Here is a 144,179-nt window from a genome sequence, read left to right as displayed (position 1 = left end):
GATCCCAGAGAATTTATTGATTGGGAATAGTATTAATATTGTGAACCAGGAGAAAAGACACATATTACGACTTCCCCTTAGGAACTAGCCTTGCTTAAGTCCGGACACTTTTAGGGGAGAGGGGTGGCATTATTGGCCCAAAGGAAGACATCCCCTCATCTGTCCTGTCAGTGGCATCACTGTATCAAAACTGAATCTTACCCCCTCCATTAGTAGTCGGGGACTTTTACAAGCACATGCATGCACGATTTATTACGAGTGATGAGCGAACATGCTTGGATAAGGTGTTATCCGAGCACGCTCAAGTCCTAATCGAGTATCTTCAGCGTGCTCATAAAATATGTTCGCGTCGCTGCTCCCAGATAGGGTAGCAAAAAGCTGATGACAGATTCCCTTTAACCCATTTAAAAAGGATGGCTTACATGAATAAGTTTTCATCTATTAGGGCTCATCTGGTGAGGTGAATTCACTATGTTGCAGGTCAGGGTGAACAACACACAGACCGAGGTCAAAGGCACAGCAGACTGGACTTGATGGATGGCACCTGGAACAATGAGGAGCAGGACAACAGCTATTAACTCAAAGAAAATCTAAACAGCTCAACTAACATCAAATGATCATCTAGGTGTGAACCAGGATGTATATGCAGGTTACAGAAATCACAGCAGTTTCCAGAGATGATTGTAGCATATTGGGAATAAGTCTAGGTAACACTTACTTCTGCTTACAGTGGAAGAAGAATTATACAGCGGGTTAGAGCCAGGAAGAAAATGCGGGTTGTAGAAACCACAGAAGTCTGAAGAGATGTGAAAAAAGATAATTAGCTCATATCACCTGATACTCACAGGAATCCCAGGCTCACGGATTAGTGTCCAGCATACACTTGCAAGGATATATAAAGAAGGTAAAATCCAGTGCCACATGCGATAAATCCTTTTATTCCAAAAATAAAAATCACAACATGTCCACAACATGTCCCTAGGAGGGGACCTCCTAGGAACATGTTGTGATTTTTATTTTTGGAATAAAAGGATTTATCGCATGTGGCACCGGATTTTACCTTCTTTATATAGTCTGAAAAGATGATTTCATCTGAGACAACTGGACAGTGGCAGACTCCTGAGCAAATAATAACTGAACTCATAACTTGCTGAATACTCAGACACAAATTTGCATCTCAGTCAACCTCAGTGAGGTTCACCAGACAACGTGTAAACCAGACAAGGAGCACAGCAAAAGGTGGCAGCTGGGAAAGCAGCAGAGCCTGGCCTTGGGTTCAAGACAGGAGCATACCATAATGTCATAATTCCACCTATCAGTGTCTCTGGATGCAGTGAATGACTGATCTGCAGTCCAATCTAGGTCAGTGGTATGCTGAGCTGTCAGTATGGTGATGGACAGCTCAGCCGTCCAATCGGGAGCTGGGGTGTGCTGAGCTGTCAGTGTCTTGAGTTACAGTGTCCAATCAGTGCCAGTGCGCCAGAGTTTCTTGCATGTGTATTCCTTTCAGAGTAATTACCTAGCTATTTAGCCGGCTCTCTGCCTTAGATTTCTGCCAATTGTAGCCTTTCTCAAGTGGTGTGTGTTTGCTCTGTGCTCCTAATCTTGTAGTCTGATCTTTGTTGCTCGACCTTGGATTTGCCTTTGATCATCTGTTTCCCTTGCCTTTTTGTTGTGATTCGTTACCTTCTTGGAATTCTGATCTCGGACTGTGACCTGACTATACCTTAGTCTCACCCCTCCGTCTATGATGTACCCTCCTGGCTTTTCACCTCGGACCCCTTGACTACCCAGGCTCACGGCTTGTCCGTGAGTGGTAACTAGCGACACACATAATTTATCTACTTTCCTTACATAACCTTCCCTATCCCATGGTTGGATTTGATCCCTTTTTTTAACCAAACTATATAAAGAGAAAATGTAATTATTATCAAATCAGTTGAGTGTGGTGGAGGGATGCAACTTCTGGGACCCTCATTAATTAGCAGAACAAAGCTCTGGAAACACCAGTTTGAATAGAGGGATATAAATGCCCATCACTGCTCTATTGATTGTCTATGACACTGATAGGGAAAACCATTAACTATCTCCTTCAATGCCATAGACAATGAATTGGTGTTGGTTAGATTTAGGAATTTCCAATACTAGTTAGTCAGGCTCTATACATTCATTTTGACATTCTTATCAGGACCATGTAAAAAAATGTTTTTCAGAAGTGTGTTTGGAATGATTACCTTCTTAGAGTTCTAAATGCAGTTGTATGCACTTTGATACTTCAGTGGTAAATGTAATATACTGGTACTTTTAGTTTATAATTTGGACGGATATAAGCAGGTCTATTTCCAGAACAGCTTACATATATTTTCAAAACCCAATTTTGGACGTCCCCAAAGGCCGTGGTCTCTAACCTGTGGCTCTTCAGCCATGAAATGCAGTAGTAAAGTAGTTGTTTCACAACAGTTGGAGAGAAACAGATTGGAGACCATTGCTTGAGTGTTCAACATCTGGATCTGTAGACTAACAGTTTCTCAGAATTGTGCAAAACACACATTATTGGCAACATTAATACGTTACAGATTTATAGCTCCAATCTACCTGTTCCACACTTGTATCCTCTCAGTGGAATAAGTAACTTGAAATTCTGATTTGGCTTTTATCCTAAGTCATATTGCACGACTCGTTGAAGGGTCAATTGTGACTTGTAGGATTGCTGCTTCCAATAGGTGGCGCTGTAGAGTACAAGTCCTCTTTTTCTCTGAAGAGGCAATTTGCATATTAAATTTCCCAGAGGAGCATTGCATGGCGAATAAGCCTCCTTACCTTGACGTGCCAGAGCTGGTATGTCACTCTCCATAAGGAGAAATGTTACCCCTTAGACTGGAATAAGTAACAAAACCCACAATAAAGAATACTGCTTAGTTATGCTCCACAAGAATTTATATGCAAGGAGAACAGTATTTGCCTAACGAAAACTGCGAACATATCTTGTCTTTTGAGTCATCACACAATAATATTACAAGAGGACAATATCATAAAAGTTCCAGAGATTTGTCTTGATTTGGACTTAGGTCTCTTTTATTATGAAACAATAATAATAAAAACGAGACACCCTGTCTATGTCTATTCAGTGTTTGCTTGTGGTCTGTGTCCTCATACAAACTCTTAACTGTTAACTTTTTGTTTCTGGCATCATGATGAAGAAACATTTACTCTATTGAAGTTTTATAGTGTGTTTTAAAAGATTATACAACTTTTCCTATATTATTTGTTGCTTGTCCTATTTATGGAAACAATCTGGTAGGGAAGAATGAGTAGCAATCACTAGTTCTAATTTACAAGGAGTTGTAGTAAGTTCTTTGTTTAGCGGAATGGAAAAACCCCTGCATCTTGCAACCGTGCATATAGACTTTGCCAATGTGTGCTCCAATTAATTGATAACATATCTATTAGAATTCTAGTAAAACAGCAATAAAATAGGCTCATCCGGGGAGAGTCGTCTGCATGTACATTGGCACTAGCATAACGAGAGGAGAGGGGATAGACAAGACTTTTAAAGTCTTTCAGAAAAACTCAAGCACCATTTTGATTAAGACTTCCTTCATAGCCTTCATTTTAAACAATGTAAGAATAAAATTTAATGTAAATGCTGAGAGCCTCAGAAGCTCTTACTCATAGCAAGTATTATACTAATTTGGATAAGTTAACAAAGACCAACTAATTAAATCATATATTAACATCACATCCGAATGGTATTATTTCTCAACCCAACAGGCACACATTTAGTCCTGATAATCATTGAGCATCCAAGTTACTGTACAAAATATCAAATAATTCACTTTTATTGATAGGTCCCGCTAGTGTTAATTAAAGGGGTGGTTCAAAACGAACATTGATTTAATCCTAAATGTCTGTCTATTTATTGTAATAATCTAATCTCTTTTCTAATATAATTTAATTAAAAATTCCCTATATTTCCCTCTGTACGCTATCTAACTGCTTTTTTTTACCAACTTCCTGTTTGATGATGCTTTTATTGAGAATCCTAGTGCATGCTGGGATACTCAAATGACAGGTTATTAGGGAGCAGAGGCTGCAATTAGGGGGCAGAGGCTGCAGTTATTGCCCAAGCCTCTTCCCCACCCTTTAACGAAGTGTCATCACTGACGTCCGTTTCAGGGGCTGGGCTAGTCCCTGCTCTACTGAGCATGTGTCGGTTGTGAATTCTGATGTAAGCTTTGTAGGATTTTGTCACTGTGCAATATTCTTTTTATATTCAATCTGTTTTATTAAACATTTTACAAACAAGTAATATATCATATGAAAAATGATAACAATATATAGAATCATAGAAAATATCTATTATTCAAAATGAGAATACCACTTTTAACAGTAAGTCAAACACACCATGGTAAACAATAGCAATATTCTTTTTAATGCTCAGTGACAGTGCGCTCCCACGCTGGCTCTGATGAGAAGTGACCAGCTGGCAAGAGAGTGCACTGTCAGTGAACCCAACAAGCAATGAGAACAGAGACCAGCTCCAACCTTGAAAGCTACATTGGATTTGGGGATGGGACTGGTGTCTGTTTTTCCCGCTCGCCAGGTTACCTCCTTACAATGAGTACTGACCGCCGGCTCTTTTTCCGTCTAGTCACTTCTCAACAGAGCCGGTGAGGGAGCACACTGTCTAGTTAGCATTCAAGTGTATTGAGCGAGGCAGCAAACATCTAGTCAGAATGTGTCTGGAAGTATGTATGCCGCCGGCATCAGAGAGTCCTCACAGTGCGCTGTGCACAAAATGTGAGGATTTACAAGTCTGCAGTCAGGTAGAGTGACTGCAGACTTTTGTGATAAGCTCAGACAAGCCCCTTAAGTCTATTCTTTTAGAAGAATTGTTTAAAAATGTGGAGCACTTTCCAATGCGGAAGTTTTAGATTATCTGTAGAAACCTGACGCATTTACCTTACTTATTGTGTTCTGTCTTAAGCTGCTTTATGATTAACACGTGTTTTGTCTATGACCATTTGAAGTTTGTGAAATGACAGTTATAACTATTGCTGAATAAGACATCTGTAAGCTACTAAGCATATAAATAATCAAAGGCATTTTATTCCTACTGATCATTAGTGATAGATTTTCCTACATCACAGGTTTTGATAACCCCCATATCAAATTGGCCATTTTCATGATCTGCGAATAGACGATATGATAATATTACAAGCCCTTATTTTTATTTTTCTACCAACTTAACCAATAATGGCATAGCCACAGACTATGCCATAAGTGTCGGACAGATGCTGGTCCCAACTCTGGGACCTGCACCTATCTTCTGAATAATGGTCTCCTGAACTCCCTTCCACCTGGAGAGAATAATCTGAGGGGTAGCTTATGCTGTTATGGAGATGGATGCATGACTCACATATCCTAGGGATAAAACATCTGGCCACAAATGTCTGAGGTGGGGATATCCTTTTAAAGCAAGCAATGAATTCTCAGCCCTTCTTCATATTGTGCTGGAGTTTCTGAAAGACTTGAGTATATTTAAGTTATCCACAGTCACTTAAGGAAGCAAATACAATTATCCTACTAATTGGAATAATGCAAATGCCTGTTAGAGTGTGAACAGATGTGTAGTTGGTCAAGTGGTCAAAACTGTACCTATCCGTAGTGGCCAATGGCAGCATAATTTTATTATATTACCATATGTCCATTGGCTGCCATGGGTGGTCAGTGTTGGGCATGCAGCCAGACACACCCCTTGTATACTTTTGTAGGGAGAACACCAGTTGCATGTAAATATTGCCCAATGGGAGAGGTGAGACATCAAACGGGGCGCAAAGTACCTGGGGTAAGAACAATCAAATCATTTGGATATTGGAAAGCAGATGATGCTTTATTGAAGGATAATGTGATCTATGTGGCATAATGCTTTTCAAAGCTCAAGAGCCTTCTAAGGGCGCAGTCCGATGGCTGTATAACATGGACAACGATCGCATCGCAGTGCACGGACTGGCCGGCGGCTCTCCTGACAGCTGCATAGAAATACATGCAGTGAAGCTCTGGGCAGGAGAGCTGCCGGCCAGTCCGAGCACTGCGATGCAATCATCGTCCGCGTTATTCGGCTGTGTGACTTCGCCCTAAGGGTTTTTTTCTGTTCTTTAGTCCTAGTTTCTCACCATCCAAGAATCAAGTTTGGAACATAAGTGGATGCATGAACACCAAAGACGGTATGAGCTTTTTTCCCAAGCAAAGTCCAAGTGAAAGAAGGCGGCTTTGGCATCCAATAACGATTGACTTGTTTTATTATAACATTACAAATATAAAAAAAAAACAATATTTTCACCCCTAGAATAGATCTGGGGCTTTGGACTCTGTGGTCTCCCACTTAAACTCATTTAAGATGTTTAACCAACAAAGTTCAAATGTAGAAATCAGCATGGAGACACAGGTATAGCTAGAAGCCCCTGACCCCTTACCAGCTACATATTTTCATGCTATACATATTACTGTATAGTTCAGAAATGTTTTTCAGATCACACTTAACCTTCTGTCCCTTTTCAGCTGAATTTACACTCAGTTCTCCCTGCAGTTGACGTAAGCAGTTGGCAATCAGTGATAAAGATTGTAGTCTGGCTCAGTCTAGAACTCCGTCAAATCTGTTTTCAATCAACATTATTGTGAATGATATTCCATTATGCTGCATTGAATTAAGAGATAAATAAAAAAACACAGAAGAAAGACAACTAGAGAATATTAACATGTTATTATTAGTGTTGAGCGAGCACTAAAATGCTCGGGTGCTCGAAGCTCGGGCAGAGCTCACTGTGATACTCGGGTGCTCGACCCGAGCAACAAGCCCAATGTTAGTCTATGGGAGACTCGAGCATTTTTGCGGTGGCACCCCCGGCAGTCTTTTAAAAGCCTAACAAGTGCCCAAAACGATAGTGACAGTGCTCAAATGACATGGGGACAGCATGGGTATCGCCCCAGGAAGCATTTCTGACCCCCAGGTCACTGCTGTCAACAACGTGGTCAGAAGTATTAAGCCACTTTTACAGGCTCACAATAAAACGAAAGTGAAACTTTTTTCCTGTGAAATATGTTAAGGAACATCCTTTCCAGGGAAAAGACTTGTGTATAAGTTAAAATAAATGACCAAAAACAAAAATACTCCTCCACACCTTCGGCTATGTTCACAAGTAGCATTTTTTATGCGTTTTTGCACTTTTGTATTGCTTTCAACTATGACAAATGTGTAGCACCCTGAGGATTCGGCTGCTACAGGGGTATTGCACCTCAAGCCAGAGGTGTGATATTCCACTCCCGGGTAAGGATGGAGTGTGGAACTGAGCTCAGTTAGCTGCATACACTACACACATCCCATTTCCGGGGGACAGACCGATGGTACTCCCACTAGGTATATGTGCAGGTACGACAGTGTCTGTCCCTGGCTGGAGTGGGAGGGGGGTGGAACATCCCAGTAGTGTAGGGGCAGATAGGGGGAGCAGTCTGGGTAAGGCTAGGAGCTCATTGGGTGCTGGTCAACTGAGCTCACACATAGAGGGAGTATATAAGGTGGGCACCATCTTAGAACAGGGTCTTTTGTAGAGGGTCAGTCAGTCCTGAGAGAGGTCCAGGAGAGCCTGCAGAGAGAAGAGAGAGAGGAGAAGAGAAGGACCCAGAGGGGAAGAAGAAGGAACCCCAAGAACCCAGAATCAGACCAGAAGGGTGAAGGGTTGGCACAAGGGTACCGGATCCCAAGCTGGCAGAGGCAAAGCACACCTTAGCCAGAGACCGGAGGTCGTGGGCAGGATCTGCCACGACCCTCACCAAGTCCACAAGGAAGGCACACCAGGTATAGGGTCAGGGAACCCCGAAGAGGTGCACCCACCAAGAGGCCCGAGGGAGCCGGACATAAGTGGACCCCTGGTGAGAACGGCCAGTAGAAAGGAAAGTCAGAAAGGGAGCTCAGGACCACGCTCCAGAATTGTTTGGGGGTTGGCCGAGTCCAGGACCTGGTGGACGCAGCACGGCTCGGGCGGTCACTCAAGGCCAGAGTGACCAACAGAACAGCAGTAAGTAAAAACCCTGAACTGCACAGCCCGACTCTGAGTCTTCTTACCATCCACACTGCACCTCCACTACCACCATCCTCTACACCTGACCCCCTGAGGCTATACCCCTCCCGTTGGGGGTTATACTACCACAGCTGCACACATACCACCAGCCTCAGCGGACCCTGCTGCAGCGGCGGCCTTTTGACCGCAAATCAACGGGTGGCGTAGTCGACACTAAGAACACTAACAACATCTGTAAAGACTGCCACACACTGAGTTTGACACCCTGGGCACGGACCGGGTCGCCGCCACTCGGAGACTACAACCCCCATCTGATCCGGCTCCGGGTATCCCCCAAACAGCACTGGCCCAGGGGGCGCGTCAACTTTGGCGTAGTCGGCAGGATCACGTGCCCGCAACCACCGGGTACTGCGTGCCTGAAGAAAACTTTAAAGTTACCTCCAAAAGAAGTCTCCTGCCGGTTCCAGAGGGTCCCCGCCATCGGACGCCATCACGGATCGTTTCCCGCCGGTTGCCCGCCATCTGCAGTCTTTTCCCGCCATCTGCAGTGTTTCCCGCCACTGGGAGACGATTCCCGCCATTTCCAGAAGATTTCCCGCCTTGGAAGAGCAGACGCCATTATGGGCGTGCCAGAGGGTGGCAAGAGGCCACCTCCCATCGTGGGCCAGGTCCAGGAATGGCGCCAAAAGCAGAAACCGCCCCCACTAACAGAGACTGTGATGATAGAAGTGTCCATCAGCGTGAGAGAACTGCCCCTGGAACTGACAATCACTAAGTTGCCCCGGGACCATCCTCAATGTGGGCGGAGACAGAACAAAAGAACGAAGATGGGTGCAGCCTGGAGGAGTCTGGAGAGAGCGCACCCGGAGACAAGAAGTCTGGAGAGGAGTCCAGAGAAGTCGTACCCGGAGATGGAGGGAGAGTCAGGCAGCACCGACCCTGTGGTCAGGAGCCTGCTGCAAGCAACAACCCCACTAGGCCTAGTGGAGATCCTAGCACAGCTCCCCCAAGACCGGGAGTGTGCGCAGACCGCGCTGGAGCGCCTCGCACGGAGGATGGCCCAGGTGCAGCGAGAGACGCTGACGGAGTGGAGCCGAGAGATGGCCCTGCAGGCAAGAACCTGCCAGCGAAGCACGCCACCCGAGACGAGGAGACAGACCGCCTCTGAGGATGGTGCAGGAGGAGTGAAGGCCGGAGACGGCGCCGAGGAGGGAGCTGAACGGACGGAGGCAGGTAAAGGGGACGTCACTACCCCGAGACGAGAAACTGTGAGCCTGCCCCAGCTCCCCGTCGCAGAGCCCGAAATTCCCCCTGCCGTGCCCGTCGCTGCACCGTCACCGCTCCAGACTAGGCCTCAAGCAGAAGCCGCGGCCGCGACCCCTGTGACGTCACGCGCCTCAACCCTGAGCGCGGCAAAGCAGGAAACACCACCGGCCTGGTCGCAAGGCCGAGTGCCCCCGGGCGCCGCAGTTCCAACAGCGCCCTCCACCTCCACTGAACCACCGGCCTGGTCGCTGGGCCAAGTAACCCCGGGCGCCGCCGTCTTCACGGTGCCCTTTACCTTCAGGGTACCCCAAGCCTGGTCGCAAGGCCTAGTGAACCCGGGCGCCGCTACCACCACAGCGCCCTCAACGTCCACAGCGCCACACCTGGGTGAAGACTTGTTTGCCCAGCACAAGTGCCCGTATGGGCAGCCCTCTGTGTGGCCACCGGAGTACCACCATCCCCGACTCCGGAAAGAAAGACCCCTAGATGAGCCCCTGATTCCGGTTCCGAAGCCCGTTAAGATCACCCCACTCTCGTTGGAGGAAGCGCAGTTTGCGTGGGACCCCACCGGAGGAGACCTCATGGGGTTCACCCAAGAAACGCGGGCGGCCGCAGCTGAACGTGCGGAGTGCTGCCGGCAGCAGTTAGAGGTCTTCGACCGGGAGAGGAGAGAGAGGCGGGTCCGAGAGCAGCGGCTGCAGGAACAGAGCGCAGAGCAGAAGAGCCGGACCAGGAGGAACCCCCGTGCAGCCCACGGTCCCCGTGCCACCGGGACTGTAATTAAATTCCAACTGCAGCACGGTTGGGGTTTCATCAGGGATCATCACACCCCCGGCGACGTCTTTGTCACCCGCAGAGACGTAGAAAGCCATCTGCCGGAGGGACACAGAGGTCGTGACCTGTATGTAGGGGATGAGGTCACATTCACCCGGCACAAGTGTGCCAAAGGACCCTACGCCCTCCATGTGCATCGCCTGACGGAGGAGGAGCTGCGGTGTGAGGAGGAGCAAGAGGACCCGGACGGGTCTGAAGAAGGAGCAGGAGTACGCCGTCATTAAAGTACGGTAAAGAGACTGTACATAGTTACCCGTCGGGGTACAGGAACTGTTACCATTTTAGTCCCCGTTGGGACCAGCAAATTGAACTTTAACCCGTGTGTCCCTAATACCTGGCCGAGGACTGAGAGCGGCCATACCTCCCATTGTATATAGTTGCGCTTTCTAAGGCGCCCCTTATTGGTTTTATAGGAAAGCTGTGTTTTTCTACAAGAGACTGTCGCACTTTACCCGGTCACAAGTTGCACCATGGCCGGAGGAACAAGAAAGTTTACAAGAATGTTATTTATGAAAAGTTTTATATGAAAAGTTTATTGCTGACGATATATATATAATGTTTTATATGTTTATGTTGTTATGAAAATTTGTATGTTTGTGGATGTTTTGTTCTCTTACAGCCCGAGGACGTGCTGTGATTTACCAGGGGGGAATGTAGCACCCTGAGGATTCGGCTGCTACAGGGGTATTGCACCTCAAGCCAGAGGTGTGATATTCCACTCCCGGGTAAGGATGGAGTGTGGAACTGAGCTCAGTTAGCTGCATACACTACACACATCCCATTTCCGGGGGACAGACCGATGGTACTCCCACTAGGTATATGTGCAGGTACGACAGTGTCTGTCCCTGGCTGGAGTGGGAGGGGGGTGGAACATCCCAGTAGTGTAGGGGCAGATAGGGGGAGCAGTCTGGGTAAGGCTAGGAGCTCATTGGGTGCTGGTCACCTGAGCTCACACATAGAGGGAGTATATAAGGTGGGCACCATCTTAGAACAGGGTCTTTTGTAGAGGGTTAGTCAGTCCTGAGAGAGGTCCAGGAGAGCCTGCAGAGAGAAGAGAGAGAGGAGAAGAGAAGGACCCAGAGGGGAAGAAGAAGGAACCCCAAGAACCCAGAATCAGACCAGAAGGGTGAAGGGTTGGCACAAGGGTACCGGATCCCAAGCTGGCAGAGGCAAAGCACACCTTAGCCAGAGACCGGAGGTCGTGGGCAGGATCTGCCACGACCCTCACCAAGTCCACAAGGAAGGCACACCAGGTATAGGGTCAGGGAACCCCGAAGAGGTGCACCCACCAAGAGGCCCGAGGGAGCCGGACATAAGTGGACCCCTGGTGAGAACGGCCAGTAGAAAGGAAAGTCAGAAAGGGAGCTCAGGACCACGCTCCAGAATTGTTTGGGGGTTGGCCGAGTCCAGGACCTGGTGGACGCAGCACGGCTCGGGCGGTCACTCAAGGCCAGAGTGACCAACAGAACAGCAGTAAGTAAAAACCCTGAACTGCACAGCCCGACTCTGAGTCTTCTTACCATCCACACTGCACCTCCACTACCACCATCCTCTACACCTGACCCCCTGAGGCTATACCCCTCCCGTTGGGGGTTATACTACCACAGTTGCACACATACCACCAGCCTCAGCGGACCCTGCTGCAGCGGCGGCCTTTTGACCGCAAATCAACGGGTGGCGTAGTCGACACTAAGAACACTAACAACATCTGTAAAGACTGCCACACACTGAGTTTGACACCCTGGGCACGGACCGGGTCGCCGCCACTCGGAGACTACAACCCCCATCTGATCCGGCTCCGGGTATCCCCCAAACAGCACTGGCCCAGGGGGCGCGTCAAATGCATTCACCGGGAAATGTCATTTTAACATTTTACAACCTTATCTGGCCATGTGCTGTGTGACACATGCATAAAGTGCTGAAAAGACATGGGAACAGCATGGGGAAGACCCCTGGAAGCATCTCTGACTCCCAGGTCACTGTCTAAAAGTGTGCCCATCATAAGTGATCCTTGCCGCATCAGAAGATGCAGACTTGCAACTATCCCCATGCAAGTTCTAGTCCCAGGGCAGTGTTCAATTGTACCTCCCCCATTCCTTGCAATGCAAGCGCAAGTATGCAGCCTGCCACCCACCCACCCCCAGGCTGCAATACCATACTGCTTGCTTGCTTGAACTTGAAATTGGGCCTTTTAGGCATGTGGAGGCGGAATCTGGCCACCACGTCATGGCTGTGTTGGCGGCCTGGAATCCATACTCAGTCCCCAGCCGCCCGGCGGCCGGGTGTCCATACTCAGTCCCCAGCCGCCCCGCGGCCGAGTGGCCACACGGTCCCCAGCCGCCTGGGGGCAGTCGGGTGTCCATAAACGGTCCCCAGCCGCCCCCATTTCTCCTTGGAACATCCCCCCACACACTTTTCTTAGCCCGGCCTGCTTTAGGCAGCATTGGATGAGCCCACCAGAGAACCAGACTCCTCCGGTGGGCCCTGACTTCTCCATCGGTGGAGTTGAGAGTGCCAAGGTGAGGAGCATGATGATGATGACAGAAGTTAGCATCTGCTATGTTTTCTTTTAATGCAAGTGTAAGTGTGCAGCCTGCCGCCCACCCACCCCCAGACTGCAATTCATACTGCTAGCTTGCACTTGAAATGGGGCCTTTTAGTTTAGAGGAGGCCGAAGCTGGCCACTACCTCATGGCTGCTTCGGCAGCGAGGTATCCATACTCAGTCCCCAGCCGCCCCTATTTTTCCTGGTGTGCCTTATACATAAGATTAAGCGCGTATACCAAAACATTACCTGTGCCCTCCCCAGTGCATTTAGTGGGAAGGAGAGCCTATTCCGCTGTAGTGTGTGCATGCCAAACCCCTGTTCATGGTACATGCGAAGATGCCTCCCACCTTGCACCTGTCGTTGCAGACTTGCAACTATCCCCATTCAAGTCCTTGTCCCAGGGCAGTGTTCAATTGTACCTCTCCCATTCCTTGCAATGCAAGCGCAAGTATGCAGCCTGCCACCCACCCACCCCCAGGCTGCAATACCATACTGCTTGCTTGCTTGCACTTTAAATTGGGCCTTTTAGGCATGTGGAGGCGGAATCTGGCCACCACGCCATGGCTGTGTCGGCGGCCTGGTATCCATACTCAGTCCCCAGCCGCCTGGTGGCCGGGTGTCCCCGCTTGCTCCCCAGCCTCCAGGGGGTGGCCGGGTGTCCATACTCGGACCCCAGACACCCCTATTTGTACCGGTAACCTTTCCCACACTTTTCTTAGCCTGGCCTGCTTTAGGGCAGCATTGGCCGAGCCCACCGGACTATCAGACTCCTCCGGTGGGCCCTGGCTTTTCCATCAGGGGAGTTGAGAGTGCCAAGGTGAGGAGCATGATGAGGATGATAGAAGTTAGCATCTGCTTTGTTTTGTTGTAATGCAAGCGCATGTATGTAGTAGCGGCTAGGCCTGAGGAGGTCAGCGTTTTGGCGCATATCCTACCTCCTCCGAGGATTGCTGGATGTTTTCCTGCTACTATCCAAGTTCTATGACTCCCGTTAAAACAAAGCTTCAGGTGATAAATGATGGATGAGGTAGTGGCAAAGGAGAAAGAGCAGGAGGAACAGGGACCATTCACATCAATATCAGGCCAGTCAACCAGATATGTCTTGTAGGATATGTTTCTGTAACAAAAGGAGCGGTTCGGCTACACAGTTATAGGGCATACAGTGAGTGCAATGCCTACCAAAAATTTCGAGGCACTCCAATGCCCCTTGGAAATGACATGGAGGTCAGAGGGCGTTAACTAATCCTTTTTTTCCATTTATAGCAACTGGGTCTCCTGTGCACTGTTGGCCCAAGCAGTGAATGGAATGCTTTCCAAAAATTATGAGGTACTGCAATGCCCCTTACAAGAGCCATGTGTGGCACCCCAGGGGTCTGGTCACCACAGTAATAGAGATTACGTCGGAGAGCAAGTGGGAGGTTTCCTGGTCAGGATCCCTTAAACATGCAACATCCTCCTGCCCCAGTCCTGGGAGGGGAGAATTCTGCCCTTATAAACTGGATCTGGGGTGGGGTTGAGTGAGTCAGAGAACAGAGAACAGTCAGAGTCAGAGTGAGAGCAAGGGAAAGTAACAGCAAGGAGCTCTGTAGGAGCTAGGCGCTAAAGACGAGGGGCTGGAAGCTGAGCAGAGCTCGCCCTGGCAGAAGACAATAGGAACCGGACACAGGAGTCCGAAGCTGTGAGGACTTATATATCCAGCAGCAGAAACCAGCCGGCAGGGGATTTCAGGTCCTCTGGCCATAGAAGCCCGGAGGCTCAGTCACAAGCAAGGGACCAGCACCGCCATCGTGGAGCGGAGGCTAACAGAAGGCCCCAAGTCACCAGCCATACGGGTGAGCACTACACGGTACACTCAGGGACGTGGGCTACTTCTACCCGCTTACAGCAAGGTAGCCAGGAAGAGTGCAGACAGACGGGGAGGCCTACAACTCCACCTGGCCAGGGGAACTCCTGCTTGCTCACAGACTGACCAGGCCTCTTATGCTAGCCAGTACTCCCGGGAGGGTCTACCTTATAATCATCAGTAAAGACCCTGAACTGCACTGCAAAGACTCTGAGTCATTCCTGCTGCGCTCGTGCACCATCACCCCCATCATCCACAATCACTGCCCTGAGGCTATACTCCTCCCGAGGGGAGTTATTCCATTTTATGCTGCGCACACAACACCAGCCTCAGCGGTCTGCCTCGCAGCGGTGGTACTCCCTGATCGCAATCCACGGGTGGCGCAGTCGGACAATTAACCTCAAAACCTAAGAAAGATTGCCACTGGTTTGACCAGCCTGAGCCACGGGACCAGGTCACCGCCACGGAGACTACAGACCCCAGAGACCCGGCACCGGGTATCCCACACACGTGTACACACGGCCCAGGGGGCGCGTCACATGCAGTACAGCATATTACAAACATAAGTCCCATTATTGGGGAGTGGGTGTCCCATAGTATTTGCTTATGCCTTGCAAGCAAAAGCTGCCAAAAATTAGGACGGAGCAACTTGCAATGCCCCTTACAAGAGCCATGCAGTACAGCATATTACAAACATAAGTCCCATTATTGGGGAGTGGGTCTCCCATAGTATTTGCTTATGCTTTCCCAGCAAAAGCTGCCAAAAATTAGGACGGAGCAACTTGCAATGCCCCTTACAAGAGCCATGCAGTACAGCATATTACAAACATAAGTCCCATTATTGGGGAGTGGGTCTCCCATAGTATTTGCTTATGCTTTCCCAGCAAAAGCTGCCAAAAATTAGGACGGAGGAACTTGCAATGCCCCTTACAAGAGCCATGCAGTACAGCATATTACAAACATAAGTCCCATTATTGGGGAATGGGTCTCCCATAGTATTTGCTTATGCTTTCCCAGCAAAAGCTGCCAAAAATTAGGATGGAGCAACTTGCAATGCCCCTTACAAGAGCCATGCAGTACAGCATATTACAAACATAAGTCCCATTATTGGGGAGTGGGTCTCCCATAGTATTTGCTTATGCTTTCCCAGCAAAAGCTGCCAAAAATTAGGACGGAGCAACTTGCAATGCCCCTTACAAGAGCCATGCAGTACAGCATATTACAAACATAAGTCCCATTATTGGGGAGTGGGTGTCCCATGGTATTTGCTTATGCTTTCCCAGCAAAAGCTGCCAAAAATTAGGACGGAGGAACTTGCAATGCTGGCACCCTGGTGGTATAGTGGTGGTGGAGGCTGAGGATAAGGAGAAGAAGATTAAACAGCCGAAACGAGGAAGCGTATACCCATGTGTGGGTGTGAAGCGGTGCATGTGAATACACCTCCCGAAATAACACAGTGGATTTGACTTTATGTTACTCTGCTGTCATTTGGTGGTGATGAGAAGTCTGGCCCAATCCAGCCCTTGTTCATTTTGATAAGGGTCAGCTTGTCAGCATTGTCAGTTGACAGGCGAGTGCGCTTATCAGTTATAATTCCCCCAGCGGCACTAAAAACACGCTCTGATAACACGCTAGCGGCAGGGCAGGCCAGGACCTCCAAGGCGTACAGAGCGAGTTCATTCCAAGTGTCCAGCTTGGATACCCAATAATTAAAAGGCACAGAGGAATTACGGAGGACGCTGGTACGATCGGCAAGGTACTCCCTCACCATCTTTTGAAACTTTCCACTCCTTGTGAGAGTACCCCGCGCCTCAGGGCCTGTAAGCTGGGTGGGTGTCAGAAAACTGTCCCAGAACGTTGACAGTGTTCCCCTGCCTCTGCTGGATTGGAGTTGCATCTCTCTCGCCTGTACGCCTTGGTTGGGCAACGAACTGTGACCTCTGCCGCTAGCGTGTTCAGATGGGAATTTTTTTAAGAGTTCTGCAGCAAGGGCCTTCTGGTATTGCCCCATTTTTGTAGACCTCTCCACCTCAGGAATAAGAGAGTGAAAGTTCTCCTTGTAGCGGGGGTCTACAAGTGTCACCAACCAGTAATGACTGTCACCCAACATTTTGACAACGCAAGGGTCACGGTTAAGGCAGCGTAACATAAAGTCAGCCATGCGTGCCAGACTGGTAACGGGCAAGATTTCCGTGTCCTCACCAAGATGACGACTGACCATGCTCTCCTCCTCCTCCTCCTCTTCCTCCTCCCCCCTGTCCTCAGGCCACCCACGCTGAACCGACGGTATGACACTTGTACAGGTACTACCATCTACAACGCATGATAGCAGCTCCTGTTCTTCCTCCTCCTCCTCCTCCTCTCCCTCATTGTCCCCCAATGCACGTTGGGATGAGATGAGACTGGGCTGTGTGTAATCGCCCGCTACGGCTTCTTGATCCATCTCATCATACTCTGGCTGCAATGCCTCCTCTTTAATTCTCTGCAGAGAGCGTTGCAAAAGACAGACAAGTGGGATGCTGACACTAATGATGACGTCATCGCCACTCACCATCTTGGTGGCCTCCTCAAAGTTTGTCAGGATGGTACATATGTCAGACATCCAGGTCCACTCCTGAGGTCTTATGTGTGGAGTCTGACCTGAATATCGACGGCCTTGTTGCAGCTGGTACTCCACAACTGCTCTCTTCTGCTCACAAATCCTTTGCAACATGTGGAGGGTAGAGTTCCAACGTGTGGGGACATCACACACCAGTCGGTGTGCCGGAAGCTGCAAACGCTGATGCAACACAGCAAGGGCGGCGGAAGCAGTAGCCGACTTGCGAAAATGAGCTGACAGGCGGCGTACTTTCACGAGCAGATCTGGCAACTCGGGGTACGATTTAAGAAACCGCTGAACCACGAGGTTAAGCACATGAGCCAGGCATGGTACGTGTGTGATCTCACCTCGCCTCAGAGCCACCATCAGGTTACGGCCATTGTCACACACGACCATGCCGGGATGTAGGTTCAGCGGTCTCAGCCACAGATCTACCTGCTCTTTCACAGCTGTCCACAACTCACAAGCAGTGTGAGGTTTATCACCTAAGCTTATGAGTTTCAGCACAGCCTGTTGCCGCTTGGCGGAGGCAGTACTGCAATGCTTCCAGCTTGTAACTGATGTGGTGATATCTGAGATGGAGGCTGAACATGAGGAGGAGGAGGAGGATGCGCAGGAGCTGTACACTGTGGGGGCAACTCTGACTGACATAGGGCCCACAATCCTCGGTGTGGGGAGGATGTGTTCCGTCCCAAGGTCCGACTGGGTCCCGGCTTCCACTATGTTTACCCAGTGTGCCGTCAGAGAGATGTACCGTCCCTGGACACAAGCACTTGTCCACGTGTCCGTTGTCAGGTGGACTCTCCCAGTAACTGCGTTGTTGAGGGCACGGCAGATGCTTTGGGACACGTGCTTGTGTAGTGCGGGGATGGCACACCGGGCAATATAGTGTCGGCTGGGGACCGAGTACCGAGGGACGGCCACCGCCATAAGATTGCGGAAGGATTCCGTCTCCACCAGCCTAAAAGGCAGCATTTCCAATGCAAGCAGTCGTGAAATGTGCGAATTTAGGACTGTGGCCTGTGGGGCGTTAGCTGCGAATTTCCGCTTTCGTTCAAAGGTCTGGGATATGGACAATTGAACGCTGCGGTGGGACGTGGACGTGGACGTTGATGCTGTTTCTTGAGAAACTGCCATAACAAATGAAGACTGAGAGGAGGGGGCATCTTTACATGCAGTATGGACAGGGGATTGCCTTGCACACACAACAGGGGGTTCTATTGCACGCACAACAGTGGAAGAAGCAGTGGTGACACCCGCTGACACTGGTCGTGGACCCTGGGTTTCGCCCCACAAAGTCGGGTGCTTTGCTGCCATGTGCCTGATCATGCTGGTGGTGGTCAGGCTGGTAGTTTTGTCACCCCTGCTGATGCTGGCATGCCAGGTGGAACATATGGCCTTTTTGGGGTTATCAGCAGAGTCTTTAAAAAAATTCCAGACTCTGGAAGACCTACCGCTTGTACTGGCAACGTCCCTCGTGTTGGTGTTACGGGGAACGGTTGCCTGCCTTCTGACTGCGGCCACCACACTGCTTCTTCCTGCCTGTTGGGGTACTCTGCCTCCCTCCCCCTGTGTGCTGCTGGCCTCACTCTGCATGTCCTCCTTCCACATTGGGTCAGTTACTAGATCATCCACCATCTCCTCCTCTTCCACTTGCGCACCACGATCCTCCTCCTCACTTCCTGGCAATTGTGTCTCGTCATCGTCCACCTCTTGTGACAGATTGCGAACGTCGACTTCCTGTGCCTGTGGCTGTTCAAATATTTGGGCATCGCAACATGGGATCTCCTCTTCCACCACTTCAAGCGTATCAGGCGAGGGGCCCAAATATGGAAATGGACCAGTGAACAGCTCTTCAGAGTGTCCAAGTGTGGGATCACTTGCTGTCTGACGACACTCGGCATGGTGGGAGGAAGGAGCATCAGGGTGAGGAGGAGTATGCGGTCGAGACTCACGGCTACTAAGAGTTAACCGTGTGGAAGACAGACCGGAGGTGGTAGTGCCCAGGTAACTGTGAGTATTGTCTGCTATCCAATTAATAACCTGTTCACACTGATCAGTTCTCAATACTGGTGTTGTTCTGTGCTTCCCTAGTAATTCGGTCAAGAAGTGGGAGCGAGAAGATGTGGCTGTTGGTTGTGGCACATATTCACCTTGGCCATGGCCCCGTCCTCTGCACGAACCATCACCAGAACGTCCACTTCCACGTCCCTTGCCACGCGCCTTGCCAATTGTAAATGAAGTAAAATAGCTTACACTTGCACTATCAATGGAAAAAGGGTAATAAAGAGTAGATTAGAACCGTGGAAGAGGAAAACCACAGTTATTGTTTACTAGGGTATACCACACTTTTTTAAATAGAGATATTTGCGGCTGAACAGTGAGCGACACACTCAAACTGCTTTTTTTTTAGATACCAAAGGCCCAAAACTGGATAGTACAGCGATTTGACCCGTGGAACTGCGAAACCACACTGGGATGTCGGGCCTACACAAGACTATTTTCAGCAGATATATTTTTGTGTCACAACAGTCAGGAGACACTACTGTTTTTCTTTACGGAAAAAACTACCAAAACCTGAATAATAGAGATTTTTTACCGTGGAACAGCAAAACCACAGTTATAATTTACTGGTGTATACCAGGCTTTTTAAAATATATATATATTTGCGGCTGAACAGTGAGCGACACACTCAAACTGTTTTTTTTAAATACAAATGGCCCAAAAGTGGATAATACAGAGGTTTGTACCGTGGAACTGCAAAACCACACTTGTATTTCTCGGGCCTACACCAGACTATTTTCAACAGATATATTTGTGTCTGAAAAATCAGGGAGACACTATTTTTTTTTTTTTTTACAGCAAAAAATGCAAAAAGCAGGATAATAGAGATTTTTTACCGTGGAACAGCAAAAGCACACTTCTGTCTCTCTGGCCTACACCAGACTATTTTCAACAGATATATTTGTGTCTGAAAAATCAGGGAGACACTATTATTATTTTTATACAGCAAAAAATGCCAAAAACAGGATAATAGAGATGTTTTACCGTGGAACATCAAAACCACAGTAATAATTTACTGGTGTATACCAGGCTTTTTAAAATATATATATATTTGCGGCTGAACAGTGAGCGACACACTCAAACTGTTTTTTTTAGATACAAATGGCCCAAAAGTGGATAATACAGAGGTTTGTACCGTGGAACTGCAAAACCACACTTGTATTTCTCGGGCCTACACCAGACTATTTTCAACAGATATATTTGTGTCTGAAAAATCAGGGAGACACTATTATTATTTTTATACAGCAAAAAATGGCAAAAACAGGATAATAGAGATGTTTTACCGTGGAACATCAAAACCACAGTAATAATTTACTGGTGTATACCAGGCTTTTTAAAATATATATATATTTGCGGCTGAACAGTGAGCGACACACTCAAACTGTTTTTTTTAGATACAAATGGCCCAAAAGTGGATAATACAGAGGTTTGTACTGTGGAACTGCAATACCACACTTGTATTTCTCGGGCCTACACCAGACTATTTTCAACAGATATATTTGTGTCTGAAAAATCAGGGAGACACTATTTTTTTTTTTTTTACAGCAAAAAATGCAAAAAGCAGGATAATAGAGATTTTTACCGTGGAACAGCAAAAGCACACTTCTGTCTCTCTGGCCTACACCAGACTATTTTCAACAGATATATTTGTGTCTGAAAAATCAGGGAGACACTATTATTATTTTTATACAGCAAAAAATGCCAAAAACAGGATAATAGAGATGTTTTACCGTGGAACATCAAAACCACAGTAATAATTTACTGGTGTATACCAGGCTTTTTAAAATATATATATATTTGCGGCTGAACAGTGAGCGACACACTCAAACTGTGTTTTTTAGATACAAATGGCCCAAAAGTGGATAATACAGAGGTTTGTACCGTGGAACTGCAATACCACACTTGTATTTCTCGGGCCTACACCAGACAATTTTCAACAGATATATTTGTGTCTGAAAAATCAGGGAGACACTATTTTTTTTTTTTTACAGCAAAAAATGCAAAAAGCAGGATAATAGAGATTTTTTACCGTGGAACAGCAAAAGCACACTTCTGTCTCTCTGGCCTACACCAGACTATTTTCAACAGATATATTTGTGTCTGAAAAATCAGGGAGACACTATTATTATTTTTATACAGCAAAAAATGCCAAAAACAGGATAATAGAGATGTTTTACCGTGGAACATCAAAACCACAGTAATAATTTACTGGTGTATACCAGGCTTTTTAAAATATATATATATTTGCGGCTGAACAGTGAGCGACACACTCAAACTGTTTTTTTTAGATACAAATGGCCCAAAAGTGGATAATACAGAGGTTTGTACCGTGGAACTGCAAAACCACACTTGTATTTCTTGGGCCTACACCAGACTATTTTCAACAGATATATTTGTGTCTGAAAAATCAGGGAGACACTATTTTTTTTTTTTTTTTACAGCAAAAAATGCAAAAAGCAGGATAATAGAGATTTTTACCGTGGAACAGCAAAAGCACACTTCTGTCTCTCTGGCCTACACCAGACTATTTTCAACAGATATATTTGTGTCTGAAAAATCAGGGAGACACTATTATTATTTTTATACAGCAAAAAATGCCAAAAACAGGATAATAGAGATGTTTTACCGTGGAACATCAAAACCACAGTAATAATTTACTGGTGTATACCAGGCTTTTTAAAATATATATATATTTGCGGCTGAACAGTGAGCGACACACTCAAACTGTTTTTTTTAGATACAAATGGCCCAAAAGTGGATAATACAGAGGTTTGTACCGTGGAACTGCAAAACCACACTTGTATTTCTCGGGCCTACACCAGACAATTTTCAACAGATATATTTGTGTCTGAAAAATCAGGGAGACACTATTTTTTTTTTTTTACAGCAAAAAATGCAAAAAGCAGGATAATAGAGATTTTTTACAGTGGAACAGCAAAAGCACACTTCTGTCTCTCTGGCCTACACCAGACTATTTTCAACAGATATATTTGTGTCTGAAAAATCAGGGAGACACTATTATTATTTTTATACAGCAAAAAATGCCAAAAACAGGATAATAGAGATGTTTTACCGTGGAACATCAAAACCACAGTAATAATTTACTGGTGTATACCAGGCTTTTTAAAATATATATATATTTGCGGCTGAACAGTGAGCGACACACTCAAACTGTGTTTTTTAGATACAAATGGCCCAAAAGTGGATAATACAGAGGTTTGTACCGTGGAACTGCAATACCACACTTGTATTTCTCGGGCCTACACCAGACAATTTTCAACAGATATATTTGTGTCTGAAAAATCAGGGAGACACTATTTTTTTTTTTTTTACAGCAAAAAATGCAAAAAGCAGGATAATAGAGATTTTTTACCGTGGAACAGCAAAAGCACACTTCTGTCTCTCTGGCCTACACCAGACTATTTTCAACAGATATATTTGTGTCTGAAAAATCAGGGAGACACTTATTATTTTTATACAGCAAAAAATGCCAAAAACAGGATAATAGAGATGTTTTACTGTGGAACATCAAAACCACAGTAATAATTTACTGGTGTATACCAGGCTTTTTAAAATATATATATATTTGCGGCTGAACAGTGAGCGACACACTCAAACTGTTTTTTTTAGATACAAATGGCCCATAGAACTGCAAAACCACACTTGTATTTCTCGGGCCTACACCAGACTATTTTCAACAGATATATTTGTGTCTGAAAAATCAGAGGCACACTTTTTTTTTTGGGGGGGGGGGGGGCACCAAAAGGTTAATAAGATGGGTATTTGTACATTGTGAAGGAGGAAAAAAAAAAGAGGATTTAGATAAAAAAAAAAGGATTTTTCCTGGCCCCCGGGACCTGGAGCTAAGTCCAGCAATTTCAGCAACAGGAGCAGCACACAGGACTGTAATGCAGCATTTGCTGGTATAACCACTGCGTCTCCTATACAGCCTGCCTGCCTGCCTGATATACCTGGGATGGATATTAGTCCTGAGAAGGACTGTTTGTTTGATCTGGCAGCCTTTACAGACCCTACACTAACTATTTTGCAGGATATATCTCTCCCTAAATCAGCAGCGCTGTCCCTACACTGTCTGATCCGGAGCGACTGTGTCCAAGATGGCGGCGCCCGGTTTTAAATACTCGAGGTGACGCTGTGCGGCCAGCCAATCACTGTAATGCCCACAAACAACATGGCTGCGGCATTACAGTGACTGGCTGGCAATCCCTGCATGTGACGCGCCCCTGGGCCTGCTGTGTCGCGCAGCGTCTCGCGCACGGGGGCTTACCCGGAACCGGATCAGATGAGGGTTGTAGTCTCCGAGTGGCGGGGACCCGGTCCGTGCCCAGGGAGTCAAACTCAGTGTGTGGCAGTCTTGATAGATGTTATTTGAGTGTCGACTACGCCACCCGTTGATTTGCAGCTATGGAGCTGCCGCTGCAGGGCAGACCGCTGAGGCCGGTGTAGAATTGTGCAGCGTGATAGTATAACCCCCAACGGGAGGGGTATGGCCTCAGGGCAGCCAACGTGGAAGATGGGGGTAGCAGGAACCACTCAGAGACGGTGCGGTGTAATTCAGGGTCTTTACTGGTAACAACGATAGACCCTCCCGGAGTACTTGCTAGCGAACGGGGCCTGGTCAGTCCTTGAGCAGATGGGATCTCCCCTGGCCAGGCGGAGTTGTAGGCCTCCCAAACTGACTGTACTCTTCTGGCTACCTTGCTAGAAGCGGATATAAGTAGCCCACGTCCCTGAGTGTACCGTGTGGTGCTCACCCATATGGCCGGTGACTCGGGGCCTTCTAATGGCTTCCGCTCCACGATGGCGGTGCTGGTCCCACGCGTGTGACCGTGCCTTCGGGTTTCTGGGCCTGAGGACCTGAAATCCCCTGCCGGTCGGCTTCTGCTGCTGGGTAAGAGTTAGTCCCCACAGCCTCGGACGCCGGGTCCGGTAAGAAAGCTTCTCAGTCAGGGCGAGCTCTGCAGCTGCCAGCCCCTGACTCGTAGTAGTATTGCTCCCACTGAGCTTCTGCTGTTTCTTCCTATGACTGTTTCTCGTCTCTACTTCTTCTCTACTTCCTAACCCTGCCTCAGCCCTAGGTTTATCTAGGGGAAGTTCTTCCCCTCCCAAGACTGGGCAGGAGGTGTGGCATGCACAGGATCCCTGACCAAAGGACCTCCCACCTGCTCTCAGACATAACATTACATTACTGTGGAAAACCAGACCCCTGGGGTGCCACATTCCCCCCTAGTGAAATTTAGTACTCCGGGACTAAACATTTTTTTTTTTTTTTTGAAAAACATAACAAGATATAACAATAACAATAAAGAAACACATAAAGGTGGTCACGGCATGTCCGTAACCGGGTGCAGTCTTTGAAGAAAGCAAGGTGTCCATTTCACCAAAACAGGGAGACGTAACCAGGTAGGGGTTTGTCCTGCCCCGAGTCCTTAACAGTCTTTAGTCCGTCCTGGGTTACGCTCCAACTATGTACAAGGATTCCCGGTAAATCCACCAAGGACTCCTACAAATAACTAGAAACACAAAATTATACACAAGCAACAATACACAGGCAAACATAAATAAAACAATTTATACACTTCAAATCCTCCAACGTGCGGGTAACTGGCCCCTAGTGGCCCTAGTGGACCTACGGAGCTGACTGCCTAGCCCTGAACTACAGGGTGTAGGAGCTGTCAAGGGTAAACTGGGCAGCTGTCTACCGGCTCTTTGGCTCACTAGGGATATTGCAGGCTCACTGCAAGCAGAGGGTTGATCCCCCTGGTCTGCGGGTGTGGGGTCTTCTGCCTCCTGGACCGGCTGTTCTTCCAGCTCTACCTGTTGCTCCGTAGGTGCTTGGGATGCTGGTTGGAGGAAGGTGAGTACGGGTACCACAACTGCACCATTGACTTGAGTCCAAGACCGAGGGAAGTCCCCGAGCACAGTACTAACCATATCTTCCCTTTCCTCTACGGGTCGATGGTCTTCTTGTTCCTCTTCAGGGTTCCTCAGTTGTTCGGGACACTTCTTCAGGTGGTCCCGGGATACAATGGCTGTGGTTTCCCCTCCGTCTTTACTGATGGTACAAACCTTCGGGTTCTCGTGGCTTGAGGGCAGTACGGTGTACGGGTCCTTCTCCCACTGGTCGTCCAACTTGTGGAGCCGTCTCTTCCTCTTCAAGACCTGCTCTCCGGGTACCAGGGGAACAGCGGGAGCATACTGGTTGTAAGTTTTCTCTTGTCTTTCCCTAGCCTGACAGAGACTTCGCTCCACGCTCTCCTGTACTCTCCGGTACTGCTGCTGCCTCTCTGTGTCCCAGTCTGCTTCTGGTGAAGTGTCCTCGGGTGTCAGGACTCCCATTTCCAGGTCAACAGGTAACTTACCAGGTCTTGCCCTCATTAGGTAAGCCGGGGTACAGTTGGTGGAACCTACCGGGATGTGGTTGTATAGGTCCACCAGATCGGGCAACTTCTCAGGCCACAGACTGCGTTCTTCCAGGGGCAACGTTTTTAGAAGATCCATTACCACCTGGTTCATTTTCTCACAAAGTCCATTAGTTTGCGGATGGTAGGGTGTCGTCCTTATCTTCCGGCAGCCATACAGATTGCAGAATTCCTGGAAGACCTCCGCTTCAAAGGCAGGTCCCTGGTCCGTCAGCACTTGGTCCGGGTACCCGTGTGGACGGCAGAAGTGCTGCTGGAAGGCTCTAGCTGCTGTTTGAGCCGTTAAGTCCTTGACGGGGACGACAACCAAGAACCGGGAGTAATGATCCACGATGGTTAACGCGTAGACGTAGCCACTTCTACTTGGGGTCAGTTTTACATGATCCAAGGCTACCAGTTCCAACGGTTGCCGGGTGACGATGGACTGCAGGGGAGTCTTCTGGCTGGCACGGTCCTTCCTTCTCAGGTTGCACGGGCCACAGTCTCTGCACCACTTCTCAATGGTTCCCCTCATGCCTACCCAGTGGAATCGCTCACGCAGCAGGAACTCCAGCTTCTTCCACCCGAAGTGTCCAGCTCCGTCGTGGTATGCCTCCATCACCATGGCTGCGTCTCTTCGTGGCACCACTACTTGCCAGAGTAGTTCATGCGTCCGGGAGTTAACCATTCTGCGGCACAACTTCCCCTTGTAAAGGAACAGTCGACTCTTCTCTGCCCATAGTTGTTTGGCTTCCTCCGGAGCGTCTGGTTCAAGGCAAGCCTCCGGGCGAGTCAGCATCTCCTTCACCAGTCGGACGGCAGGGTCGCTGTCTTGCGTTTCCGCCCAGTTGTAGTGAGGTAAGGGGTTCAACGTAGCAGCCTGCTTACTCCTTACCTGGTGGGAACACTGGATAGTCCCATGACGGTGGAACGCAGGGAGTTCAACTTCTTCCAGTCCCTCCGGATCTTCTCCTTCGTCCGGCAGGTTGGGCATCCTGGACAGGGCGTCCGCGTTGGTATTGGAGCGTCCGGCCCGGTATTTGATTGTGAACTCGTAGTTGGACAGACGGGCCATCCACCTCTGTTCCAGGGCACCGAGTCTTGCCGTGTCCAGGTGTGTCAACGGGTTGTTATCCGTGTACACGGTGAACCGGGAAGAAGCGAGGTAATGCTTAAAGCGCTCGGTGACTGCCCATACTACGGCCAGGAACTCTAGCTTAAATGAGCTGTAATTCTCGGGGTTCCTTTCGGTGGGTCGCAGCTTTCGGCTGGCGTAGGCGATTACTCGTTCCTTCCCCTGCTGGATCTGGGACAGTACGGCTCCTAGCCCGATGTTACTGGCGTCGGTGTAGAGGATAAAGGGCTGGCTATAATCCGGGTACGCCAGGATTTCGTCCCCCGTGAGGGCCATCTTCAGCTGGCGGAAGGACTCTTCTTCCAGCTCCTCCCATTTGAAGGGCGGCTTCTGGTTCTTGGCCTTCCGGGACTGGCCTATCAGGAGGTCCTGCATAGGTGCTGCCTTTTTGGTGAAACCGGGAATAAACCTTCGGTAGTAGCCTACCAACCCGAGGAACTGCCGCACTTCTTTTACGCTGGAGGGGCTTGGCCATTCCTTAATTGCGGTGATCTTATCAGGGTCGGGAGCCACTCCGTCAGCGCTCACCACGTGTCCCAGGTACTGCACCTTTGGTTTCAGGAGGTGACACTTGGAGGGTTTCACCTTTAGGCCGTAACTCGCCAGAGCTTCGAACACTTCCGCCAGGTGTTTCAGGTGGTCCTCATACGTCTTGGAATATACGATGACATCGTCCAGGTACAACAGGACCGTCTCGAAGTTTCTGTGGCCCAGACAACACTCCATTAGTCGTTGGAAGGTTCCTGGTGCGTTGCAGAGTCCGAACGGCATGCAGGTGAACTCGCTAAGTCCCATCGGGGTGGTGAATGCGGTCTTCTCCCGGTCCGCCTCTGCTACAGGAACCTGCCAGTACCCGCTAGTGAGATCCAAGGTAGAGAAGAAGTTAGCAGATCTTAAAGCAGCCAATGACTCCTCTATCCTTGGTAAGGGGTACGCATCCTTGTGTGTGATACGGTTGATTTTCCGGTAATCTACACACATCCTCATGGTGTTGTCTTTTTTTCTGACTAAGACTAGTGGAGCTGCCCAGGGGCTACAGCTATCCCTGATCACCCCAGCCTCCTTCATGTCTCTAAGCATCCCCTTGGCGTGTTGGTAGTGGGCAGGGGGTACGGGTCGATACCTCTCTTTTATAGGAGGATGGTCTCCCGTGGGGATGTGGTGTTCTACCCCCTTGACTCGCCCGAAGTCTAACGGGTGTTTACTGAACACTCTCTCGTACTCTTGAACCACCCGATAGACTCCTTGTTTCTGGTGTGCGGGAGTGGAGTCAGTACCCAGATGTAGTTGCTGACACCAGTCCTCCATGTTTTTCTTAGAGCCGTTACCTTCCTCCGGGTGAGATGGAGGCAAGGGTTCCACAGATTGTATAGAATTTTGGTTAATGGTATATAATTTGGCTAGCGTGGCATACCGGGGCAGGTACACTTCCCTCTCCCCGATATTTATTATGCGAACGGGCACCCTCCCATGGCGTACATCAACCACCCCCCGTGCTGTCAAAATGGTGGGCCTACTGTCCGAGTAAACTGGTTCTACCATTGCCTGGTAATCCCTACCTCTCAGACCAATAGCTGCCCGGCACCAAATCATCATTTCACTTTTTGGGGGCATGGCAATAGGAAAAGGGTCACACATTCTTACGCTACCAATCTCACCGCCGGAGAGTTCCACCTGTTGCCGTCGCATCAGTGCCCGGATCTCTTTCTGGAGCACCCGCTGCTCGCCGGAGCTGGCGTTCTTGACAACCTGCTGTAAAAGAAAAATCACCTCTGCAAGACAATTTTCAATTACATTAGTTCCTAGAGTTATTTTTGGGTGACTCTCATGTTTGTCAATATCTACAATGATCAGTCCCTGTGCTGCCAGTTCGACTCTACCGATTTTGATGGTCACCTCTTTAAATCCGATCTGTGGCACGGGCTGGCCATTGCTGGCGATGATACTCAAGTCGTCGTCAGGGTAGCGGGTAATATCCGAGTCATTCCAGTACTGCTTAAAGAGCACGTACGGGATGGTGGTGACCTGTGACCCGGTGTCCAGTAGGGCACTCATGGGAATGCCATCCAGTACCACAGGCAAGACTGGACGTCCTCCAACATATCTGTCGCGCCAGTTCGATGGGCCTGGTGATCTTTTTCCTGGGGGTTGGCCCTCTACCCCAGGTTGTGCCCGTTTAAAGAACAGTACCTTGCCATATGTCCGGGTTGATTGCAGCGGCGGCAGATGGGTCGTCCGTCTTCGCTGTATCGGTCACTGGGTCTTCCTCTGGCCGGTGGGGTCCTCCTTAGTCGACGCCACGGGATGTCCTCCGGTCCGGATGCCAGCTGGATCTTCCCTGGGGTGGAAACCTGTAAAGACTGCACAGTTCGGGTTAGCGCAGCAACGCTCTTAGCTAGCTCTTGGACCTGATGGTGTAGGTCTGGAGCCGGGTCATTGTCCAAAGCCTGCGCATCAGCTCCCACAGGCCCTGCCGACAAGGGCGCCGCCTCCTGGTGGTAAGTGATAGCTGGGCGCCTGTGGGTCACAACGCCACCCGGTGCCGGTTCTCGGAGCACCCGGATGGCTCTGTCCTTGAACTGTGCAAAGCCAAGATGGGGATCCTGTAAGGCCATCGCCCGCAACTGGGTTCGGTGGGCATTACAATATAGTCCCTCTATAAATTGTTCGGTCAACAGCCTGTCCTCGTTTCCCACTCCATCAGGGTCGGTCTGCTTAATGGCCCTCAGGGCCTCTTGTAGGTTTAGTGCATAGTCCCTTATACTCTCATGCGCTCGCTGCTTGCACCCGTAGAATCTAAGCTTAATCTCGGCTGAGGTGCGGGTATCAAAGGTATCCTTCAGCCGGGATAGTATCCCTGCGACAGTCTTCCTCCCAGGTGGCCAGGATTTTACTTCCCTTTTGGCTGCCCCGGTTAGTTGGGCCACCAGGATGCTCACTTTTTGCTCTTCTGTGAGGGGGTACACCTGGAAGAGGCTATCCAGCTTTTCTCTAAAGTCATACAGGGTATGTGACTCCCCTGAGTACTGGGGTAGCCAAGCTGCTCCCGGGATATAGGGCATGGTGAAGGGCATAACTGCAGCAGCGGTGGCGCTGGCGGGGGTTGAGGCAGTGAAGCTCTCCTCCGCATCCGACATCTTCCTCCCCCCTAGTGGACCGTGGCCTACCTTGCGATGATCCTGTTCCGTAGGCCACGGCTCCGCAGTAGATCGTCAGGGTTGAGGACCTTCCGTCGCGCTCCGGTGACGTCGGCGTCTGCTGGGCTCCTTCCAGGACCTTACGCAACGTCCGGACGTGAGGCGGGGCTTCAGTTCTCGCGCGCTTTTGGAGTCCACGCCCCTCTTCTTCCCGCGCGGCGTCCTCAAGATGGCGTCCAATGGCGGGAAAACTCCACGGATGGCGGGAAGAAGGCCGAAGATGGCGCCGGATGGCGGGAAAACTTCGCGGATGGCGGGAAGAAGGCAGAAGATGGCGCCGGATGGCGGGAAACCTCACCACTGGTAAGTTTGAACAGTCTTTGCTTTTCAGGCACGCAGTACCCGGTGGTTGCGGGCACGAGATCCTGCCGACTACGCCAAAGTTGACGCGCCCCTGGGCCTGCTGTGTCGCGCAGCGTCTCGCGCACGGGGGCTTACCCGGAACCGGATCAGATGAGGGTTGTAGTCTCCGAGTGGCGGGGACCCGGTCCGTGCCCAGGGAGTCAAACTCAGTGTGTGGCAGTCTTGATAGATGTTATTTGAGTGTCGACTACGCCACCCGTTGATTTGCAGCTATGGAGCTGCCGCTGCAGGGCAGACCGCTGAGGCCGGTGTAGAATTGTGCAGCGTGATAGTATAACCCCCAACGGGAGGGGTATGGCCTCAGGGCAGCCAACGTGGAAGATGGGGGTAGCCGGAACCACTCAGAGACGGTGCGGTGTAATTCAGGGTCTTTACTGGTAACAACGATAGACCCTCCCGGAGTACTTGCTAGCGAACGGGGCCTGGTCAGTCCTTGAGCAGATGGGATCTCCCCTGGCCAGGCGGAGTTGTAGGCCTCCCAAACTGACTGTACTCTTCTGGCTACCTTGCTAGAAGCGGATATAAGTAGCCCACGTCCCTGAGTGTACCGTGTGGTGCTCACCCGTATGGCCGGTGACTCGGGGCCTTCTAATGGCTTCCGCTCCACGATGGCGGTGCTGGTCCCACGCGTGTGACCGTGCCTTCGGGTTTCTGGGCCTGAGGACCTGAAATCCCCTGCCGGTCGGCTTCTGCTGCTGGGTAAGAGTTAGTCCCCACAGCCTCGGACGCCGGGTCCGGTAAGAAAGCTTCTCAGTCAGGGCGAGCTCTGCAGCTGCCAGCCCCTGACTCGTAGTAGTATTGCTCCCACTGAGCTTCTGCTGTTTCTTCCTATGACTGTTTCTCGTCTCTACTTCTTCTCTACTTCCTAACCCTGCCTCAGCCCTAGGTTTATCTAGGGGAAGTTCTTCCCCTCCCAAGACTGGGCAGGAGGTGTGGCATGCACAGGATCCCTGACCAAAGGACCTCCCACCTGCTCTCAGACATAACATTACATTACTGTGGAAAACCAGACCCCTGGGGTGCCACACATGTTCATTGGCTCTGTAAAGAGCGCCAAACATGCAGGGCGGAGACCCGAGCTCCCGCCCGAGTAACCCGGAAATGCTCGGTGCTCGCCGAACATCCCGAGTAGCGTGATGCTCGGGCGAGTACCGAGCAGTGTCGAGCATGTTCGCTCAACACTAGTTATTATACCGTACAATTTCACAGGAAAATAACGAAAATCATCACATAAGAAGAAGAATAACATCCAATGCCGTCCAGGTTTGCTTTTACTTAATTTTTCAGTAAATGTCTACTGCTAGACCATTTCCTATCATACACATTAGGCATCTGACCAGGCAACAAGCCGCCAGTTAGGAATTACTAATTTATATATTGCTAATATGTTACGTAGAGCTATACAATTATACACATACAAGATTACATGTATCAAAAACAAAACAATAACTACCTTATAAGAAATGAGCATGGCTGGAACAGTTGCTGCAGAGAGTCATTCGCCCCTGCTCCTCAGCGTGTGTGGTCGCCTGTCTGTCAGATGGATTACAGTGTGGGACACTGGATTTTTTCAACTTCGGACAGGTGAGTATAAGGATTTTTTTATTTTATTCTTATTTTTACACTTGCTGGAAACAGCGGGAGCAGAATACAACTGTCAGCATTGTCCCTTGCTGGCGCTGATTGCAGCGCAAGCAGGGGACAATGATGACAGATGCCTTCAGCATCCAGCGCCGGGGAAGAGCGCAAACTGTGACGCATAAATTTTTCTATACAAGTTCTTAATATAAACATTACTGTCTATTATAAGTGAAAATATATAATGATGTACACTTAGATGAGAAACAATTGTCTGAATGAGGCCTTAGACCTCATTCGCACTTTCAGGTACGAGAAAAACGGACCAAGTTTCATCAGTGATTTTCATCCGTGTTTCATTCGTGTTTCATCCGAATTTGGTCTGAGTGTCAACAGTTTTTCTCATACTTCCAAAAATTTTTTTTTCCACCTTGTCCTATCTGCCTGTGAAAATCGGACTGCACTTGGATGGCATTGGAGTGCTGGCCAATTTTTTTCACTGACCCATAAATTTCCATTGTTGATTTTGATCTGACACTCAGACATGTATAGACTATTTTGCACGGACCTCTTGTCCGAAGGAAAAAAATCGAACATTTGACCAGCCTCATAGACTGTCATAGGTACGAGTGCTATCCGTGAAAAACGCACTTGTACAAGAAAAACGGATGTCTGAATGAGGCCTTAGTCTGAATTCTCAGTTTTCAGTGAAACCACAATTTGTGAAATTGAAGCAAAAATATTGTGATTTTGCATGAATTGCAGCAAATAATCAGATATGTAGACAATGTGTGAACTGAACCTTGAGCTTTCAATGAAAAAAAAAAGTCTAAACTTGGTCTTATAGCCAGTACAAGACAGCAAAGCTATAAATTCAAGTAAGTGCAAATTACATTATAAATATAAAGCGTTTCCTTCATATTAAAATAGTAATAATTAATTTAATTTGTTATTTCATGACATTTTTTTCAAGACTGCTGTGAAAAAGCAAAGTGAATAAAGCTGTAAGCAGTTTTGGCTCGTTCAGACTATTCATCAGTCATCTGATTTCGAGAACTTAAAATACCCTCTCCTGACAAACTCCTCCCATCAAATACATTCATTTTTCCAGGGCATATTCTGTTTTATTCTAATATATAGCAGATTGTTTACTAATTTCTCCGGGGATTAGCAGTGCATTGTATTTTTTCCAGCTAACTATATCTAGATTCATATGGTAACATTTTCTATTGCTTTTTATATTTAGCAAGAAGATGTTCCAAACTGGATTCAGTTTAAAACTGTTCGACACATCTGCAGTTTTGCGGGTGAAGGCAAGTTTCTGGGAAAAAAAATACAATGAAAATAAAGGACAATAAAATAGATATTGTCACAATATCTAAAAAGAATAATGGAAAACAGCTTTATGGAAGAGAAGACGACTCAGCCTTGCACTGGGATCTTTCATCAGGCTGTGCAAATCCCTTTTAATGATAATGACCAGCATTATCATAGTATAGGAAACAATGTCATTGGCAAGAGAGATATTTTTTACTACCCGGATAATGTTTAAAGACTTGCCTCTATTGAGAATGCGGATGCCAGTTAAATAAAACTGCATACATTGAATATACATTCAATTTCTTTTCTTCTCCTATATTGTTTCTCGTCGCCACCTCTCTCCTCTGTATTCCCTTGTACTATGTCTAAACTATTTGTATTGTGGGGATTCACGCTCCTTGGTAGTTGAGAGGTCCACACAGGCATGAAGTTTCTTTGTGCAAACAGGTAGATTTATTAAAGTTTATAAATCTCCAGCATAAAGGAAAAACCATCAGGCTTTTCTCCGGCATAAAGGTAAAAAAAATATACAAGCAGTCCATATGGCAGTACAGGATAACAAAGCAAGATCAAAGTTCAAAGTTACATCCAATTTTAGTTAGCCTCTGGCAGACACTAATCAGCATACAATAAGGTCTTTCCATCTTCACAAACAGACCATTAAAGAGCAGTTCAGCTGCCCTTTTACACCAGCTGCACCTACTAGATTGGAGGATGGGAACGACGAGTCCCGCCCAGCTCTTCCAGTCGTTCCTAAAGCCCAGACCCAAAATCCAGGTCTATTAAAACACCTCTCAGCACTGAATGTGCTGGAGCCTGCTTCTGCAGGTTTCATATCACCTAGGTTGGGGACTTTCGTGACACATATACTCCATCCAGGGTCTTACTGCCTGCGTCTTTACAGTATCCATATTTGGGTAATATTTTTTATTGATTATTGTTACTACATAGCAATGCTGATACTTTTCTTAGGCTGTGTCCCCGGGGTGTACATAGACATCATGGGGCCCATAGCAGGAGTTCTAATTGTGCCCCCCCCCAAAAAAAAAAATTAAATAATTGTCGGAGTCACAGAAGAGCAGATCTCACAACATTCCAGCCTTTACATAGTAATTTTCCTCCTGCTGAAGTCCTACATTCCTTTTTCATTGCCCCCATAAAAAATTATGCAAACAAAAGTGCCCCATAACACAGTATGATACTCCCATGGTGAAATCCACCACATGCACAGTATAATGACCCTACTGTACCCCACCTCAACTCCCAAAGCGGAGTATGGTGACCCCAACACAGTATAATCCCCCAACTGTGACCCCCACACAGCCCTCCATGCAGTATAATGAGCCTACATACAGTATATGTATGGCCCTCACGGCTCACCATACAGTATAATGGCCCGCACTATCCCTCTAAACAGTATAATGGCCCCCACACAACCCTCCAAACAGTATAATCGCCCCCACACAGTATGAAGGACCGCACACAAACCTTTACACTGTATAATTGCTTGCATACAGTACAATGGACCCCCACATATTATAATGGCCCCACACAGCATTCCATATAGTATAATTCACCCCCATAATCCTCCATATAGTAAAATGCACCCCCATAATCCTCCATATCCTCCATCCTTAGGATGCAGATACTGTTGAGATTGTGATGCGGGATGGAGGGGTCTAATGTTGTTTCACATCAGGCCCCCCTGTCTCACGGGGCCCCATAGCAGCTGCATGGGCTGCCTCTATGTACGGTAGACCCCTGCTGTGTCCTTTTGCGGTAGCACCCTTCAGCAAGTAATTTTGAAAGTGAGTGGACATATTCTGTTCCTTTTTTTCTTCTACTCCAGATATTTTTGCTGTATTTTTTTTTCTGAGATTTGTTCTCCATACTGCTCTATATGGATATGTATATTTTACTTGCATTCCTATTTTTTTTAACAAAGTACCCTAAAATAAAAACTGGAATATAATATGAACATTTTTTTAGCTTAGGAATCAGATAACTTAAGCGCGGGCTCGTTCACTTTCACACTTTAAGTATGCACAACCACTAATGATTCGGATGCAGTAAGGCTATGTGCCCACGATGCAGAAATGCTCCGGATTTTTCCTGAGCGTTTCTGCATCTCCCTGGCAGAAAAAACACATGCGGATTGTACATGCGTTTTTCTTGCGAGGGACAAGCGGATGTCCCGCGTTCTTCACATGCATTTCCGCATGCCGGTTGTTAAGCGCTTTCCAAGCGATTTTAGCATCACTTGGAAAGTGCTTGACAACTTGGTCACACTATATAAATCCATGCAACCGGCATGGATTTATATAGTGTGACCGTAAAAGAATGGTAAAAAATAAAAAATAAATATTATACTTACCTTCCGATGGCCCCCGGTGTCCTTATCCGATGCGTCCAGTCTCCCCGGTGTCTCGCGGTTGTGTAAAAGGACCTGCCATGACGTCATTTAGTCATGTGACGGGTCACGCGACCGCCGACGTCAGCGGTCGCGTGATCCGTCACATGACTAAATGACGTCATGGCAGGTCCTTTTAGACCATCGCGAGCTGCCGGGCAGACCGGACGCATCGGGTAAAGACACCGGGGGCCATCAGAAGGTAAGTATAATATTTATTTTTTTATTTTATTCTTTTTTTTTACAGGTACTATGGTACACGGCTCTAGAGGAGAGTCTCCTCTTCTCCAAACCCGGATACCATCTGCACATTGAATCGCAGAATATCCGCATGTGCACATGTAGTGATGCGGATATTATGTGATTCAATGCAAGTCAATGGCGGCGAAAACGCCACGATTACGCAAAATAATTGGTAGTGCTGCGTATTTTTCCGCAATGATAATCCGCAGCGGAAATTTCCGCAGCTTGTGCACAGCACATGCGGATTATCATTGGGGAACATGGCAGACCTTCTACCAAGTGGTTTTAAAGCGTTTCTGTAGCGGAATTGCTGCTGCGGAAACGCTTAAAAAACGCATAGTGGGCACACAGCCTAAATGTAGTGATGATCAAATATTTTGAAATTCAAATTCGAAAACTTTCAGAAATGTTTTCAAATATTTTGATTTGCAGCAAATTTATTTGTAAGTACTTCAAGTGCCCAGAAAAGGCTTGTATAACACTCTGGGGTCTCCTAGGACTGTCTTAAACCCTTACATAGTTTTTTAATGCAAACTCAGCCTTATTAAAGGGACTCTATCAACACAGAATGACTGTTTAAACCAAGTACTGGCATTCTGTGCTTCACGTCGGGGCCAATCATTTAAATACACCTTACCACCTGCTTGTTTTACCTTTATCTCCACCCTCCTCTTCTTTGTTGACAGCTCTCACTTCATATGGCCAGAAAAGGGTGGTGAAAGATGGAAACCAAGCAGGTGGGAAGGTGTATTTAGACAAATGGCCCCTCCGTGAAGCACCGAACGCCTGTATTTGGTTTGAACAGTCATTCTGTGCTGACAAAGTACCTTTAATGTTCACGAGACCTAACATATCTGGCTGGGGAAGATGGATGGTAACCAATGGTAATCAATAGCCTATTTAACAAAACACTGGAGTATCAGACTGTTTGGGCTGCTTAAATTGTAAACACAGTAAAAAAAATTATCTTTTTGGGTGCAGATGCCTGTCTTGCTGGTGTTTATACACAGGCGGTGCAAAATGAAGTAGCAGTAGCTTTTTTCAAACGGCTGCTGGAGAAATTATCCCCACTTAGGGAGTATCAAGAGCTTTGTTTTTTTCGCTAAGCCATCCAAAAATTATCCCTTTATTTAAAGAGCAGAAATAAGCTAGCTGTTCTAACAGTGAAGATGTGATAGATTTTCAACTAGGAGTTTAAAAAAAAGTATCCCTTTTTGGGTTTGCTAGCCATCCAAAAATGATTTTCAAGATCATGAACAGGTTAGCTTTTTTCAAAGTGAAGAAGCAATGACTTGTCAATAAGCTGTACAAAAAAATTATCGCTATTTTCTTAGCGGTTTCAGGTTTGTGCATCCTCAAGAGAGTGGGGTACTCGGTGCCGGGCCGGTCATTGCTAGGGGAGATGTCACAGTGGCGGTGACCCAGTGTGTGACCCAGGGCGGTCAGTAAAAAGGGGGATTTTATAGTTTTTATGTACAAAGTTTGTGACGCCACCTGTGGTATGCGGCTAAAGGGAGCCGCCGCTGCGGAGCAGTCTCTGGAGCTGATGTTAGTGCAGCAAAGCTGGTGTGGCTCTCCACAGGTAGAGCTTAGCTCCAGGGCAGTGTAGATGTTATAGGTGATGCTGGGCGTTGTAGTGCAGGGTGTGATGGCGCCGCAATAATCAGTCCACAACTTAATGGCAGTTTCCTCTTATCTTTACTGGCAGTGATTAGGCAAACCGGGACTAGGGTACTGGCTAGAAGTGGAAGTCCGGGCAGCCTGGAAGCAAGTAAGGAATCCACCTCGCCAGGTGAAGTTGGAGGCCTTCCCTTTCCACTACTCTCTTTGGCCCTGCTGTTTGTAGCTGTGCGGTGGCCCTCGTCCCTGAGTGCAACGTCTTTGTGCTCACCCGTATGGCAGGCAGCTCGGGCTGGTGCTGGGCCCTGCTTTGCTGCTGAGCCTCCGGGCATCTGCTGGGGCCAGGAGACCTGCAGTCTCCTGCCCTCCGGTTTCTGCTGCTGGGCCTTCAGTGCCCCACAGCCTCGGACTCCCGTGTCCGGTACCTCTGTGTTGGTTCCTTCTGGGGTGAACTGCCGCGCAGCTCCACTCCCCAGCTCCTCTCTCGTCGATGTCCTCACTTCAACTCCTCACACTAAGTCTAACTAACCCCGCCCCCAGATCCCAGTTGCCAAGGGGAGGTGCTCCCCTTGCTGGTCTGGAGCCAGGAAGTGTTGCATGCTTAGCAAAACCTAATTAGGGGACCCCTGCTTGCTTCCAGGCATGGCATCACCCCTTGTGAGGGAGGCCATGCCACTGTGGCAAACGGACCCCTGGGGTGCCACAAGTACGCTTCCCAGAAGTAACAAAGTATAGCTATACATGTGTGTGGGTGTTTAGCAGCACAGGCAGAAGCTGTATGGTATAAAAATATGACAAGTTTGGCAAGGAGATGTCTGGCAGCGTAGGGCCAGCAACGGCAGGGCTGGGAACAGTAGTACAATATAGCACTATAAAACATAGTAGGTAACCAGATGTGTGGCTGGCGGGGCTGCGCAGTGGCAGTGGTGGTATAAATATATAACAGGGCAGACAGAGAGATGTATGGCAGTGGGACAGCATCTGCATGCCACGGTATCAGCAGTACAGTGTAGCACTATAAAACAGTGTGCAGCTAGATGTGTGGCTAGTGTGGCTGTGAAGTTGCAGAAGCCTAGAAGCTGCAGTGTATAGAAATATGATGGGGCAGACAAAGAGATATATGGCAGTGTAGGGCAGCAGCAGTACAGTATAGATGACACAATGGACAGGGATTAGATGCCCGGCCATTGGCACTGGTGGCAGTGTAGAAGACAGACAACAAGCAGGCAGGTACGGCCTATCTAATCATTGGCATCAGCTGTAGATGAATGAAAGCCGGCACTGATCCACGCCTGATTCATTTTGACAAATGTAAGGATCCAGTTGGGTGTGACAAAGTTATCATCCACATTGAATACCCTCTTTGACAGTTCACTCATAGGAGCCAGTATGCTGAGCCAGAAGTCCATAGAATCTGGGCTCAAGGTATCTGTTGGTGAAAGGATATAGCTAAGTTGCTACTGAACCTTGCTGTTCAGCCGGTGCATCTGTTTGCTGAAGTGTGTCAGATTGGCACAATGGCAGACAAACATCTGGTCCATCATGTCAAATATACTGTAGATTTTGCTGCTGCCTCGGCTACTTGTTATGGTCCTAGCACTGGCACAGGTGGGGACTGCATTGGCTTTGCGAGGAGCAGAGAGAGGACTACTAGTCAGCTGTACGGTCGGCAGGTGTCCAGTTAGTAAACGCTTTGTAAAGCAGAGAACACAGCTTATCTTTATAAAATGTCAATTTGGACTCCACTTAATAAGAATTCCTTCATTTATAGAAAAAGTCTAAAAGCATGGCTATAGAATAGTCAAACTTAACGGTAATGAGATGCCTGTCATCCCACAAGCATTCCAGCATACAGCTTGCAATGCACACCAGCAAGACTGAAGGCCACGTTGGTTTACTTTTCACACCCGGCTGCAATAGTTGGTCATCATGGCAGCAACATATAAAAGAACTCCCACATGGCCACACATATAACTCGTCACCATCACAGCTTTCAAACACTGTTGAGCCTCCTCCACTGACAGCATATGTGACATCACCTTGCTCCAAAGTTGATGACAGAGCAAGCCGGTTTTACCCCAAAGGATATTTCAGTCACGGGTCACTGGGCATCGCCAAGGCCATACCCTCTACCACCACGGCTTGCATAGCCAGTAACACAGCTAAGCCTCATGTTATCTTGGTACAAAGGATTCATCTTTTCCAATAAATAAGCTGGAAGATAATGTTCAGGTGAAGTATTTTCCTTAGCCCCAGGGTGCTTGGGTTTAGGGGGACTAAGTGGCAGAACAGAGCATGTGTCATTGACGGAATTGAAATTCTGCAATGGAGGTGGAGGAGGTGGACTAAGCAGAACACTGATTCAATCTTATGGTGTCGCTGTCAGAGGTAACATTATCCTGCAGTGACTGAGATGAGTGATGTGAAAAATATTCCATTATGTCCTCCACTTTATTCTCACCAATATGCTTGCCAGAGGCAAAAGAGGAAAAGTCTGACCTACATTTGGTTCCAAATTTTTGCTATTTATTGTTTTTTTTCTTCTCTTACTCTATCATGTCCATTGCTATACATTTTGAACACAAGTATAATGTTTCCAAAAATGTTAACACATTTATCCAAGCCTGCAAACATATGAAATCAACAAGAAATGCTAGGTAGGGTACACATGGCAGCCAAAAAGTCTAATGTAACATTAGGCTGGTCCTAATATCAAATATAGAACTTACAAGTAGTGATGAACGAGCATGGTTGCTACAGCTCAGTGCTTGCCTGAGCATCTCACTGCTCGAGATGCTCGGCGCTCGCCGAGTATTTCTGGGTTGCTTGGGCAGGAACTCGGGTCCCCTCTCTGCATGTTTGGCGCTCTTTAGAGAGCCATTGAACATGCAGGGATTGCCTGCCATGCACTGTAATGCCGTAGCCATGTTTTTGTGGGCATTACAGTGATTGACTGGCCGCACAGCGTCATTAGGTCTATGTCAGACCTGGCGCCGCCATGCTCGTCACAGTCACTCCGGATCAGACAGTGTAGGGAGAGGTGCTGCTGCGTTAGGGAGAGATTTGATTGTGTATTAGGTAGTGTAGGGAGAACAACCGTACATTATACATATCCATCTTAACAAACAATCCTTCTGAGGACTAATCCATCTGCAGAGATATCAGGCAGGCAGGGTGTATAGGCAGGCAGTGTATATAGCAGACTGCAGTGCATATAGCACAAAAGACTCCATTCCAACTCTGCCTTCTGCTGCTGTTAGATATTTCTATACAAAGGCCCACGTCTCAGGGGCCAGGAATACTATTCTTTGGATCTTAATCTTCATTATTTGCTTAAAAAGTAATCCAGAGAACACCATTTTTTTCTGCGCCATTTGCTTGTTGGCACTGCAGAATACAGCCAGGTCCTTTCCATATTAGAGCGCTAGAAATCCAGCTATTTAAAATATTGTTTTCAACGTCAAACGGATCACATATACGTTGTCAGAAAATACTGCCATTTCTGGCCTCCATTAAAAAATTCCTTTAGTGTGTAAGTGAAGCAATTCACAGCAGTTTGCTGGTCAAACTACTTACCTACAGGCCAGGTATTTAAAACTCTGTTTTCTCCATCACACAGATCACATATAAGTTCGCTCCAAACTCAGTCATTTGTAGTGAGCGTGGAAGATGTTGTCCTCCATTTAAAATGGGCAAGGCACGTGGCAAGGGACGGGGAACTGGACGTGATGGTAATGGTGCATGCAGAGGCCGAGGACAAGGCCGTGGGCAAGCCAAAAATGTGCCACAACAAACACCCACATCTTCTCGCCTGACCTTCCTGTCCCAATTTCTAGGGGACCGCAGCACACCACTATTGAACCCAGAGCAGTGTCAAAAGGTTGTTGGTTGGATAGCAGATAATGCTTCCAGTCACTTAGCCACCACCACCACCCTGTCTTCCACACGCTCAAGTCTCAGTAGCCGTGAGTCTGGACCGCATATTCCTCACCCTGATCCTGCTTCCTCCCACCATGCCAAGTGCCCAGAGACAAATGATCCGACACTTGGACACTCTGAAAAGCTGTTCACTTTTCCATTTATAGATTCGAGCCTCTCGCCCGGTCCACTTGAGGCGGAGCAAGAGGAGATTGCGTGTAGCGATGCCCAAATATTTGAGCAGCCACGGTCACACGAAGGCGACGGTTGGAAAGTGCCACAAGAGGTGGTCTATGATGAGACACAATAGCCAGTAAGTCAGGAGGAGGACCAGGGTGCGGAAGTGGAAGACGAGGTGGTGGATGATATAGTAACTGACCCAACCTGGCAGGAGGACATGCAGAGCGAGGACAGCAGCACACAGGGGGAGGGAGGCAGAGCACCCCAACAGGCAGGAAGAAGCAGTGTGGTAGCCGCAGACAGAAGGCAGGCAGCCGTTCCCCGTAACACCAACACGAAGGAAGTTGCCAGTACAACTGTTAGGTCTTCCCGAGTCTGGTTGTTTTTTGAAGACTCTGCCAATAACCACAAAAAGGCCATTTGCACCACCTGCCAGGCCAGCATCAGCAGGGGTGGCAAAACGACCAGCCTGACCACCACCAGCATGATCAGGCACATGGCAGCAAAGCACCCGACTTTGTGGGCCGAACCCCAGGGTCCAGGAACAGTGTCTGCGGGTGGCACCATTGCTTCTTCCGCTGTTGTGCATGCAAGCCAATCCCCTGTCCATGGTGCATGCGAAGACGCCCCTTGCCCTGCACCTGTCATTGCACACTCTCAAGTAGCAGCATCAGGAAGCACGTCCATGTCCTTGTCCCAGAGCAGCGTTCAGTTGTCCATACCCCAGTCCTTGGAACACAAGCGCAAATATGCAGCCAACGCCCCACAACCCACACTACTAAATTCTCACATTTCACGACTGCTTGCGCTTGAAATGTTGCCTTTTAGGCTCGTGGAGATGGAAGCATTCCGCAACCTGATGGCAGCGGCCGTCCCTCTGTCCCCAGCCACCACTATTTCTCCTGGTGTGTCGTCCCTGCATTACACAAGCACGTGTCCCAAAACATTATCCGTGCTCTCAACAACACAGTTACCGGTAAAGTCCACCTAACCACGGACACATGGACAAGTGCTTGTGGGCAGGGACGGTACATCTAGCTGACAGCACACTGAGTTAACATAGTGGAAGCCGGGACCCAGTCGGACCTTGGGATGGAACACGTCCTCCCGACCCCAAGGATTGCGGGCCCTAGGTCAATCAGGGTTGCCCCCACGGTCTACAGCTCCTGCACCTCATCCTCCTCAGCCTCCTCCTCCTCTTCAGCCTCCATCTCCGAAATGACCACATCAGTCAAAAGCTGGAAGCACTGCAGCACTGCATCGGCCAAGCGGCAACAGGCTGTGCTGAAGCTAATATGCTTAGGTGAAAAACCGCACAATGCTGAAGAGTTGTGGACAGCTCTGAAAGAGCAGGCAGATCTGTGGCTCACACCGCTGAACCTACAGCCAGGCATGGTCGTGTGTGACAATGGCCGGAACCTGGTGGCCGCTCTGAGGCGAGGCGAGCTCACACACGTACCATGCTTGGCCCATGTGCTTAACCTCATGGTTCAGCGGTTTCTCAAATCCTACCCGGAGCTGCCGGATCTGCTTGTTAAAGTACGCCGCCTGTGTGCCCATTTTAGAAAGTCAGCTACAGCTTCTGCCGCCCTTGCAGTGTTTCAGCAGCGTTTGCAGCTTCCGGCTCACAGACTGGTGTGTGATGTCCCCACGCATTGGAACTCTACACTGCAGATGTTGGGAAGGATTTGTGAGCAGAAGAGGGCAGTTGTTGAGTACCAGCATCAACAAGGCCGTCGGTATTCACTCCACACATAAGACCTCAGGAGTGGACATGGATGTCAGACATATGTACCATCCTCCAAAACTTTGAGGACTCCACCAAGATGGTGAGCGGCGATGACGCCATAATTAGCGTCACCATCCCGCTTCTCTGTCTTTTGAAATGCTCTCTGCTCACAATCAAAGAGGATGCATTGCAGGCGGAGCACGATGAGATGGAGCAAGGAACCATACAGGGTGATTACACACAGCCAAGCCTCATCTCATCCCAATGTGGATTGGGTGACAATGAGGAAGAGGAGGAGGAGGAGGAAGGAGAGGAACTAGTTTCATGCACTATAGACGATATTACCTGCACAGCTGTCATACCGTCTGTTCAGCATGGATGGCCAGAGGACAGAGAGAAGGAGGAGGAGAGCATGGTCAGTCATCCTCTTGGTGAGGAAACGGAAGTCTTGCTTGTTAGTAGTCTGGCACGCATGGCTGAGTTTATGTTACGCTGCCTTTCCCATGACCCTCGCGTTCTCAAAATTTTGGGTGACATTCATTACTGGTTGATGACACTTTTAGACCCACGCTACAAGGAGAACTTTATATCTCTTATTCCTGAGGCGGACAGGTCTACAAAAATGGGGCTGTACCACAAGGCCCTTGTTGCGGAACTATTAAAAAAATTCCTATCTGAAAACGCTGGCGGCAGAGTGCATACTTCATTGGAAAACCAAGGAGTACAGGCGAGAGAGACACAACTTCAATCCAGCAGAGGCAGGGGAACACTGTCAAAGTTCTGGGAGAGTTTTCTCAGACCCTCCCATCGCACAGGCCCTGAGGCGTGGGGTACTCTCACAAGGAGTGCAAAGTTTGGGAAGATGCTGAGGAAGTACCTTGCCGACCGTACCAATGTCCTCCATGATTCCGCTGTGCCCTATAATTATTGGGTATCCAAGCTGGATACGTGGAATGAACTGGCTTTCTATGCCTTGGAGGTTCTGGCTTGCCCAGCGTTTTATCAGAGCGGGTTTTTAGTGCCACTGGTGGAATTATAACTGATAAGCGCATCCGCCTGTCAACTGAAAATGCTGACAGGCTGGCTCTTATAAAAATGAACAAGAGCTGGATTGGGCCAGACTTCTCAACACCACCGAATGATAGCAGCGTAACATAAACTCAAATCCAGTGTCTTTTCTTGGGAGGTGTATTCCCATGCACCTTTTCACACCCACACATGTGTATACGCTTCCTGATTTTGGCTATTTGCTCTTGTCCTTCTCCTTCTCCTCATCCTCCACCACCATATCACCAGGGTGACCGTGGTCCGTGATGCAACACCCACATAATTTTTTTAAAGGGTGTTTATGATGCCCGTAAAAAAAAATGTATACAGTGTGTTCATGTATACCCTCCAGGGGTAAATGTTTGTCAGCCCATACACTTAGTGCATGGGCATTACAAGTATAGGAGGCCTGCTCCTTTCTAATGGGAAAAATTTTTTATGAGGCCTTCCTCCACGTCTCTTCCAAGGGTCATTGAAGTGCCTCCAAATTTTTGGCAGCCCTTGCATTCACTGCATAGGCTAACACTATGGGAGACTCTCTCCTTTCTAATGGGAATTTGTCGTTACTGTGGCCCTGCTCTATGTGTCTTTAAATTCTTAGTGGGGTTTTTCCTAAAATTGGTCAGCCTTTGGACTCACTGCATACCCTATAACTGTATAGCAGACTCTCTCCTTTCTAATGGGAATTTGTCGTTACTGTGGCCCTGCTCTATGTGACTTTAAATTCTTAGTTGGGTTTTTCCTAAAATTGGTCAGCCGTTGGACTCACTGCATACCTTATAACTGTATAGCAGACTCTCTCCTTTCTTATGGGAACATGTCGTACCTTGTTACTGTGGCCCTGCTCTGTGTGTCTCTAAATTCTTAGTGGAGTTTTTCCTAAAATTCATCAGCCGTTGGACTCACTGCATACCCTACAACTGTATAGCAGACCCTCTCCTTTCTAATGGGAACATGTCGTACCTTGTTACTGTGGCCCTGCTCTATGTGTCTTTAAATTCTTAGTGGGGTTTTTCTTAAAATTGGTCAGTCGTTGGACTCACTGCATACCCTATAACTGTATAGCAGACTCTCTCCTTTCTAATGGGAATTTGTCATTACTCTGGCCCTGCTCTATGTGTCTTTAATTTCTTAGTGGGGTTTTTCCTAAAATTGGTCAGCCGTTGGACTCACTGCATACCCTATACCTGTATAGCAGACCCTCTCCTTTCTAATGGGAACATGTCGTACTTGTTACTGTGGCCCTACTCTGTGTGTCTTTAAATTCTTAGTGGGGTTTTTCCTAAAATTGGTGAGCCGTTGGACTCACTGCATACCCTAAAACTGTATAGCAGACTCTCTCCTTTCTAAATGGAATTTGTCGTTACTGTGGCCCTGCTCTATGTGTCTTAAAATTCTTAGTGGGGTTTTTCCCAAATTTTGGCAGCCCTTGCAGTCACAGCATGGGCATTACCACTATAGGAGACTTGCTGCTTTATAATAGGAACATTTTTTTTTACTGAGACCCTCCTCTATGTCTCTTCAAAGGGGTATTGGGTTGCGTCAAAATTTTTGGCAGCCCTTGCAGTCACTGGATACGCAGAAACAGTATAGGAGACCCACTTGTTAATAATAAGAACAACAAAGCATAGCCGGCTGATGGCTCTCTAACAATAGCGAGGGCCGACTGCTGGCCTTTTAAGAATAGTAAGGGCCGTCTGATGGCCCTATAAAAATATGCTTTATGACTTTCAGAGTCCTTCCATCATAAATAAAACAGGATGTGTCTGATGATGTGTCACACACCACATTGCCAGATAAGGTTGTAAAATGTTAAAATGACATTTCCCGGTGAATGCATTTGTCTTAAAAAATAACATAAAAAAACCAAAACAATAGGATCTTTCTTTAGTATAAAAAACAGCGTCACCAATTTAACCTCAATGTAATCACATTATTTAGCTCATGCACCTCCTCCTCTATCTCCAAAATGACTACATCAGTCACAACCTGACAGTACTGCCGCACTGCATTGGCCAAGCGGAAACAGGCTGTGCTGAAGATAACATGCTTAATGCTTAATTGACAAACCGCCCAGCGCTGCAGAGTTGTTGAAAGCTGTAACACAGCAGCCAGATCTGTGGCTCTCACCGCTGAACATACAGCCAGGCATGGTCATGTGTGACAATGGGCGGAACCTGGTGACGGAGAAATGACAGCCGGGGTAGATACAGTTTCCCTCAATGCCAGTCCTTTCACCGAGCTCAAGAATATGGCTGTGGTGAAATACAACTCCCACTGAGAAGCTGTTTCAGATTGAAAAACATTGTGCCCACCAGAGGATTTGATTCTGAGGGATAACCTCTCTCACCCACTCAAGAGCCCCATAGCAGCTGCAAAGTTAGTGCTATCATGACCTCTCCTGAGGTAGAAGCCAAGGCACACCAGAGGATTCTCTGGTGAGATCGTTCAACCCTGCCGAGAAGCAGTCCTTGCTAAGAAAAGTGTGTGGGAAGGTTCCCGGACACTCTATTTTTACTGAGGAGGAATCACACGCAAACACGGGGAGAACATACAAAGTCCTTGCAGATGTTGTCCTTGCTAGGATTTGAACCCAGGATCCCAGCGCTGCAAGGCTTCAGTGCTAACCACTGATCCAATGTTCCACCAATGTTCTGCTGTTCACCCTCTAATATCTAACAGGCTGGAGAAACTTGCACCTACTTCCACTCTATCTTCAGCTCCTTTGTGAGAAAATTTGTTTGGGCAGTCACTCAGTCTACCAAATAAAATTCCTGAGAAGGAAATTGGGGATGGCTTCGCTACTGGTACTGGGCGCAGTGCTAATACCATGGCGTCGTACCATAGTTTGCTGGAAATATTCCAGGCTGGTAGGAGGCAAGCAAATTCCCACAGAAAAGTACCAGCAGTAATGTTCAGGCCAAATTTCAAGTGCAAGCAGCTTTAGAGGACTTCCTGGGAGAAATGACACACAGGGTAGATACGGTTTCCCTCTATGCCAGTCCTTTCACCGAGCTAAATACAACTCTTAGCAAAAAAAGTTGTGGACTGGCTCCGTACCGTCCCTGGCCACATTCACCTGTCCACGTGTTTGTGATTAGGCGGTCCTTCCCAGTAAGTGCGCTGGGGAGGGCACGGGTAATGTTGTGGAACCCATGCTTGTGGAAGGCGGAGGCGACACCGGGAGAAACAGTGGCGATTGGTAACAGAGTATGGACGCCAGGCCGCCGCCGGCATGAGGTTGTGAAAAGCTTCCGCCTCCAAGAGCTTAAAAGGCCATATTTCAAGTGCAAAGAGCTGCCCAGAAATCTGGCAGTTTAGTGTTGCGGCCTCTGGGTGGGTGGGTGGCTGGCTGCATACTTGCACTTGCATTCCAAGTAATAGAAAACTAAGCAGATGGTGGCCTCTATCATCATCATGGCCTCACCTCCGCACTATGAACTCTCCTGAAGGAGAAGCCAAGGCCCGCCGGAGGAGTCTCCGGTTCTCTGGTGGGCCCGTCCAACCCTGCTGAAAAGTAGCCCTGGATAAGAAAAGTGTGGGGAAGGTTCCCGGACACTCTGTGGCTGCTTTTTTAATGTGGATCGGCCATGCTTATGCATGTTATTTCTCAAAACGCATTACAGATCAGGCCATTGTCTAACTCTGTATTCAAGAAATTAAATGCGCAAAGAAAAATGTGTGTGTGTCAAGTGCGAGTTGATGTTGGACGGGCTGCCATTGCTTCTGCAACAAGCTCAATTACAGGACTTCCTTGGAGAAATGACACGCAGGGTAAATACGATTTCCCTCTATGCCAGTCCTTTCACCAAGCTAAATACAACTCTCATCAAAAAAAGTTGTGGACTGGGTCCGTACCGTCCCTGGCCACATTCAGCTGTCCATGTGTTTGTGGTTAGGCGGTCCTTCCCAGTAAGTGCGCTGGGGAGGGCACGGTAATGTTGTGGGACCCATGCTTGTGGAAGGCGGAGGCGATACCGGGAAATATAGTGGCGGCTGGGGACCGAGTATGGACACCCGGCCGCCGCCGGCATGAGGTTATGAAAAGCTTCTGCCTCCACGAGCTTAAAAGGCCACATTTCAAGTGCAAGCAGCTGTCAAAAATTTGGCAGTATAGTATTGCAGCCTGTGGGTGGGTGGGTGGCTGCCTCCATACTTGCGCTTGCATTCCAAGGAATGAGGTAGGGACAACTGCACGCTGCAGTGGGACAAGGACGTGGACGGTGATTGTTACAAGTCTGCAACGACAGGTGCATGGCGGGAGGCATCTTCGCATGCGCCAAGGATCAATTTTGATGGGCACACTTTTAGGCAGTGACCTGGGAGTCAGAGATGCTTCCAGAGGTCTTCCCCATGCTGTTCCCATGTCTTTTCAGCACTGTATGCATGTGTCTGATGATGTGTCACACACCACATGGCCAGATAAGTTTGGAAAATGTTAAAATGACATTTCTTGGTGAATGCATTTGTCTTGGCTGAAAGCAATGCAAAAGTGAAAAAAACGCATCAAAAACGCTACGTGTGAACATAGCCTAAGTTGTGGAGGAGTATTTTTGTTTTTGGTTATTTATTTTGCCTTATATACAAGTCATTACCCTGGAAAGGATGTTCCTTAACATATTTCCCAGGAAAATGCATTTTGGTTTCGTTTTTGTATGTTTTATTGTGAGTCCGTAAAAGTGGCGTAATACTCTGACCACGTTGTTGACAGCAGTGATCTGGGAGTCAGAGGTGCTTCCAGGGGTCTTCCCCATGCTGTTCCCATGTAATTTGAGCACTGTTCCCATCGATTTGGGCAATTTTTAGGCCCTCTGCAGACCGCCAGGGGGAGCCGCCTGAAAAATGGTTGAGTTTCCCATAGACTTACATTGGGCTCGTTGCTCGCTCATCACTACTTACAAGAATAAGGAGCCATACATCCACCAACTATATAAAATTACAAATTTTATTGGAATAACTCTAGATACAATAATAGACAAAATATTAATAAAATTCAAATCAAAGGTGAAAACTCAAGCTAACAACATCATGGTAAATTTTACAATGTATGGAGGCGCAAAAGCAGCAGATGAGCTTATTGTGAGTTCATATCTAAGACTAGACCCATACGTGTAAACATAATAGATGAAAAGACAAATGCTCAGTAGGTGATATAGTAAAGAGTTGGTTTACAAATTTACAGAAGCAATGTATCGTCAGAGAACTGTTACTTACTCACTGTGCAAATGCCATGTGTGTACAACCCCGACGCGCGTTCCACATGGGCTTCCCCGGGGGCTAGGTATAGGGTTCTAGAAATACTAGGTAGGGTACACATGATGGGCAAAAGTTTAATGCCACACTAGCCTGGCCCTAATATCGGTGTGGCATGCACGTGTCTCCAATTTGAAAATTGAAACAGGTGTGTCAAAAAAGGCATTACGGAGAAGCCCATGTGGCTGCGCTTGACGTCACACTTCACTGGCTGCAGTGTGAAATGGTGCTAGGCATTTTTTTGTTGCAATCCACGAAAATCAAATTGCAAATTGTTTGAATTCACTGGGACTTGAGAATTTCAGCAGATTCGATACTGTTTCACTGTGAATTTATTCAATCATCTCTAATGATCACAGTTTTCTTACTAAACTAGAAGTCTGGGTTTTCTCTACCTACATTAGACTGGAAGGAAGCATGTGTTATTTATTGAGGTATGGAAAAGTTACGCAATAGAGTGAGCCGTACAGTACAGCTTGCTCTAAGGTATAAGATAAGTTATGTCTTAACTAATAATGGGGTGATAATAGACATTCTGCAAATCTGGATGTCTAAATGAGTAATGTATTGTGTGAGAAAAGCAGAATAACGCATTTGGGTCTGCAACATATTTGTAGTTTATTTTTCCAAGCTTTAAATGCCAGTTTCTATTAAAAAAGACAAGAATGCAAAACTTTCCACTGTCAACAGGCAAAAGCACATCAGCTAAGTGAACCGCACCTCTGACTTATATCTCTAAAGTTTAAAACAACAAGCAAAATGTCAACAAGAGGATAAGTATTAAATGTATGGAAAATATATGTACTCACTACTGATCCATTTTAAGTAAAATCATTTTCTTGTATCAGATATGAAATATATAGTAAATCACATGCAACTACTACTGGTCTATAATTCCTCTGTTATACCAGTTATGTGTGAGCTTCATCATTCAGCAGCACTGTACACAACATGCATCCACTCAGTTCAGTTTCTGCCAATATATAAGCCAAAAAAATGTAAATATTCTCTACGTAAAACACAGCCAATCAGTAGATTTGTTAATTACAATAGGTGGAAACGAATGTCACATTTGGAAACCCCCCCCAAAAAAACTTTGGTTAATTTTGAAACCATGACCCAAGAGAGCAATCATCTTAAAGTGACCACCCTCCAAATATTATATTTGCATATATCTGAACAATGAGATTGTTTGCACGTCATTAATGGCTACTGCATACTTTTCCTCCAAGGGCAAGGTTTAGAAATTAAATTAGATGGTGACAGTACAGCTCCCTGCCCATAAACTACCCACACTGCTGATAACCCTAATGCTGAATCTGTAGTTGCCCCTTTTTTACTGTACAGGCTGAACACTGCCCCCCAAATACTGTACTTCAGAAATACAAGACCAAATTCTAAAATCCAGCAACAGAAATAGTAGTGTCATAGCACTTACACCAAAATAATAGTGCCCTGTTATAGTACACCTAAGAGGCTTAGCCATGTAAAAGTGCTACTATTGTCGTACAGAAAGAAATAATGCTCCTTTTGTGTCCCAAAAAATATAATACTAAGTGACGTCCATGAGTAGAGCAGTTGTTGCATCTCCATCCCTTTGGTGCTGCCTGCAGCCTGTCACAGGAAGACGTCCTAAACTGTAGGATCAATGCCGTGAGGTTTTGCTATTGTCTGTGTCCTGTGTGAGATGTGTGTCGGCTCACCAGTGTGGTATAAATGTGTATACCTGTGCCCGCATCAGTATAATACTGTACCTGTTGAAAGTAGATTTGATCATCTGCAGTAATGTCGTTATTCAGTCACAAGATGTCACTGTTGCCTAACTATTACTGAAAGACTGCAAGATACATACAGAATGTCAGAGGTGGAGCTACAATCTGAGGTGATGTGAATAACCGGAAGAGGAAGTTCGTCCACTTAAGGGCAGTCTGCAGTTATTGAGAACAGGGAGATGACGTGCTGGAGAGGAATACGACGACATCCCCTCATGGAAGCATCCCACCCAGACCAGAGCAGCGGCAGAGTGGAGCTGATAGTGTCCGTGACCAGATCCTGTCCAGATAAGAGAAGATTTCTGCCAGGAACTCTGCTGAGAGACGGAAAAGGCTGGGACCAAGTATGAGAGGTGTTGGACAATGCTGAAGAGTTAAGACAGTCATCAGCGGGACCGTTCACCTGCTGGAGGGACCCAGCATTCGTCCATATACACTAATTGTTTGTCCGAAGCAGACCCGGGTCGGTAAGAAAACTAAGGACCACTCCACCACCGCAGGGGGTAACCGTGCACGTACCTCATTATATTCTGGCGCCAAGATACTCAAGACTGAGATAGGGCCTGTAGTTAGATAGACATACTGACTGTTTCAGGCCACGTTTATTGCCAAGATCAGCTTACAGAACTTCCTGATTTGCTGCCACATTTCTTGTTTGTTCCGTAATTAAGAATCCTAATTCATGCCTATGTGCTGACACGACACGCAACGGACATGATACCAAACTTGAACTTCTTTTTGTTTCAGGAGAGAGTTTCTGAGGAACATTATAGTACGGGATAATTGCTCAACTTCAATAGACTTAGTTCACGGCTGAATAACTGGGTAACTAGTAGGGTATTCTCGATATAGTTGAGGACGGACTATTCCTCTGAGTTCATTGAAGTCACAGCGGGACGGGAGAGGGATATTTGGTTGGGGAGTAGAGGTAATTAATTGTAAGACTGTAAACTGTTGTGCTGTACTGCAGGTGAGCCCTTACGTTACCCTCATATAATTATCCCAGTTCCAAGGATGTTAATAACAGGCGGCCAGTTTAGACAGGCACTCCAGTAGCTCAATTTATAGAAAGTATAGTAGGTACAAATAGTTTGGGTGCCACGCTGCACAACACAAGGGTCTCAGTCTCCCGGTTGAATGTCTGTATAATGTTTATATGCAAATTGCCTCTTCAGAGAAAAAGAGGACTTGAACTCTATAGCGCCACCTATTGAAAGCAGCAATCCTACAAGTCACAATCAACCCTTTAACGAGTCGTGCAATATGACTTAGGATAAAAGCCAAATCAGAATCTCAAGTTGCAGACACGGTGTTTCAGGCTGTTGGCTCTCGTCAGTGCAAAGTATGAGAAATGATTTGGATAGGTGAGAGGCTCTGGACTGAGGTCTAAGGGGTAACGTTTCTCCTTGTGGAGAGTGACATACCAGCTCTGGCATGTCAAAGTAAGGAAGCTTATTCGCTGTGCAATTCTCCTCTGGGAAATTTAATATGCAAATTGCTTCTTTAGAGAAAAAGAGGACTTGTACTCTATAGCACCACCTATTGGAAGCAGAAATCCTACAAGTCACAATCAACCCTTTAACGAGTCGTGCAATATGACTTAGGATAAAAGCCAAATCAGAATCTCAATTTGCAGACACTGTGTTTCGGGCTGTTGGCCCTCGTCAGTACAAAGTATGAGAACTGATTTGGCTAGGTAGTATAGAATAGAATAGATAGAAAGATGTCATTGAGATATGTAACTAGTGCAGTGCGTGTGTAGCTTACTGTACATGTGCTGTATTTAGCTAATAAATAAGTAAATAAAAGAATAAAATGCCGTGGAGCAGTGGCGTACCGCCAATGGCGGCAGACCACGCGACTGCTATGGGGCCCGTGAGCTGGGGGGGGCCCCATAGCAGTCCAGGGGTGGACATACCGCCGCCGGTGCAGCTGCGCCGGGTCCCCACCATGCAGCTGCACCAAGGGGCCCGCAAGGTGCAGCTGCTCCCTGCACGCGGCGGTCAGGGAGCGATCCCTGCAGCTCCGCTGCTGTCAGGAGGAGAATAGCAGCGGAGCTGGAGGGTTCATCCTCTGCTTCCTCCCTGACCCAGGCGCGCGCAGCTTGATGACGTCATCATGCAGCGCGCGCCTGGGTCAGGAAGAAAGGTGCTGGCAACCAGGAAGATGCTGCTGCAGGGGAGCGAGCTGAGGTAAGTTGTTGTTTTTTTTTGTTTTTTTTTTACTGAAATGCTGGGGAGGGGAGGTGGGGGGAGAGCAATGGTGGGATGGTGGGGCTGGGAAGAGCAATAATGGGGCTGATGGGACTGGGGAGAGAAATATTGGGGCTGGGGAGAGGGCTGATGGGGCTGGGGAGAGGAATAATGGGGTTGATGGGGCTGGGGAGAGCAATAATGGGGTTGATGGGGCTGGGGAGAGCAATAATGGGGCTGATGGGGATGGGGAGAGGAGTGATGGGGCTTGGGATAGGAATAATGGGACTAATGGGGCTGGGAAGAGCAATAATGGGGCTGGGGAGAGGAATGATGGGGCTGGGGAGAGCAATGATGGGGATGGTGGGGCTGGGGAGAGCAATAATGGGATGGTGGGGCTGGGGTGAGCAATAATGGGGCTGGGGAGAGGAATAATGGAGTTGATGGGGCTGGGGGGAGGAATGATGGGGCTGGGGAGAGCAATAATGGGGCTGATGGGGCTGGGGAGAGGAATGATGGGGCTGGGAAGAGCAATAATGGGGCTGATGGTGCTGGGAAGAGCAATAATGGGGCTGATGGGGCTGGGGAGAGGAATGATGGGGCTGGGAAGAGCAATGATGGGGATAGTGGGGAAGGGGAGAGCAATGACGTGTTGCTGGGAGAGAGCAATGATGGGGGTGCTGGGACAAAGCAATGGTGGGGGGCTGGGAGAGCAAATATGTGGGGCTGAGAGAGAGCAATGATGGAGGTGCTGGGACAGAGTAATGATGGGGGTGCTGGGAGAGCGCAATGATGGGGGTGCTGGGAGAGAGCAATGATGGGAGGGCTGGGAGAGAGCATTGATGGAGGTGCTGGGACAGAGCAATGATGGGGGTGCTGGGACAGAGCAATGATGGGGGCTGGGAGAGAGCAATGATGGGGGTGGTGGGACAGAGCAATGATGCGGGTGCTGAGAGAGAGCAATGATGGGGGTGCTGGGAGAGAGCAATGATGGGGGTGCTGGAAGAGAGCAACGATGAGGGTGCTGGGACAGAGCAATGATGGGGTGCTGGGACAGAGCAATGATGGGAGTGCTGGGAGAGAGTAATGATGGGGGTGCTAAGAGAGAGCAATGATGGAGGTGGTGGCAGAGAGCAATGACGGGGGTGCTGGGAGAGAGCAATGACGAGGGTGCTGGGAGAGAGCAATGATGGGGGTGCTGGGAGAGAGCAATTATGGGGGTGCTGGGAGAGAGTAATGATGGGGGTGCTGGGAGAGAGCAATGACGAGGGTGCTGGGAGAGAGCAATGATGGGGGTGCTGGGAGAGAGCAATTATGGGGGTTTCACTTTGCTTGTACTGTGAAGCCTTGTATGTTTTCCGTGTGCACATAGCCTTACAGTTAATTGGGAAGAGTCACAGAGACTGAATCATTTATATTATTGGCCGGTGCAGATTATAGTTAATGGGGGGCACAGTGGGCACAGTGCTGCTTATCACTTTATATTTTGATTACTAAGTGGCTAATAGTATATTAATGGGGGGGGTTACATATCTATATTCGAGGACACAGAGCGGGGGAGACACATCTATGCATACAATATATGACCTTGTTATTTTCTAGGCTGGAAATCATCGTGACAAGACGAGTCGTGGCTGGGAGATGTCGACATGAAGGTCTGACCAGATGGAGAAGAAGCAGCAGAAACCGACTCTGATCAGATGAGACGTCAGCGGTAAGTGCCTGGATGTAAATATTATTCTATATCTGCACTGTGTGACTTGAAGTGATAATGTTATCTGTAAAATCCCTTCGGCCACATTCTCACATTTGTGTGAAATGTCCGTGTGCTGCCAGATCTTTTTATTGGATGGTCCACGGACTCGTACAGTTTTATAGATCCATTCACACATCCATGAAAATCACGTATCTGAGAATGAGATCTAAGAGGGTCAGAGAATGTCCTGTTCTGATCCGATTTTGAGGATTAGAATAGGACATGCTCAATGCGTCAGTAAAACAGCACACTGACACTGCACACAGATGCAGGAATGTAGCCTTATTATGTATAGCACAGTCCCTTAGTATATAGTGTACTCACTTATTATGTATAGCGCCATCCTTAGTTATATAGTTTCCTCTTTTATTATGTATAGCGCCTTCCCTTATTATGTACCATCCTCTCTAGCGTCTCACAGTTGGGGGATCATACTGTGTTGGGGTCAGCATACTTTACCCTGGGAGTTGAGGTGGGGTACAGTAGGGTCATTATAATGTGCATGTGGAGGAATACACCATGGGGGTTTCATACTGTGTTTGGGGGGCCCTTTTATTGGCATCACAGTTTATGGAGCAATGAAAGAGAGATCTAGGACGGCAGCAGGAGGAAAATTACTATGTAAAGGATGGAAAGTTGTGAGATCTGATCTTTGGTGACCCCGACAATTATTTACATTTTTTTGGGGGGGGAGGGGCCCAAGTAGAGCTTCTGCTATGGGGCCCCATGATTCCTATGTACGCCCCTGCCGTGGAGTCCCCCTTATTTTTATTAGTCAGTTGAGGGAAATCCGACAGCTGGTTTTAATAGTCTGGGAAGGGGGCAATAAACAATGCACGTTCTCACCCTACTGTGTCAGTGTGTTCCGGCTGGCAGGCTGAGAGGTCGCATCATGTCACCGCTCAACACACCATCCGGATGTAGCAGAGTTGGAGATCGTCGTGGGATGGATTTACGGCGGACCCTTTGGAATATTCGATTTGTTAAAAGTAATAAATGGGTAAAAAAGGACTTTTCTCTGTGTGCATTTTTTTGCATTAAACTTACGGGGTTAGTAATGGGGGTGTTTTATAGACGCCTCTCCATTACTAACCCCTGGGCTAAGCTGTTTGCTTAGTCTTTGCTGGTTATTAAACATAGGGGGGGACACCGCGTCATTTTTGATATTATTAAAACCAGCTCTCAGTTGTCGTCATTCCCTCAGTTGGTTAATGAAAATAAGGGGGACCCCACATAATTTCTTTCTTTTATTTATTTGCTAAATACAAGTACAGAAAACTACACATGCAAAGCACTGATTATATATCTCACTGATGTATTTCTTTCTATGTATCACCTATCTATATCTGTATATAAGATTGTTTTATTAGTTAGAAAAGTAGGTTGAAATGGCAGAGAATTACTGTATGTAAAAGTTGATGTTAAAAATGCATTGCAAACGGATTGCATACGCATGTCATATGGAAGCTAGAAGAGGAAAAAAATGCACACTCGCATAGCACTCGCGTGGCATACGGATGTTAGGTGAGATAAAAACACATGACACTCGCCTGGCACTCTCCAACTTTTCTGTCAGAGAATCTAAGCTACTTTATACACGTAGATGTGAGCGTACCCAAATACTGATCAAATACTTAATGTGTGAACTTGGCCTTGGAGTTAGGCTGCGCGCCACGTTGCGTATTACAAGCGTATATGCTGCGGATTTTCCGCAGCGTAAACGCTTGTAAAACGCATGTATATCCGCACCCCATGGTCCCCAATGGCATTCCGCAATGTCAATGCCCATGCTGCGGATTTTTCCGCAGCGTATATGCTGCGGTCAAAAATCCGCAGCATGTTCATTAATTTTGCGGAAGCGCAGCGGAATCAATGTGCGGATGGTACCCAAGTCTAGATGAGAGGAGACTCTCATCCAGACCTGGGTACCAAAGAACCTGTAAAAAAAGAAAAAATAAAGTTTATACTTATCTTCTGATGTCTTCCCGGTGTTTTCCCGCCGACACGCTGTTGTGTGAAGGACCTGCCACGTCATTGAGTCATGTGACCCATCACATGACTCAATGACGTCACCGCAGGTCCTGCACACAACAGCGTGAGCCACTCAAGACTCCGGACGGGGCAGAGAATGCATCGGAAGGTGAGTATAAACTTTATTTTTTACCATTCGGATTCTTTTTTTTAAAACTATTACTTGGTCACACTATGTAAATCCATGCCGGTTGCATGGATTTATATAGTGTGAACAAGTTGTCAAGCACTTTTCCAAGTGATGCTAAAATCACTTGGAGAAGTGCTTGATAACCCGCATGCGGAAATGCATGCAAAGACGCTGCAAAGACGCCTCACAAACGCTTCTACCTGGCGGGAAAACCGCATGTAAAATTCGCATGCGATTTTCCCACCAGGGAGAAACGTAAAAAATATGCTTCAGTTCCGCAACGTGGGCACATAGCCTTAGACAACCATGTAAGTCAGGGTTGCCTTTAACTAAAGTCCATGATGGCATTTTGATAAGTTATGCCACTAAGGTCTAATCAGTGGTCTGACCTCTGGATAGAGAAAGAACCATGCCCCTTTGGCTTTCTTCATTTTTTTTTTTTTTTTCAAACAGTGATCGGCATCTTTTTTCAAAAATGCATAAAAATATGGCGCATAGTGACTCAAATCGGCTTTATTCAAGTGAATGGCTCTGTTGATGCTCTGTCGGGATTTGCTGTTGGAACAGTTTTTGAGAAATTCCGATGGAAACTCTGGCGGAGAGAGCTGAATAAGTGTGAACCTAAGCCTAAAACTACTATCTTTTAGGGGATTATGGAGTTTAGACCCTCACTGATCAGAAATTGTGATTTAGTAAGAATGACATTATTGTGACAAACTCAATAACACAATGAAGGGAATCAAAAATAGATTGCTAATACCCAATTCTCTAGATTATGAGTTGGAAATTTCTACATTATAATTAGGTTCTCATGATTCCTATTAATTCTTGGAAATGTAAATTCTGGGGAAATGGTAACACAGAGCACTTGTGTCCTTGTGCAGTTGCTAATGAGTTGTTTGATAGGGAACATGTGAATCACACCAGGAACAACAGATTCTCTCCATCGCCCGTGGGGACACATTTTGACAATTTGAACAACAAAATGTTTTTCCCCCAACTGCATGATTTTCTGCTCAGCTGCAGACCAGATTGTACAGCTATAACACATACAATGAACTCATGTTTTTAAAAGAAGAAATGTGTAAAAGTATAAAAGAGTAATCTCAATATTTTTAAAGCAAAATCAGACACAAGACATCAACACTGGTCCTACACTAGATACGTTATGGCAGGGGTTCTTGTGATAACCTGATCCTCAGCATAGATCGTCCAAGCCAGAATTTAAAAGTTCTTATGTTCTATGAACCACGCAAAATTTAACACCTGACAGCGTCATTTAAAAAGCGTGATCATCGTGCATTACCATGGCAGCCTGCTGACGGCCCCCATCGCCACTATTTTGGTCCTCCTCTGAAGCTTAGCTATAGGCTCAAACTAGACAGTGATTTATACTATATACTGTAATCAGGCAATAGCAGGTTCAAGTCCTCTAAAGAAACTAAGAATTTGTTTTAACACATTCAATTGTGGAACTTATTTTTATTCCAAGATGTATTTATTAAAATGTACTTTGCTTGTGGGACAACCCCTTTAAAGCACCTTCACATACATGTTGTAATGGGTCTGGGCGGCGGAACCTCTGAGCTACTATACAAGGGGGCGGTCCTTGTAAGGGAGCGGGTGGCGACCAGGGTAGACGGGCAGGAAGTCACAGCAGGTGACCGGGACAGTCTCTGAATGAACGGACAGGAGGTCACGGCAAGTGACCGGGGCAGTCTCTGGATGAACGGGCAGGAGGTCACGGCAAGTGACCGGGGCAGTCTCTGGGTAAAGGATTGTTACGACCTGTGGCGGCAGATGATAGACGTGAGCAGGCGAGAGTCTCTGGATAAACGGGGGTCACAGCATGTGACGGCGGAGCCTCCAGGAAGACCAACAGACAGGTAGCAGATGAGCGCTCCCAGGTGAGCGGGCAGGAGTCTCTGGACAGGCGGGTGGTCACAGCACGTGACGGCAGAGCCTCCTGGTAGGCTAGCAGACAGGCAGCAGATGAGCGCTCCCAGGTGAGCGGGCAAGCTGGTCCTTAGACAGACTGACAGGAGTTGGAAGGCAGACCGTCGGACCTCAGGCAAGCAGGCAGGTAGAAGATGTGCGCTCCCAGGTGAGCGGGCAAGCTGGTCCTTAGACAGACTGACAGGAGTTGGAAGGCAGACCGTCGGACCTCAGGCTAGCAGGCAGGTAGCAGGATATCAGGCAGGAATTAGACAGCAGACTGGCAGGAATCTGGCAGGTAACTGGCAACGGGACCTGAGGGCTGAAGCAGAGTAGTGAACAGTGCTACAACATTGCTCGGGCACCTCCATTTTGGAGGAGGTGCCTTTTATATGGGAGGTCCTCCGGCAATTGGCCGGGAACTCCTTAGGACGGCGCGCGCGGTCCCTTTAAGAGAGGGGGAGCGCGCGCCCTAAGCACACTGCCGGGGAAGGAGCGCGTGCCGGAAGCAGCGGGGAGAGAAGCGCTGGAGGACGCCGCGCCAGGAGCGGGGAGGTGAGAGGGACGGCGTCTCTGCCTAGAACGGGGCAGAGACGCCGATGCTACAGTACCCCCCCCTTTAGGCCCCCTCTTTTTTTGGCCAGAAAGAAATTTCTCAAGGAGAAGCGGGGCGTTGATGTTCTCCCTGGGTTCCCAAGTTCTCTCCTCAGGACCAAACCCCTTCCAATCTACCAGAAAAAAGGTTTTTCCTCTTACCCTCTTGGAGGCCAGAATACTCTCTACCTCAAAGATGTCATCAGCGGAAACCGGAGCAGGAGGGGCACCTGGATTTTTAAAAAAAAAATTAAAGACAACGGGTTTGAGGAGGGATACGTGGAAGGAGTTGGGGATCCGTAGGGTGGCCGGGAGTTTTAATTTGTAGGCCACAGGGTTAATTTGCCTGAGGACTTCGAAGGGGCCGATGAATCGAGGACCCAACTTGTAGGAGGGTACTTTGAGCCGCACATGTTTGGATGAGAGCCAAACCTTGCCTCCCGGACGGAATTGGGGCGGATCCAGACGTCTCTTATCAGCATATCTCTTCATCCGCTCAGAGGAGAGAAGAAGAGCGGACCTGGTGCTCTCCCAAACAGTAGAAAATTCGCTGACAAGAGACTCCGCAGCAGGGTTGTCCACAGAAACGGAGACAGGAAGTGGAATCCGGGGATGTTGGCCACCGACTATAAAGAACGGGGATTTGGAAGAGGACTCGCTCTCATGGTTGTTATAAGAGAACTCGGCCCATGGTAGGAGATCCACCCAGTCCGAGTGGTGAGCATCAACGAAGTGCCGGAGGTAGCTGGTCAAGATCTGATTGATCCGCTCCACTTGACCATTGGACTGAGGGTGGTAAGCGGAGGAGAAATCCAGGGTAATGTCCAGCAGCTTACATGTGGCTCTCCAGAAGCGAGAGGTGAACTGAACCCCACGATCCGACACGATGTGGAGGGGCAGACCATGGAGACGGAAGATGTGGCGGATAAAGTCTTTAGCCAGCTCGGGTGCAGACAGAAGACCAGGCAGGGGAATGAAGTGGGCCATCTTAGAAAAACGGTCAGCGACAACCCAAATGACAGTACAACCGGCAGAAACTGGAAGGTCGGTGATAAAGTCCATAGCGATGTGTTGCCAAGGAGCAGCAGGTACGGGAAGGGGCAGGAGATGGCCGGCAGGTAGATGTCGGGGAACTTTGTTACGGGCGCAGGATGAACAGGCCGCGACGAAGTCTACCACGTCCTTACGCAGGGTAGGCCACTAGTAATGCCGGGTAATAAGTTGGAAGGTCTTCTTTTGGCCAGCATGGCCAGCTAGTTTAGAAGAATGTCCCCAGCGAAGAACCCTCTCCCGATCTGGCACAGCTACGAACGTCTTACCGGGTGGAAGACGAGTCAGATCCAAGGGGGCCACATTCATCACCTTGGAGGAGTCGATGATGTGCGTAGGTTCCTCCTCTTGATCGGAGGACAGGAAGGACCGGGACAAGGCATCAGCTTTGACGTTCTTGTCCGCCGGACGGAAATGAAGAATGAAGTCGAAGCGGGCAAAAAACAACGACCACCGGGCCTGGCGAGGATTGAGTCTCTGGGCACTTTGGAGATATGCCAGGTTTTTGTGATCCGTGTAGATAATTACCGGGTAGAGAGCCCCTTCAAGCAGATAGCGCCACTCTCCCAGTGCCAATTTGATGGCTAGCAATTCACGGTCTCCTATGGAGTAGTTGCGCTCCGACGAGGAGAAGATTTTGGAGAAGAAGCCGCACGTTACCATTCTCCCGGTAGAAGACTTCTGGGTGAGCACCGCTCTGGCTCCGGAGGAGGAGGCATCAACCTCCAGGTAGAATTGTTTATTACAGTCCGGACGGTGCAGGACGGGAGCAGAGGCGAAGGCTTTCTTTAGGGAAAGGAAGGCCTCCTCGGCTTCAGGCGACCATGTCCTGGGGTTAGCCCCCTTACGGGTAAGTGCAGATATGGGAGCAGTCCGAGACGAGAAGTGTGGGATGAAAAGACGATAGTAATTAGCGAAGCCCAGGAATCGCTGTATCGCCTTCAAACCTTCAGGACGAGGCAATTTTAGAACGGAAGAGAGCTTCTCGGGATCCATTTGCAGACCTGTTTGGGAGATGACATAGCCCAAGAACGGAAGGGAGGTCTGATCGAAGAGGCACTTCTCGTATTTGGCATAAAGGTGGTTCTGCCGAAGCCTAAGCAGGACCTGATGAACATCCCTCCGGTGTGTGGGGAGATCCGGAGAGAAGACCAAGATATAGTCCAGGTATACCACTACGCAGGAGTACAGGAGGTCACGGAAGATGTCGTTGACTAGTTCCTGAAAGACCGCGGGAGCATTACAGAGACCGAAGGGCATCACAAGGTACTCGTAGTGACCGTCCCGGGAATTGAATGCAGTCTTCCACTCGTCTCCTTGACGGATACGGACCAGATTATACGCTCCTCGTAGATCCAGCTTGGAGAAGATCCTGGCGCCCTTGAGACGGTCAAACAATTCGGAGATGAGTGGCAGGGGATATTTGTTTTTTACCGTGATGAGATGGAGTCCTCTGTAGTCAATACAGGGACGTAGCGAGCAGTCTTTCTTTTTGACAAAGAAGAATCCGGCTCCAGCCGGGGAGGTAGATTTTCGGATAAATCCCCTAGCCAGATTCTCTTCAATGTACTCAGACATGGCTCGGGTCTCGGCTGCAGACAACGGGTAGATACGCCCACGGGGAGGAGTGGTGCCAGGTACCAGGTCGATCGGGCAATCGTATGGCCTATAGGGTGGCAACGTCTCAGCTTCCTTCTTACCGAAGACGTCCGCATAGGGCCAGTAGGGAGCCGGGAGACCAGGTAAGTTAGCTGGAGTAGGCTGAGGGCGAAGTGGACGGACCGGGACCAGGCAGGTCCTATGGCAGTCAGGACCCCATCGGAGTACTTCACTGGACCGCCAGTTCAATACGGGTTCATGTGTCTGGAGCCAAGGTAGACCTAGCAACAGGGAGTGAGAAAGTCCGGACAGCACATGGAATGAGATCTCCTCAGAGTGCAGCATTCCCACCTGCAGGGTTATGGGTTCAGTGACGAGCAGGATGGTCTCCGAGAGAAGTCTTCCATCCACGGAGGCGACTGACAATGGTTCAGCCAGGGACTTGGTGGGAATATGGTATCTCTCTACCAGAGACTGGGAGATGAGGTTTTCAGCAGCTCCAGAATCCAGATGGGCGAGTTCAAAGAGACGGTTCTCTCCCCAAGCAATAGAGACCGGTAAGGTCAGAGACGGAGAGGGCTTACTTTTGTCTAGGACGACCTCTCCGAGTGGTCCTAGACACTGGCGTTTCCGGGCAGGAACGGATGAAGTGCTTCATACTGCCACAATAGAAACAGCTTCCCTCGGCTCGGCGAGATTCTTGGCGGGAACCGACCATCTTGGTCTGGTCGACTTGCATAGGCTCAGGAGAGTGTACCTGAGGAGAGACGGAGGGAGTGACGGGTTTCTGAAAAGTAGGAGCTAGACGTGGAAACCTCCTCTCACGGGTGACCTCTTTGGCACGCTCCTGGAACCGCAGGTCAATCCGGGTGGCAAGAGTTATTAGGTCATCGAGAGTGGTAGGAATGTCCCGACCGGCAAGTTCATCTTTAATACGGCCGGACAGACCCTCCCAGAAGACGGAAACCAGAGCGTCATTATCCCAGGCCAGCTCCGAGGCAAGGGTACGGAACCGTATGGCATATTGGCCCACGGTGAGACTTCCCTGACGGAGGCGTAGCGGAGATGATGCGGATGAGGTCTTCCGTCCGGGTTCGTCGAAGACTTTCCGGAAAGCCGTGAGAAAGGCAGGCAAGTCGGACACCAGGGGGTCTCCTCTCTCCCATAGAGGATTTAGCCAGGCCAGGGCCTCCCCGGTGAGATGGGACATGATGAAGGCAATTTTGGCCCGGTCGGAGTTAAACTGGTGAGACAGGAGTTCAAAGTGCAGGGTGCACTGATTTATGAAGCCCCGAGCCTGGGCGGAGTCGCCTCCGAAACGAGGAGGTGCAGAAAGCCGGGGTCCGGGGTAGGATACCATGTTATTAGTGAGCAGTGGAGCTGCCGGATTGCGAGTCATGGCACTGGCGGTGGTTGCAGGCAGAGCAGTCAGAGTGTCCAGGCGAGAATTGACATTCCGCAGGTGACCCAGGATGGACTCCTGTTGGAACCTCTGACGGGACAGTTCATGACGCAGGTCCGAGAGCGAGGGAGCTTGGGTGCCACCGGGTTCCATGGCCCGAGCAAACTGTAACGGGTCTGGGCGGCGGAACCTCTGAGCTACTATACAAGGGGGCGGTCCTTGTAAGGGAGCGGGTGGCGACCAGGGTAGACGGGCAGGCAGTCACAGCAGGTGACCGGGACAGTCTCTGAATGAACGGACAGGAGGTCACGGCAAGTGACCGGGGCAGTCTCTGGATGAACGGGCAGGAGGTCACGGCAAGTGACCAGGGCAGTCTCTGGATGAACGGGCAGGAGGTCACGGCAAGTGACCGGGGCAGTCTCTGGGTAAAGGATTGGTACGACCTGTGGCGGCAGATGATAGACGTGAGCTCCCAGGTGAGCAGGCGAGAGTCTCTGGATAAACGGGTGGTCACAGCATGTGACGGCGGAGCCTCCAGGAAGACCAACAGACAGGTAGCAGATGAGCGCTCCCAGGTGAGCGGGCAGGAGTCTCTGGACAGGCGGGTGGTCACAGCACATGACGGCAGAGCCTCCTGGTAGGCTAGCAGACAGGCAGCAGATGAGCGCTCCCAGGTGAGCGGGCAAGCTGGTCCTTAGACAGACTGACAGGAGTTGGAAGGCAGACCGTCGGACCTCAGGCAAGCAGGCAGGTAGAAGATGTGCGCTCCCAGGTGAGCGGGCAAGCTGGTCCTTAGACAGACTGACAGGAGTTGGAAGGCAGACCGTCGGACCTCAGGCTAGCAGGCAGGTAGCAGGATATCAGGCAGGAATTAGACAGCAGACTGGCAGGAATCTGGCAGGTAACTGGCAACAGGACCTGAGGGCTTAAGCAGAGTAGTGAACAGTGCTACAACATTGCTCGGGCAGCTCCATTTTGGAGGAGGTGCCTTTTATATGGGAGGTCCTCCGGCAATTGGCCGGGGACTCCTTAGGACGGCGCACGCGGTCCCTTTAAGAGAGGGGGAGCGCGCGCGCCCTAAGCACACTGCCGGGGAAGGAGCGCGTGCCGGAAGCAGCGGGGAGAGAAGCGCTGGAGGACGCCGCGCCAGGAGCAGGGAGGTGAGAGGGACGGCGTCTCTGCCTAGAACGGGGCAGAGACGCCGATGCTACACATGTCACTAGTTTGCAATATAAAATCCTGATGACAGGTCCTCTTTAAACTAATACTTTGAAGTACCCCTTGAATTTATAACAACATTTAGTTTTTTGGATAGTAGCATGGCACATCTAGAATCCTTGCCCACTCTTCCTTGCAGTATATCCAAATCTGTCAGATTGTGAGGGCACCTCCTGTATACAGCCTTCTTCAGGTCATCCATAGATTTTCAATCGAATTCAGTCTGGGCTCAGGCTGTGCCATTCCAAAATTCTTCTTCTAGGGAAGCCTTTCTTTTGTTGATTTGGAGGTATGCTTAGGGTTGCATCATACTTAGACATGACTAACAAAACAGCACACTGTAACACTAAGTATGCAAACATGAAATATATGAAATTTGAATAGCATTACTGCTGTAGAAAATATAAGTAAATGAGAAATCTTAGCGCGTAAATTGGCCAATTCATGTGTACTTGGTAGCCGCGATAAGGCGTTTCTCAAAATACCAGGACCCTACCAATGTGAATACACATGAATTGGCCAATTTATGCGCTAAGATTTCTCATTTATTTCTATTTTCTAGAGCAGTAATGCTATTACTAAAAGTCAGTAAATTAGAATACCTTATAACACCAGCTTGAAAAACGATTTTAAAATCCGAAATGTTGGCCTACTGAAATGTATGCTCAGTAAATGCTCTCAATACTTGGTCGGGGCTCGTTTTGAATAAATTATTGCATCAATGCGGCGTGGCATGAAGGCGATCAGCCTGTGGCACTGCTGAGGTGTTATGGAAGCCCAGGTTGCTTTGATAGCAGCCGTCAGCTCGTCTGCATTGTTAGGTCTGGTGTCTCTCATCTTCCTCTTGACAATACCCCATAGATTCTCTATGGGGTTAAGGTCAGGCGAGTTTGCTGGCCAATCAAGCACAGTGATAGTTGTTTTTTAAACCAGGTATTGGTACTTTTGGCAGTGTGGACAGGTGCCAAGTCCTGCTGGAGAATGAAATTTCCATCTCCAAAAAGCTTGTCGGCAGAGGGAAGCATGAAGTGCTCTAAAATTTCCTGTTAGACGGCTGCGCTGACTTTGGTCTTGATAAAACACAGTGGACCTACAGCAGCAGATGACATGGCTCCCCAAACCATCACTGATTGTGGAAACTTCACACTAGACCTCAAGCAGCGTGGATTGTGGCCTCTCCACTCTTCCTCCAGACTCTGGGACCTGGATTTCCAAAAGAAATGCAAAATGTACTTTCATCTGAAAACAACACCTTGGACCTCTGAGCAACAGTCCAGGTCTTTTTCTCCTTGGCCCAGGTAAGACGCTTCTGGCGTTGTCTATTGGTCATGAGTGGCTTGGCACAAGGAATGCGACACTTGTAGCCCATGTCCTGGATACGTCTGTGTGTGGTGACTCTTGACGCAATGACTCCAGCAGCAGTCCACTCCTTGTGAATCTCCCCCAAATTTTTGAATGGCCTTTTCTTAACAATCCTTTCAAGACTGTGGTTATCCCGGCTGATTATGCACCTTTTTCTACCACACTTTTTCCTTCCACTCAACTTTCCATTAATATGCTTGGATACAGCACTCTGTGAACAGCCAGCATCTTTAGCAATGACCTTTTGTGGCTTACCCTGCTTGTGGAGTGTGTCAATGACTGACCGCTGGCCATCTGTCAAGTCAGGAGTCTTCCACATGATTATGGAGCCTACTGAAACAGACTAAGTGACCTTTTGAAACGCTTAGGAAGTCTTTGCAGATGTTTTTTGCTAATTATTCTAATTTACTGAGATACTGACTCTTGTGTTTTCATTGGCTGTAAGCCATAATCATCAACACTAACATAAATATTTGAAATAGATCACTCTGTAATGATTGTGCTGACCTGGAGAATCATGCTGCCAGGTCATTTTAATGCACAATGAACATTGTAAAAACAAAACCCGAAAAACAATAGTGAACTTGCAGTTCTTTCACAATTTAACTTCACTTGTAATTTTATTTTCCCATTTTTCAGTGCGATATGGTGAAATAAATGGTGCCATTCCAAACTACAACTCATCTCACCAAAAAAAGCCTTCATAGGCTATATTGAAAGAAAAAAAATTATGGCTCTTGCTAGAGAGGGAGGAAAAAACAAAAGCACAAAAATGAAAAACCATCCTGTCCTAAAGAGGTTAAATTATGTTGGTAAGTACTGCATTATTGTATACCTGAGGGTTCATACGTCCTGAACATGAGCTAAATTAGTGCTAAAAGCAAGACTGGATCCTCTGTTGAAGAGGATCAGAAGTTCTCTTAGATCATACTGAGTATATTTAAAATTATGTCACAAGAGGATGCACTCAGCAATGATTGGACATACTCTAGAATAAGGGGAACACCTAGTTGTCAATTTATACTTTTCCCAGGGAGAATAAATAGAAGAATGGTAAAATACATCTTTAAAAAAAATGTACAAAACGGAGATAGACATAAAAAATGGAAACACAGATGGGTTATGGATGATAATGCGGCTGAAAATTTGATTTTGCTGAGCACGATGAGCTTTTGGTGCGTTTTTGATGTTGCAGAATTTCTGCACCATTTGATGGGCTTCTGCTGCAGAAAAGCACTAAAAATACATGTGCATTTTTTACCTGTGGATTTTACTCATCTAATGTACAGTACAGACCAAAAGTTTGGACACACCTTCTCATTTAAAGATTTTCTATATTTTCATGACTATGAAAATTGTACATTCACACTGAAGGCATCAAAACTATGAATTAACACATGTGGAATTATATACTTAACAAAAAAGTGTGAAACAACTGAAAATATGTCTTATATTCTAGGTTCTTCAAAGTAGCCACCTTTTGCTTTAATGACTGCTTTGCACACTCTTGGCATTCTCTTGATGAGCTTCAAGAGGTAGTCACCGGAAATGGTCTTCCAACAATCTTGAAGGAGTTCCCAGAGATGCTTAGCACTTGTTGGCCCTTTTGCCTTCACTCTGCGGTCCAGCTCACCCCAAACCATCTCAATTGGGTTCAGGTCTGGTGACTGTGGAGGCCAGGTCATCTGGCGTAGCACCCCATCACTCTACTACTTGGTCAAATAGCCCTTACACAGCCTGGAGGTGTGTTTGGGGTCATTTTCCTGTTGAAAAATAAATGATGGTCCAACTAAGCGCAAACCTGATGGAATAGCATGCCGCTGCAGGATGCTGTGGTAGCCATGCAGGCTCAGTATGCCTTCAATTTTGAATAAATCCCCAACAGTTGCACCAGCAAAGCATCTCCACACCATCACACCTCCTCCTCCATGCTTCATAGTGGGAACCAGGCATGTAGAGTCCATCCGTTCAACTTTTCTGCGTCGCACAAAGACACGGTGGTTGGAACCAAAGATCTCAAATTTAAACTCATCAGACCAAAGCACAGATTTCCACTGGTCTAATGTCCATTCCTTATGTTCTTTAGCCCAAACAAGTCTCTTCTTCTTGTTGCCTGTCCTTAGCAGTGGTTTCCTAGCAGCTATTTTACCATGAAGACCTGCTGCACAAAGTCTCCTCTTAACAGTTGATGAACAGATGTGTCTGCTGCTAGAACTCTGTGTAGCATTGACCTGGTCTCTAATCTGAGCTGCTGTTAACCTGCGATTTCTGAGGCTGGTGACTCGGATAAACTTATCCTCAGAAGCAGAGGTGACTCTTGGTCTTCCTTTCCTGGGGCGGTCCTCATATGAACCAGTATCTTTGTAGCGCTTGATAGTTTTTGCAACTGCACTCGGGGACACTTTCAAAGTTTTCCCAATTTTTCGGACTGACTGACCTTCATTTCTTAAAGTAATGATGGCCACTCATTTTTCTTTGCTTAGCTGCTTTTTTCTTGCAATAATACAAATTCTAACAATCTATTCAGTAGGACTATCAGATGTATCCACCAGACTTCTGCACAACACAACTGATGGTCCCAACCCCATTTATAAGGCAAGAAATCCCACTTATTAAACCTGACAGGGCATACCTGTGAAGTGAAAACCATTTCCGGTGACTACCACTTGAAGCTCATCAAGAGAATGCCAAGAGTGTGTAAAGTAGTCATCAAAGCAAAAGGTGGCTACTTTGAAGAACCTAGAATATAAGACATATTTTTAGTTGTTTCACACTTTTTTGTTAAGTATATAATTCCACATGTGTTAATTCATAGTTGTGATGCCTTCAGTGTGAATGTACAATTTTCATAGTCATGAAAATACAGAAAAATCTTTAAATGAGAGGGTGTGTCCAAACTTTTGGTCTGTACTGTAAGTCTATGGGGAAATTCCGCACAGAAAAGTCAGCGTAACCGCAAGAAAAATGAACATGCTGCAGATCTGAAAAATACACAGCAGGTCAATTTACCAGCGTTAAGAAGAAGTACAGTGGGCAAGAGATCTCTATAAATCAAAAGCAAAGACACAATAAAAGGAAGTAAAATCTCCCCAGAACTCAAGAAAAAAAATACAGCAAAAAAGGGCAACAGTGTTTACCTGTCCAGGTCTCAGAACTAATGCACTACCAGGGTGCAGCAAACCCATATAATAAAGATGGTGGCAACAGAGGTACAAAATACTGATGAGACAACCACTCACAACATACCAGTTTATGGAGGGGGTGACTGCTTAGTATTAGGATTGCATACACAAAAAAAGGCCTGTATAGGGCACTGTTCACACATGAGTAGTACAGTGTCTGGCTTACAGCCTATTAGTGACATCCATACTAGATTAGGTGGGCTTGCCAGAACTAAGTGCACCCAATGAGAACAGACATCCTAGTTTACAATGCCAACACTTATGGCTGTGTTTTTGCTGTTTTTTCTTGAATTCTGTAGAAATTTTGAGTCCTCTTATTGTGGCTTTGCTTTTAGTTTAGCGTTAAGGGTCCTCATGCTTGCAAATCCTAACGTGGTTTGCGAGCTTGGGTATTTTGGCCAAAATATCGACCAATACCTCATATATATATTTTTTTGCGCTGTTTTATTCCAGGGTGCAGCCAAGCCCATCAGTGTTGCCATTGTATACTAGGACACTTTTCATTCTGTTAATAATTAAGTCATTCATCAATGAAAAGGCATTTGGCTTTACTTATGGTAAAAACAGACTCAGACCGAAAACAGTTGAAAACAAATCCTGCACACCGATGGACCATGTTTTCTTGTATGAATAAAAAATAAAATTTAAATATTATTTTCCAAACCTCAAGTCAAAGTTAAAAGTGAACAACATTCGGATGACACAGATGGTATCAGTGTTTATTTTTTGAAAAGTGGATGTCTGAATGAGGCCTAAAAAAGGGACCTTGTCAACATAGAATGACTGTTCAAACTAAGTACAGGTGCGGCCAAAAAATTAAAGGGACTCTACTGACAGAATGACTGTTGAAACCAAGCACAGGTGCTCAGTGCTTCATGGCGGGCCAAAAATTTAAATACACCTTCCCACCTACTTGTTTTCAATCTATCGCCAGAGTCTGCCAGGAGGAATACAATTAATAAATTTCCTTCCAGTAGTTGGGCTTTCAGTGTGGCTTTAGAACACTATTAACCTGAATATTAACACCGTATCGACAGGTTAATAGTGTTTTTTCCATTTAATGTAAAATATTGATCACCAATAGTGAAGAAAAGCCGCAAAGAATTCAGGCCAGCATAAAACAATTTTGCGTTGATTAATCGAAATTTGTCTATTTGATCTGGAAAAAACACGTCAAAAATTTGCTTTTATTTATGGTATTTTCCCGAATTTAGAATGTTCATCTTATAAACTATTTTGTGTCTTATTGATTTCCTACAAAGTAAGAAATCTGGGTGAAAATACTCTAATTAGGGTGATCCCCTACATTTTCCCATGGGTAGCACATTTATGATCTCTACAAAAAGCAGTTCTTATTGATAACATTTAAAGTTACGCTTTACGTTTACTATGCATAATATTGGAAAAAGGACCCTAAATTAAGGCATTTCATCTATAAAAGTTTCTTTGTGGTAAAATACTTAAGTACATATATTTATTTCAAGAGACTTGTCACTGTGGTTACAAGCTGAAAAACTCCAACCACAGACACGAAGGACAATAAAATACTTGTACAAAGATATTTAGATGCTTTCCAACTGGAGAATGCTTCAAACAAAATGAATTGTAAAGTTATTTTTAGTATTTGCAGAGAAATAGTCTCGCCTAAATAAAATCACAAAAAAATCCCCACTAAAAGTAATAAGTCCCCGTTTCCTAATGTAAGATATTGGGGCTATAGATATTGGATTGCCAAGTGGGCATAAACAGCTACTCATTTTATCTTAACAGTTTTAATTGCGGTTTTACATAAAACATACACTCATACAATCATTAGCTAGTATTACCAGGGACAGGTCCTAACAGCTCCAGATGTAGTAATTTGAATCAGTGAATTTAGAAAACAGTTTTTGGTCAGACATTTTAGGGGTTGAGGGTGACCATACACATAAGAATGTTGGCCAAAACTCATTTGTTCCTGTGACAGTTATACTACTGCTAAGAAAGCCTGGAAGTGGTATACTTCTTACTCCCAAATGAGCATGAGCAAATTTAGACATTAACCCCTTTACACCGAGGGTGGTTTGCCCGTTAAAGGGGTTTTCCACTGCTATTTAAAATATGCCAAAGTGTTTTTATGATGAAAAGCAGCTTCTTTGTAATTACCTCCTTCTGCCTTTTCTGCCTGTGAGCGGCGCTATCACTGGCCACTCACAGGCATCACGTGACCCCCGGCTGCAGCCGGCTCTGACATCCGCTGACGTCACGACAAGTCCAGGCTGCAGCCGGGAGTCTCTCTTCCGCGTTCCATGGTGGCTGCTGGGTTGTGGGTGGGGTTACCCCGCACGTCACACCCGGCATCCACCGCAGCTCTCCCTCTCCCCATTCATTGGGAAAGCGCCCCGTGGATGCCGGGTGCGACATGGCTGGGTAACCCCACCCAGAACCCAGCAGCCACCGCAGGGACCCCAGCACTGAGTCACGCCTCAATAGACGGGATGTCAGCATGGGGGGGGGGGGGTCACATGCTGACTGTGAGCAGCCAGTGATTTTTTGTTTGGAAGTTATAAGGGTTAAAAAGTTGACCTGTGATTTCTCATTTTTCCAACAAATTTTACAAAACCATTTTTTTTAGAGACCACATCACATTTGAAGTGACTTTGAGGGGCCTTTATGACAGAAAATACCCCAAAGTGACACCATTCTAAAAACTGCACCCCTCGAGGTGCTCAAAACCACATTCAAGAAGTTTATTAACACTTCAGGTGCTTCACAGGAACTTTCGGAATGTGGAAGAAAAAAATTAATATTTAACTTTTTTCACAAAAATGTTACTTTAGACCCAATTTTTTTTTTATCTTCGCAAGGGTATCAGGAAAAAAATAGACCCCAAAATGTGTTGTGCAATTCCTCCTGAGCACGTCGATACCCCATATGTGGGGGCAAACCACTGTTTGGGGACACAGCAGGGTTCGGAAGGGAAGGAGCGCCATTTGACTTTTTGAATGTAAAATTTGCTTGAAGAATTAGCGAATGCCATGTCGCGTTTGGAGAGCCCCTGATGTGCCTAAACAGTGAAAACCACCCACAAGTGACACCATTTTGGAAACTAGATCCCTCAGGGAACTTATCTAGATGTGTGGGGAGCACCCTGAACCCCCAGATGCTTCACAGAAGTTTATGACATTGAGCCGTAAAAATAAAATGTTCAAATTTTTCTAACAAAAATGTTTTTCAGCCTCCATTTTTGCATTTTCACAAGGGTAACAGGAGAAATTGCATCATGCAATTTGTTGTGCAATTTCTGAGTAAGAAGATACCCCATATGTGGGGGAAAACCACTGTTTGAGCGCACGGCAGGGTTCGGAAGGGAGGGAGCGCCATTTGACTTTTTGAATGTAAAATTTGCTTGAATAATAATTATTCAAGCGGGCGCCATGTTGCGTTTGGGGAGCACCTGATGTGTCTAAACCGTGGAAACCCCCCAAAAGTGACCACATTTTGGAAACTACACCCCTCAAGGATTTTATCAAGGGGTATAGTGAATATTTTGAACCCAGAGGTACGACAGAATTTGATAACATTAGGTCATCATATTGAATAAGCTGTCATTAGTCTTGAGTGCAAGTGCTCGTTATTTCATTTTGCATCGGGTACTCAGGTATGCACCATGTATCGTTGGTGCTCGAGTCCACGCCCCGCATGTTTCACGGTTGTTAGACACCCCAAAAAAACGTGCAGGGATCGCTCGTGCATGTCAGGCAATCCCCGAAAGGTTTTTTTTTTTGGCTGTATAACAGCTGAAAAACATATGGGACAGAGACTCGATCATGTCACTCAAGCACCCGATGCAAACTTGCGCTCAACACTAGTCGCCATATCGTCATTTTTTTTTTCTTTACTTTTGAAAAAAATCACAACCCTAACCCCAACCATATCACAAACCCTAACCCTAGCGTTTATTTTTTACACCGTTCCTCGAGCGGTATAACTGATTAGACGACTTTATTCTTCGGGTCGGTGCGATTACAGCGATACCATATTCATATCGGGTTTTTATGAATGACAGCTGTCACACACTAAAAAAAAACTTTTTTTTTTTTTTTTTTGCAAAGACTAGTTTTTGCAACCCCATATTTTGAGAGCTATAATTTTTCCATATTTCAGCTGACAGTCAGGTGATGGCTTCTTTTTTGCGGGATGAGTTGATGTTTTTCTTGGTACCATTTTCAGGCACGTGACTTTTTTGATCGCTTTCTATTCCGATTTTTGGGATTCAGAATAAACAGACACCAACTATTCCGGATTTTTTTTTATGCCATTACGTGTGTGGTAAAGTTGATGAAGCAGCTTTATTCTTTGGGTCAGTACATTTACAGTGGTACCACATTTATATCTTTTTTTTTAATGTTTTGGCGCTTTTACACAATAAAAACTATTTTATAGAAAAAAAAATGTTTTTGCATCGCTTTATTCTGAGAGCTATATTTTTTTTTCCGGCCGTTGGAGCTGTATGGCGGCTTGTTTTTTGCGAGACAAGATGACATTTTCAGCGGTACCATTTTTATTCAAGTTAGTCTTTTTGATCGCGTTTTATTTAATTTTTCGTTTGGCGGTATGATAAAGCATCGTTTTTTTGCTTAGTTTATTTACCGTGTTCACTAAAGGGGTTAACTAGTGGGGGTTTTATAGGTCAGGTCGTTACAGATGCGGCGATATCAAATGTGTACTTTGTTTTTTCATAATAGTTACATAGTTACATAGTTAGTAAAGCCGAATAAAGACTTGCGTCCATCAAGTTCGACCTGTTAGTTCTGTAATTGCTAAAGTTGATCCAGAGGAGGGCAAAAACCCCAAATGATTTGGCCAATCTTCACCTGAGGAAAAATTCCCTCCCGACTCTGAAACCAGCAGTCAGAATAAATCCCTGTATCAACCTACTATTTTATTCTATTTTTAAGTATATGCAGAAATCTGCCTGGTATCTAGAAAAGCATCCAGTCCCCGCTTGAACTGGTTTAGTGAATCCGACATTACCGTCTCCTCACTCAGTGAATTCCATATTCTCACTGCTCTTACCGTAAAGAACCCCTTCCTATGCTGGTGCTGAAACCTTTTCTCTTCCAGTCTTAGTGAGTGCCCTCTTGTTACCGTAATATCCCTCCTTTTGAACAAATCCCGGGCAAGGTCTCTATACTGTCCCCTAACATATTTGTACACATTTATTATGTCCCCCCTCAACCTTCTCTTTTCCAGGCTGAATAGTCCTAGTTTTGCCAACCTCTCTGGGTATTGCAGTCCCTCCATTCCCCTTATTAATTTTGTTGCCCTCCTTTGTACCTTTTCAAGCTCATTTATATCCTTTCTATATATTGGGGCCCATAACTGAGCACAGTATTCCAAGTGTGGTCTGACCAGTGCTTTGTACAGTGGAAGAACAATGTTCTCATCCTTTGCAGCTATACCTCTTCTGATACATCCCATTACCCTGTTTGCCCTTACAGCAGCGGCCTGACTTTGGGCACTCCAATTTAGTTTGCTATCAATCAAGATGCCCAAGTCCTTCTCCATCTCTGAATTCCCCAATGATTTCCCATTCAGTGAGTACTGGTGACTTCCATTTTTCCTTCCCATATGTATGACCTTACATTTCTCCTCGTTAAACCTCATTTGCCATTTAATGCTCCACCTACCCAGCTTATCCAAATCCCTCTGTAGGTCTTCACTATCCTCTTTTGTATTAATTGTTTTACATAACTTTGTGTCATCTGCAAATATTGATATTTTACTATTTATCCCGTTGACTATGTCGTTAATAAAGATATTAAATAACATTGGGCCTAGTACAGACCCCTGTGGTACCCCACTAGTGACGCTTACCCAATCTGAGTATATTCCATTTATAACCACCCTCTGCCTTCTATCCTTTAGCCAGTTAGCTACCCACTTGCAGACATTTTCCCCCAGCCCCATCATTCTCATTTTGTATACCAACCTATTATGTGGCACGCTATCGAACGCTTTTGAGAAGTCGAGATACACGACATCCACTGGTTCCCCCTGATCTACTCGAGAGCTAACCTCCTCGTAGAAGTCAATCAGGTTTGTTTGGCAGGAGCGATTCCTCATGAATCCATGTTGGTTCGGGGTTAATAGATTATTAGCATCAAGATGCTCCATGATTGCCTCATTAATAAAGCCTTCAAAAATTTTGCCCACAACGGACGTCAGACTCACCGGCCGATAGTTTCCGGTGTTACTTTTTGCTCCCTTTTTGAATATTGGCACTACATTCGCCTGTCGCCAATCAAGTGGTACAGACCCAGTCTCAACAGAGTCCTTAAATATAAGATATAACGGTCTGTCTATCACATTACTTAGTTCCCTTAGTACCCGTGGGTGTATGCCATCAGGTCCTGGTGATTTGTTTATTTTAATGTTACTGAGGCGTTTCTGTACCCCAGCTTGGGTTAGATTTGTCATACTTAGTGGAGGATTAAGCTTGTCACTTCTCATTTCTCCTGTTAGTTCTTTTTCCTTTGTGAAAGTTGACAAAAAAAATTTATTTAATAGATTAGCTTTAGCCTCATCTTTCTCTATGATTTTGCCTTCATCACTTTTTATCGGTCCACTATTATTCGATTTAATCCTTTTACTATTTATATACGTAAAGAACAGTTTGGGATTTGATCTACATTCCCTAGCAATACGTCTCTCTGTTTCCTCCTTCGCTATTTTTATTTGTTTACAGGTTCTCGTTTTTTCCTTGTAACACATTAGTGCCTCCTTACTGTTTTCCTGTTTTAATCTCTTGAATGCCTCTTTTTTGCTATTTAACGCCCCTTTTACGTTCTTATTCAACCATATTGGTTTCCTCTTATTTCTGGCCCTTTTATTCCCATACGGTATATACCTCTCGCACTGAGTATTCAGAATTCTTTTGAAGGTTTCCCATTTACTATTCGTATTTCCTTGATTAAGAACTTTGTCCCAGTCTATAAGTTGAAGGTTTTCTTTCAGCTGATCAAACTTCGCCCTCCTAAAGTTTAATGTTTTGGTTGTTCCCTTATTGATAACCCTACTGAAGGGCATTTTGAAATTGATAATATTATGATCGCTATTACCTAGGTGCCCCCCTATCTGTACCTCAGTTATTCTATCAGGCCTATTAGTCAATATTAAGTCCAACACGGCCTTCCCTCTCGTTGGTTCCTGCACTAGTTGGGAGAGATAATTATCCTTGATATTTGTCAAGAACCTTTTTCGTTTCTGCGATCTACAGGTTTCTGTTTCCCAGTCAATATCCGGGTAGTTGAAGTCCCCCATTACAATCACCTCATTATGTTTTGCTACTTTGTCTATTTGTCCTAATAGCAGTTTCTCATTCTCCTCTGTTATATTGGGTGGCTTATAGCAGACCCCCAGTAATATTTTATTATTATTTTTTGCCCCCTCTATCTCTACCCACATGGACTCGACCCCCTCTTCTCCCTCTCCTATATCTTCCCTTAGTCTGGGCTTTAGACGTGACTTTACATATAAGCAGACTCCTCCGCCCTTCCCCTGTTTCCGGTCCCTTCTAAATAAACTATAATCTGTTAAATTTACCGCCCAGTCGTAGCTATCGTCTAGCCAAGTCTCTGTTATACCTACGATGTCATACCTCTCCTCCGATATAAGCGCCCGCAGCTCATCCGCCTTATTGGTCAGGCTTCTTGCGTTGGTCAGCATGCAAGATAAAACTTTGGGGTTATTTAGCATCCTATTCTTCTCTAACGATCTAACTGTACTATCCCCACCCCCCTCTCCACCCTCATTATATTCACTTCTCCCCTTCCCCCTTGCTTGCCTCACATCCCACCTATTTCCTTGGTTCCCCCCCCCCCGTCTCTAGTTTAAAAACTCCTCCAACCTATTAGCCATTTTCTTCCCCAGCACCGCTGCACCCTCCCCATTGAGGTGCAGCCCGTCCCTACGGTAGAGCCTGTAGCAGACAGCGAAGTCGGCCCAGTTCTCCATGAACCCAAACCCTTCTGCCTTGCACCAACTCTTTAGCCACTTATTCACCTCCCTAACCTCCTGTTGGCGCTCCTGTGTGGCTCGCGGGATTGGTAGTATTTCTGAGAAAACTACCTTGGAGGTCCTTGCCCTAAGCTTCCTACCTAGATCCCTGAAATCATTTTTAAGGACCCTCCATCTACCACTCACTTTGTCATTGGTGCCAATGTGGACCATGACCGCTGGGTCTTCGCCAGCCCCACCCAGTAACCTGTCAACCCGATCCGCGATGTGCCGGACTCGAGCGCCAGGGAGGCAGCACACCGTTCGGCGATCCCGGTCTTTGTGACAGATTGCCCTGTCTGTCCCCCTAATAATAGAGTCACCCACTACCAGGACCTGTCTAGCCTGCCCTACACTTCCCCCCTCCCCCTCATTACTGGAGCATACACTCCCCCGGCGGTCAGAGGATCTGTCGTGCTCCAATAATGCCGGTTCTGAACCAGCCTTCCTATACTTCTTCCCTCTATCCCTTCTAACTGTTACCCAGCTCCCTGCCTGTTCAGCCTGCGCTTCCCCACTAAGCTCCACCCCCAGTGTTGACCCATTGAGTGTCTGCTCGGTGAGCAGCAAACTCCGTTCCATGTTGTCGATGCTCCTCAGTACCGCTATCTGAGCACTTAGATCCAGGATTTGGGCTTCCAAGTGCACGATATGCTCACATCTCTCGCAGCAGTATGGATCCCTGAGCGGTAGCTCAGGGAATGCATACATTGCGCAAGATGTACACTGCACGGCTCCGGCCAACATGGACGTCATTCTAAATATGGGGATACAGTCAGTATATATGTACAAGTACAAAACACAATTATTTATATATAGGTGTATGGACGGGGATCAATTAGGGATGTGCAAGTGTATCGATTAGATATCGGCGCGGGATCAGTTAAGTATGGACGGGGGATCAATTAAGTATCAATTAAGTATGGACGGGGGATCAGCTGAGTGGGTCAGGTGGATTAATTAAGTGTGGACGGTGTGTCAATTAACTATGGACTGGGATCAATAAGTATGGACTGGGGAAATAATTAATTGTGGACTAGGGATTCAATCAATTAATTATGGACAGGGGGTTTAATTAAATAGGATGGGGGGTAAAGCAAATAAATAGGTATGGACGGTGGGTCAATTAACTAAGGACTGGGGATCAATAAGTATCAATAATATCAATAAATATGGACTGGGGAAATAATTAATTGTGGTCTGGGGAATCAATCAATTAATTATGGACAGGGGTTAATTAAATATGGTGGGGGATAAGGCAAATAGATAGGGACTGGGGATGAGTAAAAGTGGACAAGGGGAATCTATTAAATAGGACAAGGGGGATCAATCAATTATGGGCTGGGGGGGTCAATCATTTAAATGTGGTCAGGGGGATCACTTTAATATGGACGGGGGGTGGTCGGGGATCAATTAAATGAGGACGGGGGGTCAATTTAATGTGGTCAGAGGGATCAGTTAAATATGGACGGGGGTGTTCAGGGGAATCAATTTAAATATGGATGGGGGTGATCAATTAAATATGGACGGGGGTGTAATCAATTAAATATGGACTAGGGAATACAATACAATTACAATACAGATACAAATACAATACAGTACAGTACACACTTGGGTTCAGTAGGGCCGCTTATCGCGGCCTCCTGTCCCTCACTCACCTCCTCTAGGGACGCTGCACGCTATCACAGCGCGCTTGTCCCTCCGGTCGCCTCTTACCGGTCCTCCTGATCACCTCCTGGTCACCACCACCTGGCACCCTCCGCTGGCCGGCACTGCACGCTGCCACAGCGCTCTCTTGCGCTCGTCCCTCCGGTCGCCTCCTACTGGTCCTCCCGGTCCGCTCGGTCACCTCCGCCTGGCTCTCCTCCCTTCCCTGGGTACAGTATATATTTTTTGGGATTATTTTTTTTCATAAAAATATTTACTTTTTTTTTTTTTTTTTTTTTTTTTTTTTACACTTTGTCCCACTATGGGACTTTCATTTTTTTTAACCCAGATCGCTTTCATTACAGAGATGCTGCTGCAGCATTTCTATGCTATACAGGCTTCAGCCCTGTGCACACAAGTTAGGTAGACTGTGCACTGAGCACGATCTACCTAACTTCCTGCTGTCTGGTGATCCGGATGATGTCATCGGGTCACCATGACAACCACAGGGACCCAGCACAGACAGTACGGGACGCCGGAGATGAAGTAAGCAGCGCTTACCTCCCCTTGCTCCTGGAATGCTGCGATTGAGTTTGATCGCAGCATTTTGGGTGTTAATGTGCTGGGAGCGGTGCCCGACCGCTCCTGACACATAGCTGACACCCGGCGGGGATCGCCCCACACCGCTTGTGTGCGGGCATGATCACATTGTGCCTAATAGTACGCACCTGGTCCAATAGGCCCAGGTCAGTAAGGACATACTATTACTGACAATGTCGGAAAGGGGTTAAAGGGTTTCTCTGGGAATGCAAAAATATATTAAAGATGTAATTACAAATAAAATTACTCAATACCTTTAATTAGCAAATCATACTCATTTTCTTTAAGAGGTAAATCACTATAGCATATTAAAATGGCCTTCTTGTTACACTGACAAGTCAGTCCTAGAATATTAATAGAACCGCTGCCTGTGAGCATGTGCAGTAGCTAGTGCCTCCACCTCAATCCTTGTGTAGGATGATGGGTTCCCAGCGGATATTCTAAATTTATTACTGGCGATACCAGGGGTACTGAGGTAAAAAGAGGCTGCTCACACTGCTAGCCATCCGGTCTATCTGATCTAATACTGGATACCAGGGGGTACTGAGGTAAGAAGAGGCTGCTCACACTGCTATCCACCCGGAGTATCTGATCTAATAGTAGAGATGCCCTGTTTCGGATATAATAATGGAGACATGGTGCTGAGGTATGAAGAGGTTGCACACACAGATGTCCAGCCTGTCTTGATAATGCAGAGCAGCTGCAATCATGTGGAGTTGGCTGGAAATTAGGTGGTATGGACTATCTCCATGTCACACCAGCAGACATCCTGTTGCACATATTCACAGGCACCTTATTTGTTAAATGCCTTCAAATTAGGAAATCATTCATTTTCTTTCTGTATTTTTTTTTCTATTTCTGGAGAAAGCCTTTAATCTTGATGATGATCTTCTATTGTGGCCAGACTGATTTTGAAAATTGTGGTGTCAAAATTCTGACAGACAGGAAAAGAAAAAAAACAAACAAAACACTGCACATTTGACCCATTTTTAAAGGGCTGTGCAGGACTTTTACATTCACTGCTTAGCCATAGGATAGGTCAACAAATTTGATTGGGAAGAAAGGGGTGGGGGAGAAAACTGGCACCCTCACTGATCAGCTGTTCACAGTGCCAGCCAGACATGCTCAGTGACTGAGCAGCACAGCACAGCTCCATCACCTGTAATTGCTGCGGTTACTGCACACCTATTGATTTGAGTAGGGGGCGATGTGCAGTACCTGGCCACAGTGACTATACAGTTCACAGATGTGCAGCTCTGCAACTGAGCGCTTCTGAACAAACAGATATCGATGACCTATTCTATGGATAGGCCATCAACGTAAAAATCCTGGACAACTGCTTGAACTGAATATCATCCACACAAAAGTAAAAATTTGCATTAGAGATTTCATTCCAGTATAGATTTTCTGCAAGATTAGAGCATACCTAATGAGGCAACGGCTGTGTTACTATCTTCAAAGGGTAGAGGAAATTGCTAAGAACTTTCAAAATATTAGTGTTTATTCGAAGAACAGTTGAAAAATGTATAATTTATCCATGCAAGATCTGTGCATTAGTTAAAGGCTACCAGCTTCGTGGTTTTGGAATATTTCAGTGTGATGTCAAGTGCTTCAGAAAAATCCAATAAAAACAGGACACACAATACCTGAAAGACAGTAGAATACAATAAAGTAAGAGTGGAATTTTACAAAACCACAGGCCGCACGAGCTTGCAGCGTCTGAGGAAACAATACATCTGTAGGCACCGGCAGAGATTCAGGACTGCCAAGTTTGGACTCTGCTCCTCTAGACAAATAACACTTTAGTGACGTGCTGTGCTGAAATTACATAAACAGCAGAAATTACCAAGATCGGGGCCCCAGGGTTTTGTGGGCTTCAACTTCTTATGCAATCAATACTTCAACATCTGCAAACATTTTTCTGTTGCAGCCCTTGCCAAGAAAAAGTACATGATTAAAATAACGGACTTAAGAAAAAAAAAAAAAATCAAGCTGAAGAAGTTTGATTATACTGTACTAATCATTCTTTATCCACGTCTCAGATAAAACAGCTATTTCTCTATGTTATCACCTTATATGGAAACTTTCAAAGAATCACAGCGCTGTAAACATCTCAGGCTGGAGTTTCATCAAGTGTTTACACTTCAATCTTTTTTGTTCCCCCCCTTAAATGTTTACAGGCCGAGTGATAAAGCCGCAGTGTAAGAACATTTCTCTGACGGCAAAGTGAAAAATTTGCCTCTTTCGGATTGTTTGTGTAGTATTTTCTTGATTAGTCCTGCTTTCCCAAAGCTTTGCGTCTTTACAAGTCAAACAAGAAAGCTCCAGTAAATGGATTGCAATGTTTATTATAATAATTTATTATACCATACAAATCATAAATATACTAAAATATACATAAAAGGCTCCAGTAACAAGTTCAATCACCAGAGACCCTTAAAAATGGGATGTGACAAAGCCTCTTCTGCTGTGATCCGTGTAGCAGGGTTCATGTCCAGCAGTCTGTCCAGTAGATGGTAGGCCTCATCAGGCACCCTGTCCCAGCCAGTCTGCCTGTAGCCCATGCTGCCAGCAGAAGACATGCAGCTAAAGCCTTCACTGGTATTGGCAGGTGATGTTTCACAAGTCTCGTCCACAAACCATCCATCTTGTTTTTCGATCATTCTTATTTGTAAGGCAGCTCTCTGTTTTTGGACATCGGATTCAGTCCCGGGTGTGACGGACAGACATACTCGTCTCAGTCCTTCACACAATTCCCTTAAATCTTTTGCGGGTAGCTCTTTACTACAAACCACAGCTTTACCTAGACGACAAATAGGGAAAGGTTAGCTGGAAAGTGTAGAATTGTGTACATTTAGCACCTTCAAGAATCCGTAATAGTCACGGTCATCTGCCATTACCTGGTAGATGTAATAACTCACACTGAGAATGCTTCCCGTAAAGCAAAATTACTTTTTTTTTTTTTTTTATTGTGTGGGCTGTTACTCACCCTCTGCGGCTATAGAGCTGACTTAGTCTTGGTTGATAGACTGCAGCAGTGATGTCATGTCGACCACTGCAGCCAATCACTGGGCTCAGCGGCTCTGCACTGTTGACATGATGTCACTACTGCAACCCATCAAAAATGAGCGCAGCGGAAGTGAAGCATAGCTACAGCTGTGGCATAATAGTAACACCAAAGTATCATTTTATACATCCAAGGCCACGTTCAGTATGTGCTCAGTATTTTACCTCAGTATTTTAAGCCAAAAATCAGGAGTGGGACAATCCGAGGAAAAGTATAATAGAAACACGTCACCTCTTCTGTATTTATCACCCTCTCCTGGTTTTGGCTTCCAAATACTGATGTAAAATACTGACCAAATACTGAAAGTGTCTGAAAAGTCTTTGGTTAAAGGAAGCATGTCACCCCCAAAATGCGATTTCGACCTCTATAAAACTCCTACCTACTGTATAGATTGTTTTTTATCTTCAGTTGGACAGAAACAATTTTATGTGCAAATGAAGGCTCCTTGGTGCACCCTTAGTGTAACCAAAAGCTCAGTGCACTGTTATACCCCCTCAAGCAGCAAGTCTCAACTTTCATTAGCTTGATTGGCTCCTACAGGGTCAGCGCACTGTCAAACAGGCTCACTCACACAGTGTCAGCGCGGGTGTAAGCTCAGCCCTCTCTCCCGTCTGTTGCACGCAGGCTCGCGGGATGAGAGCGCATACACACTGACACTGTGCGTAAGATATTCGCCTCCTGCAGTGCCAGTGTGACCTAACAGGGCCAGGGATTCATTTCAGGTAACGCTTGCACTAGGTAAGCAAGCGCTATAAATCAAACTAAGGGAATGTGCAGACTGGTGCACCGAGTCTTTGGTTAATCTTCATTAACATATGAAATTAGAGTTTTTCTGCCTAACTAAATAAGTAAAGGAAGAGAGACCGGTTTTCACCGCACTGCCGGCTGTCCACGTGGAAGAAACATACCATCTGGTTCCAAAGAGGGTTTTTTGGATCACTTTTTATTATTTCATTGTCTGTTATAAGTTAAAATTATCAACGCGTTTCAAAGTTTTTGTTTAACTTCTTCATCAGGATAAGATAAGACAAGCTTGTCTTACCTTATCCTGATGAAGAAGTTAGGCAAAAACTTTTAACTAAATAAGTAAAATCTATACTGCAGATAGGAGTTATATAGGGGCAAAGTCCCCTATAGGACTGTATAAGTAGTTTATCCCCCCTTCCCCAAAAAACGCGATTTAAACCCAGTTTAACAAACTTTCTCAGACAACCCCTTTAATGTATAATTATTATTCTGTGATCGAATTATAGTTGCAAGCACTGTACCCGTCTGAAGAAGTGATACATATGGGGCACTCCCTGATGGCGACTCCCAGGCACTCCATCTGTGAGATACTTATAGATTTATTGTCCCCCCTCAACTGTGTTAATATAAAACATTATATATAATTTGCTTATTCAATTTTTATCTCTCATTTTACTTATTCACATTATTGTGTGCTTTGTTGGTGTTTTTTGCATATTAGTTGATATTTTTAGTAATTTGTGCTTTTGACATAAGGATATTAATATCTAATTCAATTGTGTTTTTTTATGCACTGTGAATTATATTTCTTGATATTTTTATAAGCTGGATACGTATGAGATATCTGCTAGCTTATAATCCATTACATTAGACGTGGGCAAACTAAGACCCGCGGGTCACATCAAGCCTGGGGACCTGGACTGCAAAAAAACAAACAAACCAGTATATATATCCTCAGGATGCAGATACCGGTGAATATAACTGTGGAAGAGGAAGCAGTCACCCCCCTCTATCGCTATTCAGCCTGTGGGACAAAGTGCCTCTGCACAGCAGCCTCCATGGTGTCACTATATCATGCTTACATCAAGCAAAGCCAGGAGCAATGCACTGGGGTGGTGAGGAGAGTAGTGTTTCTGCATTACAGTCATTCACTTGTGGGGGAAGGGGAATCATACTGTGTTGGGGGGGGGATCATTCCATGTGGGAGACTGTTGGTAAAGGGAAATCATACAGTTTTGGGTGGCTATGGGAGAGCATACTTTGGTGGTGTGCGGAGAGACAGTAGAGGCTATCATACAGTGTATGTTGGGGCTGTGGGGACGTATAGTGTGTGTGGGGGACTGTGGGGTCCAGCATACAGTGGTTTTGTACTGCTCAATAATAAGTAAATTAATATACATAATGCTGATATTGAACAAAATTACAGAGTTTTGGTTCGGCCCTCCACAATGGTCTCATGTGGTCTCTTGGGAAAATTAATTGTCCACCTCTGCTGTATCAAATGTGTCCATAAAGTATGGGTGACCTGCTTTTTTTGTGGTTTTCAAAGATTACTTACATTTGCTCTTATTACACTCCACCTCTTCTGTGCCTATACACACACCTATGCATCCTTTAGGGAAAGGGGTTGCTACCATGGCACTTCTAGAGTGGTCTCATAAAAAGCAATATATATCATTACACAGGTGAAGTGTACCTACGATAACAATTACAGACCTCTCCATTCTATGTAAGTGGGAAAACTTGAAAATGGGCAGTGTATCAAATACTTGTTTTCCCCACTGTATCTAACCTATCCATTTTTATTTTTTTTTTTAATTGTGCGACTGCGGTTTTTATTTTCCTATAGGGAAGAGGTGGTCGCAGCCAAAAGTCACCCTCTCTGTACATTTACCATTGCAGAACTTTAACATTAATAAGAACAAACACAAAAAGGACTTTAGAGTTGGGGCCCATTCAGACGCCAGTTTCTCGTGTACGAGTTCTAGCTGCATTTTTCACGGATAGAGCTTATATCTATTCTAGTATAGGGGGGCTGTTCACTTGTCGCAGTGGACAGTTTGGGCCACACAATCATGAAGACATATCCGATTTTGACCAAAGTCTCTGATCAAGCACACCAATGCAAGTCTACGAGTTAATGGGAGGGGAGAAAAAGAAAAAAAATTACGTTTTTCACAGACTGATATCAGATGCATTAGAAAAACCTTCATTTTTTTCAGAAAAACTTATGAAACTGATACACTGGCCAAACTCTGATAAGAATCAGACTTTTGTGTACGAGAAAAATCACTGACGTCTGAATGAGCCCTTAGACCTGAAGAACATGGACTGGCTTGATAATTTCACAGCCATAAATAACAGTGGTGAAAGTTATTGTAGGGAGGGAAAAAAATATAAAAATGTTGCAATGTGATTTTTTTTTTTACCATTTTGTGCTCGTTTTAACGGCAAGCCATGCCTGTGCATGATGGTTTCAAGAACTCCAATGTTCGTCTGATGCAGCCTTATATATTGCCTTTCTATATATGCACACATGTACATACTCCACTATATATTATGCCTTCCAAAATTGTTTGATACCTCAGGACAAGACCATTAGATATGCAGTGACCCTGCTTTAAGTACTTGACATCTTTTACATATTGTTAATACCCGTAACCCAAGACTAAGCAAGAATAATGGCACTCAACTGTACACACGGTGTAATAAATATGGGTTAGCTTATGGGCCCAGATTAAAAGGAATCTAAATTGCATATACTGAACATACCAAATTGTTTAGCGGCTTGAACAGTCTCTCTTGATCCACGAATTGTCATGATTTGAGCCAGAGCATTCATGTCATCAGCAGCATTGAAAAAGTGATATCTTCCGCTGAGAAGGGAGAGAAAGATGATGCCAGCAGACCACATGTCGATAGCTGCAAAGAGATTGAAAGATCTTTATTTTCCACTTAACAAGTACAATCTGGAAGCCAGAAACATTTAATTTTATTAAGTTTGTGACTTACTTGAAAATATTTTACCAAACCTACAGAAACACATCAAAGCTGAGAGCTGATTTACACATGGCTATAATATATAATACATGTAGTACAGGCATCTACAGCTGATATGACTTTAAAAAAAAAAAAAGTACTTTAAAGGATTACTTGCAAGTCAGCCATTGGAAAATGGCAGGCACAATGCATGCTGAGAAGGATGTTCCTGCAACTATAGTGCTGGGAGAATGCTGCTGAAATTGCAGAGTATTCTAATCAGGATAGTTCCTAGACCTATTAGACTGGTAAGTGCAGCAACGTTTTACCTTGCTGTAGGGGGGAGGAGGAAAGAAAAGATCAGGCTTTTCTACAGGCTGTTCAAAAGTATAGACAACCTTTTAACTTTTCATTGGAGCCGCCAATTTTCATTATTGCCCTTTTCCTTCCCTTCGTCCCAGAGCCATAACTATTTTTCAATCAATATGATATGAAGGTTTGTTTTTAGTGGGATGAGTTGTAGTTTGAATGACGCCATTTATTTTACCATATCATGTGCTGAAAAATTAGAAAATGATTTCCAAGTGCAGTAAAATAAATTAAAAAAGCAATGTTTTTTGGGATGTGTTTTTACAGAATTCGTTGTGCAGTAAAAAGGAGCTGGCAAAATTATGCTACAGGTCAGTACGATTACAGAGATACCAATCTTTTTTACAAAATGAATTCTGTGCGCATTGTAAAATGTGGCTGCAGATCCTAGAAGAGTATTTCCGTGATAAGAGAAACCAGACTTTCTTCTTTTAAAAACCAGGGCTGTGGAGTTGTAGTCTGCGTCCATTTTGGTGGAGTCGGTATAAAATGGACCGACTCAAACTCCTAAAATATATAATAAATTGGGTACAGTAGTTCAATGCAGTTTGTGGGGAATATTTTTTCATAAGAATTTGGGAAAGTTATGAAATGTCCAATAAATGTCTGTCCTATTCCTGATCTAAGGGTCTAGACTTTTAGAGGAGATGAATCTGTGCTGCAGTAAATGTATCACTTAAAGGGAACCCGTCATGTCCTGTGTACTATGTAAACTGCCCCCATTGCGTTGTTACAGACTTTTTTCATTAAAATCGTCGTTAATATCATTAGTATAAATCACTATATGTTTATATCATACCTGCTCGTTTAGTCATAGGGGTGATTCCTCACATTCAGTCAGGGCTGGCGCCGCCCACGCATCTGAATTCTACTAGTATGGGGCGCTTGCGCAATATGTCATGGCCAGCCAGCAAAGCCTGTAGCGCTGGGAGCCGCTCATGCGCTGTGACGAGTGGCTCCCCGCACGTGTGCAGTGAAGCTGTGTAGTTCCCAGCGCATGCGCTGTGACGAGCGGCTCCCTGCACGTGTGCAGAGAAGCTGTGTAGTTCCCAGCGCATGCGCTGTGACGAGCGGCTCCCCAGACGTGTGCAATGAAGCTGTGTAGTTCCCAGCGCATGCGCTGTGACGAGTGGCTCCCCGCACGTGTGCAGTGAAGCTGTGTAGTTCCCAGCGCATGCGCTGTGACGAGTGGCTCCCCGCACGTGTGCAGTGAAGCTGTGTAGTTCCCAGCGCATGCGCTGTGACGAGCGGCTCCCCGCACGTGTGCAGTGAAGCTGTGTAGTTCCCAGCGCATGCGTTGTGACGAGCGGCTCCCTGCACGTGTGCAGAGAAGCTGTGTAGTTCCCAGCGCATGCGCTGTGACGAGAGGCTCCCCAGACGTGTGCAATGAAGCTGTGTAGTTCCCAGCGCATGCGCTGTGACGAGTGGCTCCCCGCACGTGTGCAGTGAAGCTGTGTAGTTCCCAGCGCATGCGCTGTGACGAGTGGCTCCCCGCACGTGTGCAGTGAAGCTGTGTAGTTCCCAGCGCATGCGCTGTGATGAGCGGCTCCAGCCGAACACAGTGAAGCTGAGCCGTGTTTGAGGGAGTCGGAGTCATGGAAATTGAGGAGTCGGAGGTTTGGCTTACCGACTCCATAGCCCTGTTAAAAACTGCATCACGCCTGTCTCCTTGTGAATGGGGCCACAGCTTCAGTACGATACACAACCTGTAAGACAGGTGTGGCACTGTTTTTGGAAGGAAGAAGTCATCAGTCAGGTTTTCCAAACCTTTTAATGATTTATTATATATTTTTTTTCCTTCCACAACTGTTAAATAATGACTTATTAGTTTAACATTTTAGACAATTAGCAATTCACATGACCGTGTGTGCAGCACCACAATGCAATTATTGTGTGCGAATTTATTATTTTTTTTTCCTGGAACAAGATGAAGAGGTTAAACATTTCAATAAGGAGCCCAAATGGCAAATTATTCCAACTCTCAAGTGACGCATGTCGACTTTTCCCCGCTTGTGTATATATGAGCAAATATTGTATTAATTATAAAATGTTGGAGGACAAGACTATTTGCTGCATCTTTCAGAAAGGGCTGATTTATTACTATGCGAGATCTTCTTTCAATTGTTTTTTGGGACTAACGACTGACAGGGAGAGGCTCAAGCTTTGCTGCTCTTCGAGAAAGTTGGATTGCATACTAGAGCACCCAGGAGGTTTTATTGTACCGCCATCTCTCACATTCTCCACCAAGGTGCTCAACACTTACAACCTCTCCTTCTACCAGGTCTACTTATCCTTAGACAATTTTAGGTTGTTATAGAGACTTCCATTTTACTAAAAACTCACAGCAAAGCATTACCTATTAACCCCCTGCCATAACCAAGTCATCTGGTCACAAAAGTGATCGGACAAGTTTTTTTGACCTGCAATACCTCCAAAGATATGTTGGTTGCACCAGATCCAAGCATGTGCAGCGGAGGATCAAAAACGTATGGATACAGCATGCACCGCGTGTAAGCAAAAGGGATAAGAAATGGTGATGAGCAAGCATGCTTGGATATCGATATCAGAGCGTGTTTGGTTCAGATAGAGCAGCCAGTGTGCTCGAGTCAAATGTATGTAAAGCGCTGCAGAATAGGTTAGCGCTATATAAAAACAAAGATTATTATTATGCTCATTTACCCGCGAGCCGCATGCATCGTGGCAGATACACACGTAGAGAATGCCCGATATACACGCGGCCGCGGATACACGAGCATTTGACCCGAGCACGCTGGCTACTATATCCGAACCACAGCAGGCTTGGGTATCTCCATGTCCAAGCATGCTCACTCATCACTGATCAGACGTCTTGGTTGAAAGACAGTAATAGTTTATGTGCACACGCGTTTTTGCAGCATTTTTATTTTTCTGCAGGCAAAACCCACTCTTGCCAGTAAAGAAGATGCTTACAAAAAAAGTCGGGTTTGGCTGCTTTTTTTTGGTGGGTACAGTAGAGGTTTAATAAAGTTAGATTTATTTATCAAAAATGCTGCAAAAACCCAGAGTTATGTTTTTTTTTTTGCAGCGTTTTCTCACCGTCTCATTGTATTCTATCGGAAAAAAAAAAAGCTGCAAAAACGCTGAAACAATTGACATGCTACAGCTTTTAAACAAAACAAAACGCAGCAGTTTTCTAATTCGGTCATGAAAAAAACAAGCATGTGCATGAGATTTCTGAAATCTCAGCCTTTCTGATATTGAAAAGAAAAGACAAACAAAGCATGCAACATGTGCACATAGCCATAAGGTGAAATACATTGTACTATAGACCGTGGTCCATGCATACATGAGGCGGCCATACAATGTGATATTTTATTATTATATGATGTAGATATCCGGCCTTTTTCCTGATGTGTGAATCGTCTATGCTCCAGCCACATCAGGAGGTCTCATCTTTCCAAGCCTCTAACCTTGGGCACTGGTCCCTCTCCATACACCAACCATTTCACCCTTTCCACTTCTAAATTTCTGTGCCAATCAGTCTACATACTATTAAAAAAAAATACACCATGCCAAGCAAGTATACATAATACTACTAACCCTATAGTCCGCAGTCTCACACCATCACAAAACTAATCTCTCCTCATATCATCCCAAGTGAAAAAGTGCATCATGCAGAACTTATTACTATTCTAAAAACAAACAGAATCCAAACAGACCCCGTAAGAATCAACGCGGCCCCTCTGCTACCACATATATCAGTTACGTAACAAATGCATAAATTGTTTGCCTGATCCGAAAAACAGGACGCAATAATGCAAGTGTGAATGTAGCCTTGACTGTCAGAAAAGCACAAATACCCCAAAAGCACCACTAACGTACATGACTTATCCACTCACCTCTGCAACCATTTTTTTTTTCCCCCTTTTTCCCTCCACTTCTTCAAAGAGCCATAACTTTTTTTATTTCTCCATCAACATAGACACAAGACGGCTTAGGTTTTGTAAGAAGAGCTGTAGCTGTGAATGACGCCATTCATTCAACCATATAGTCTACTGGAATATGGGAAAAATTCCAAGTGAGAAAAAAAAAATTTTTTACCTGGAAATGTGATTCTCCAAAGTATGTTTACTGTGATGGTAAACTCAAATGTTTTTTTAAGCATGGGAAATACAAAACAAAACAAGTTTTTTGGTTTGTCACCATTCTCTGAGACTTGGAATGTGATTTTTCCATTGATTGAGCGAGCTGAGCTGGTTGAGGACCTTTTTTTGCACCATGAGCTGAAAGTTTAATTGATGCCAATTTGGGGTACATGCAGCGTTATGTTAGTTTTTTATTGTAGTTTTTTTAAGGAGTGATGGTGATTATATTGTAAGGCTGCGTGCCCACTATGCATTTTTCAAGCGTTTTTGCTGCGCAATGTCCGCAGCGAAAAAAACTTAAAAACCGCTTGGTAATACGTGCCTCACGGTCCCCAATGATAATCCGCATGTGATGTGCCATTGCTGTGGATTTTTCCGTGCGGAAAAATCTGCAGCATGTCCATTATTTGTGTGTTTATGCATGCGGATTTGCCTACTCAATGCATTTGAAAAAAAAAATCCGCATGTCAAAACGCTTCAAAAACGCGTGTTAAAATCTGCAAGTGTTTTTACTGGCAAGGACATGCAGAAATGCTGGGGAAATTTTCTGCTTCAATTCTGCATCGTGGGCACATAGAAAAATGAACATTTTTTTTCTTTTTTTTTTCATTGTTGAAGGCCGATCTGAATGCTTACATTAAATTTTTTTTTTTTTACCCCTTAGATGCCAGATTTGCAAATTTTGGCCTGGACACAGTCACTTTATGTGGCAATAACTCTGGAATGTTTCAACATATCTCAGTGATTTTGAGCTGATATTTTCATGACAAATTTACCATCAACATAAAATATAATGTGAGTCAATATTTTTTTTTATTCATAAACGCAAAACATACCAGAAATTTGACAAGTGTCTAAAAATTAGCAATTTTCAAACGCTGAATGATTATCCCTTTAAAGAGAATCTGTCAGCAGGATTTAGCCCTATAAACTAAAAGCATGGCCATAATGGTGCTGTGATGCTGATTAATCTGATACCTGATCTGAAGGGATCATTGGTTGCTGAATATTCACCTTATGAAGTTTTCATAAAATGACGTCTTGTGTGCTTTGGGGTGGGATGTGGGGGCAGGGTCTTTATCTAGCTCTCTGCCCCCCACCAGCCTCCTCTGTTTCTTGTGCAGGTCACTGATTATTTAATATGCCTCCTTTTTAAAATTCCAAGCCGCCATCTTTGTGTGGATGGCACGTGAGCAGTGGGAACCGACATCCTGTGTGCAGGACTTCAATAAAATCGTGCCAGAGGTGGCGCATGCGCAAATCGATATTTTGGCTCTGAACTGAGCCGAAACCTCGATCTGCGCACACGCCTCCTCCAGCGCCATTTTAAGGATGGCAGCAGCGCCGCAGAATTTTAAGAAGGGAGGTCACTGAATAATCAGTGACCTGCACAAGAAAGAGAGGAGTCCGGTGGGGGGGCCGAGAACGTGATAAAGATCTTGCTCCTAAATCCAGCCCCGAAGACGTCATTTTCTGAAAACTTGATCAGGTGAATATTAACCCCTTAAGGACCAGAGCTTTTTCCGTTTTTGCTTTTACGTTTTTTGCTCCCCTTGTTCCCAGAGCCATAGCGTTTTTATTTTTTTGGACAATATGGCCATGTGAGGGCTTATTTTTTGCGGGAAGAGTTGTACTTTTCAACGCCATTACTAGTTTTACCATATCATGTACGGGAAAACGGGAAAAAAAATCCAAGCGCGGTAAAATTGCAAAAAAAGTGCAATACCACAGTTTTTTTTTTTTTTTTTACCACGTTCACTGAATGCTAAAACTGACCGGCCATTCTTATTCTCCAGGTCATTATGAGTTCGTAGACACCAAACATGTATAGGTTCTTTTATATTTAAGTGGTGAAAAAAAATTCCAAAATTTGGTACAAAAAAAAAAAAAAAAATAGCGCCATTTTCCGAGACCTGTAGCGTCTCCATTTTTCGGAATCTGGGGCTGGGTGAGGGCTTATTTTTTGCGCGCCGGGCTGTCGTTTTTATTGATAACATTTTGGGGTAGATCTGATGTTTTGATCGCCCGTTACTGCATTTTATTGCAATTTTGCGGCGACCAAAAAACGTAATTCTGGCGTTTAGAATTTTTTTCTCGTTACGCCGCTTACCGATCGGATTAATTCTTTTTTTATATTGATAGATCGGGCGATTCTGAACGCGGCGATACCAAATATGTCTATGTAGGTTTTTTTTTTATATAGATTTTATTTTGAATGGGGCGAAAGGGGGGTGATTTAAACTTTTAGATTTTTTAAATATTTTTAAAAACTTTTTTTTTCACTTGTTGCTTGCTTCAATAGTCTCCATAGGAGACTAGAAGCAGCAACTATCCGATCGGCTCTGCTACATACAGGGGACCAGCAGATCCCCTGCATGCAGCAGAAATGGTCCTGTGCTATGAGCGCCGACCACTAGGTGGCGCTCATAGCGACCAGATCATGACAACCACAGGCGTCTGCTGCAGACCCTGGGTTGTCATGCCCACCCATCGGTGACCCGCGATCATGTGACGGGGTCGCCGATGGGCGGGGCTTATGACGCGCTACCCGGAAGCGCGCGTTAAATTCCGCTGTCGGAGATTGACAGCGGCATTTAACATGTTAACAGCCGCGGGTGGATCGCGATTCCCCCCGCGGCTGTTGCGGGCACATGTCAGCTGTAAGAATCAGTTCGGTTCAGTGAGGGCTCAGCGCAGTAGCCCTCACTGAACGGGCAGTACGCAAATGTGCGTACTAATACTGCATGGGTTGCAAAGGGGTTAAACAACCACTGAGCGGAGCGGATTCCTTCACATCAGGTATCCGATTAATCAGTAGCACAGCGCCATTATGGCCATGCCTTTAGTTTATAGGGCCAAATCCTGTGGACAGGTTCCCTTTAAGCCAGATGGTTATACCACACAAAATAGTTAATGCCATTTACTTCATGTCTACTTTACATCATTAAAACGTTATTTTATTAGGATGTTTTTTTTTTTAGGGACCTATTCAGTTTTGAAGTGATTTTAGGGGACCAACATATTAGAAAACCCCCAAAAGTGCTACCATTTTAAAAACAGCCCCCCCCTCAACATATTAAAAACTGCTGTCAGGCTGTTTATTAACCCCTCAGCTGCTTTTCAGGAATTAAAGCAAAGTGGCATGGCAAGAAGGAAAAGATCCTAGTTACTTACCGGTAACGGGATTTTACAGAGCCCATGACAGCACTACCTGAGAGAGGATATCCGCCCACCAAGGACAGGAACCTACTGAATAAAAAGGCGGTACCTCTCTTCCGCATCAGTTTTTGTTTCAGAGCATGAGAGGGCCTCCGAAAAATAGGTTAGTACATAACTACCACCTAACATTTCTTAATAAAACACCCTAAGAAGTACACACCATAAGTGCTAAAGGGGAGGGAATTAATAGGGTGCTGTCATGGGCTCTGTAAAATCCCGTTACCGGTAAGTAACTAGGATCTTTTCCCCTTCTCCCATGACAGCACCACCTGAGAGATTTATAGAGATCAGACACCAGAGGGAGGGATCACCGCTTGGAACACCTTCCTACCAAAGGACAGATCAGTAGAAGAGGAAAGGTCAAGACGGTAATGCTTGTAAAATGTAGCGGGGGAAGACCAAGATGCCGCCTTACATATGATGTCGATGGGCACATAAGCCTTCTCAGCCCAGGAAGCAGCTACCGCTCTGGTGGAGTGGGCCTTCAGGTTCTCTAGAACTGGCAGATTGCTAGAAGAGTACGCTAAGCCAATGGTGTCCCTGACCCACCTAGCTATGGTCCCCCTTATAACCTTAAGCCCTTTCCTAGCCCCCTGAAATGAGATGAATAAGGCGTCACTTTTTCTCCAGGCCTCCGTCACCTCCAAATACTGGACTAATACCCTCTTAACATCTAAAGTGTGAAGTTTTTGTTCCTCTGAATCTCTAGGGTCAGGATAGAAGGAAGGGAGAGTAATTACTTGTGTCCTATGGAATTTGGAGGCTACTTTTGGAAGATAGGCCAGGTCTGGTCTTAAGACTACTCTATCCATACACACCTGAGCGAACGGATGGTTAATTGACAGCGCGTGCAGATCACTAACCCTACGAGCCGACGTTAGAGCTACCAGCATGGCTGTTTTTAAGGTGAGAATTTTCTCCGAAACTTCCTCTAAGGGCTCAAAGGGAGGCTTGGTTAGCACTTCTAGAAACAGATTAAGGTCCCAAGGAGGCATCCTTGGAGTAGGAATATGTCTAGATCTACTGCAAGCTTTAATGAATCTGATGATCCACCTATTTGCTGCCAAGTCGCAATTATATAGTGCCCCCAGAGCTGATACTTGTACCTTAAGGGTACTGGTAGCTAACCCCATGCTTAAGCCTTTCTGAAGGAATTCCAGGATGGCCCCAATAGGAACCCTCCCTTTGGCGGACTGACCCGAGGTAGACAGAAATTTAGCCCAGGTTCTACCATAGATCCTAGTCGTCACCGGCTTCCTACTCGCCAGTAGAGTAGTAACTAGACCTGGAAAAAACCCCTAATGCGTTAGTAGTGACCTTTCAAAATCCAGGCCTTCAAATGCAGGCCCAATCTTTGGGGATGGAAGACTGGGCCCAGCCTGAGGAGATCTGGGGTGTCCGGAAGAACCCATGGATCCGCTTGGGACATTCTCTTCATCCAAGTGAACCATAGTCTCTTGGGCCAAAACGGGGCGATAAATATAACCCTCGCCTGTTCTTCTCAGATCTTCCTCAGGATAGTAGGGATCAGCATTAGAGGGGGGAAATGCATAGGCCAGGGAAAAGTCCCAAGGAATTTGCAGCGCGTCCACCGCAAACTGCTTCTCCTTTGGAATCAGGGAGCAAAAGATTTTGGTTTTCCGATTGTGTTTGTACGCAAACAGATCTATCTGAGGTTGTCCCCATCGGCCGATAATCTGCTGGAATATAGCTGGATTCAATTCCCATTCTCCTTGTTTCAAGATGTGTCGACTTAGAAAATCGGCTTTTACGTTCTCCTCTTCTCTTATATGCAGCGCCGAGAGCGTGAATAGAGGACTCTCCGCAAAACGAAGGATCTGATCTACTAACATCAGAGGAAGGGATCTGGTACCCCCTTGACGATTGATGTAGGCAATTGTCGTTCGGTTGTCCGACATTATCTGGATGTGATGACCCTGAAGAAGAGAACTGAACTCTACTAGCGCATTTCTGACTGCCAACAACTCCCTCATGTTGGAGGAGAGACCCGTCTCGCTGTCCGACCAGAGGCCTTGTATTGAATGATCTCTCAGGTGAGCTCCCCAGCCTTCTGCGCTTGCGTCTGTCTTAATCGTATCTGACACCTGGAAAGACCAAGGAACCCCCAGAGATAGATTTACCGGATTCATCCACCAGTCCAGCGAGTTGATTACTAAACTTGAAAGGGATATTCTTCCATCCGGGCGACCTCTGAGCCGTTTGTCTGCTGTCAGGATCTCCTGCTGAAGATGTCTTGAATGGAACTGGGCCCACTGAACGGCTGGGATACAAGATGTCATCGTACCCAATAGAGACATTGCATTTCTCAAGGTCATGGATGGATTGCTGATTACGCGTGATATGAGGGAACTGATCTTCAGTTTCTTGTCCTCTGGCAGAAGACAAGACTGGTTTTCCGAGTCCAAAATGACACCCAGGAATGATTGAACCTTTTTTGGTTCTAGTCTCGATTTTTCTAAATTTAACATCCAACCCAGGCCATTTAGACTGGCCATGACTTCCGCCAGAGCCAGTGCGCAGAGTGGTTTTGATCTGCCCACCACTAAAAAATCATCCAGGTAAGGGATGACTAGGATATCTTTCTCCCTTAGATGCGCTGTAACTTCCAGGATAATCTTTGTGAAAACCCTTGGAGCCATGGAGATGCCAAAGGGAAGAGCTGCAAACTGAAAATGCCTTATGGGCTTGCCGAACCGTACAGCTACCCTCAAACTGTTGGTGTGCAGGAAAGATTGGGACGTGGTAGTAAGTGTTCTTCAAATCGAGAACGCACGTATAACATTCTGGAAACAACATGTTTATGGTCGATTTTATTGATTCCATCTTGAATGGCCTGTAAATCAAATGGTCGTTCAGCTTCTTCAAGTTGACCATGGTTCTGAAGGCGCCATCCGCTTCTTTATTAGGAAGAGAGTTGAGTAAAAACCCTCTCCCTTGCTCGGGTACAGGTGTTTCTACTAGAACCCCCTTCACAACCAGAGTGAGTACTTCCTGTTGCAGGGCCATCTGCTCCCTTAGGCCTCTGGGGGCTGAAATCCTGACGGTGTTTCTGGGAATGTTTTTGAACTCCAACTTCAGCCCCCTCCTGATTATCCCTAAAATCCAAGCACAGGAAGAGATTTTTTCCCAGGCGGGAAGGAAGTGGGACAACCTTCCTCCCACCTGGGGAGGTCCGTCACTTAGGGGCTTTCTTATTCTTGGAGGATGGACCCCCGAACATGAAGCCTCTGTTATTCGGCTTCCTGTCTCTCCAACCACTCTGATATCTGGGAAACTTGCTCCGATTGTATTTCCTCTTCCGAAAGGAGCTCTTATATCGGGGAACAGACACAGTAGGAAACCCATGTTTCTTGTCCGCGGCCTTATCCATGATGTCATCTAAGGCCTTCCCGAAAAGAAAGTCCCCTTCCCAAGGGATTGAGCAGAGTTTAGATTTCGACTGCACATCCCCTGGCCAGCTCTTGAGCCATAATGCCCTACGGGCTGCATTAGAAAGATTTTCTGACCTGGCAGCCAGCCTAACTGAATCTGCCGATGCATCTGCAAGGAAAGCAGCCGCCCCCTGCAAAAGAGAAAGACCCGACAGAATTTTCTCTAGAGACATTCCCTTTGATCTGGTCCTCTAATTGTTGAAGCCAGATCATCATAGACCTGGGCGGTGCAGGAGGCTGCCACTGCCGGTTTCAGAGTCCCAGACCTGTTTTAGAAAAGACTAAGCCTTTTTATCAAGCGGATCTTTTAGGGTCCCTAAATCCTCAAAGGGCAGTGTGGATCTTTTCGAGGACTTTGCGATGGCCACATCAATTTTTAGGGGTTTTGTCCCACTTAGCTGCATCCTCCTCTTCAAAACGGTGTCTCCGCTTAGAAGAAGACGGCAGCTGGCCTTTCCTCTCTGGGTTTTTCCATTCTCTATCTATAAGAGTCTTGATCCTTTCGTTAACTGGGAATGTGCATCTCCTCTTCTGATCTAAGCCCCCGAACAGGACGTCCTGAATTGTTTTGGGAGCTTTGGCATCGGCAATACCCATAGTCACTCTAATAGCCTTGACCAATCTTTCAGTATTGTCCACCGAAAAACAAGGCCTACCCCCTCCATCATCACCCGAAGACTCTGATGAAGACGAAGAGAGGTCAGAGGGGGAAGGATATTCCCTCGTGAAAAGGGACTCTACTGATTCCTCTGAGTCCGAGGAAACCCGTTTCTGCTTCCTCCTCTTACGAGATATCAAGTTCTTTAAGGAATCCCTGACCTCCGTCTGGATTAAGGTTTTTAAATCCATAGAAAAACTAGGGGACTCCTCTACTATAGTTTTCTGGATACAACCAGTGCAAAGGTTCTTGCACTGGTTGTATCCAGAAGCTGGGAAGGCCAACTTTGCATACTGCACTCTTTATTCTTATTCTTGAAACTACTCTTTTTTGGTTCCTAACAACCAGAAAGAAATGAAAGGAGAGAAAAGATAAAAAAAATAGAAGAGCACATTACTAAAGGTGAACTTTCACGAAGATCACTCACCACACTGCCGTTCAGACTAGGGTACCGGAGGCGGTGGTTGTCGTTCACATGAACGCTCCCATCTGGCGGAGGTGGATTCACGAGATTTCTTCTGACCGGTTCTGCCAGCACTCGTACGACCCCCACTGCTGTGGCTCTGATGATTGGAAGACTCCCGTTGCTCCGGTTGTCTCACATTTTGCTTGATCTGTTTACGCTGCTTAGGCACTTGTGGCTGCTGCTGTTCCTCCTGCGGCGGTGACAGCTGCTCCTCACTCATGATGACGGGGATGCAGACACCACCACCTTGACAGCTTCCCATCCTTTTAAAGCATAAGGGGACTCCACCTCCTTTGGGCCCCTACCCTTCCAGCTGCAGTGTATATACATACAGTGTATTTTTCACTAAAATAAATATATTCTTTTTTTTTTTCATATGCCAGCTGGCGTGCTACGCCGCAGGATCCCTCCTGCGCTGACCCAGCGGCTCCCGGCGCGTTTGCAAACGGGGATGTCCCTGAAAAATCGCACCCGCGCAAGCACAGACCCGGGCTTCCGGCACACTCGTGCTAGGGCGCGACACGACCCCACGCAGCCCGGACTTCCGGCACGCTACGTCACTGGGCGAGACGTGACCCTGCACGTGCGCAGCCCGGAAGGCCTGCCAGCGCGCCCAGCCACGGCCACCGTGCGTGCGCAGACCTGGCCGCAGGACCCAGCGCATGCGGCAGAGGACCCCAGAAGGCGCCCTCCCCGCACGTAGACCCAGGTACCAGCAAGATGGGGCTGGGAACAGAGGACCCATCTGCTGCTTCTTCACGGCCTCCAGGCCGCATCGATCCCGGGATCCAACTCCAGATCCCACGAACAGGTAGGCGAGGCACCACCTAGAGAGGCTCCCATCAAGGACAGGAACCAAAAACTGAAGCGGAAGAGAGGTACCACCTTTTTATTCAGTAGGTTCCTGTCCTTGGTGGGCGGATACCCTCTCTCAGGTGGTGCTGTCATGGGAGAAGGGGAAAAATGTTATTTTTACCACCTAGATGTTGCTGCGGGCCCCTACAGCCGGCAGACGCCAACGCCATTATTTGGCATGGCAAACATCAGGACCACAGTGTCAAGATTTCAGGGTGCCAATGGGATTAAAAAGGGAGCCACCCCCCCCCCACTCTGTAAACCATCAAGATGCTGTAGTCAATATTGACAGCAGCATCTAAGGAGTTAAACGGCCATGGTTGGTGCCAACACTGATTATGATTGATGTAGCAGGGTGTCAGCCATAGTGTACAGCTGCGGCGTTTTCACCAGCTGGGGGATGCGAGTCACACTTATATCTGAGGTCAATTTTAATTTGTAATGGTGATCACTAAAAGGTTAAAAACAGTGATCAGATTTTGAGCTCCCTCCACACAGACACAGGGGTTAAACAAGAACGTTTTAACCCCTTTACCCCCAAGCCCGTTTTCACCTTCATGACCAGGCCAAATTTTACAATTCTGACCACTGTCACTTTATGAGGTAATAACTCTTATGCTTCAACGGATCCCACTAATTCAGAGACTGTTTTTTCATGACATTGTACCTTATATAGTGGTAAAATTTCTTCGATATCACTTGCATTTATTTGTGGGGAAAAACGGAAATTTGGCAAAAATTTAGAAAATTTAGCAATTTTCAAACTTTTTATTTTCATGCCCTTAAATCTAAGAGAAGTCACATAAAATAGTTAATAAATAACATTTCCCACAGGTCTACTTTACATCAGCACATTTTCTTAAATATTTTTTTTTTATTATTAGGAAGTTATAAGGGTTAAAAAAAAATATCTACAAGCGATTTCTCATTTTCCCAACAAAATTTACAAAAAAAACTTTTTTTTTTCCAGGGAGCACAATCACATTTAAAGTGACTTTGAGGGGTCTATATGACAGAAAATACCCAAAAGTGACACCATTCTAAAAACTGCACCCCTCAAGGTGCTCAAAACCACATACAAGAAGTTTATTAACCCTTCAGGTGCTTCACAGAAATATTTGGAATGTGGAAGAAAAAAAAATGTAGCAGGAGAAAATTGACTCTAAAATTTGTTGTGCAATTTCTCATGAGTACAACGATACACCATATGTGGACAAAAACTACTTTTGAGGCACAGTGCAAAGCTCAGAAGGGAAGAACGACATATTGGAGCTCTAATTTTGCTGAAATGGTTTGAGGGTGCCATGTCACATTGGTAGAGCCCCTGAGGTGCCAGAACAGAACAGAAACCCCCATATGTGACCTCATTCTACAATCTACACCCCCCCAATGAATTCATCTAGGGGTGCAGTGATTGTATTGACACCACATGTGCCTCACAGAATTTTATATTATTGGGTGGTGAAGAAAGAATAAATTACATTTTTACCACTAAAATTTTGTTTTAGTCTCAAGTTTTTAATTTTTCTAAGGGCTAATAGGAGAATTTTTTTTACAACAAACTGAGGTCCATTTTTTCCTGAGTTCGCCACTACCCTATATATAATCGGGAAATACTTTTCAGGCACAGTGCAAAGCCCAGAAGGGAAGGAGCGCCAAATTGGGGCAGCACGATGGCTCAGTGGTTAGCACTGCAGCCTTGCAGCATTGGGGTCCTGGGTTCAAATCTCACCAAGGACAATATCTGCAAGGCATTTGTATGTTCTTCCCGTGTTTGCGTGGGTTTCCTCCAGATTCTCCGGTTTCCTCCCACACTCCAAAGACATACAGATTGTGAGCCCCAATGGGGACAGTGCGGATAATGTGTCTGAATTGTAAAGCGCTGTGGACTATGTTGGCGCTATATAAACAAAATTATTATTATAGTGTAGATTTTACTGTTATGGTTTGCGGGTGCCATGACCCCCTGAAGTGCTAGAACAGCAAAACTCCCCCCATAAGTTACTCCATTTTACAAATTACACCTTGCAACGAAATCATCTAGGGGTGCAGTGACCATATGGACACCAGAAGTGTGTCACAGGATTTTATACCATTGGGCAGCGAAGAAAAAAACGTTACATTTTTACCATCAAAAGTTTGGTTTAGCCCCAAATTTTACATTTTCACACGGGGAAGTGGGTAAAAATGGCACCAAAATTTGTCCCATAATTTCTGCTGAATGTGGCAATTCCCCACATGTGGCTGTACAGTACTGCTTAGCCATATGGCGAGACTCGACAGGGATGGAGCGCTATTTGCCTCCTGGAGTGCAGACTTTCCTGGAATAGTTTGCAGACTCCATATACAGAGCCCCCAAGTGCTAGAAGAGCAAAATTCCCAATCACGTGACCCCATTTTGAAAATTATACCCCTTTGGGAATTTATCTACAGATATAGTGACGATTTTGACCAAATGCGTGTTTTCCAGAAACAAGCAGCAATGGATGTTGCTGAGGGAAAATTACAAACTGCCCGTTGTAGTGACCAGTATGTGGTAGTGCCCAGGTCATGCTCATTTAGATGTGCAGAATTCGCTGGATTTCTTTTGGGGGGCAAGGAGCCAAAGCGCTTTTCCAGAGCCTGTGTGTTACCAGTAACGTGGAAGCCCCTTATATTTCCGCTAACAGATGACGGACCTGAGTGGGGCCTTGCTTTTTTGGTACATTGAGTTGAAACTTTTGTTGGGATCATTTTACATAACACTTTGGATCACATTTATCCTGCGCTCTAAACTGAGCACTTACATTGGGATTTCCATATAAACCTCCGATTTATAGTGAATAAAGACGGGTCCATTCACTATAATGAGGCAGCAGAGTTACTCTGGACTCCGTCTGGCCTCTGCTCAGGGGTGGTGTTCTGTTTATAAGTGCACAAAACTGTGGCTGACGGCACTTTTATGCAAGCCAAAAAATACGGACACCGACGGATCACATGTTAGACTGCGTCCAGTGTGTCTCCATCTGCCTCATTATAGGGAATCTTCTGCCAGGTGTTCTGTCTGAATCACGTATTTCAGAGATGTACACGGAAACCGCAGTGTAAGCGCTAAGTGCAGAATAACTGAGCCGAGCCTTACTGCAAGCTTTGGGAGGCAGAATGAACAAATTAACAACAAAGGTGAAGAATTGTTTTTTTTTTTTGTTTTTTTTTTTACGCCGTTCCTCGTGCGGTATAAGTGATTAGACCACTTTATTCTTCGGGTCGGTGCGATTACAGAGATACCAGATTTATAGATATATATATATTTTTTTTGGTTTGGGACCGCTCCTGGCACTTAGTGCCAGGTGTCAGAATCAGCTGACACCCGGTGGCGATCGCGCAGCTTGTGCGTGCAAGATCGTCTGGAAGTACTCAATACGTCCAAGGTTGGTAAGTACTTACCAACTAGGACGTACTGAGTACTTCCAAGGTTGGTAAGGAGTTAATGGTTGTTACTATAACTTAATGGCTGTTGTAACAAACAAAAAAATAAAAAATGTTACTAATTGAATAGGCCCTCTGGACTTCCTTATGAAAGTCACCCAGGTCTGGACCATGTCACTGGGAGTTTCCAAGGACGCTGGTAATTCTGTGTGCTCTGCTAGGCTGCCAGGAAGACTCCCAAGCGCCAATCAAGAGACGCGTCATACACTCATGCAGGGCATCTTCTACATCACAGTAAGATGTCAATACTGGAGAAGGAGATATTTGCTGAACATTTTGATAAGGAGTAGTTATACTAACGCAGCATGAGATAATCTTACAATTACAATATACTTTTGATTCTGAATAAACACCTGGTCTAAAATTAGGAATTTTTGAAGAATAGTAGCGGAAAAGGAACACGAAGTACAAAAACATTTGTAGCTTACCTGTAGTTTGATTCATGCACTTTGTTAACACTTCTGGGGCACGAAAGCCGGGTGTGCCAGCTCTTGGGGCAACTTGTCTGATTCTTAATATGAAGAAAAAAAAAATCTTTAAAATCAACTAGCGTCAGCCAGAATAACTAAGAATACAACTACAAGAATGTCCATGTTAATACTTGCGATAGCACATGAATGCTCGTATATCCATAAAAGGGACAAACAATGTATTTGTTTTATTGAAGAGGTTGTAAGCCATCCAGGTAATGAGAGCTAAATACATCAGCTAGATAAGGGTGTATAGTAGCGTGCCACATTGTACCAGAGACCCTATAGCTGTGATGGCGATCCTGCGGCACGCATGCCAGAGGTGGCACTCAGAGCCCTCTCTGTTGGCACACACAATCTCACCTCAGCACTAATTTCTGGGATTCGGCTGTCAAGCTGACAGCCAGCACAGAGAAGGTGCAGGGCGCCGGCTCCCAGCAATCAATTGCACTTGCATTTCAGACGAGAGTACAATTGAAGCCCTGACCAGATATCGACTTTCAAGGTCTGAGTACAGATTGCGATGTCTGGAATGGCCACAGGTCTCCTGACCCAAACTCAACCACCTTGCAGGCATGTATAAAGGTGTTGAATCAGGATGGGAGATCCACAGCTTGTCTGTAAATCACAGACAGATGTGTGAAACCAGCCTAAAGTGGATTGCACTTCGAAATCAGGAGAGTGAAGGAGTGGAGAAATTTGAGGACAGTTTGGGGAGCGAGAAAGGGTTGGGTGCAGACAGTAGGTAGAGCAGGAGTGGGAGGCATGTATGGGAAAAAAGTTTGAGACGGGGGTGGGTGCAGACAATATGGGGAGCCAGTGGCAGGGAGGGGATGGGTGCGGACACAGCATGGGGAGCAAGAAATTTGAGAACACAGTTGAGGGAGAGGATGGGTGCAGAAACAGAATGGGGAGAGAGTGCTGACAATATGGGGAGCGAGGGAAGGGATGGGTGCTGACAGTATGAGGAGCGAGGGGGGAATGTATGGGGAGGGGGGTGTGTGTGAGGATACCGTAGGGAGAGCGAGGGGGTAAATATGTGAGGAAACAGTTTGATTAGAAGGGGGGGGGGGGGTGTGAGAGGAGACAGCATGAGGAGGTAGGGGGAATAGTGTGAAGAGACAGTACCATAAGAGGGACAGTGTGTGGGATATATGTTGTGCAGGGATATATATATATATATATATATATATATATATATATATATATATATATATATATATATATATATATTTTCAGGAGCATTATAATGACACTGCTATTTTTAAAGGCATTGTGTCAAGATGTGCTTCAGAAGACGGGATAAGATGGAAGTCTACAAAGACCAGGGTGGATAAAAATCAATGTTTTTTAAAAAAAATCAAAAAAATCGGATTTTTTTTATTTAAATCGGATTTTTTTGATTTAAATCGGATTTTTTTCAATAAACTGCTTTTTGAGGAAAATATTTTACCATCCAAAGGTTCTTCCATCATGAGATAAAGCTGAGTTGTTTAACTCAGTAGAATAAAGGCTGTATATGTGTAACATTCACAATGCCATGCTCTTCCAGAGGTTTCTGTAGGATTAGTGGGCAGTTTCTCTCCTATATTATCACAGACGCTCGCTTTACTTACGCAGTTCTCAAAACTGAATTTGACTCCGCAGAGGTCCCAGCCTCTTCTTCACGGCAAAAATGTTACAACATGAACAGAGTTGAGAAAAAGACCTTAATCCTATTGTTCTACAAACCTATGAATACAGAATCAACCCCTTCAGTGCCAAGTCCAAGAAGTTAGACAATATGTTTCTGATTGTTTGGAGTGGAATAGATCTGCACAACACAAGAAGAATGTGAATCTAAGTGTGAGGAGGAGGAAGGGCAAGCAGACAAGAAAATGAAAGTGAAACTTTGAGCACAATACTGCAGCATAGCCACAGACAGACAAGTCTGGATCTGTTTGTGTGTACGATCTGAGGTTTATTACATTCTTTCCTTATAATGGCAGCAGGCCGTAAAAGAGACCCAGTTTGGGAATATTTTAATGAAGCTCCTTCGCCTATCGGTAAGGCAGGCATGCGTGCAAAATGCAAACGATGCAACAAAGATGCAAGGCCTGGTGGCGCGAATGAGGCAACATCATGAGAAGTGCGGTGATGAAGATGACCAAAGAAATACTTCTGAACAGGCAGGATCTGTTGGTAAACATTTTTATTGAATCCTGTTTCTAAAGACTGAACTGTCTTGTGTGAGAAAAATTATTTCTTATTATTACTGCTTGTTACTGTCATTTGGTACAGTTATGAAGAAAAACAAATATTCCTTTTGGGGCAGGGGCAGTGATGTGTTGTGTACAATAAGCAGAAATTGTATAAACAATAAAATAACAGCATTGACTTTTTTTGTTTAGGGGAATTCATGGATTCTGGAAACTATCCACCTCCAAGATCACCATCATCCTGTTCTACAGTTTCAGAGTTATCCATCCAGGATAGTGCTTCATTAGCAGCAGCATCATCATCAGACACCCACAGCCACATATCACCATCACCCAAAAGGAAGAAAAAACCTTTACCTCCTGGAACCACCATAGATAGGCTATGTGCCCACGTTGCATTTATGAAGCAGAAAATTTCTGCTGCATAAATGCAAGTCCTCTCCCGGAAAAACGCATGCGGAATTCCGCACGCGTTTATCGCGCGTTTTTCCACATGCGGAATTGCCTTGCGTTTTTTATGCATTGAACAAAGGCAATTCTGCTTGCGGAAACGCAAAATTAAATGACATGCTGCGGATTTTTGAACGCAGCATAAACGCTGCGGAAAAATCCGCAGCATGTGCATAGAACTTGCGGAATCCCATTGGGGACCATGGGGTGCGTGTTACCAAGCGTTTTTCAAGCGTTTACGCTGCGGAAATTCCGCATCAAAAACGCTTGAAAAATGCTACGTGGGCACACAGCCATAGGTTTGTGATAAGAACTAGCAGATTAGAAAAAGAGTTGATTAATGAAAAAATTGCCCACATTTCATTAATATGGTTCAGTCACTGAGACCAGGATACAGTCCACCCAGCAGAGATGATGTTGCAGGGAAACTGCTGGATCAAGTGTATGACAGAGAAATGGAGCAATGTGCAACAGCTCTGGAGGGTAAAATTGTTAACCTAAGTATTGATGGGTGGAGTAATGTCCACAATGATCCTATTGTATGTGCTTGTATAACAACAGAAGAAGGTAAAGTCTTCCTTGCACAAACAACTGATACGTCAGGAAATGCACACACAGCAGAATACTTACAAGAAGTGGCAGTAAAAGCTATAACAACATGTGAACAAAAATTCAAATGTCTAGTACGCAGTTTGGTCACTGACAATGCTGCAAACGTATCCAAGATGAGAAGAAATTTAGAAGAGCAGGGAGGGAATACAAAGCTGCTAATAACATATGGTTGCAGTGCTCATTTGCTGCACCTCTTAGCCAAAGACTTAAGTGTTCCAGAAATAAAGGCTAATGTTGTTGAAATTGCTAAATACTTCCGTAATAATCATTTTGCTGCAGCAGCTCTGAAAAGGATGGGTGGAACCAAGCTAACGCTCCCACAAGATGTTAGATGGAACTCTGTGGTGGACTGTTTTGAGCAGTATATCAAAAACTGGCCTATTCTGATGACACTTTGTGAAGAAAATCGAGATAAAATAGATGGCACTGTCACAGCCAAAATCCTCAACATTGGGCTTAAGAGAAATGTTGAACATATGCTGAGCTTCCTGAAACCCATCTCTCAAGCTTTAAACAAAATACAGAAAAATAGCTGTTTTATTGCGGATGCTGTTGAAATTTGGAAGGAACTGAGTGAACACTTAAAAACAGAACTACACATGGACAGAATTAAATTACAAGCAGTAAACAAACGAATGGGACAAGCACTGACTCCAGCTCATTTTTTGGCAAATATTGTCAATATCCAATATCAGGGTCAAAACCTAAGTGCTGAGGAAGAGGAGTTAGCTATGACATGGGTATCCAGCAATCATCCATCTTTAATGCCAACTATAATAAACTTCAGAGCTAAGGGGGAACCATTCAAGAAATATATGTTTGCTGAAGATATTTTAAGGAAGGTCACACCAGTAAACTGGTGGAAGTCACTTAAGCTCTTGGATTTAGAGACTGTTCAAGTAATGATTTCACTTTTAACAGCAGTAGCTTCTTCTGCAGGCGTTGAAAGAATATTCTCTTCCTTTGGACTCATTCATTCTAAATTGAGAAATCGGTTGGGACCCAATAAAGCAGGAAAGCTTGTTTTTCTTTTCCAGATTATGAATAGGAACAAAGAAGAAGATGATGATGAAGATGACGACGAGTGAGCTACAGAGGACAGCAGGGACAGTAGTATTTAAGTTTTTCATGTGTCGGCTGGGCTGACAGTCTAAGTTTCTTAAAATATATATATATATTTTGTTTAGCCAAATTAGTTAACAAACATGGATGTTTGTTTAAGCAAATAACTTATGCTGTAATGTTGTTATTGTTTCAGTTGAATAAATCTATTTAAATTGTTATTAAGGTCAGGATTATTTTTCTCCTTCCTAAGTACAACAGAACAGTGGTGTCCAAATATGAATGATTAACCCATTAAACTGGGGAGAAAAAAGTAATATAAAAAGTGATTCTAAAAATCTTCATCTACTTGCATGTTAAAGTAAAGTAGCAAGAACTAGTTTAGGTAGAAACTTTGATTTAAATCACTGATTTAAATCAAGCCTTACTGACTAGTGATTTAAATCGTGATTTAAATCGTGATTTAAATCAGTTAGATTTAAATCAAATCCACCCTGACAAAGACTAGCTATGGCTATGAAAAGTCATCATGGCGCCTGGGCAAGATGAAGAAAAGAAAAGAACTCCAATAAAAGACAACGTAATCTAAAAAAAAGGTACAAATATCTAAATGTTGATAAACAACGTGTTACTAGGTGCGCGTGTGCCCCTAGTAACCCGATGTTTACCATGGCTACCAGCCTGATCGCTGCTCCCGCTGGTCACACACAGCGATGTGTGCTGACCAGCGGGAGGGCAACAACCAAAAAATGGTCCAGGACACTTTGCAGCGATCAGCGACCTCACAGCAGGGGCCTGATCGTTGCAAAGTGTCACACATAGCGACATCGCTGGTGAGGTCGCTGTTGCGTCACCAAAACCGTGACACAGCAGCGATCTCGCTATGTGAGACGGGGGCTTTAGTTCAGGGGCCATACTAAATTATCCAAATAGCCCTTGGCAGAAAAAAAGTTCCCCACTGCTGGTCTGGCATAAGCTGTGTCAGTGGTCTCTAGCAGGACAGGAAGTAAGGATGTGCATTCTTTGGTCACCTGACCACTAAAGCCCCCGTCTCACATAGCGAGATCGCTGCTGTGTCACGGTTTTGGTGACGCAACAGCAACCTCACCAGCGATGTCGCTATGTGTGACACTTTGCAACGATCAGGCCCCTGCTGTGAGGTCGCTGATCGCTGCAAAGTGTCCTGGACCATTTTTTGGTCGTTGCTCTCCCGCTGGTCAGCACACATCGCTGTGTGTGACCAGCGGGAGCAGCGATCAGGCTGTAACTATGGTAAACATCAGGTTACTAGGGGCACACGCGCACTTAGTAACCCGCTGTTTATCATGGTTACGAGCCTGCTAAAGTGAGCGGTAACCATGATAAACAACGGGTTACTAGGAGCGCGTGTGCCCCTAGTAACCTGATGTTTACCATAGTTACCAGCCTGCTCCTGCTTCACCAGGCTCGTAACCAGGAGCAGGACATCGTGGAAAGATTCTTTCCACGATGTCGCTGCTCCCCTGATCGTTGGTGAGCCTGCCTGTTTGACAGCTCACCAGCGACCACATAGCGACGCAGCAACGATCCCTGACAGGTCGTATCGTTGTCGGGATCGTTGCAGCGTCGCTAAGTGTGACGGGGCCGTAAGACCTTAGGTGACTGGAACAAAACATAATCAGATCTTCTGCTGATGCACTTTAAGACGCCTCAGTAGTCAAGTGGCCAAAGAATGAGATATTATTGTTCCCGGTCTAGCCGGAGACCACCAGAGCGAAGTATACTGGAGCCGAGGAGTCAGTATACAGTGCCTTCTGAAGAGTACCAACAACAGTGCCTTCCTGAGCGTACCCATAACACAGTGCTTTCCAAAGAGTACCTATGAGTTCTCAGAGAAGCATGCCAAATGCAAACTTTTACCTTTCAGGAAAGAGTTGTTTGTATCATTGAAAGTTCGGTTATGTTTTTCATTTAAGACAAAAAAAGCTGTTACGGTATGAGTTGTTTTTCTAAACTAAAACCTCCCTATTCAGGTTAAATTGCCATGTTGGCAGTTTGCGATAAATAAGTGGGTTTTGGGTTGCAGTTTGGGCACTCGGTCTCTAAAAGGTTCACCATCACTGCTCTATAGCTCCAGTGTTGCATAGATTGGATACAAGTGTATCCACTTCTGAGCTCAAAGCAGGACCAGCTCTGTACAGGTATGCAGTCAGATACAGGTTATGCAGTCAGAATGTAAACACGTGGGTCCAGTCACGGACAGCAAACATCGGAAAAATGGTGAGAAATAGAAATGCAAAAGTAGATTAGTTATAAGTTGTATAACATTTTATTTATATGACAGCTGAGCATCATTTATAGAAATCCCCTTTACCACCTTCCCGACACAGGACGTGTATATATGTCCTACGTCGGGTGCAGGTATGGAGTGGGCTCAGGAGCTTCCAATCTCTTATAGCAGCATTTCAGTGTCGCAGCCCTGGTGGGAGGTCTGCGCAAAGCCTAAATCCTCCTCTCAAAGTGATCAAGGGGTGCCAGTGGGCTGTCGTGGTTTGTCCTAGTTATTACTAATGTGCACAGGTTTAGTAAACTATGAAGGTTTTTATAAAATGACTGCAAGCAAAGATCTTGGAAAACATGAGAAGCTGAAAATTATTGGAAAAGTGGCTAAAGTTATTTGCTGAAATTTGAATACCCCTTTAGATATAATATACCATTTGTTACAACAATGCCATATACTAGAGTATATCTTTGTCCAGTAAGAATTAGTTGTAACTGTTTAAAACGGCCAGCCCAGACACTGTAACATGTTGTGCTACATGCTCAGTACATTACCTTGCAAGGCAAATCATGCAGACTTGATCTCTTGCATAACAGTCACAGGTCTGGCTCCTTGGGCAAGTACTGGCAGCTTTCTTGGCCACCACTCCACTTGTGTTCTTTGTAGTAACAGGCTTTCGGGTGGCCAATTTCCGGGATGCTGCGTCCGTTATCTTGGACGGCTTTATGTTCTGTAATATAATGCAATAGAATAAAACATAGATTGAACATGTGCACATTTCATTTTTTTAACCTAGTCCCAACATTGGACTTACTGGGACGTCTTATTTGCAAAGTTGTTGCTGTAAATGGACGTCAAAGTGATGGTGCGGGCACAGGAGAGGCGTCTGACGCCATCATCGCCGCTCAGCCATCATTGGTGGCAGCGCCATCCCTGGCTATTTAACCCCCTGCAGTCAATAGCCACCATGGAACTTGGATACAAAATAAATACAAATCTAGAGCATTTTTAGCAGAATGTGCTTTTACATGTCCATGGGTGTAGCAACAACAACTAAAATGAAAACATTTGTATGTCATGTTGCTGGCTGCAATTAAAGAACTGGAAAATGCTGCACATTTTAATATTACAAAGTTCCTTTGTTTCTCTTGTCATGAAACAGCGTTATTTATAACCAGATTTACTACCAATTTACTTGTTGAAAAGGCAGCTATTTTGAGCCTTAAAACACAATTTTTTTTTCCTCATAACCGTATTTCAAGAGCTATAACTTTTTTATATTCACAGACGGAAAAAGTTCCCTCTGTCTACCTACTGTCGCTATTAGCCTTGGCATCTGAAGGGTTAGTAGTCACACAAACATTCTCTCCTGCCATTGCAGCAGTGTCAGATCTCTACTATAATTTGCTGAAAATTAAATAATGAGCAGAGTATAAACAGTTCAATAGGCCTAAATAGTGTGAGAAATGCACTCATTAACCCCTTTACCCCCGAGGGTGGTTTGCACGTTAATAACCGGGTCAATTTTTACAATTCTGACCACTGTCACTTTATGAGGTAATTACTCTGGAACGCTTCACGGATCCCGCTGATTCTGAGATTGTTTTTTCGTGACATATTGTACTTCATGATTGTGGTAAAATTTCTTCAACATCACTTGCGTTTGTGGGGAAAAAAAATAAAAAATATTCGGAATTCGCAATTTTCAAAATTTGAATTTTTATGCCCTTAAAATCAGAGTCATGTCACACAAAATAGTTAATAAATAATATTTCCCACATGTCTACTTTACATAAGAAAAAAATTTTGGTTCCAAAATTGTGCTGATTAGGAAGCTATAAGGGTTAAAAGTTGACCTGCGATTTCTCATTTTTACAACAAAATTTGCAAAACCATTTTTTTTTTTTTTTTTTTTTTTTTAAAGGGACCACATCACATTTGAAGTCACTTTGAGGGGTCTTTATGACCGAAAATACCCAAAAGTGACACCATTCTAAAAACTGCACCCCTCAAGGTGCTCAAAACCCATACAATAAGTTTATTAACCCTTCAGGTGCTTCACAGAAATATTTGGAATGGGGAAGAAAAAAAAATGAACATTTAACTTTTTTCACAAAAATGTTACTTTAGACCATTTTTTTTTATTGTTGCAGGGGTAACAGGAAAAAAAATGGACCCAAAAATTTGTTGTGCAATTTCCCCTGAGCACACAGATATCCCATACGTGGGGGGAAAAAAAAACCCAAAACAAACAAAAAAAATAAAACATTGTTTGGGCGCATGGCAGGGCTCAGAAGGGAAGGAGCGCCATTTGACTTTTTAAATGCAAAATTTGTTTGAATAATTAGCGGATGTCATGTTGCATTTCGGGAGCCCCTAATGTGCCTAAACAGTGGAAACCCCCCACAACTGACTCCATTTTGGAAACTAGACCCCTCAAGGATTTTATAAAGGGGTATAGTGAACATTTTGAACCTAGAGGTACGACACAATTTGATAACATTAGGTCATCATATTGAATAAGTTGTCATTAGTCTTGAGCGCAAGTGCTCGCTCCTTGAGTTTGCATCGGGGACCCAGGTATACACCATGTATCACGGGTGCTTGAGTGACATGCTCGAGTCCGCGCCCGCATGTTTCTTGGTTGTTCGACACCCCAAAAAAACCATGCGGGGATCGCTCGCGCATGGCAGGAAATCCCAGCAAGGTTTTTTTTGGCCGCGTAGCATGAGGCAGAGACTCGAGCATGTCACTCGAGCACCCACGATACTCAATGCATACCCGAGCACCGGATACAAACTCTAGTAGCGAGCACTTGCGCTCAACACTGGTCGCCATATCGTAATTTTTTTTTTTTTCTTTACTTTTGAAAAAATCCCAACCCTAGAGTTTTTTTTTTTTTTTTTTTACACTGTTCCTCATGCGGTATAAGTGATTAGACAACTTTATTCTTCGGGTCGGTGCGATTACAGCGATACCAGAATCATATCGGGTTTTTATGATTGACAGCTGTCACACACTAAGACGCCTTTTTTGCAAAGACTAGTTTTTGCATCGTCATCATTTTGAGAGCTATAATTTTTTCCATATTTTGGCCGACAGTCATGTGACGGCTTGTTTTTTGCGGGATGAGTTGACGTTTTTATTGGTACCATTTTCAGGCACGTGACATTTTTTGATCGCTTTCTATTCAGATTTTTGGAAGGCAGAATAAACAAAAACCAGCAATTCCAAAATTGTTTTTATGAGTGGCTTTTTATGCCGCTCCGCGTGTGGTAAAATTGATAAGGCAGCTTTATTCTTCGGGTCAGTACATTTACAGCGGTACCGCATTTATATTTGTTTTTATGTTTTGGCACTTTCACAATAAAAACAATTTTCTAGAAAAAATAATTTTTTTGCATCGCTTTATTCTGAGAGCTATAACTTTATTTTTTTGGATGATGAAGCTGTATGGAGGCTGTTTTTTTTTGCGGGACAAGATGACGTTTTCAGCGGTACCATTTATTTTTACATTCGTCTTTTTGATCGCGTGTTATGCCATTTTTTTTGGCGGTATGATAAAGCATTGCTTTTTTTTTTTTACCGTGTTCACTAAAGGGGTTAACTAGTGGGACAGTTTTATAGGTCAGGTCGTTCTGGTTGCGGCAATACAAATGTGTACTTTTATTGTTTTTTTTTTTTTTCATAATAAATATTATGGGTTCGATATATTTTTATTTTTTGGGGATTATTTTTTTCATTTTTTTTAACTTTACTACACATTTTCTTACAATTTTTCACATTGTCCCACTATGGGACTTTCACTTCTTGCAGCCTGATCGGCTGCATAGAATAGAGAGAAGCAGCTCCCTATGCTTTGCAGCCTGTCAGCGCTGCACACAGGGGAGACATTACTTTGGTCATGCACTGCGCATGACCAAAGTAATGTCCTGCCTCCTGGTGACCCGGATGTTGTCATGACAACATCCAGAAGCCACCGCAGACATCGCTGGACGTCAGCAGGAGAGGCGAGTATAGCGATCACCTCACCCCACAATGCTGTGATCGATTTCGATCACAGCATTGCAGGGGTTAATGTGCAGGGACATCTCCCTGCACATAGCACTGGATGTTAGCTGTGACAATCAGCTGACACCCGGCGGCGACCGCCCTGCACGTATGCGGGCGCGATGGTATTATGTGTAATAGTACGTAGCTGGTCCATAAGTCCCAGGGCACAACTAAATACTATTACTGACCTCGTTGGAAAGGGGTTAAACATGTGTATACACGATTGATTTTACAGGACCCAGATCCAGTGGCCACATAAGTAGTCCCTGCAAACTGCCTCCTATCTGGCAGAATCCTTGGCTCATCTTCTGATTTTATTTTTAGGCCCAGGGAATTCCGGCAGGTATGAAGTTACTTGGGCTCCTGGACTTGTGGACACCTAATGCCGAGACATAGCAGCAGGATCAGGGTCCTGCAAACAGTTTGGCTCATCTCTAGTACATAGCCTTATCTAAGGGCTCATGCAGATGACTTTTTATTCAATGAGGCGATGAAGGATATTTTTGTTCAGACCAATTTGGTGTAAAGAAAAGAAACAAACACCGAATGCACGATTTTGCTCTGGAAGTCGGATGTGACCCATTCAAGTCTATGGGTGTGAGGAAAGAAATAAAATCAGATGCCATACGGAGCCATAGTATAGAACAGATTTCTAATATATTGCAATTCTGTAACATAGGAATCTGCAAATGCATAAAAGCTGCCGAATATATATAAAAAAAAAAAAAAAAAAAAAAAAGATTGCATATGGATGACAAGTGAAGAAAAAAAAAAAAAGTTCCACTTTTCTGGCAGAAAATTGGACCGATTTTTTATACAGTAATATAACCCTAGCCTTATATATTTCATCGCCTGTGATCACACCATCCATGTACCGTTCAAACGTGAAGCCAACAATATGGCAGTAAGTGCATAAGCATTTTTTTTTTTTTTTTTTTTTTTAACTTTCAAGTTAAAAAAAAAAAAAATTCAGAAATTAGTAAGAAAAAACCCCACAAACATTTAGCCTGTGTCACCATTTTCCAAGACCCATTTCGTTTTTTTTTTTTTTTTTTTTTTTTAGGGATCTGGGGCTGTGTGAGGGCTTATTTTTTGCACCCTGAACTGACGTTTTTATTGATACCCTCTTGGGGTAGATAATGTTTTGATTGCCTTCTATTGCAATGTTGCAGCAACAAAAGATAAACGTAATTCTGTCGTTTTGATTTGTTTGATTTTGTTTACTGATCGGATTAATTTATTTAATTTTATATTTTGATAGATCAGACTTTTACGAATACAGTGGTACCAAATGTGTATCTTTTGGTTTTATTTTTAATGGGGCAAAAGGGTGGTGATTTGAAAGTTTTTATTTTTTGGTACTTTTAATTTTTTAAATTACGAGCTTCCAGCAGGAGCATGTTAAATCCCGCTATCAGTGATTGACAGCGGGATTTAACAAGTTAACAGCCGTGGGTGGAGGACTGCGCCACCCGCAGCTGATAAAGGCACTTGATGACTAATTAAAGCAGTCATGTGCGGGAAAGATGTGGGCTCGGTGCGGGAGTCCACATCAAAGGCAGGGACATGACCTTTGACGTAAATATACGTCAAAGGTAGTAAAGGGGTTAAAAGTGCCAAAGAGGAGATTCTGTTTGTTTTACATGTTTAATGGAGACTAACAAGAAAAAAATATTTAAAATGTTATTTATTTTCTGTGTTAAACTTACTTTTTCAGTACTGACTTCATGGATAACAGCACTACGAACATTAAAATTCCTCTCTCCAAACACAGACCTTTGCAGTGGTCCGCCAAGCAATCCCTCCTAGAAAACCCATCCAAACAGAGCATAATAAGAATTCGATCTATGACAATTTACAGAAGATAACATATTTAGGGAGTGAAATAAAATAAGAACAGCTGCATGCATGATTTAGGCGCATAAACCCTTTCCATGTGCAAGAACACTGTCTAGACAGAGTAATAAACATTGTAACAAGCAACATCATCACAAACACCCGCTGGAACACACAGCACTTCTGCTAATGCAGACAGATTGAGAAGGGAGAAGTTTGCACTGTTACACTTAATGACCAGCAATCCGCAGCTGCCCAAAACTACAGATAGCTGGCAATGGTGACAAGGAGGGGAGACGGAGAAAATAAAACAATACATGCAAACGTTTGGCAACTAGGTATGGAGGATGATTAATATTTGGTTTTGATTTCCGGCATACAGAAAAGAAGGAAAAAAATAACTCAGAACCTTTCCACTTTTTCCTGGGTTTATCTGTGAATGTGACCAATGTCTTTTAACAGACTGTTTTGTTGAGGAAGGTAGAACTATTTCTCTAGGTACTGGTATATTTCCTGAATTTGTGTGAAGGTGACTTTGTGAGCAACTCCCCTGTTTTTTGGCATGGAGGACTTTAAGAAGATCTATTTGAGTATCTGGCGTTCCTTGGGCCAATCCAAAATCTACCAATGCATACCTACAGGGGAGAAAAATACAGCATATAATTACAATAGTATATTTTACAATTTATGAAGAGGTATTCGGTGCGGGAACGACCGTTTAGACAGATAGAAACTAGACACACACTTACTGTTTTAGTAGTCTGTTGTATAAAAAGTTATTAGGTTTAACATCTCGGTGAACAATGCCAAAACGATGGATACGTTTCAGAGCTTTGAACAAGTTGAACATGTATTCCTTCGCTTCTTGAAAGCTTAAGGAATGCAAAATATCCTGCAACAGAAGTAAATAAACCACAATCAGACTAAGCAACAAAAAAAAGGAATTGACTCTGGGGTCAATAAGTGTAGGCTAACATAAAGAAACCCCCTATAAAACATTTTAATTCTGCATAAAAAAACATCGACTACCCAAAATGTATGATATGAAAATAATACACGTACCACAATAAAGCCAGGTAAGCAGAAAAGTAAGAATAACTGTCCCTAACTTCTGTCCTTAATACTGGATCCTGCCTAGCCGTGGAGGTTGGCACCCTGATATGCAACCATAATGGCGCCTATTTCTATTAGTAACACAGGTCATCAATAAGAGACTGGTGGTAAACCAAACAACTAGCATCCTGATGATCAGCTGAAATCTGTTCTGGGGGTTGCCAGATACAAGCGAAGTATAGGGCAGAACCGAGCAGCTGTGCATTTAGTTCAGTTAAAAAGGAGAAAATGTCCAGGGCCGAGCTTAAACCACTAAATTATGTGCAGAGCTGCGGTGTTCTAGCCCATACACTTCTTATACCTGGTAATCGCCAGTGCAGATTTCAGCTGGTCGGCGGGGGGACCTCTAGGATACCCATCAATTCAATCCTGATGTCCTACACAACAGATCGGTCATTAATTGCTTAGTCCCGAACAGTTAATTTTTCAACCCCAGTGTAACTACACAATTGCAATATTTAGTTAAAGAGGCACATGGACAAAATGAATCTTACCGGAAAATACTCATGCTCCAAATAAGGCATAACAATAACCACGTGATCGTTTTTCCTAAAGCAGTATTTTACCCCCATAACATTGTCTTCACCCCTGAGAAAGCAAAATATAAATTAAACCAACATTCCAGATAAACAGACATCTTATGTGAGATTTAATAAATAATATGCACATTTAAAGGCAAAATTACACAGACGGGTTATTAAAAAATATGCAACGTTAAAAAATAAAATCCTTGAATGAGGTTAAGTGATGGCATAAGTTCCTTTATGAATCAGGAGCACGGCTGCATGTTTGGATGGACTGTGGCTCATCAGTAACATGTTCAATGTTTCTAAGCATCACAGATACAGTGGGTATAGAAAGTATTCAGACCCCTTTAAATTTTTCACCGTTTCATTGCAGCCATTTGATTAATGAGAAAAAATTAACTTTTTAGAATTTAAGTACACTCTGCACCCCATCTTGACTGAAATAGCAGAAATGTAGAATTTTTTGCAAATTAAAAAAGAAAAACTGAAATATCACATGGTCATAAGTATTCAGATCCTTTGCTCAGTATTGAGTAGAAGCCCCCTTTTGAGCTAGTACAGCCATGAGTCTTCTTGGGAATGATGCAACACGTTTTTCACACCTGGATTTGGGGATCCTCTGCCATTCTTCCTTGCAGATCTTCTCCAGTTCTGTCAGGTTGGCTGGTGAACGTTGGTGGACAGCCATTTTCCGGTCTCTCCAGAGATGCTCAATTGGGTTTAGGTCAGGGCTCTGGCTGGGCCAGTCATGAATGGTCACAGAACGGTTCTGAAGCCACTACTTTGTTATTTTAGCTGTGTGCTTAGGGTCATTGTCTTGTTGGAAGATGAACATTCGGCCAAGTCTGAGGTCCAGAGCACTCTGGAAGAGGTTTTCATCCAGGATATCTCTGTACTTGGCCACATTCATGTTTCCTTCAATTGCAACCAGTCGTCCTGTCCCTGCAGCTGAAAAACACCTCCATAGCATGATGCTGCCACCACCATGTTTCACTGTTGGGATTGTATTGGGTAGTTGATGAGCAGTGCCTGGTTTTCTCCACACATACCGCTTAGAGTTATCACCAAAAAGTTCTATCTTTGTCTCATCAGACCAGAGAATCTTATTTCTCATAGTCTGGGAGTCCTTCATGTGTTTTTGAGCAAACTATGCGGGCTTTAATACGTCTTGCACTGAGGAGATGCTTCTGTCGGGCCACTCTGTCATAAAGGCCCGACTGGTGGAGGGCTGCAGTGATAGTTGACTTTGTGGAACTTTCTTCCATCGCCCTACTGCATCTCTGGAGTTCAGCCACAGTGATCTGGGGGTTCTTCTTTACCTCTCTCACGATTGCTCAGTTTGGCTGGACGGCCAGGTCTAGGAAGACTTCTGGTGGTCCCAAACTTCTTCCATTTAAGGATTATGGAGGCCACTGTGCTCTTAGGAACCTTGAGTAATGCAGAAATTCTTTTGTAACCTTGGCCAGATCTGTGCTTTGCCACAATTCTGTCTCTGAGCTCCTTGGGCAGTTCCTTTGAGCTCATGATTCTCATTTGGTCTGAAATGCACTGTGAGCTGTGAGGTCTTATATAGACAGGTGTGTGCCTTTTCAAATCAAGTCTTATCAGTTTAATTAAACACAGCTGGACTCCGATGAAGGAGTAGAACCATCTCAAGGCAGATCACAAGGAAATGGACAGCATTTGACTTAAATATGAGTGTCTGAGCAAAGGGTCTGAATACTTATGACCATGTGATATTTCAGTTCTTTTTTAATAAATTTGCAAAAATTTCTACATTTCTGTTTTTTTTTCAGTCAAGATGGGGTGCAGAGTGTACTTTAATGAGAAAAAAAATGAACTTTTTAGAATTTACCAAACGGCTGCAATGAAACAGAGTGAAAAATTTAAAAGGGTCTGAATACTTTCCGTACCCACTGTATATCTCACAGATGCAAAGCAGAAGAGTGTGAGCAAAAATGCCTCTTCCTTGCATTTACTTTGCAGGGTTGAGATGCAAGACCAGACAAAACCATGGACAAATGTGATATTGTTCCCGGGAAAAAAAAAAAAAAAAAAAAAGTATCATTTTTATAATCCTCTACAACCCCCTTTTAATCCCATAGTGCTTTTCTCTCAGATGACATACCCGGCCACTGTAAGGCACTGCAGTTCTGCTGCTATTCGAGCTGGGTGACTTGTAGGTATCAAATGTTTTAAAGCAAATTTCTGATCAACTCCCGACTTTAGCTGTGCGAATGCTAAATAAACGGAACTAAATGTACCTATGGATAGAAAAGGCAAGGTATTATTCACCGCTTGTAAATGTATAAACAGCAACCTTTTATTTAGTTAATTTTCACTCAGATTATCGTACACAGAAAAAATAAAATCAGCATTTTACCTTCTCCACCCCCCTACAGTTACTTACGAGATCAGTGGCAGCGTGACTGACAGATCTCCCTGCATGAGCATGCAAAGATAAAGTAGGACTGTCCACATAGATTGAACAGCAAGTTGAACATGACAAGTTTTCTAGCATTACCAGTAAGCACCTCAATGTCCCTTCCCCAATACCAGGAGAGGTGGAGAACCTCCTTGTAGGCACAGACAGTGTATACCTGGCCTAACAGCCCACACCGCCCTGCACGCAGATAGCTCAGCTCTTGAGCCGCCTCCATGATATAATATAACCTCCCAGAACAGAAAGGGGTTAAATGCACCATCTAAATTACACATTTACACTTACCCTCTCCAATTTTTCGTATAACACAGAAGATATTGCGGATTTGTGGAACGGATGCATAGAGATACTCAATTTCTTCTGTAAGTAAAACAGAGAGATTACTGAATAGCATTGCTTTACCTAAATAATAGGATAGTTGAAAGGGACTGAAGAGTTAGGAAAACTTATTTTCTGAGACACTTACGGAAATTAATAGGAATCTTCTGTTCAGGATTTTTCTTGAGCAAAGGGAAAACCAGCTAAGCCATGTTCATACATTCAGTATTGTACATCAGTATTTCACACCAGTATTTGTAAGCCAAAACTAAAAGCGGGTGAAAAATACAGAAGTGGTGACGTGTTTCTATTATTCTTTACCTATGATTGTTCCACTCCTAATTTTGGCTTAGAAATACTGACGTAAAATAATGAACATGGCCTAACAAAGAGTGCATCTCGCGGTGGAAGATCTGTCCTGTATGACAAACAACCTACTCTCTGGCTTTTTGTTTTATGTAATTTCTCCTCTTTTACCACTGTGGAAAACTGAATACTACCAGGTCTCTTCACAGACAACAGCTGATCGATGGGGGCAGGGGCGTACATAGAAATCATAGGGCCATATAGCAGAAGTTCTTATTGGGTCCTCCATGCAATCTAACGCACCCCCCCCCAGTCCTCCATACAATCTAATGCACCCCCCCCCAGTCCTCCATGCAATCTAATGCACCCCCCCAGTCCTCCATGCAATCTAATGCACCCCCCCAGTCCTCCATGCAATCTAATGCACCCCCCCCAGTCCTCCATGCAATCTAATGCACCCCCCCAGTCCTCCATGCAATCTAATGCACCCCCCCCAGTCCTCCATGCAATCTAATGCACCCCCCCCCAGTCCTCCATGCAATCTAATGCACCCCCCCCCAGTCCTCCATGCAATCTAATGCACCCCCCCCAGTCCTCCATGCAATCTAATGCACCCCCCCAGTCCTCCATGCAATCTAATGCACCCCCCCAGTCCTCCATGCAATCTAATGCACCCCCCCAGTCCTCCATGCAATCTAATGCACCCCCCCAGTCCTCCATGCAATCTAATGCACCCCCCCAGTCCTCCATGCAATCTAATGCACCCCCCCAGTCCTCCATGCAATCTAATGCACCCCCCCAGTCCTCCATGCAATCTAATGCACCCCCCCAGTCCTCCATGCAATCTAATGCACCCCCCCAGTCCTCCATGCAATCTAATGCACCCCCCCAGTCCTCCATGCAATCTAATGCACCCCCCCCCCAGTCCTCCATGCAATCTAATGCACCCCCCCCCCAGTCCTCCATGCAATCTAATGCACCCCCCCCCCCATGGTCCTCCATGGCATTCATATCTGTGGCAGTGATGCACCTGCGCAGAAGATCACGGAATACACTAGTCTGTCATCTTCTGCGCAGGCGCCTGTGAGTCATGGAGGGTCGTGGAGGGATTTCAACGGGAGATTATAGCGACGTAATAGGACACTGTGACGTGCAGAGGAGGGGGGTACTATGATAAGAAAGAGGAGGCAGGGATTCCTTATGGGCCCGGGGCGGATCATTACCATAAAGTAATAATATAAGATCTCAAAACTATTAATATGAGGCATACATGTCTGAATAGATTTACATTTCTATCACCTGTATGCCGATATTAATAGGTTAGTTTCGTCCCTTTAAGTATAGCCGACATTTCTGCACCAAAAATTAGTCTCAACGGCAGAACAACAAACAACAAAAAAAAAGAAAAAACGCAACATGTGAACAAGCCCTTGGGCTGAGATCACACACGCAGTTTCGATATCTCAGCCAAGTCAGGAATCAAGAGAAGTAGTAAAATAAAGAGATGGCCCGTATGCATAGATTTGTTTATCCAGTTTTTTTTTTTGCTGTGTAATAAATATAAATATATATATACATATATACATACACACACACACACATATACGTGTTGCGTGATATTGATGCTTATAATGCACATTATCACATTTTTTTCAGATTACACTGAATATCCATCTGCTGTTTATACTTAGCCACTATTCACATTGATGTACGCATACACAGCCCCATTTTATGTAAAGCATCTCTTTTTACATCTATTAGTCCATATACTATGTATTGGAATAATGTATTGTTGTTAATATATATCCTCCTTTGACATATATGATGGTTGCCCTTTGTGATATTGTTAGAAACACTGGATGTGCACCATAAATATGTCTCCTTATAGATTGTAAGCTTGCGAGCAGGGTCCTCACTTTTCCTGCAACTGTTGAAATGTGTTACATAATATTGTTTTTATTGTCTGTACATGTCCTTGCTAAATTGTAAAGTGATGTACTATCTGCTGGCGCTATATAAAAAATAATTATTATGACACTTTCACATGAACACAGACACTGGGTTACATGACATTCTATCTACAGTATTGTTTGACCTAACAAATAGCGATAATGGCCATCAACATGCACATCAGCAGTGTCTGCTACCCCACAGATGTAGCACACACTGTCCCCGACGGCTTTCTGTATCATTACGTGCCAAGTGATGTCAGACCACAAGCTCAGTCAAATGTGATTCGGATGTCGCTGGGCACATGACGCGGACGGGCATCCCAGCTGCCATATGCCTCATTTTTGGATCGTGCTGCAATCTGATTGGGTAGTGCCTCTTTTTAAATCTCTTCTCTCTATGTTAAAGTCGAAACGCGCGTCAGGGTGGACGCCCATTCATAAAGGAGCCCTGTATAATATCTCCAGGTAACTAGCTTACTGTACGTAATGATATATTGACAGTTCAGATTATAAGTATAGATCAGGCACAACACGACAATTGTGATGGATGAATACTGGGGCTGTGCCGTTGTGCATGGATTATACATGTTACTCTCTATGAGAAAACATTTTGTACAAGTTTGCACATGTTACTACAGACCGCGAGTCCCTTTTCTTATGTGTATATCCCCCCAACTTTTGGTCTTTCAAAGAATTATATAATTATTTGATAAATACTGAGGACAATTGATCGTCGTTTTTTTCCGTTTGACACTGCGGAGATTGATCTAAACCAGTGTTTCCCAAACCCCATCCTCACGGCCCCCCCACAGGTCATGTTTTCAGGATCTCCTTAGTATTGCACAGGTGAGAGAATTCCTGATGCCTTGATGATACGAGGGTCAGTCAATAAGTAATGCCTCCTATTTTTTTTCTCCTTAAATAAGGTAGTTATGTTAAATATTCGAATTTGGCACAATTCCTCAAACCTTCTTCTCCAATCCACAGCAATTGCAACTTCCTGCACCAACAGGTGGCAGGACTGTATCTGTTTGCAAAATGGCTGACATCGATGTTCGTATTAGACAACGTTCTGTGATTGAATTCTTGCACGCAGAAGGTGAAACGCCCATTCGAATTCATGAGAGACTGAAAAATGTGTACGGTGATGCAACAGTGGATGTCAGTACTGTTAGACGATGGGTTCGTCGCTGTAACACAGCTGAAGGGCCATCACCGTTGGCTGACAAAATGCGGAGTGGCAGGCCAGTAACCGCAGTGACTCCAAGCAACATTCAGCGAGTCAATGACATCATTCGTGGTGACCGCCGGGTGACTGCAGATGAATTGTGTGGCATTATCTGCCTCAGTAAAGGCAGTGTGATGAAAATTATTGGACAACTGGGATACAGAAAAGTTTGTGCACGGTGGGTCCCAAGAATGCTTTTTACCATGCTGGAATACATGCCCTTGTTAAACGGTGGACCAAGACTGTGGAAATGGATGGAGATTATATTGAAAAGTGACAAATTAATCGTTAATGTTGTGGTTTTCAACCTATGTAATTGCATTTGAATTTCTTGCCAATTAAAAGGAGAAAAAAAAATAGGAGGCATTACTTATTGACTGACCCTCGTACTTCAAACATCTGTGTAATACTAAGGAGATCCTGAAAACATGACCTGTGGGGGGCCGTGAGGATGGGGTTTGGGAAACACTGATCTAAACTCTGGATCTCAATTGTGAAGCATATGCAAAGGTCGATATCTAAAGGCAAATCTGCAGCTTTTCTGCAACGAAATCAACATGTGGTACAACTTTTTCTGTTATAAAGTGTGCAGCGGACAGACCCTGTGTGGATGTCAATTTCTACTTTTTCCCCTGCAGGATCCACCAGTTCTGGGCTCAAAACTGCATCAAAAGTTGTGAGTTTACAACCGTTCCATTTCCGCCGTTGCCGATTTAAAAGGGTTATTCCTGTCTTCAGGAGCTCCACAAGTGATCTGTGGGGGTTACACCTGGCAGACATGCACCATTAATTCTCTCTGGCGGTGCCCCTCCTCAAAAAATTGCAATGTTCATTCTCCGCTTCCTCCATCAGTCTCAGAGGATAAGGCCACGGCCCCACTATCAGTATTTGGTCAGTATTTTTTCTCAGGAGTGGGACCCAAAACCAGGAGTGGGTGAAAAATGCAGAATTGGTGACTAGTGTCGAGCCACCCCCATAGTGTTCGAGTTCGGTTCGGTTCGTCGAACACCCGTGTGTTCGCCGAACTGTTCGTCGAACACCTTCGAACACCGTTAAAACCAATGGCAGGCAAACAAAAACACATAGAAACACATAGAAAACACCTTCAAAAGGTGTCCAAAAGCTGACAAACTGCTCAGAAGACATAACTAACACATGGAAAAGTGACAAGTACATATAGTCATGCGAAAATAAAAGAGGTGGAGGAGTAAAAGGAGGGGGAGACACAGATATAGGCATGTCATGCCCTTCTAAAATCCAAAAAGTGAGAAGCCGACACGGCCAGTCCGCTCCTGCCCGTGCCACCTCCGTGTCGCCGGGTTTGTGCCAGAGCCGCGGTGAACCCTGACGGCCAGCCCCCCTCTCCCAATACTGGTGCCTGTCCGCTGGTGGGTCGAGCGAGCCCCCCTGTGGTGGAGGCAGCTCTAAGCTTTTTAATTTAAATTGTCTCTCTAATTTGAATGAATACACTTTAAATCCATTTACAAGGATCTATTGGAGGGCAAGTCTCATGCCAGCAGCCGCGGTAATTCCAGCTCCAATAGCGTCCACTAAAGCTGCTGCAGTTAAAAAGCTTTTATAAGGATCGAGCTCGGCTGTCCACCGCAAGGCATCCTACTGCCAGTCCCAGCCCCTATGCCTTGGGGTGCCTCCTGATGCTCTCCACTAAGTATCCCATGGTCCCGAAGCATTTCCTTTGAAAAAATTAAGTGTCTAAACTACAGGTGGTGTAGCTTGCTTAACAGCCGGGATAATCCGCTGACTAGCAGACACTGCTACTAGGCACAAAGTATTTCCTGGGCTAGATGCAGTTAAAAATTTGTAATTAGATACTCTCGTTGGATGCTGAGAAAGCATTCCATAGTCTCCTGGCACGCCATATATGATTCTCTTAAAAAGCTTGGGGTAGGGGTCTAGGGGACCCTTTTATAGCCAAAATCACGGCCCTGTATCGCAATACGTCACCTAGGCTGAAGATAAATGGAACTGTAGCACCCTGAGGGCTCGGTTGCTACAGACGTATTGCACCTCACCCAGAGGTGTGATATCTCACTCTCAGGTAAGGATGGAGTGTGGATCAGGACCCGACACCTGCATGCATTACACCACATTGCCGTGGGGCAGGGCGACCAATATGCCCCTGAGATGGGCACGACAGTCCCTGTCCCTGGCTGGAGTGGGGGGAGGGAACACTGAGGAAGGGGAACCCTGTAGTGCAGGAGCAGGGAGGAAGCAGTTCCTGGGTGCATTGAGAAGGGAGTATAAAAGGTGGGCACCATCTTAGTTCAGTGCAGAGAAGTCTGAGCAGAAGTGGCAGGGAGCAGGGGCTCTGCATGAGCTCTGCTCCGGAGGCGGGCCTAGTAATAGAGGCCCAGGCCTGGAAGAGTGAGAAGGAAGGAAGAGGAGCGGAGAAGGCTCCAGGAACGAGGAATGAAGGGATCCCAGGGGTGCGGACGGATGAGTCGCCACCGCACGCCCGAATCCACCTGCGTGGAGGGGTCAGGCCAAAGGGGGAGACCGGTCCCCGAACTAGTGGAGGCAGGAAACGACCCTCAGCTAGAAACCGGAGGCTGACATTTTATGTGGCGCAGCCCCTCGCTACACCCGCTAGGAAGGCACCACATAGGGTCAGGGAAACTGGCGCCAAGTTTACCAAGAGGAGGCCCGAGGCAGCCGGACAGAAGTGTTGGTAAGAAAGGCCAGACAAAGGACACACAAAGGGGGTCCTGTGAAGTGCTCCAAAGTTATCTGGGAGTTGTCAGAGCCCCTCACCTGGTGAGCACAGTACGACGTGGGCAGCCGTTACCTGCAGACGTGGTCTGGATAATAAGAACTGTGAGTAAAGGCCCTGGACTGCATCACTGACTCCGTGTCGTTACTGCTGCTGCCCTGCACCATCACCCCCATCCTCCGCATACACTGCCCTGAGGCTATACTCCTCCCGTGGGGAGTTATGCTACGCTCTACTGCACCCACAACACCAGCCTCAGCGGTCTGCCCTGTAGCGGCGGTTCACTCTGACCGCAATCCACGGGTGGCGTAGTCGGACATTTAAACATCAAAACCACATAAATAGTTCCGCCACTGGTTTGACCGCCCTGAGCCACGGAACCGGGTCGCCGCCACGAAGACTACAACCACCAGCATCCACCAAAAAGGGTCCGGCTCCGGGTGTCCCAAGGCCCAGGGGGTGCGTCAGAACATTTTCATCACCTTTCACAATCACCAATGGGACAAGGCAGGGATGTCCTCTGTCCCCTCTCTTATACATCCTAGTGACGGAGCACCTGCTCTCATCAATTCGCCATAACCCCAATATTAGGTGGATTGAGGTGGGAGGCACCGAGTACAAGTGCTCTCTATTTGCTGATGATGTCCTAGTATATATCACTCAATCACATATATCCATCCCTGCTGTTATGGCTGAAATAGATCACTTTGTTACATGGTAAAATTTTAAAATCAATGCAGCGAAGTCTGAGGCCCTCGATGTCTCCCTCCCCAAATCCATATAGGATTCCATCCAGTCCAACTTTCCCTTTGCCTGGCCCTCACAGGGTATCAAATACTTAGGAATTCCTATTCATAGAGACCTCTCCCATCTATGTTATCTTAATTTTGGGCCCTTTATTGAACAATTCCATACAGACCACGGTTGGCAAGTTAGAACTGTAAGATTCACTACGTGAACCATTGGTGTTTTGTGGAAAAGCACATGTACACTGCGTTCCAAATTATTATGCAAAAAGTGTTTAGGAGTGATAAGGGAAGAATTTGTTTGTTTGTCAGTTAAACTCATTGATGGTGATGTGTGTCAGGGCTCTTTATATCACTGTAAGCAATTGCAGACACCTGTGCTAATTAGTTTGGCAGGTGTGTCCAATGAAAGGCAAGACTACTTAAGAAGGCTCTCTCACATTATTAAGCAGCCTACATTTTCTGCCAAAATGGGAAAGAAAAAGGATGTGTCGGCTGCTGAGAAGCAACAAATTGTGGAGTGTTTAGGTCAAGGCATGACTACAATCAACATTGTGCGATGATCAGGATGAAGTGTCTTGGCAATCAAGAAGTATGTAGCTGATTCACAGTACACACGTGTGCGTGCTGATAAGGGCAAATTGAGGACTCTTTCCTACAGGCAATTACGTCAGGTTGAAAGAGCAGCGGCAAAAAAGCCTTGTCATAGCAGCAGACAAGTTTTTGAAGCTGCTTGTGCCTCCAACGTCCCCCGAACAACAAGATGCAGGGTCCTTCAGAGGTTTGCAGCTGTGCATACGCCATCCTGTCGACCTCCTCTATCCACTTCACACAAGCAGAAACTGCTCCAGTGGGCCAAACATTACATGAAGACTGATTTCAAAACTGTTTTGTTCACGGATGAGTGCCGTGCAGCGCTCGATGGTCCAGATGGATGGAGTGGAGGATGGCTGGTTGATGGACACCCCACGCAAACACGGCTACAGCGCCAACAAGGAGGAGGTGGAGTAATGTTTTGGGCTGGAATCATGGGGAGAGAGATTGTCGGCCCCTTTAGGATCCCTGAAGGCGCTAAAGACGAACTCCATAATGTATGTGGATTTTCTCAAACAGCACTTCCTGCCATGGTTCAAGAAGAAGAACCGTGTATTTCACAGCAAGATCATTTTTCTGCATGATAATGCACCATCTCATGCTGCACATAAAACATCTGCATCTCTGGCTGATATGGGCATAAAAGGGGACAAACTTATGGTGTGACCCCCATGCTCCCCTGACCTCTACCCCATTCAGAACCTTTGGAGCATCATTAAAAGGAGTGTCTATGATGGCGGGAGGCAGTTCACATCTAAGCAACAGCTCTGGGAGGGTATTCTGTCCTCATGCAAAACAATTGAAGCAGAAACCATCCAAAACCTGACAAATTCAATGGACGAGAGAGTTCAGAAGCTCCTTTCGAACAAGGGGTCCTATGTGAAAATGTAACATCACCTAGAATAAAGTTTTGAGTTGAAAACGGTTTGATTTCAGTTTCTAACAACCTGCTAATGCTTATAATTTCAAAAATGACCATTTTTTTGGTCTTTATTAAAATGAAAAGGTTGATCGAAAAGTTTGGGGGATCTAAGAGTGTGGCAACCCAGTAGTCATGATTACTTCGAATTCTGACAATATGAGGGTCATGCTGCAGGTAGTGCAGCAAGAAGGCACTTATGTGTCTTGCGCATCTCGGAGCCCCAAAATTATTTTCCGGGCTAGATGCAGCTAAAAATTATTTTTAATTTTAAATCTGGTGAAGCTTTAGTATAGATGGCCTAATAGGATCAGTGCTGCACACTGCTACAAAGCCCAAATTATTTTCCAGTCAAGATACAGATAAACATGATTAGTAATTTGAAAGCTTAAAACGGTTGGTAGGGTGATTTTAACCAATCATCAAGCTTTTACTCTCCCCAGGATGACACAGGGGTAGAAAAGTCGTTTCGGATCCATGATTTGTTCATCTTTATTAACGTGAGTCTGTCTACATTATCAGTGGAGAGCCGCGTGCGCTTATCTGTCAGCACACCACCAGCAGCGCTGAACACACGTTCAGACAGAACGCTGGCTGCGGGGCATGACAAGATCTCCAAGGCGTAAGTGGCTAGCTCCGGCCATTTATCCAGATTGGAAGCCCAAAAAGAGCAAGGGTCCAGTGACACAGTCGTGGCTTCAATGTTTACTTGGAGATACTCCTGTACCATCGTCTCTAGGCGTTGACTATGTGTCAGACTTCTTGTCTCCTGTGGCCTTGCAAAGGATGGGCTAAAAAAGTGGTGAAATGATTCCGCAAAATTGATGTTACCAGCAGATACTGTGGTTCTGTTACGGTTTGAGTGCTGAACACTTGACGGTCCCACGGTTGGCAAGTTGGAACTGTGAGATTCACTACGTGCACCACTGGTGTTTTGTGGAAAAGCACATGTAAGATTCTGCAACAGTCTCTGCTGATACTCCTGCATGCGTGCATCCCTTTCTATGGCAGGAATAATTTCGGCAAATTTACTTTTGAACCGGGGATCTAACAGTGTGGCAACCCAGTAGTCAGGATTATTTCTAATTCTCACAATTCGAGGGTCATGTTGCAGGTAGTGCAGCAAGAAGGCACTCATGTGTGTTGCGCATCCAGGAGCACCAAGTCCCTGTTGTGTTGGTGGCGAGGTAACAATCATGCTTCCTTCCTCTGTCCTCTTCCCCCAACCTCGCACAACAGAAATGTGATCAAGGTCTCCCTCATCTGATGAGTCTTCCATCAGTTCGTCCTCCACTTCTTCCTGGGCTCCTGCACCTTCCTCACTAGTTTGGCTGCTACCATGCACCCTGGTAAAACCATCTCCCCCACCCTCACATGCCTGCCGCCTTGGTGCTGCCGACCGTCTGGACCTTGCAGATGTTAGCCCTTCCGCATACAACTCCTCCTCTTGTGCCACCACCTGACTCCGAATTCTGTTTAACATGTGCTCCAGCATGTAAATCACCGGAATAGTCATGCTGATAATGGCATCATCAGCACTAAACATCTTCGTCGCCATTTCAAAACTGTGCAGAAGGGTGCATAGGTCCCTGATCTGAGACCACTCCTCCAGCGTGATTTGCCCCACCTCTGGATCTCGTTGGCCCAGGCTATACGTCAGAACGTATTGCACCAGGGCTTGTCGGTGCTGCCACAGTCGCTGCAACATGTGCAGAGTTGAATTCCACCGGGTAGGCACATCGCATTTTAGCGGGTGAAGTGGCAGGCCCAACGACTTCTGTAGAGATGTAAGTCGCTGAGCTGCGGGATGCGAACGGCGGAAGTGAGCACACAGCGACCGTGCCCTCTGCAGAAGGCCATCTAGTCTGGGATAGTGGGCTAAAAATTGCTGGACAACCAGGTTCAACACGTGAGCCATACAAGGCACGTGTGTGACATTGCCCCGGCGAAGGGCCGCACCCAGGTTTGCAGCATTGTCGCACACGGCCTTCCCTGGTTTCAGGTCCAGTGGAGACAGCCATTCATGAAATTGGTTCTCCAGAGCTGACCACAACTCCTCAGCTGTGTGACTCACATTTCCCAGACATTTCAAAGTAAAAACCGCCTGATGACGTTGAGCCCTACTGCCAGCATAGTAAGGAGGTGTGCAGGATCCCTTCTGCGCAGTTAGAAAGCTTGTGGCATGACCAGACAGGCTTTGGGTGCAGGTGGAAGACCGAGAGGAGGTTGAGGAGGCAGAAGCAGTGGAGGAACTTTGACATAAAGAGGATTGACGCACAACTCGTGGGGACGGCAAGACTTGGACAGCAGCCCTTTGTCCTGCTGTCACCATAGTTACCCAGTGCCCAGTCAGCGACATGTAACGCCCCTGTCCATGCCTACTCGTCCAAGTGTCTGTGGTGAAATGCACCCTGTCACACACAGAGTTTCTCAAAGAAGCGGTGATGTTGTGTGAGACATGCTGGTGGAGCGCAGGCACACCTTTCTTTGAGAAGTAGTGCCCACTGGCCATCTGGTACTGGGGCACTGCGACGGACATAAGGTCTCGAAAATCCTCTGTGTCCACCAGGCGGAAAGGCAGCATTTCTGTAGCCAAGAGCTTGCAGATGGTGAAATTCAACCTCTTAGCTTTCTCATGGCTAGGAGGAAATGGTCTTTTACTTGTCCACATCTGAGGGACCGAGGGCTGGCTATTGTGCTTAGACAGGGTTGATAAGGGTGTCCCCGGCAAACTGCCGGTCTGTGAGGAAGATGCAGGCGGACATGTTAGGTTGCCTTGATCCAAAGGTGGTGCTATCGATGTCGGACAGCGCTCAACACCAGCTGGTGTTACCACCTCCAAAGAAAATGATGACCTGCCAATCACGCTGGCTGTTGCGGGTAAAGAGGTGGCAGGTCTGCGCCCCAAAACAGGTGTGACTGCTGTCCTCCCAGTCACAGAGGATGAAGAGGGCGCGGATGCACAAGATATGGCAGACGGTGGTTGGCCCGGCCGGCTAGGCCGCATTGTAGCACACTGAGCTTCCCACTGCAACTTATGCTTCATGTCCATGTGCCGGTTCATGCATGAAGTACTCAAACTATGTATTTTTTGGCCTCTACTTAGCTTTTGCTGACAAATGTTACAGATAACACGAGTTGGGTCATCTTTATCGATCTGAAAAAATGCCCAGGCTATGCAAGGCTTAGCACCCATGCGACCTGAAGAGCCACCACGACTTGTGGTGAGAGGCAGAGTTGTGTTTGAGGATGCAGTTGTTGACGTGCTTCCAGTACTACGTCTCTGTCCAGGAAGGCGCAACCTGACCTCGTCGTCACTAGCATCTTCCTCCACCTCCTCTGCTGACCTCATCTCTTGGCTGACTGTGGGTTGACAGTAAGTGGGATCTCCAACCTCATCATCACTCTGTGTGTTATCACACCCGTCGTCCTCAGAGCCAACCTGTTCCTGCCCTGACAAAAAACTAAAGTTGTCGCTCCAATCAGGTATTTGAGTCTTATCATCGTCTTCCTCATTGTCTCCACCAACAGGAGTTACAGTTTGGGAATGAGGGTCTACAGTATGGTCAGAACCTTCTGCGTCTGGTCCTGGATCCGACTCAAAGATTCTGGGCATCAGTGCAGATCATTTCCTCGTCTGGATTCACAGAAGCGCTGGAGTCGACCTCTGATTCCCAGGCTATAGTATGAGTAAACAGCTCTGCAGACTCAACCATCTGTTCTACCTCATACTCAGACGGGCAGCTGGAGATTTGGGAGCTGTGAGGAAGCAAGTGCGATTTGGGTGACACCTTTGAGGACTGGAGTATTTGTGATGTTGAAGTTGATGTGGAGGAGAGCCCACTTAAAGGAGCACTTGATATCCGTTGAAGCACCTGCTGTTTTTGTGCCTCATCTGGAATTTGTAGCGATTGGCGTGGCCGTAAGAAAGGGATCTTATCACATTGTCCGCTAAAAGAAGTAGACATTTTAGTTTGGCTGGAAGATGGTCTTTCTTCTGCAGATGTTACTGTTGCTTTAACACCTACCCCACGGACACAACCTTTTTTCCCCTTCCCAACACGCCTATTCCCCTTTCCACCAGCAGCAGGCCTTTTTCCACTCATTTTGGTGGTTAACTAATTCACAACTCTGGAGTTGTTTGCACAAAAAAACAATGGATGGCAACCGAGCAGAGCTGAGTGGCCAAACTGTGGTATTAGGCCAAAACTATTGGCTGGGTTAGATGCAGAAAAAAATTATATTCAATTTGCAACCTGATGGAGGTCAGTATAGATGGACTAATACAACAAGTCCCACACACAGCTAGAAGCCCAATATTTTTTCAGAGGTAGATGCAGAAAAAAATATATTCAGTTTGCAACCTGATGGAGGTCTGTATAGATGGACTAATACAACAAGTCCCACACACAGCTAGAAGCCCAATATTTTTTCAGAGGTAGATGCAGAAAACACCAAGGTTGCTTACCGGTAGCCGGTTTTTCCTGAGCCCATGACAGCACACCTTGAGAGAGGATCCGCCCCACCAAGGACAGGAAACCGTCTGAAATAAAAGGGCGGTACCTCTCCCTCGCTTCAGTTGTTTACAGAGCATTGAGAGGACCTCCCTAAAACAGGTTAGGCACATAACCAACACCACAATATACATATACACACCACCCCAAACAGTGCACACCAGGGTGTGAGAAACAGAAAAAATAAGGGGGGGAAACTACGGGTGCTGTCATGGGCTCAGGAAAAACCGGCTACCGGTAAGTAACCTTGGTGTTTTCCCCTCCCCCATGACAGCACACCTTGAGAGAATTTTGGAGAATTTATGAGCACCCTAGGGAGGGACCACCGCCTGAAGTACCCTTCTCCCAAAGGTGAGATCAGAAGAGGATAGATCCAACCGATAGTGCTTAAAGAAGGTGGATGGTGTAGACCAAGTAGCAGCCCTACATATCTGCTCGATCAAGACGTCTGCTCTCTCTGCCCAGGAGGTTGCAACGGCTCTGGTGGAATGAGCCCTCACATTGTCCGGGGCTGGAACCCCTGTGGACGTATAGGCTAAGCAAATGGCCTCCCTGAGCCACCTAGAGATGGTACCCTTGGACACCCCGTGACCTTTCCTACACCCTTGAAAGGCCAGGAACAGAGAACCGTCTTTCCTCCACAGACTAGTCATATGAATGTACTGTAGCAGGGACCTCCTAACATCTAGGTTATGGAACCTGACTTCCCCTGAGTTCTTGGGATTGCTGCAGAACGAGGGTAGCACAATCTCCTGACTACGGTGAAATCTAGATACCACCTTGGGAAGGTATGCTGGATCTGGCCGCAAGGTGACCCTATCCTCAAAGATTTGTGTGTAAGGAGGATTAACCGAAAGGGCCTGCAGATCACCCACCCTACGGGCTGACGTTAAGGCCACTAGGAGGATGGTCTTAAGGGTGAGAATTTTTGGAGAAACCTTGTGTAGAGGTTCAAATGGTTCACTAGTAAGAGCGTTCAAGACTAAGTTCAGGTCCCAAGGAGGAACACCCAAGGATCTAACCGGTCCTGCTCTGGCACAGGACTTGATAAACCTCGAGATCCACCTATTCCCAGCCAGATTACAATTGTAGAGTGCTCCCAAAGCTGAAACTTGAACCTTAAGGGTCCCTGTAGCTAGACCCAGGTCCCGCCCCTTTTGCAGAAATTCCAGGATCCCTCTGATCGGAGGTTTGCTCGATAGCGGGATATCTATAAACTCTAGGAATTTACCCCAAACCCTGCTATAAATCTTAGTTGTAATTGGTTTTCTGCTCCCCAATAAAGTAGAAACTAAGCCTGGTGAAAACCCCTTGCTACTCAATAGCGACCTCTCAAATTCCATGCCGAAAGATGGAACCCCCTGGCCTGGGCATGGAATACTGGTCCCTGCATGAGAAGGTCCGGCCTCTCTGGTAGAATCCAGGGATCTGACACCGACATTAGCCGAAGCAGAGAGAACCAAGGCCTCTTGGGCCAAAAAGGGGCTATCAAAATCACCCTGGCGCCTTCCTCCCGGATCTTCCTCACCACTACTGGAATCATCACTAATGGCGGAAAGGCATAGGCCTTCCTGAACCCCCAAGGAATCTGGAGGGCATCTACGGCATGGGGATTTTCTGCCGGATTTAGGGAGCAAAATCTCTGCACCTTTCTGTTTGCCCTTGTGGCGAACAGGTCTATGTCTGGCTGCCCCCATAACTGGACAATCTGATGGAAGACCTCCGGGTTCAACCCCCACTCCCCCTGTCTTAGGGTATGGCGGCTTAGAAAATCTGCTTTCACGTTTTCTATCCCCTTTATGTGAAGGGCGCTGAGGGATAGGAGGTTTCGCTCTGCTAGACCAAGGATCCTGTCTGCCACCACCATCAGAGGGCGTGACCTTGTCCCTCCTTGGTGATTCACATAGGCTACTGCTGTCCGGTTGTCAGACCTGACCTGGACATGGTGATTTTGGATGTGAGGGAGGAAGCCCCTGAGGGATCTTTCTACGGCCCAAAGCTCCTTTAAGTTTGAGGATGCTCCCCCCTCGTGGTAAGCCCAGTGACCCTGTATTGCGAGTTCTGCCAGATGACCCCCCCCATCCGGAACTGCTTGCGTCGGTCGTAATTACCCGATCTACTGGTCTGGACCATTGAACGCCTGCGGTTAGATTTCCCCTGACTGTCCACCACGAAAGGGAATCTACTACTTGTGGGGAGAGAGAGAGCCTGCCTTCTAAATGCCCGTTGCAGGACGTCTGTGCTGACAGGACCTCCCACTGAAGCCGCCTCATATGCCCCTGGGCCCACATTACTGCTGGGAGACAGGCCGTCATAGAACCCAGGAGGGACATTGCCTCTCTCAGAGACATCTCTGGAGCTTGAATGGCCTTCGAGACTAATGCAATCAACCTGCAGATTTTGTCCTCTGGGAGGAAGCAGGTTTGGCGACGAGAGTCTAGGATTAGACCCAGAAAGGTCTGAGTCCTGGAGGGGGTTAGTCTTGATTTTTGGAAATTTACTGACCACCCCAGCTGATGCAACACTTCCGTGACCACTAGGAGCTGACTGGAGCAGTGGGCTTCTGTTTTCCCTATTATCAAGAAGTCGTCTAAATATGGCACGATCACTACATTCTTGATCCGTAGGAAGGCTGTCACTTCTGCTATTAGTTTCGTAAATATTCTCGGGGCAATGGAGAGGCCAAAGGGTAGGGCAGCAAACTGAAAACGCCTCAGCTTCCCCTGAATAAACAGGGCTACTCTCAGATACTTCTGATACTCCGGATGGATTGGGACGTGATAATATGCGTCCTTCAAGTCTATTAGAGCCATAAAGCAGTTGCGATGTAAGAGCTTCACTGCCGAGCTTACTGACTCCATCTTGAAAGTCTGGTTTTCTACTACTTGGTTCAGACTCCTGAGGTTGATGATGGTCCTTAAGGACCCGTTTGGTTTTTTTATCATGAATAGTGGGGAATAGAACCCCCACCCTCTCTGTGTTGCTGGTACTTCGAGAAGGACCTGCTTTCCTACTAACTCTAACACTTCTGTTTCCAGGGCTAATTGTTCTTTCTGGACCTTTCGTAGGGGGGTAACCACAAAGGTCCGCCAGGGGGTCTGGCTGAACCGGATCTTCAGGCCCCCACTGATAATTTTCAGAATCCAGGGGTTTGCTGTTATCGCATCCCAAGCTGGAAGAAAGTGGGAAAGCCTTCCACCCACTTCCAGCCTGGCGTCATTGGGAGGATCTCTTCGAACTCGAGGATGGTCCTCCAAACATGTAGCCCGATTCTTTTTTGGACTTGGCTTCCCATTTCTTTTTGTCTCCCGGAGGACGACCCCGGTTAAATTTTCTCCTCCGAAAACTAAATCTTCTTGGTTCCCCCGAAAATCCCGGGAACCCTTTGGTTTTATCGCCTGCTTTTTCCAACAGGTCTTCTAACTTTTGGCCAAACAGGAGTCTACCATCACATGGGAGGGAGCACAGTTTCTGTTTCGAAGGTAGGTCGCCTGGGCAACCTTTGAGCCACAAGGCCCGCCTGGCTGCATTGGATAGTCCCGCTGCCCTAGCTGACAGTCTGACCGAGTCAGCTGAAGAGTCGGCCAGGAAGGCCGATGCTGTTTGTATTAGAGGTAGCTCTGCAAGTATTGCCTGTCTGGAGACCTTTTTATCTTTAAGCTGGTCTTCCAGCTGTTGGAGCCACACCATCAAGGACCTCGCCACACAGGTGCTAGCCACCGCTGGTTTTAAGCCACCTGCCGCCGCCTCCCACGTGTGGCGCCCCTAACCAGTTTGTCTGTATTCTCAATGGGGAAGCAGGGTCTACCGCCCCCCGATGAGGAAGAGGACGATGAATCCCACTGCTCCTCAGACTGGGAGGAATCAGAGACGGGGGAAACCTCTCTACGGGGCCTTTTCTTCCCTCTAAGGAACCCTTTCAGGGACCCCTGAACTTCTGCATGTGCTATGGACTTTAAATCTGCAGCAAAATCCCGGGAATTCTCAGCTATGGTTTTGGTCACACAGCCCTGGCAAAGTGGTTTCTGCCACTCTACTGAGAGAGAAGCTTGGCAAAGGGCACACATTCTATGCTTTTGCTTGGCACTACTCTTCTTAGGCTCCTAAAAAAAGGAAGCACATAAGAGACTTCCCGTTATTAACCAGTGACATTCACGAAGCTCACTCACCCTCGGAGGTCACAAACGGGTACCGGATTCGGAGGCTGTCGCGGAACCGATGATTCCATTCTGGATGGTCCCGAGGCACTCGAAGCCTTACTCCTGCGGCTGCCACTACGATTACTCGAGCGGCTGTCTGTATACGATGCATCCCTCTGCTTTTTCTGTTGCTGAGGTGGGGGGGCAAGCTGCTGCTGCTCCTGGCTATCTGGATCAGCCATGTCTCAGAAGCGCACCACGCTTCCAGGATAGCTCCCCCCCCTTAAATATAGGGCCATCCAGCCTCCTCCGGTCTGTGGGCCCTCCCCCTTCCTCAGGCCGGAGCTCCGTTGAGAAAAAAAAAAAAAAATAAAAAATAAAAAACCGGCCTGGGACGCTCCGATGGGCGCCGCCATCTTGGATCGGCGCCGCCTCCTGACGTCACCCAGCGCGCCGCTCCCAGCGTGCCCTGCGCCGTGACGTCAGGCGCGTCATACCCGGAAGCGTTCCACACTGCAGGGGGAGGACGGCGCCGCGGTCTCCGGGAGGACAAAGCCTGCCTCACCGCGTGCGCCCCGCTCGGCGCAGAGACCCCAGGGGAAGCTGCGGACGGCGCTTCTGGGATACTGAACCCGGTGCACAGGCCAGTGCCCGCTCTTCCACACCGGGACAGCCCCAGGTAAGTCTTCTTTCTTCCAGACAGGTTCCCCATCAAGGACAGGAAACCAACTGAAGCGAGGGAGAGGTACAGCCCTTTTATTTCAGACGGTTTCCTGTCCTTGGTGGGGCGGATCCTCTCTCAAGGTGTGCTGTCATGGGGGAGGGGAAAAAAATTATATTCAGTTTGCAACCTGATGGAGGTCTGTATACATGGATTAATAGAACAAGACCCACACACAGCTAGAAGCCCAATATTTTTTCAGAGGTAGATGCAGAAAAAAATATATTCAGTTTGCAACCTGATGGAGGTCAGTATAGATGGACTAATACAACAAGTCCCACACACAGCTAGAAGCCCAAATATTTTTTCAGAGGTACTGTAGATGCAGATAAAAATTATTTTTAATTTGCAACCTGATGGAGGTCAGTATAGATGGACTAATAGAGAAAGTCCGACACACTGCTAGAAGGCCAAATATTTTTTCAGAGCTAGATGCAGAAAAAAATTAGATTCAGTTTGCAACCTGATGGAGGTCAGTATAGATGGACTAACAGAGAAAGTCCCACACACTGCTAGAAGGCCAAATATTTTTTCAGAGCTAGATGCATACAAAAAATTATTTTGAATTTGCAACCTGATGGAGGTCAGTATAGATGGACTAATAGAGAAAGTCCGACACACTGCTAGAAGGCCAAATATTTTTTCAGAGCTAGATGCAGAAAAAAATTATATTCAGTTTGCAACCTGATGGAGGTCAGTATAGATGGACTAACAGAGAAAGTCCCACACACTGCTAGAAGGCCAAATATTTTTTCAGAGCTAGATGCAGAAAAAAATTATATTCAGTTTGCAACCTGATGGAGGTCTGTATAGATGGATTAATAGAACAAGACCCACACACAGCTAGAAGCCCAATATTTTTTCAGAGGTAGATGCAGAAAAAAATATATTCAGTTTGCAACCTGATGGAGGTCAGTATAGATGGACTAACAGAGAAAGTCCCACACACTACTAGAAGGCCAAATATTTTTTCAGAGCTAGATGCAGAAAAAAATTATATTCAGTTTGCAACCTGATGGAGGTCAGTATAGATGGACTAATACAACAAGTCCCACACACAGCTAGAAGCCCAAATATTTTTTCAGATGTACTGTAGATGCAGATAAAAATTATTTTTAATTTGCAACCTGATGGAGGTCAGTATAGATGGACTAATAGAGAAAGTCCGACACACTACTAGAAGGCCAAATATTTTTTCAGAGCTAGATGCAGAAAAAAATTATATTCAGTTTGCAACCTGATGGAGGTCTGTATAGATGGATTAATAGAACAAGACCCACACACAGCTAGAAGCCCAATATTTTTTCAGAGCTAGATGCAGAAAAAAATATATTCAGTTTGCAACCTGATGGAGGTCAGTATAGGTGGACTAATAGAACAAGTCCCACACACTGCTAGAAGGCCAAATATTTTTTCAGAGCTAGATGCAGAAAAAAATTAGATTCAGTTTGCAACCTGATGGAGGTCAGTATAGGTGGACTAATAGAACAAGTCCCACACACTGCTAGAAGGCCAAATATTTTTTCAGAGCTAGATGCAGAAAAAAATTATATTCAGTTTGCAACCTGATGGAGGTCAGTATAGATGGACTAATAGAATGATGCTATGCCCAAAAGATTTTACTTCACTAGGTGCAGTAAAAAAATTGGTATTCTATACACAGGTGGTATATCTTGCAACACAGATAGGCTACTCCACTGACTAACACACTCTGCAATAGGCCAAAAAGGATTTGCTTTGCTAGATTCAGCCAAATGCTGTGAAAAAAACTTGCACAGCACTGGCACAGACCTGCCTGGCAAAAACTGATAGGAACTGATGTAACCTAGTCCTGAAAAGGACTCCAATTACAATTAGTCTTTACTCCCACAACCTATCTATTTAAGAGCACAGACCTGCCTGATAAAAGTCGTAGGAAATGCTGTAACCTAGTCCTTAAAAGGACTGCAATCACAACTATTCCCTACTCCCAAGCTATCTGTATATTTGTGCGAAAATTGGCTTGAAATTAACAAGGTATAGCGCACACAGCAACAGCGGTGCCGTCTAACACGCAGCTGCAGCAGTGAGAAAATGGTGGCGACGGGGAAAATGGCTTGGTCTTATAGGGCAAGGACATGTGACATACACTGCCAATGACACATGCCCTTGCTTGTGTGGAAAAAAAGCACTTCGCTCCGTGTGTGCGCTGCTGATAGGCTGACAGATTGCACCTCCCCACTGTAAATGCGGGAAAGAGAAAAAAAAAATGGAGATCTTCATTGTTCCTGCAGAGATCCATCCCCTGCCCCTCCCCCCACCCCGCTGTACACTCAAACTGCGTATTAACATTAATTTTCATCATTACTGAGAAAAAATCCAGTTATGATTTTGGTGCACGAACAGTTATCGAACATAACCTCGAACAGCCGAATTTTTCTCAAATTGTTCGTGTTCGCCGAACGGCTCGAACACCGCCCAAAACAGCTCGAATTTGAGATTGGCGAACAGTTCGAGTAGAACAACGCTCATCTCTATTGGTGACTTGTTTCTATTATACTTTTTCTGTGATTGTTCCTCACCTGGTTTTGGCTCCCACTCCTGAGAAAAATACTGATAGTGGGGCTGTGGCCTAAGTGACAGCGGTGGTGCACAAGTCCGGCCACTGCTCCTTTCAGAAGGGGCACGTCAGAGTCAGTCCTCAGGATAACTGATAGCCTTAGAAGTTATGTGCCCACGATGCAGAAATGCTCAGGATTTTTTCCTGAGCATTTCTGCATCTCCCTAGCAGAAAAAAAAACGCATGCGGATTGTACATGCGTTTTCCTGCCAGTAACATGCGGAAATGGAGCGTTATTCACTGACATTTCCGCATGCGGGTTGACAAGCGCTTTCCAAGCGATTAGCATCACTTGGAAAGTGCTTGTGATAACTAATAGTCACAATATATAAATCCATGCAAACAGCATGGATTTATATAGTGTGACCGAGAGAGTGGTTAAAAATAAAAAAATAAATAAATATATACTTACCCTCAGACGGCCCGCACTGGCTTATTTCACTCGGTCCCAGCTGCCGGCAGCGGTGAATTGAAAGACCTGCCGACATCAGCGTCGCGTGACCAGTCACATGACTCTGACGTCAGCGCAGGTTCTTCAATCCACTGTGAAGTGCCGGGAAGCAAGTAGGAGCGCAGCGCGGGCCGCCGGAAGGTAAATATACATTTATTTTTTATTTTATTCTTTTTTTTTTTTTTTACAGATTTTTTAATGGTACCTGGGTGTGGATGAGACTCCTCTCCTCTAAACCCAGGTACCATCCGCACATTAGAACGCGCCAATTACGCAAGTACAGAAGCAGTCTTGCGGAATTGGCGCGTTCCAATGTAAGTCAATGGCGGCGAAAACGCAGCACTTCCGCAAAATAGTTGGTAGTGCTGCTTTTCCGCAGCGGAAATTTCTGTAGCATGTGCATAGCACATGCGGATTATCATTGGGGAACATGGCAGGCCTTCTACCATGCGTTTTTAATGCGTTTCCACAGCTGCAAAAACGCATTAAAAAAGCATCATGGGCACACAGCCTAAAGATAGGAATATCCCTTTAAGTGGTCTTTTCATCCCTGTTGGTTCGTGCTGTGCAAAAATAATAAATCTGCATCACTCTCTGCTTGGCTTCAGTGGTGATTTCATGATGACAGCACTGCAGCCAATCCTTGGGCTTACTAGTCACATGATTACTACACTTACACAGCTGCTGAGCACAGTGATTGGCTGCAGCGGTCACAACTGTTGCAGCTCGTCACTGCCCAGGTGCAGCAGCGCAGGGTGAGTAATGCAGATTTAGGTCCATTATTCCTGGAAAATCCCTTTAAATACAGTTTTTGCAGTTAGAACTGGGTCTCACCTGCGCATGTATGAAAAGTAATAATAAAACCATTGGCAGGACTAATGAAATAATGATTGTCCCTCCAATACAATGGACCCGGATATAAGACCCCAGAGGATCGGGGTGCACCATGTCCTCCAGTATAAGCAGCGCCCCAGCAGTGACGTCACTACAGGCTGTATCCCTGCAGGCTGCGGTGTAACTAACCATCACTCGCTCACACATCCCGTGTATGTGACTAAGCACTGCTATATACAAGTCCTCACCTGTGGCATCGTCACCCGCCATCGTCCCCAGTGTAACGCTCACAGAATAATGGCGGCAAACACGACCCGTCCGCAGTCACAGCAACATAGAAACATCCCGCCTTTCAGAGAGGGGCGGGACGTTCTTCGGAAACTGACCTTTGATTGGCTGTATTTCCTGAGAAGCGTTTGTCTGTTCCAATCAGAGCGAGCAAAACTTCCTGTAAAGATGATTGGCCAGCGGTGATTGGTGGGCTGGAGCAGTTATAACAGGCGTCGTCTAGCCTTTCTGTGGTAGTTATTTCCGCTGCGCGTATATGCTGGAGCGCTCGTCAGGTTCTGCTGCTGTTGGTCTGTGCTCCATGGTGGTGACATCTCTGTGTAGTTATTTGAGGGCTGTTGTGTAAGTAATGGTTAACATTGCAAAGTGTTTGTAAAATGAGCAACTTACAGTTTTAAAGAGGATTGCCCCCACCCCTCCAATAAAAATAAAATTGCACGTTATAGCTGGCTAGTGGTAGAGGGGGCTTAGCCCCTATAAAAGTCCAAGTAATGCTGTGCCTGTCAGTGGTAAGGTGCCAGAGGAAAAGACAATGCAAATGAGGGGGTTTTGTGCTCCCTGTGGCCAAGTGTACCTTGCACCTTTAAGTTCCCTGAACTTGGTCTGTGAGTGCGCACACACTGGCCGTGCAGGTGTCTATGGCAACCACACACTTCTGCACCTCTTCCGGGTGTAGCGAGCTGTGGTGACTGAGAGGAGCCAAGGAGGAGCGCGCACTGACACCGCCTGAGTCCGGTAGGCTCACACGGTGTCAGTGTGGGTGTCTCTGGCTACCACACACTTCACCTTTTCTGGGTGTAGAGAGCAGTGGTCACTGGGCACACAGTTGGACACACTCACTATTGGCAAAGTTTATGCTTTAAATCAGAAGCAAGGATCCGAAAATGCAAAATGAAGGGGTGCAACGGTGCACGAGCCCTTGGCCACGTCCAGGGTGCATCGAAGTTCCCCTCATTTGCATTTGATTAGTAAATTATCATCAGCAAGATGGGTGATAACTTGTTTTCATCACACAGCCCCTTTGATGGGTCCATGGTTGTAGAAGAAATTAAAAAGCCCTATAATCGCCCGCCAGACTGACCGCACTCTTCTGTATTCGGTACTGTATACCCATACCCAGACCACTGCTACCAGTCAGTAGCTGCTAATTGGCTGCAGTCTTCACATTTTCATCCAAACAGGAGGAAACATCTCTGCAGCCAATTTGGCAGCCTGATTGGCTGCATCAGTCTCCCCCCCCCCCCCACCACCACT

The 144,179-nt window shown here is 45.9% G+C and overlaps 2 protein-coding genes across 3 annotated transcripts; one reads left to right on the top strand and one right to left on the bottom strand.

Moving 5' to 3' along the window:
• Positions 1 to 82,517: 82,517 nt before the first annotated feature.
• CDC7 (cell division cycle 7) lies at positions 82,518 to 143,035 on the bottom strand. 2 transcript variants are annotated; one of them, XM_073642590.1, is made up of 11 exons: positions 142,886 to 143,035; positions 120,871 to 120,945; positions 120,271 to 120,406; positions 118,110 to 118,203; positions 117,252 to 117,394; positions 117,055 to 117,137; positions 116,376 to 116,473; positions 111,168 to 111,343; positions 103,990 to 104,072; positions 86,744 to 86,893; positions 82,518 to 82,960 (listed from the first exon to the last, which is right to left on the bottom strand). In XM_073642590.1, exons 1-11 carry the CDS (start codon positions 142,905 to 142,907, stop codon positions 82,581 to 82,583), a joined length of 1,440 nt encoding a protein of 479 aa, XP_073498691.1. In that variant the 5' UTR covers positions 142,908 to 143,035; the 3' UTR covers positions 82,518 to 82,580. The 2 variants fall into 2 exon arrangements, with proteins under 2 accessions (XP_073498691.1, XP_073498690.1); XM_073642589.1 differs by having other exon boundaries at positions 82,532 to 82,960; positions 116,376 to 116,471; positions 116,912 to 117,137.
• Positions 105,439 to 108,574, top strand: LOC141156794 (uncharacterized). The gene is made up of 2 exons (XM_073643183.1): positions 105,439 to 106,212; positions 106,422 to 108,574. Exon 2 carries the CDS (start codon positions 107,048 to 107,050, stop codon positions 108,377 to 108,379), a length of 1,332 nt encoding a protein of 443 aa, XP_073499284.1. The 5' UTR covers positions 105,439 to 106,212; positions 106,422 to 107,047; the 3' UTR covers positions 108,380 to 108,574.
• Positions 143,036 to 144,179: the final 1,144 nt, after the last annotated feature.

This window comes from Phyllobates terribilis, unplaced genomic scaffold (genome assembly GCF_046119375.1).
Source record: "Phyllobates terribilis strain yellow unplaced genomic scaffold, ASM4611937v1 Scaffold_8__6_contigs__length_399053987, whole genome shotgun sequence".
In the NCBI taxonomy this organism is placed as follows: domain Eukaryota; kingdom Metazoa; phylum Chordata; class Amphibia; order Anura; family Dendrobatidae; genus Phyllobates; species Phyllobates terribilis.
Note: the sequence above shows the minus strand (reverse complement) of the source record. Positions and strands in the feature narration are given on the sequence as shown.

Bases quoted from the DNA above. Each gene is read 5' to 3' on its own strand.
- LOC141156794 (XM_073643183.1), top strand. From the start codon at position 107,048: ATGGTTCAGTCACTGAGACCAGGATACAGTCCACCCAGCAGAGATGAT.
- CDC7 (XM_073642589.1), bottom strand. From the start codon at position 142,907: ATGGCGGGTGACGATGCCACAG. The intron at 117,138-117,251 runs GTAAGTGTGTGT...TCTCCCCTGTAG, and splicing joins TACAACAGACTACTAAAACA to GTATGCATTGGTAGATTTTG. The intron at 111,344-116,375 runs GTAAGTTTAACA...ATTATATTACAG, and splicing joins ATGAAGTCAGTACTGAAAAA to AACATAAAGCCGTCCAAGAT.